The 122,205-nt window shown below is 44.6% G+C and overlaps 1 protein-coding gene across 2 annotated transcripts; it reads right to left on the bottom strand.

Annotated features, from left to right (window-relative positions):
* Window positions 1-12,876: 12,876 nt before the first annotated feature.
* LOC142768494 (uncharacterized) lies at window positions 12,877-115,032 on the bottom strand. Of its 2 annotated transcripts, XM_075870484.1 has the most exons (10): window positions 114,938-115,032; window positions 105,368-105,435; window positions 88,118-88,204; window positions 80,956-81,019; window positions 73,007-73,044; window positions 71,056-71,142; window positions 23,799-23,877; window positions 19,809-19,876; window positions 17,337-17,429; window positions 12,877-13,063 (listed from the first exon to the last, which is right to left on the bottom strand). In XM_075870484.1, the coding sequence occupies exons 1-10, from the start codon at window positions 114,981-114,983 to the stop codon at window positions 12,983-12,985; spliced, it is 711 nt and encodes a 236-aa protein (XP_075726599.1). In that variant the 5' UTR covers window positions 114,984-115,032; the 3' UTR covers window positions 12,877-12,982. The 2 variants fall into 2 exon arrangements, with proteins under 2 accessions (XP_075726599.1, XP_075726600.1); XM_075870485.1 differs by lacking the exon at window positions 71,056-71,142.
* Window positions 115,033-122,205: the final 7,173 nt, after the last annotated feature.

Raw genomic sequence — 122,205 nt, 5'->3', positions numbered from 1 at the left:
CGTGCGTAGGACCACGTCGAGAGACTAGTCGATTCCTTTGTTCATAAATTTGAATTTGAAGCTTCACTTGCTAGAAGTAAACAATATTTGAAGAGGCCACTCCGGGTGAAGAACATTTATGTGTTTAGGGTGTAGTGACATTTTATGGGTGAAGGTTTGTAGTTATCTGGTGATGACAGATCAAAAAAAAAAGATCAAGACAATTAAAAAACAACAAAAAACCCACAGACTCCCTTATTCATTTCATGTTATTTGACTGCAAGAAACCGTCAGATGTGGCTGTTGTAACGTGAGATTTAAATCACGTAAAGCACAGCTTGTATGTTTCATATTTCAAATTTTATTAGCAAATGTATTAACACATCAGCGCGTCTTCTACTTCAACGTTTCTGTATACCCATTTTAGTGACACGTTGCCGTTAACGTCAAGTTTCTTGTAACTTCCGAATGGATATCATGGCTCGGCCCACCATATATGCAGTGTGCGAAGGCTCCAGAAGGACACGGGTGAAGCATAGATGAAACACGCCCGAAGCCTCAATACAGCAAAGGCACAAAGCGCAAGCTTTGATGAAACATTTGCTGTCACACTCGGTAGCACACCTGCTATTTATGTTGAGATAAGAAGACGGCTCATATCTGTGTACATGCCGAACTCTAACCACTTACTTTACCTTGGACGAAAGAAGGCACGAAGGTCGCTTTACTCGCTGCAGTAACCCTTTTCTGTTACGCCAGCGTATTTCAGAGCTGCACAAGGTCGTACCTTGAAGATATTTGTTGCTTCACATTCAAGGGTCACACTTCAGTAAAACTGGAACGGTTTAATTTTATCCATTCGAGAAAGCGGACGCTGGAAGAGCCTGTTGACGAGTACTAAATACACCTAAATAAAAAACAACTAAATAAGAAACAAATATACATCATACAATGGGATTATTAGCTTAGCCCTAGTATTCTACCCCTAAACAACGCCCGTACTCGAAACTGCTTTGTTAACATGTGGAACCATGTTAACAAGTGTATCATGACACTTTAAAACAGTAACCATCAGGTATCACACACCACGAAATGTCTTGGGGGATGCCGTTGAATGCTTTAAGCCCATTACAAAAGGCTTAGCCATAATTATTAATCGCCGTCAAACACGCAATCAACAAAGTGCACATGGTGCCTAACTGCTGGGTTCGGTGTAGTTCTTAGTTGTGTGTAAATGGTACCACTGCGCTCAACCGAAAAAGAATGAATGACATAGTTCATAGCTATGTAGTGCAAAAAATCACGATGATTTGTGGCATAGAGGGTGCCGCGAAAGCATATTCGTATCAGTTGCTTAGCAACGAAGTTTACATACAAGTAATATGCCATAAGAGATAATAAAAAAGATTTTATATACAGGCAGTTCAAATTTAAGGGTGAATATATTCACTGCTAGCTGAGTGGTCTCCTACGATAATGGGTGCGGTGCATTATATATCTGCCTGATATTTGTTCAAAAGTATATGAAGGCAGCCCGTGGTTGCGTACAAATGCGTCTGTAAATACGTTTTGCATAGTTGCGGTATTCTTCAAATAGGTGGGTATGGACTAAGTGGTATAGTTTCAAGACATCTTGGTCACACAGTTATCACATTTCTGGAATGGCCAGATCAGTGGCGAAGGTACATTGAATGTGCTCTTTCAGTGTTGTCAACGCAAATGTTTCGCCTGAACTACCAATAATGTCAGTAAACGACGCCGAAATTTTATCCATTCTAGAAAGCGGACGCTGGAAGAGCCTGTTGACGAGTACTTTGCCATCTGAGGCACGGTGCATCAGCTGAATATGATGTAGTGCCCTCTCGCCGGCTTGGAGCCTTAGTGACATGTGGTTTGCTTCAGTAAATAGTGAGATTGATTCGGTCTCATGAGGTAAGCCAAACATTGCTCATAACGCGACATGATGGTCTCGTTCCTGCTGCGACAATAAAGATGGTACACCTAAGACTTGATAGGCTTACGTCTAGCACGAGCGTACAGATAAATAAAACACATGTGGCACTGTCTTCTGGTCAATTTCATTATTTCTAGGTGTCAAGGCGGTCACATACTTGAACACTGACAGCTATTTGCGCCTTGCAGTTCTAACAGCAGGGCGCTAAGAAAAGCGATGATCGGTAATTACACTGAGGTGGCGATGTTGGCGTACTCACACTATCGGTGTGCCTAGGAGGTATAGTCTGCTCATGCTTCGACGAGCGCGTTGCTTAGGATGATACGGGAACGCCGCTGAACTGGCAGGTAATTTATGCAAGCCAATTGCCACCAAATATTCTGAAATTGCATTTAGAGCTCGCTGCAACATACTGTCACCTCCATTTCATCCCCTACCAGAGGGAGCTCGGAGGCTGCCCTGCTCGGCTGCTCGGCCTTTTAGGGTCAATGTCTTCTTGGCCAAGGCATGTGCCGCTGCAGAAGCCATAGAAATCCAGGACTAGAGACTCCTGCTTGAGTTTGTACAGCCTTGGCTCATAAGGCTGGCCTTATCTCTCACTTCTAAGTAGCTAAAAATTTTTTTTTACCATACCACCATGAAGATAAGGACCATGGTGTGACGAATGGCTGACCAAGAGGGTGATTTCATCGGCACAAAGCGCTGCGATCCTAGAAAAGTCACATTCTTGTGACAGTACGCTTGGAAGTCCAGCGAGTATGCTGTTGGACAGATGTGGCGACCCAACACGGCCTTGCGGGACGCCATAATTAACAGCACGAGGTTCACCCTGTATTTCTACAATGCGCACTTTCAATTTTTCTGAAACATAAAACCACGCACAAAGTGAAGCATAAGACCTGGAATTTTCGCAGTCAAATGAGCACTAAGAATCGCCCTATGTGGTATACCGAGTAAAGTGCTTGCTCTATTTCAAGGAATAGAAAATACGCAGAATGCAGGGAAAACTGAAAAAGCAGCACTCGGAAGAGGTGGGGTGAGGTGGAGAAACGCTTTTTCTATTTCATCAATGCCGGCCAGATGCGCCCAATTTAGCCACTCACCACCCTTTCCTTTTTCCTCCAGCTCCCATAGTTTGGCGTCCAGAAGAAATACTACCATACGTTCCATCCGATTCATAGCATTAGAAATTAGTGATTCTGGCCGATGTGACTTCAGGTGTTGCGCAGTGCGCCCAGGCTTTAGAATTGGCTTCACTAAAAAGGATTTTCATTCAGTAAAAATAAGAATCGTTTGCCACGCTTTGTTGAATCCACCCAGGCCACACAGATGAAAGACCTAATCAATGTTTCTTAAGGCTTGGTACGTAACACCATCTTCACCTGGGGCAGTGCGACGATAACAGACTCTCCGCTGTCTCCGCAAAAAAAACCTGCCATTAAGGTCGGTGGAAAAGACGTCTCCACTTCAAATATTCATTTTCGGTGGTCCGGAGGCCGGAGAAGCAGCTCGACGTCATGTTTTGCTCAGCTGACACTCGCTGAATGTTGCCCGGTTGCAGTTGCTGGGGCACTTTTCGAGAAAAGCTTTGATATCTCACATGCTCAGATGAGTCAACCTATCAATGGAAGTAGTGGTTCCGTTTTTACGGGTACGTCCGCTCTTTTGTCGGGGATAACGTTGCCACCGTTTGGCAGGCGGCCTCTGCTCCGATGAATTTCACCTTGGACCTCGGGATACACCTCACGTATCTATCCGAGATTTCATCGCAAATACGCAACATCGCAATTAAGAAACTCTCGCTCTAGATAACTTGTATCGACTGCATCAAACATGCTCTCTTCCAACAATAATACTATAAGGTGCGCAGAGGTAAAGATGGAGACATTGAGGATTTCCTCCAGCAGGCTTTCAGATGTATGGGAGAGTTTCTGGATATCACAAGGCTGCACTATTCCGCTGTTAAATCAGGGCTTATTTTGTACACACAGCCATAGAAATTCGAATTAACTACCGTCCCAGTCCCAATGGTAGAGTTAAGGAGAGTTTTGTCATACAGCCAGGACAGGCCATGCTCTGAGTCACCAAAATCCGAATATTAGCACGTTCCCGAAAGAGCACAAAAGTAACTAGCATGCTTTGACCCATACTGTGGCGAAGGCGGACAACATGGTCGAGCTTATACTTCAGGTATCTAACAGCTGGCATGGAGGGATTTGCGAGGCACACCTCATGAGGCTTTTCCATGCTTTTCTTATGATGTCAAAGAAGGAGCGCTCAAAATGGGCGCGCCGCCAAATTCTTGCGATAGCGCACGGGAGAGACGCCGCGAGGGCAACGAAAAAAAAGAGAAAACAAGCATCCAAGGACTCCCCGGGGCGCGCGACCCTCCCCTCTTGGTAGCATAGGCTCGCCGACGAACCTCCTCACCCCACAACGGCGGCCGAGCAAGCACTCGAATGTTCTATTTGGAAAGGGGCGTGGTGAGGCCGGGTTGAGTCATCTGTCGTGGACGGCATTCGAACCGTATCGCCCTCTCCCCAGCCTTCGCTGCGTATCGCGCCGACGAAATTACGAGAACTTTCTGGAATCTCGCGCGGAAGGTATTTAATGGAGACGCCGAGGTGAGAGATCAGGAGAAGACGGAAGTTAGCGCCAGAGCGCGTAGGGATTCCGCCGTGTAGTCGGCGAAAGTTTTGTCCGTGGAGACAAAGAAGGAGAAGAAGATGATTTCCACCTGAGGGGTGACGACTCGAGCTACAGGCAAGAGTGTGTGTTTACCGCTATCGAGCGAAGACGCGTGGCAACAGCTGCGTGTATGAAGCCGACGTGTTTCCGGCGAAGAAGTTTGAAGCTTGGAGAGTGGCCTATTGAAGACGTGAGGTTTCCTGGAAGAGAAACTTCGGGGGCCGCGGAACGACAACAACGCTGGACTTTGAGTGAGTGATTCTCGGAAGAGTATCATCTAGACTTTTGTTCCAAGAACTTTGGACTGAATAGGTTTTCTATCTCTTCAGTCTTTAAGTGTCTTGGTTGTTCAATGCATGCGACTGCATTGTAGTGCGTATTGTTGTCTGTGTCCGTTGTTTTAAGTGTGGCTGATTGTACCGTGTAGTACGTTGTTTGATTGGTGACATATTTATTGTATGCAACTATTGTGGAGTGTGCATACTTGTGTATTGTTTTTGATCTGCCATTATTGAGAATATAATTCTGTTTTGTGTATCAACTCTCGGCTCTGACTTGTTCTTTGGGCCACAGCCGGCGTCCGCTGGCGCGCCAAAAAGGACCACTTCTAAATTGTCCACGCTTTCGTGGTGCGGTTCAGGGGGCCGATACTTCGACCCTTGGAATTAGCCCGGCGATCGCCTCTCGAATTGACGGGACCTGTGTGACAACGAGACTGCAGAACTGCATAAAACGGCTCAGACTGTACGAATGTGCTTTTTGAAAGCTGACCGGCACATCCTGCAATTCGTGAGATGCGACCCCACTTTAATAGTAGACAAAAAGATAGAACTCCCTATTAAATTGAGAGAGCAAACGATTGCATCACGAATTCCGAAAAACGTACGTTTACCCACTCTAAAATGTGCGCCGGCGGGTCGATAGGGCTCACTCGCTCTTCAGTTCCGCTGCTGCCAACCCTGAACTGGTGGCGTTCATTGATGCAGCACAGTACCCTTTCGTGGTTGTGGTCAGCGACCCTGATGGCAAACTCCTCATGGCAGCATCTTTTCAAGATACCACACCACGCAGGGCTGAGCAGGCTGCTATAGCACTCGCCATGGCTATCCCCGCACACAAGCGCACTTTTCCTGACTCTCGGGCTGCTGCACGAGCTTTCATGATGGCATCAGTCTGTGTGCTAGCGGCCCACATTCTTACCGAAATTTCAAACTGCACTACAATAGATAGTCCAAATCAGCTAGTTTCCTTCCACTGAGCAAGGGTGCCAACCCTCCTACCCTTAAGGCCAACGAGTTTGCCCATACCCGCGCACAGAGTCACTCTGACAGGCATTGGGCCTCAAATTTAGGGGAAGGCATCCAGCTGCTTCATTACCTCCTCACCTTTAGCGAAATAAGTAAACTCTGTCAATTGACTAGGCGCAGGTTCCCGCACCAGCAACTCTCGAGGGCCCAATGAATCACTTCAACAATGCTGAAACCTGTACCTACCCTTTTCTCTTATGCAGTAAGTTTATTGAGAGCACAAAAGCTCACAGCCCCCATTGCAATGAGAGAAGATGCACGTTATCCTCGATGCGCTGGCAATGCACGGCTCTGCGAGATGGTGCAGCTCTCAGAACAGAGGACGCCTGAATGATTGCAATTGTCAGCTCCGTCTGGGAGGTCCAAATCCGGGCTGTCAGAGGGCCCGCAGTTTGGGTGAGGGGCATGCTGTACCTGTTCCAACGTAGGTGCAGCCCGCAGCTGACCCGCCCTCTTGAGGAGCATGGGATTCTCAGGAAAGCTTATCAATAAAGCTTGTTGACCGACAGACTGACATGATGAGGTTGAGTAATAGGGATTCGCAGAGAAGAGAGAGAGTCAGGGATAAACGATCTACTGAGGCTCTTTCATGCATTCTTCCTGAGCCATATTAAGTACGTTGGTATACCTTGCACTCTCGGTGCAAATAAAAAAAAGTACAAGCTAGCATCTTTTATCAGAAAGCATAAAAAAGGGCGTTGGTATTCTCCACGCGGACAAGCACCGAAGTTCTTCTGCAGGTAAGGCTGCGTAACACCACAGTAGAGACCATTGAAGGCGAAGAGACTGCTCTTTTGGGGAGCCTGTCATTTATACCAGCTGGTCTTTGTGCTGTGCTTGTATAGAATGGCTGTCTTCAACTGCTGGATTAAGAACGTAGTGCCATCCCAGTCTCTTCTTTCATGGGGAGCGTCTGTCTACAGCAGAACGCAGGCAGTCACTTGGACAGGACAGTCATGCTTCAGAAATCAGTAATAATTATAATTCGGTGAGTTTTGTCGAGGGCGCTCAATATGGTCGCTCAGCTGTGTGTTCGATGATCTCCGTCAATCATGCACGTTATGATATTAAATGCGAATCATTTCTTAGCGAACTTCTGCGACTTTGAGCATATCTATCTATCTATCTATCTATCTATCTATCTATCTATCTATCTATCTATCTATCTATCTATCTATCTATCTATCTATCTATCTATCTATCTATCTATCTATCTATCTATCTATCTATCTATCTATCTATCTATCTATCTATCTATCTATCTATCTATCTATCTATCTATCTATATCTAGGCGTCCACGACATTTAGCTCTACTGGCTGCTCGGATAATGGTATCGCTACCGAAATTGGTATAACATTACATGACCGTATGACGAGCATAAGTGAATAGTCATATCATGAAAAACATGGCATGTATGTCATGAATGTTATGATTAATATTTTATGGTCTTGATGCGCTCGCGGTGGTTTTTGTTCCCATTACATTGCAAAACTGGTATGGTATGACATGACCACGTGGTGAATATAAGTGATAGACCCAAACGTGGAAAACATGACATGCGTGTCATGTAAGAACAAGACTACCTGCTACGCTCATGATGCGCTTGTGGTTATTTCGCTTGCTTTGCATATATACAATTTGATATTACGGGGTGTGAATGAATGACGAAGGTATATGACTGGTGCAAACATAATAATCATGAGATATGGGTAATGTAAGAACATGCCTACATTCCATACTCATGATGTGCACGCGGCCGTTTTGGTAGCTTCGCTTATACCAAGTTTGTTATTACATGATGCGAACGAATGTCGGAGGTAAATAACACGTCCAAACATGAAATCGGGACATGCGTTTCATGTAAAACATGACTGCATGCCACGCTCAAAGTGTGCTCACGATCGTTTCGCTAGCTTCACATATACCAAATTTGGCATCATCTGACGTGAATAGACGACGAAGGTAAATGACACGTCCAAACATGATGACATGATATGCATGGCAGGTAGACCTCGACTACAAGCTACGCTCATAGCGGGCTCACGGCCGTTTGGCTAGCTACACATATATCAATTTTGGTATTACGTGACATACGTGAGTGGACAACAACTGTAAATGACAAGTCCAAACATGATAAGCGTGATATGCCTGTCATGTAAAACATGACTACATGCTACGCTCATAGCACGCACGTGGCCGTTTTGATAGCTTCACATATACCAAATTTGGTATTACGGGATGTGAACGGATGACGAAGGTATATGAATGGTGCAAACATGCTTATTGAAAAAAAAACGAATGGTGGGCATAGTGTGAACCACCAGACACCATTATAATGGATTATTGTAGAGGGTGAATACCGTAAAAACGTCCATCATGGCACATGGTGTATGTTGAGATATGGTGAATGCTGCAAGGGCAGGCAACGCTTGATTGTGGAATGACGCCAGAATCACCATGATGAGCTGCCATAAAAAAGAACTGTATAAAAAACGATGTAAAAAAAAACAAAAACAAACCATCATGGCGTTTCGAACGTGCCACCTGCAGCTTGTCAACCAGAGACACTAACCACTGCACCATACCGACGTGACGATACTTGCTGGCGTACTCGACATAGACGAGATCTGTACCTGCTAATAAACTTGCACATTTATTAAACAAAAGCAACTGCGGCCTTTATAGGTTGTCACTGCGGTAATGGCACCAGTGCTATGTTTTGTTACAATTCACAACTACAAGGGAAAAAAACCAAGGAGACTAGGAGCACGTACAGTTTACCGGCGGGTATACTGTCAAGTTTAATATCCGTTTTTCACTCGTTGCAAAGGGCAAAATCTGCTCAGGCTTTATGACGCCTCTAGGTTACTTCGATAGATACGCCTACAAAATTGATTGAATATTGCGATGTTTTTCGCGCAACGCAGAGTGGAGTAGTGCTAGCGCACTGCTGTAGCTCTATCGTTAGCAACAACTACATAACGGCTTGGCCAGAATGAATGCAGTGTACTGGAAATATTATGCTATCATTTTGGTTCAGCAAGCATATGAATTGCCAAGTTTGTGATCTCACAAAAGAGCCAGATATTCATGAGATGAGTTTTATGTAAAACCATGAGTACATTCCACACTCATGATGTGCTCGTGGCCGTTTTGCAAGCTTCACATATACCAAACTTGGTAAGACGTGACGCGAGTGGACGACGAAGGTAAATGACACGTCCAAACATGATAATCATGACATGCGTTTTACGTGAAACTTGACAACTATCTACGATCAAGCGCACTCGTATTCGTTTCACTAGCTGCACATATACCAAATTTGGTATCACGGGACGTGAACACTTTAAAATATGATAACCATGACATGGAAGTCATTTACAGTATAATTTACACTCGCCTTGTAACGTTGTGTTCATTTTAAAGTCACATATCAACCTTACTGATTCGTGCTTCTCATATTATCGATTCTCACTTTACGTGGCATCTGCCAATTTTTAATGCTGCGTCACTTGGGGCTTCTACTCCCCCAAGAGTCAAACTGCTGGCTGTAGCACTTGCTGTTTTGCATGATAGTAGGGCGCGAATCTTCACAGACTCGAGGTCAATAGTTGGAAATTTCGCCTCTGGTTCCGTCTATGCCGAAGCAATAAAGTTATTTGACAATAGCGTACTTTCTCAACGTATACTATTACCTGGTTTCTTGCACATCTAGGACACCTGCTGGACTCGCTCATCAACCTCACTGACACTACTCACTCTCGGCCGCGTGCGCTAACCAACCACGCTGGGGACGACGTAAGTCCACAAGTTGGCAGTGGGGTGTTTAGGGACGCTTTACCTACATGCAGGCAAGTGAATAAACACTACCAGTTGAGTAGGTGGTCTGCAGTCAGGGTCAGAATTTTTCTAGACTTTAGGCCATCACGTTTAAAATGTTCAAGACCGGATCGTGTCCAAGTCTTTCTTTCCTTAGCATTCTCTCCTCAAAAAAAGAATATCAGTTCTTTTGCGCTGATTGTGGTGAGGTTCATTATTATCATCATCATCATCACCGTCATCGTCATCATCAGCCTAACTACGTCCACTACAAGACAAAGGCCTCTCCGATGTTCTGAACAGTTAACCCAGTCCTGTGCTTGCTGCTGCCAATTTATACCCGCAAACTTCTTAATCTCCTCTGCCCCCCTAACCTTCTGTCTCCCCCTAACCCGCTTGCCTTCTCTGGGAATCCAGTTAGTTACCTTTAATGACCAGCGGTTATCCTGTCTACGTGCTACATGCCCGGCTCATGTCCATTTCTTCTTCTTGATTTCAGCTAAGATATCCTTAACCCCCATTTGTTCCCTTATCCACTCTGCTCTCTTCTTGTCTCTTAAGTTTACACCTACCATTTTTCTTTCCATTTCTCGCTGCGTCATCCTCACTCATTGTAACCCTTTTTGTAAGTCTCCAGGTTTCTGCTCCGTAGCTAAGTACCGGCAAGATACATCTGTTATATACCTTCCTCCTGAAAGATTGTGGCAATCTACTTGTCCTAATTTGAGAGTGCTTGCCAAATGTTCTCCACCCCATTCTTATTCTTCTAGTTACTTCAATCTCGTGGTTCGACTCCACGGTTATTGCCTGCCCTAAGTAGACATAGTCTTTTACAGCTTGAAGTGCACTATTACCTATCTTGAAGCGCTGCTCTTTTCCTAAGTTGTTGTTAATTACTTTCGTTTTCTGCAGATTCATTTTGAGACCCACCTTTCTGCTCTCCTGGTCTACCTCCGTAATGATGAGTTGCAATTCGTCCCCCGTGTTACTCGGCAATGCAATGTCATCGGTGGTGAGGTTACTAAGTGTTAACATATATTCTACCGATATCCCCCATTACGCGACCCACGTCGGCTCACAGAAGAGCATTGGGACTCTTCTTTACGGAGTTCAAAGTTACTCCTCCAATTACGGGCTGTTCAAAGTGCCCCCAATGCGGTGGTCAGGCTAGGCTTCCACATTCCTACGTGGGAGTAGCCCATGGCGTTATTATAACGGTGTAACCTATCTCTGGAAACAGTGACGTTTTGTTTCTGTCTGTTTGTGTCAGTTATGACACCAGAGAGGGCAGAACTTGATAAATCCATGTGAGCGCACTCGACAATATGCAGCGTCTACTTGATATCGTGGTTGATGTATTTGTTGCAAGTATTGCCATATACCAGAGGATTCATTGGCGTCTGACTGTTTTCATATGACAGTCCCAGTTTGAACTGACAAGCTGCAAGAAACGTTCCCTAGGACTAAATTGAAGAAGTGAGGTCAACGTTGTTCTTTCTACTTCATGATTGCAACACATTTTTATGGCCGTTCCTTCGAATCAGGCCACAATTCTTTGACATACTTTATTGTTGCCTCACATAATAAACTTTGTTATGGTGGAAGTAATTTGTGCAAGAAGACATTACGGCTTTTAAATTTCTTAGAGACAATATTTTTTTAAATATCCCTAGTCTAAATCCTAAGCGCTTGACGAGATATTTGATTGGAAGTGTTGTTTATATCGTTCTTTGTGTATTGGGGAACAAGGAGAAGTTGTTTTGAAGAGAGATAAAATACATGATCATTTTATTAGGCTCTGAAACAGTCGTTTTATGTGGCACATAAATACGCTGACGCGAAGAATGTTCATACAACAAAGGGGTTACTTATTATCTCGGGGCCGAACAGCTTACTGTGTTCCTAACCGAGTGGGGGCAGCCTGCGTATATTGATTGCTGGGACGCATTTTATTTTGAGATGTTCTACGCAAAACACTAAGGGAAGATTGCTAGGATTGCTTTTTTAGGGCACATAGAACTCGGTTGTTAGAACCAGAATATGGGATATTTAAATGCGATGTTGGCATGGTTGGGGTATTCGTGGAGGCACCGTCTACATTCCTCCTCTTGCCGACCCAGATATATAATGCTAACAGCAAAAAAAAACTCAGAATGGTTCATTTCAGTTAGCTCGATTACAAAATGTAAATAAAGGAATAAACAAAGCAACTAACTAGGCTTGGCTCACCTTCCTCTGAAAGAAAATTTTTTTGTTCATTTTCTTACAATCAATATGACAGCACTCATATTAAAGCCTAATAACTGACAATTCGCTGTTATTTTGTTTGATACAGATGGTCCTTGTGACGCAGCCCAACTGAATACAGCTAGGGTCTCAGGTTCAAATTTTTTATCTTATAGCCACTGACAGGTCCACCTCCTTATTCTGTTGTCTGGGTTAATTTTTCATGATAAATTTGCAAGTAGAAACTTACATACACTAACACGAATTTGAGTTTGCATTGCGGCAATAATTTACATATCTATATACAATGCAGGGTACGCGTTTTTGTTTCTGAATCGATTTGAAACAATATAAAGATTATAGTCATACTTTTTTGAACACATTGCTTTATTTGCTCCTCTCGCAACATTGTTCTTAGATCTGGTTGGTATCTTATAATAAAAAAAATATTGAAAAAAATGTATGAACAAATCATGTTTCACAAAGAAAAAAATATTGTCAAAAATTACTAATAAAACCCTTCAGTTAAACTGACCAATTTCTAAGCGCCTGTAAAGCTCGCAATTATAGATTGTCTTGCCCTTCTGCCTGAATTGCATATTACATCACTGTCACCGCTCGCCAACGAACACAACGCTATACAAGGGCGTGAGAAACATCCTGTGTAGAACAATTAAAGAAATTGTTCTAATAGCAATGGTACAAAAGAGGGCAGCCTCATGGAAATTCAAAGTTAACAACAAAAAGAATGCTCAATATACATTCGAAAATTCAACTACCTACTTCATTTTCTACCATTAGAAATAATAAACTATAGGTAATTAACAGTGAGCCTCATATCTCTTAGTGATTACAAAATCGTTAAAATAATCTGCGGTGTTTAGTCAAGGCACCAGAAAAAGACTGGTTAGAAAATTTCTTTTTATTTCTGAAACAAAACATCCTGTTCCATCCTCCAGAGTGGTTGTTGGGAGTTAGTTATTAGAATATTTTTACTCATGACAAAATTATTGTTCACAATTGTACTTTTTGATGCAGTCCCCACGACAGCACCATCCAAGTGGCTGTTCCGGCGTTGGATTTCTCAGCTGCAATAAAGATAACTTTGTTCCTTAACGAGGCGTAAAAGCTTAGGTAGTTTTGTGTTTATCATAGACAACGTACACAAAGCACAGTAAAAAAAAAGATGACACAGGGGGTCTCTATGAAATAAATACAATTACGAAGACTTCAAACCCATAGAACGACCGGAAGGAGTTGGTCCCAAATCAAGCTACCCTGAAGATAACATAAAAAGCACAAAGGCGTATTCACATAGAGAAAAGGTTACAACTGCAGGCGTTTCAGAAAATCCACTACGTCACCATTCACAAAGATGAGAGAGCAGCTCAGTCCCGCGTATTTCATGTGAAAATTTTCAAAGACTTCTGCGTTTACAGAGTACGCTGGCTCTTCTATCTAGTCCAAATGATAGTCCCACTAAGCTGTTATGCACAACAGTGGAGTCCGAAAACGAGTGAAAGGTGCATCGCAGTTGCACTTTTTTCTCCAATGGGCTCATCACAGCTCCCAGAACAGGACCAGAAAGGAAAGTACCACTGTTAAAAGAGGGCGCTCTGTCTACAGGACGTTCTGCATGAGGACCTGCAGTGTTGTGTACTCTCACACTTCACTCATATTAGCACCTACGTCGTTCAGATGGAATGGTGCCTAAAATTCTACTTGATAACACGCTAACTGTTATAAAGGTGCGACCTTATCGCACCTTGTCCTCAAATGCGCACAGTTTACTTGGGCAATTCTGCTGAGCAAAGTCGTCGGGGTGGTTAGACACAAGATCAAGGGTGATCGGGAAGTTGAGGATGGGTATAAAATAATAAAAAAAGAAACACGTGCTTGGTCTATTCTTTCGTTTCTCTATTGATGAAGTGAATTGCCTTCAACTTGCGAAGTTGTGACTATTTATGCGGGTCAATACAGCTCTGTGTTATTTTTTTCTTTGGTGTTCAGGAAAGTCGGCTTTGTTTGATAATCTTTTTCCTGACCGTATGCGCAATTCGGGTTTTCCTAGTAAGTTGACACAAGTCCAATAGCACTTGCTCCGTCTTTCATTTTCTTGTAAAGCGTTCTGTTTGCGCTGATTATTTTGATTATGTATTTCAATTACCCTATCCATGACCTTACTACAGTTACTTCTGTGAACAAGAGTTTATAATCGGCGCCTTCAACAGGAACAGAACTCATGGTCAATGCCTTTAGGTATATCACTTGATTTTCAGACGTTGTGTAATGTATTGCGAAAGCAACTATTTAGAACATATGAGTTGCCAAACGGTGTCAATAATGCTTTGATGCAGTTCAGCAGGCAGTCAATCTTTCTGTAAGCTATAGATGGGTGATTTTCTGCTTCCTAAAAAGCAACAGCCACATAATGATGCTGTTTCACGAAGCATTCATTGAGGAGCGAAATAAGACTCCTATACAAATAATTTTGTCTGGCAGGTTAGTTGAGATGAACCGTGTGTTGTAGTGACCTAAGGGCTGACCGTGTGTTGTAAGTGACCTGTTGTAGTGACCTAAGATGTAGTGACCTGAGGGCAGGGACCGTGGAAATGTAGAGAGGTGTCAAAAAGCACAGCCGATCCGCTTGTATTTTTGTACAGTGGTAAATGAAAAGGACGCTTAGAAGGAAGTTTATTCGTGTGAGGATGTGAGGAGTGGGAAAGAGGAGGGTTTAGGCCGCACTGCATCACAAGTAAACGTTACCTTACCCCCGATGAATGCCAAACAGGCAAAAATGTCATACAGCTTTTGCAATGCGAGCAAGTGTGGCAATTTTTCCAACTATTTAGTAATTTCCCCCTTTCCAATTAGTTCATTTTGAAGATTTAGAGCACTCAGTAGCACAGATATTATCTTTTGTAAATTAGGAACTTATTTCGGTATAACCGAGGAAAGCGCTCCATTGCTAAAGAGGGACTGATGGTAGTTAAGCTTGTCAAGCGAGTTGTGTTAGTTTTTTGTTAAAACCTGCAAAAAGTCTACCAAGTGCATCATTATGGTATGCCATACCTATTCCTGGTAGGTCGGTTCAAGTAGACTGCTTTATTTGTCTTGTTCTGCGTGAGAACCGAGAGTACACCATTGATAGAGTTTCTCATATATGGACTCTGCTCGACCATCAGTGCTTGTTAGGCAGGCTTCTAGGTGCGGCTATACTAGTCAACTCGGCTGCCCAGTTGAACAACCCTGCACTGCTATTTTTGAAGGTGCATTCGACCAGTCAATGGCTATAACGTTTTAATGCATACAACTAATAAGTAGAACTCCTTTACGAGAAGCAGCATTCCTTGTTATACATAGTCATGTCTGCCCTACATATAAAATTATTGACTTGTGCATGACTGTCCATTAAGCTTTTTTTTTTCTTTCCTTGCTTTCATCTTGCAGAAGAGCGGATACAGCGACGCGCTTGTAAAGAGCCATGTACTCGCTGGTATTGTCGGGTGCGTGACGATTCCTACGCCACATATGCTGAAACATTTCCTTTACGTTAAATAGGGTGGCGTTCATGGTCCGCAGGTACACAGAGATCGGTTGTTAACGACTGCATGTTCACATTTGAGCGATGGCAATCACACAATCAACCTGTGCATTAATATAGTTGCTAACAAGTTACCGTAGCTGAACATAGAAGCATTGCAACTTGTTAATTTCCCATACATCTCGCATTCCTGCTCGAGAACCAGTCTTGCGCTGTTTTTGTCAGACAATACTGTGTACCGTGCTAACATACCGAGAGGTTGTATCGTCGGCCTCGGCATATCAGTGGCTATGGTGCTCGGGTTCTGACCCGAAGATCATGGGTTCAATCCCAACCACGGTGGTCACATTTCCATGGAGTCGAAATGGTAGAAGGCCGTGCCCTGAACGATGCTTGTGCAGGTTAAAGAACAACAAACAGTCCGAATTTCCGTAGTTCTCCGCTACAGCGTCTCTCATAATCATATCGCGGTTTCGAGCGTAAAACCCCACATATTATTATTATTACCAACAGGACATACGCTCCAGCAGGAGTTCGAGCTTCCCCATGGTATATGATGCATCCAAGAGTTCGACTTAAGTTTTTATATGAGATTACAGCCAAAAACATGGCTATTGTCTCCAGAGCTCAAGCAGCATAATCTGCGGTTATTGTGTAGGGCGTAACTGTTAACACGGCCACCTATTTACCGACGCCCCAACTGCTGTATATAGTAGACAGCCGAGTCAGTGGTTTGTTTTACCGAAACCACCCCCTTAACATTAGGCTATCCTACCAAGGTACATCGACAGCGGCTTTGCATCTTTGCGAGATGCACTCCAAATAATCGACAATGAGCCTTCCAAGAAAGAAAGCAGGTTCGCTGAATTCAAAGCGCTTACACCAGGGACCTCACAAAAAGCTTGTGCCTTAAATTAGAGAGCTGCTTTATTACCTGCTTGTCCAAAGACCTGCCATCCCGTTTCAGTGGCTCCCAAGTTACTGCCGCCTATTGGGCGACGAGAATGCCGATGCAGCTACTCTTTCAATACATAAAAATAGCATACAAGATGTCATTCTGTTCCTAAGTACAGACAGTGCGACAACATTCACGAGCTTAGTAATTAAAACTCTAAAATCTATTTAGAGTACAACGAGCATAGAGCACACACTATTGTCCCGACTGGACCCATCTTGTCTACTACAGCCGCCATCCGCACACTCTCGGCTCGAGACAATGGCATTTTATCGACTGTGGCTTAGCGCCGCTACCACCAAGCCTTTTTCTTTCAGAATCGGTCTGGAGGTCTGTGGTACTTGAAAGTGGTATTGCAGCGAAGGAACCAAAAAGCACGTTCTTTGTTAGTGTTATCCTTAACAGCTCGCAGAGTGCCACTGACTGCTCTGTTGGTCCACTTTGACAAAAGCGTCTGGTCGAAACAGCCTCTCCTAGAATACACAACCCAAGCGTCGCTGGAGGGAAATGACAGTGACCTATTGAATGGGCTCTAGTGTTACCGTGTCATAGATTCCTTTTTTGTTTCAGGCACCTGCTCTGCTTTCTGCTTTGCTGTGCATTTTTTTTTCCAGACTATGGTAGCAAACCGGATGCAAACTTTCTGGTTATTATTTTTCCATTTCTCTCATTGTATTACCTCTTCATAGCACGCCAGTTTTAAAATACTGTCACTTCCCGATTCGGCAGCCCCACCAAGATGCACGACCACAATTATGATCCATTAGTACCAAAACAGAATCTTTCAAATTACATCAGATTAAACCAACCAACTGCTCCCATGAGTATTCAGTTATACGGAGTGCTCAATATATTTACTCACGTTGCATCCACTTGAAGGCTGGCTGTCATAATAACCAGCATACCAAGTGCCGTTTTCGTTGCAGTAGTAGTAGCATGACATTAGGATATTTCTCTGCGTAAAACAAGTTAGAAAGATAGTATTATTTCTCCCGTGTTCTTGCTAGATGTTTGCATTCATGGATGTTAAGTCCAGCAAAACATATTAGCTGGCATTCGTACGCAACCATCGCTGTCTTCCTATTTCTTAATTATACGTTAGGAATGGATAAATGGATGAATGGATGGATGGATGGATGGATAAATGAATAGATGGATGGATGGATGGATGGATGGATGGATGGATGGATGGATGGATGGATGGATGGATGGATGGATGGATGGATGGATGGATAATTGTATTATGGTCCTTCGGTGCGTGCGTTTAGGGCACAGCGGGCCACTCCCACGTCGAGGAATTACAGAAAAAATCAAAGAAATAATATTTTGATAGTTTGTGCGAATGTGTTTATGTTCGCACAATTTAAAAAAAAAAGGCTTGAAAGTCACCTTTTTGCGTAGCCTTTTTAACAAATATCTCCCTACCTGAGTACCATAATCCTGAAATGGTATATTTATTTTCTAGTATTCTACAATAAAAGTGAAAGTCATTTGGAGCTCCACATCAGGTGAGGGGAAATAAATAACATGAATGTGATATCTTTGGTAGGCGTCTAATGAAAAAAAAAGGACACTTTGCTTTCTACTAGGTGATATTACTAGTGAGTTTTCTAACCACCACGTGGAAATGGAAAGATTGCGGGAGTTTAACATGTGTGAGCCTAATACTTACTAACATCTTTCTCTAAAGACTCTTGATGGATATGGCACAATGGACACTTTACATGCTAGACTGATTGTGGGCTGCATTAATGCATCAAGCTTGCAATCAGCAAAAAAATACCACTTCGTATAGCGGCCTGCTTATCACCTCTTTATTCACTAGCTGTTTTCACTTTCCTAAACTCGTATGAATCTGTACTTGCACTCATTTTATCAGCTATTCAGTAATACATACCACATGCCTATAATGTAAACCTACTTTCTATTGTTTACGACCTGGATCCTAATTAGTTTTACAGTATATACTTAGGTGCATGAACAACCAACTTGCCACAGATACCGCCCAACGACACAACATTCCGAATGTTAGACTCGTGCTCTATGTATTTAGCTATACTTATGCTACTACTTCCCCGTCCCCTTAATTTGATATGTATGCTTGTTTAACCTAACCAGATTTATCCGGCCAATCTCACAGCCGTGGGTGTGAATTTGGGACAGTAATTTTCAGTGAGTTTGCGTTGCATACCAGGTGATCTTATTGCGAGCGTGAAGCGCGCTTATATGCCCTCGCACACTACTTAGACATCAAACTGATGAGGCCCTCGCTGCAAATGAAATAAGAAGGAAACTGATCGAGGACTGATTCATTTTGGATAAAACACATGAAATAAAAGAATTATAAAGCTAACCATTGTATAGGGCATAATACTAGTAGGTTTTATTTGCAATATAGTAATTTTGTAGAGCAATCAGAATTATTCTACCTAACCTCAAGCGTACAAATAATATCTTCTATATTTTTCTTAGCATCATTATATACGGTTTTACTAGGTTGTATCCGAGAAAGAAACGAGTCATTGATCAATAATTTATGCTGTGTAAGTGCATTATTGTAGTTTTATTACAATTTTTTTCTTGCAATGACGCAATTCGAAACACCATTAACACATTTTGTGGGACTACCCTCTGTGCTGTTCTATTGAAAGACGCTCAATGCTCAGCACCTTTGTTTTCACCTGCGAAGAATAGCAGGCTACAGCGCACAAGCTGAGGTCAACCTCTACGTCTTCTAACGAATTCATTTTCCCTTTCTTGACACTTTTGACTCTGACACATTCATTTCAGAATTAAGACGCTGGGCGTTAGATTTCTTATTAGACGCTCTTACTCATAGGTTGGTATTTTGATGACCATTGCTCAAATTATTGCTGAAGAGACCATCTACTCATTATCAATACAGTGGTAACTTGTGGCATGTGCTGCCATCGCACCATGTTAATGATTCTTCAAAACATACTGAACGTCAATTCACAGTCTAATACTCTATAGCAGGTAACACACAAACCACAATAAACTGTTATCGTTACTGTAATATATGTTATATTGAAATATAGGCCCATTTTGTAGTATTTATACATACGGTACGTTAGTTTAGGGGTAGTATTTTTAAACCAGATACGTGAATGCAATACTTGTGTCACTGCTTTCTTATATTTACTCTTTTACTGCTTATTCTGCGAGTACCAAAAAGACAGTACAGTTTGAACTTGATTGAACGAATCTTTCGTACTTCTCTGAAGCACGGCAGGGGAGAGATTCTATATGACAAAAATATTTCAGTGTTTTCAATGCACAACGTAATTTGATTTTATTTTTAGAGAGAACTTACTCCTGTATGCTTCCTGTCTGGGCATTGAAGAAGCTGTGATGGATGTGTTTGTTGGTCCTCCTCAAGTGCTGAAATTCAGAGCCGATGTGCGTTTCGCATGGTTACTTATAAAATAAACGTTCAAGTAATGTACAGATCAAACTGGTAAAGGAAACTTGTGATCACATAAACATTGCATGTTTGATAAGAATGCTTATTATAAAAATAAATTACAAGTCACCTTTATACATTGCGTGACCACCATGTTATCCTTACAAACCCTGCATCAGAATACGCAGAGACTTCTCAATTCATTGGTTACCAATTAAGAAAGTGCCTGATTAGCAATTATTTGACAAAATATGTAATAGAGCCATAGGTGGAATACCGAGTTTGCAAATGATGATTGCGTTAACTATTACAACAGCCGCCGCAGTGGCTACCACAACTCCTGAATCCTTCTGTTGTGAGGGAAGACATTACTAGTGCCTAGGTCTTGGTGCATTCGCCAAGTGTGCAACCTTGTAAACTACACTATGAACATATGAATAATCCATTGCTCAAGGAAATCAACTTAGGCCATATAAGTAAACTGTAGCTGGCTCATATAAAGGCTTTCATCTTGCCATGAATGACCAGTACACAAAATACTTCTTCAAGTTCTCGAATATTCGCAGAATATTTTCGTTGTTTGCTGACAACCATGGTTGCCGTCAACCTATGTAGCATTTCATGGAGAAATTAGATGCCTATTATATAGTACTTGTCTTCATGAAATGCAGCTCTTGCGTATAAATACGAACTAGTAGTATTTATACTAGAAAACTGCACATCCTCTTCGGTCAAAAACCTGGAAATTTGTCCAGCGGAAAGTATATCGCTCAAGAATAATGTCCATATGAACAAGATACAAAAATAGCCCATTTTGCACTTTTTCGTACACTGAACTAAATCTTCTAAAAACGTCCGTCTTCGAACAGAAATATAGCCTTGAACAGAAGTATTGACAAACAATAAGTGATATTGTGACTACATTGTCTGGCATCAGCAGGAAAGTAACATTGGCTTCTCCTGTACGCAATCAGTGATGACGATTAGCAGCCGCAGAGCTTGGGTCTCATTCTCAACCAGGACGAGAAATAGAAAGGCAATGGTAGGATATCCCCAGCCGGCCCAGCGTACGGGTGTTGTCTCCTGTTTCTCTTTCAAAAATTCCTTATCTTGACGCGATCATGCTAGAACTTTTTTAGTTTTTTCGATCGTTTTTCACTCCTCCGCAACCACCTTGTTTCAGCGTATGTTAAATGGATAAATTCGTTCAGTTTTTATTTTACTTGCGCAACTGTGTTAACCAACAACCAAAGAGAAATTTAAAGGCTAGTTTTCTTTTGTTAGATACAACCTAATGAGAACCAACGGAAAATGAAGACAAGAAAAGTACAAAAAGCACTACATATAAAGATTACTACTAACGTATTTAAACACGCTAGGTGGCGCTGCATTTCTATGACGAGGAGCAGAAACATTCACAGTACGTGGAAAAGTAAGAGCAGAACGGAAGTCAGTATTTGGGTGTGCCAACCCAGACGTCTTGTTCAACCAGTCTGGGAATGGTCGGTTCCTCCAGGACCGACGAGAATACACGTGGAAGTTTTAACGTGTGAGTGTTAAAGAAAAGCTTACATTGACTGCGTTGACCCGACAAATATAAAGAAAAACTGCCAAGGTCCCTGCAGGAATCTTACTATGACATTCTGCGTGGAAACCAAGTAACCTACCACCAAGCCATGTCAGCTCTCACAACTGCTTTTCAAGTATAGCATTATGTTCATGAAGCGCAAATTCTGGCTGTAGTGATGTCTGAACAATTTTATAAGCATCACATATGTACTCCTACGATACAGCCGTCACACCAGGTTAAGATTCACTGCAGTTAAACAAAGTTATGCACTGAATGTGATTGACACTTTATGTCAACCGAAGTATGGCACAAACAGGCAATTGTAACTTTATTTCGAGAGTGTTAGGAAAATTCAGTGCACCTCTACGAAGTGAATGACGACAAGTGGGCGAAGCTATTGATCTTAAGGTCAATAATGTCTATGCTGAAGTAGCCAACAAGTAGAAAAGACGGACAGCTGAATGGCAGAACAGACGCATGGATGGACTAACGGACAGCTGAATGCAATCATGAATGTAAGCGTGGGCGATTGGAGATGCACGAACGGATGGACAGATGGATGATGCTGCTGATCATGTGTTGAGCTGTCGTATAGCTGATTACCAAAAAAATCGGTTGTTTACATATATCTTTCCAGTTTTTGTTGAGAAGGGTGTTCAGTTTCAGTTTAGGATTTGCAGGGTTTGATGTGCGCCCACAAGGTCGTCCCTAAGAAGTTTCACTTCTAAAAGCTGGCATCAGCAGTGTTGACCCAATGAAAGCATAGGGTAAATATCATAGTTCCAGCAAGAATCGAAACCCGTAATTCTGTGGGGCAGTGAAGTATTCTACCGTGAAGCCACGCCTGGTCTCAGAACTGCTTTTCAAGTTGACCGTAATGCTAGTAAAATGTTGATTGTGGTTGAACTGCTGGCTATCCAATCTTATAAACAATACATACATATTCCTATCATACAACTGTGATGTCGGGTCAACGATAATTGTTGTGAGGCGCCATCCACTGAAGCCGATTTGTCTAGCAATGCGCAGGGCGGCCATTCTCGCTGCCACGAGCACTACATACAAGCTTACTGCTTTTGGTGTTGCTAACAGCCATTTTGCTACTGTCGTCATTCTTAACAGTAAAGATGCGACTGTTTAACATATGTGTGTGCGTACAACATCAGTACACGTTTTTAGCGTCGTTTCGTAAAGTTCCGCTCAATAAGAAAAATCAACACGGTCACCTTCCTGCCACAAGCTTCGCATAACGTCGGCACCCAAGGTACGCGCGATAGGCGGATTTTTTTCTTGCTTTCGGCGTGGCGTCTTCTACGGTGTTGTCCAGTTTTCATAATTTTCATATCCAATTTCTACAACAATAATCAACAGTATGCACACTGCGACCTTCGGAAGGTCGCATGTTCACTCCCTACGAGTAGCAAGTTGTATTTTCCTCCACTCTGCCTTCTTCACGTGTACATCACAGTTATTACGAAGCCTTTAAAACGGTACAATCAATGGTCCCTACAGCTTCATTGACCTAATTCATTTTGTTTTCATTAGCATAATGTTAAGCAATAAACGAGCCCTCAGAAATGTGGTATCCTTGTTCAGCCTAATGGCATGCAATTTTTAAAATCTTTTTAAGTTTAACAAATGCTACCATTACCTCCCGCTTAGCAACTTTTTTAAAAATGCACGTGCAGCTGATAACAGAAGTGGGTTGGGTGTTGCGACGAAATTCGAGATTATTGAATTGAATTGAGTTGAATTGAAGTTTATTTGTCCTGAAATTCTTACAGGATCGGGAGCAGGCGCTAAAGGCTATATAGCCTGACATGGGGCCTCTGCTCTTAAATACAGTTTGGCATGCAGGCCACTCAATCTGTCACATAAGTTTTCAGAAATAAATATATAACACAACAAATAACACACATAACTAAATAAATAACACAATAAATAAACCATAACACAACAAAATTCATTATTGAAAGGATAAAATGAAATAAGCAAACCTGGTAAAGGGTTGGTTGATACTTTATAAAGTTCTTCGGAAGGTATTGCATATAAGACAGATGAATAATGATGATCTATTATTTAGAGTATTTCATATACAAAAACAGCTTATTGCGTTTTACACATTCGAGTCACAATTATAAATTTTAATATTCGAACGCTGCTATATTAAAGTATGACAAGCACATTCAGGCATTTCATGATCGACGTACAATATTCTGACTGTCTCGCAGTTATTTTTTATAATTGGTATGAATGTCAGGACACCCAGTTCAAGGGCATTGTGAGTTTCATTTTTAAATACAGCAAACAAAGAACGACTATTTTCTCACTTGGTTCGTAGATGGGACTGCAGACTCCATTCATGCAGAGGCCAGCGGGACCAGCTCTGCGTCCATTGCCACCTATCGGCTGCAAGGTAGAACTTCTGTTGCTTACAAGAATGACCAAATATTGGGCATTATATTGACACTATGAACAATTACTAGGAGTAAGAGCAGTCATGAAGAGCGTTTTTATGCCTTTTTCAAAGAGTTCTAGATGACACCAATTGTACTAAAATAATGTTGCAACTCAAGGGAGAATATTGAATGAAAGGTAAAATGCGTTTACAGTAAAGTTTCAGTGAAGCCATCATAAAGTATTTTTATAGCATCTAATATCACATTCATTCTATATTTACTATTTTTGGAAAGAAACAGTGAGTATAATGAGCATTATTTGTGGCATCAATGAAACGCTCAGCGAAATATGAAATAAAAAATGAAGATATCATTGTAATTCTTGGTTTTTAAGGCAAACAGATTGGATACCCTGTCAAATGCAAAAAAATGACGCCTTGTTTAAGAAGTGAACGAACATGAAGAAGCTTGCTCCGGAGGTTAAATCTGGTAAGCCGTGAGTTGCCCGTACATCCACTCGACCATCATACAAAGACGTGCCCTATAAGGGGCTGCGAAGGTTTTAGGATATGAATCCCCAACAAATATGTATTATTATTATTATTATTATTAATTATTATTATTATTATTATTATTATTATTATATTATTATTATTATTATTATTATTATTATTATTATTATTATTATTATTATTATATTATTATTATTATTATTATTATTATTATTATTATTATTATTATTATTATTATTATTATTATATTATTATTATTATTATTATTATTATTATTATTATTATTATTATTATTATTATTATTATTATTATTGTTATTATTAGGCCTTGGGTTTTAAGCCGTGGGTTCTAATCTGTTCTGTTTTAACTGTTTTGCTGTGGAGAGGTTGAGGTGCTTTTTGCTTCGGCTACTCCATATCACAAAGTTCTGCAGCGAAAAATAAAATAATGATACAGAACGGTACCCAAAAATTAACACTACGGAAAGGAAAAAAAGAAAAAAAAAACTCATAATAGCACACTGAAACCAGTTCAAATAACATGCTAATACACAGTTTTTTTCACGCAGTTCACACAGTCATATATTACTTACACGCACACCTTACTACTCTAGTGTCAGTATATACATGACCACATTTTACATAATACCCATCTCTGGCTGTCAGTCATAGGCGCTTGTCCAGTCCGGTCTCCACTAAAAAGTCTGTCAGGAAGATTATTGCCTTTTTCTGGAGATGCATCTCAGACCATGGTCCAAGTAGTTTCTTTATTGTGAGGGGCCGTCTGTCCAAACTTGCTAATTTGTTCTTTAATTTTTATCTTTCGTTCGCGTATTTACCGCATTCCAAAAGAATATGGCGAACATTTTCTTCTGCATGACCACAATGGCATTCCGGTGAGTTGGATCGATGTATCTTGTGCAGGAAGCTGTTTGTGTATGCTACTTCCAATCTAAGTCGGTGGATCAATGTCTCTAGGTGTCGTGGGAGGTCTGTCGCTATAGAAAGTTTTCTGTGTGGATCGACTTCATAAAGTATCGTTTCCTTTGATTTAGGGCTCTCAAACCACTTCTCCATCGAACAATGATTAGCTCCTTGCGATATAAAATGTTGATTATCCGCCCCAGACATGGGGATTGTGCAATGCCGTCCTTCCTTCAATGCTTTCTTCGCGAGACTATCAGCATCTTCATTTCCCTTTATTCCAATGTGGCTGGGTATCCATTGGAATACGATGTTGTGACCCTGCGATGAGGCATATTCCAGTTTCTGCGATACATTGTGCTATTTCACCATTTTTGTAAGGTGATCTCACATTTCTGATTAGCTGAAGAGCAGGTTTGCTATCAGTGCATATCACCCATTTTTTGTGGCTCGGGATTCTCGCAGATAAGCTTAACGGCTTCAAAGATAGCCACCAATTCTGCTGTCATCGATGAAGATTTGTGCAATAATTTGTACATCTTCTTTTTCTGAATTTCGGGTATAAAGACCGCACAGGCTGACGCTTCTTCTGTGCATGATCCGTCTGTATATATCTTCGTTTTTTCATTATGCATTACATGAAGCTGATGAAGTACCAACTGTGCCGCTACTAGAGGTGCTATGTCTGCTTTCTTCTCTATGCCGTCTATTTCCCGGATAACGTATAGAAGTGGCAACGTCCAAGGCGGTTTTGAAGGTTTCCATTGTTTAAATTCTGGTACTACTGCTTGAAATGATGATATAGTATCCTGTAGTCTCGTTGCCGTCCTTTGCGTTAGTGCGCCAGTTAAAAAATGACTTTCATGTTGCGTGAAAATTCTAAATAAATTTCGAGATGTTTCTTTAGTTCGGAGTACTGCCAAAGGTGGCTCTCGAGCCTCCGAATACACTAAAGCACTGGAAGTTGACCGTGGTAAACCCAGACATACCCTCAAGCTCCTTGCCAATAACAAGTGAAGTCTCCTTTCGGTGGAGGCTGGGAGTCCGTGCAGCAGAGGCAGTGAGTAAGTTACGATGGGGCGTATCCAGGCAACATGTAAGGCTAATAACGACTCTGTAGTACCACCCCAATTGGCCCCGCAGAGATGCTGGAGGATTCGAATGGCCTGATTCACTTTTTGTTCCAGGGACTGTACATGAGGCGACCATGTTAGTCTCCGGTCTAAAATTACTCTCAAGAATTTATGAGTTTTAACCATTTGAATAGGCTGATTTTGCAGAATAATCTGAAAATTTCCAGGTCTTTTTAATTTAAACAGAAGTATGGCTGTTTTAGCCAGACTCAGTGTCATACCTCTTTTTTTTAGAAAATGGTCTACATAATCCCATTCTTCTTGTAGAGTTTGTTGTACATCCAAAAACGATGGACTAGACGTCCATATACTTATATCATCAGCATATACTGAACATCTGATGTTAGATGGAAGATTATACGGGAGCTGCGCCATGACTGCATTAAAGAGAGTAGGGCTTAGCACGCTGCCCTGTGGCACTCCTTGGTTGACGACATGTTCTGACGTTGGGCCCTCCTGCGTAACTACGAAAATTTTCCGGTGCTTCAGGAAGTCAGCGATCCAATGCAGTATCTTGCCCTTGAATCCCTGTAACGCCAGGCCTTCCAGAACGTGAACGTGACTCACTGTGTCGTATGCTCGGTGGACATCAAGGAATACAGCGACAGTGATGTTTCCTTGCGTTCGTTGGTTTTCCATATCTGTGACCAAATCCAGAATGCAGTTCATTGTGCATCTACTTCTTCTGAAGCCAGCTGTGCTTTCTGGTAGTAGATTTTTTATGTCTTGCCACCATAAAATTCGTTCATTGATCATTTTTTCCATCGCTTTTGAAAAACAACTTGTCAAACTAACCGGCCTAAACAAGTCCAACTGCATAGGGCTCTTCCCTGGCTTTAGCAATGGTACTACTTTTGATATCTTCCAACTTTCCGGAACTTTTTCTTCTTGCCAACTTTTATTATAGATGTCCAACAGGTGTAATTTTCCTTTTTTGCATAAATTAGCAAGAGCAGCGTATGTAACTCCATCTGTTTCTGGTGAACTTGTTCGTTTTAGTGAAGACAGCACATATTGAAGCTCCTCTGGTGTGAAGCTGTCATCCAGATCTGATGAACTGATCGCAGAGAACTTTGTTACAACCACCGAAGCAGATTCTGCTGAGGATTTATATTCGCTAGTTTGGGCAGTCTCTCCAATTCTCAGTATAAGATCGCAAAATTCTTCGGCAATCACACGTTCGCTAACTCCTCGAGACAGCGCTAGAGCCTGTAGTGGTCTCGAGTGGACTACTGGCTGTCGGAGGGCGCGTACCATGTTCCACAGTTGAGGCGCCGAGGTAAATGGAGAAAGTGAGGCACATAAATCTTCCCACCTTTTGGTTGAAAGCTTCTGCAGTTGGTTACGCATTGCAGAATGTACTTTCTGTGCCACCTTGAAATCTTCTAAATTACCCGACCTGCGATATCTTCTTTCAGATCGGCGTCATATAACCCGAAGCCTCTCATACTCAGCGTCAACACCCGAATACCCATCTGGAACGGGTACTGCACGAGTTGTTTTTGTTAGAAAATTTTTTATCTTCGATGCATAAGTTTTTGCGTCAGAACAGGGTTCAAGAGTTTGTCTGTGTAGTTCTCGAAAGATTGCTCAATTTGTAATTCTTGTTGTGCGGTTATTTTTCGTTTTCTCAACTTTGGGTGATATATGAATACTGGCAAGTGGTCACTGCCTCTTGTTTCAGCGTCTGCAGTCCAGTCTGCTCCAGCCGCTAATTCAGAGGAGCACACAGTAATTCCTAGTACGCTGCAGTAGTTATGCCCCCGTAAAAAACGTCGGAGAACTATCATTTAGTATAGTGTAACCATAATCTTCGCATATCTTTACTATAGCAGATCCCCTTACACTAAAACGCTCACTACCCCACAATTCATGGTGTGCGTTAAAATCAACACATATAATTATGGGATCATGGTCAGATCTACACACTGCAGCCAACTCTGCGTATGAAACGTTTGCTTGAGGGTGCACGTAAACACTAACTACAGTTACAGTAACGTTACCAAACTTCACCTTGCATCTAACGGATTCCGGCGCATCTTTTTTTGATGTAGCCACAAGTGTCGACGGAATATCGCGTCTCACACACAACATCACTCTGCTCTTTGCAGCAGGACGTTCTGCTTGGTACACCACATAATTGGACAAGCGAAAGTTAGTGGATACTCTTGTTTCGGAAATACACAAAATCGGAAACCCGTGCTGAGCGACCCATTTCCGAAAATCTCCACTCTTATTCTGCAAGCCGTGGGTCTTTCCATGCATATAACGCGTTGTGATCGGCTCGTAACCACCCACTTCTTTGAATCACTCAGAAGGTGGCACTAGTGTGAGTGACAGACGGAGAAAGAGAAAGAGAGAGAGGCAGACGGACGGACAAAAGTACGGGCGGATGGAGGCTAGGACAGAAGCACGGACTGACGGACGCACGGATGGAAGCACCAACGGACACAGGACGGACGCATGGACAGACGGACCTCATTGCGGACTGCATCGTGCAGCACATACTTTCCAGATACGCACTCAGATGTATCCATATGCAAACCTCCCACGATCCAAGGACGTGCATATACTTAGTGTTTCCAAGTAACAACGAAGTTACCTCTCAATACAGTCGCCATGGCAACAAGGAAATGAAAAGGACAAAGGAACGAAACGAAATACTAACAAGAACAAAATGAAACGTGATTTGTAAAATATACGCATTGTCTTACATTTTTCTAATGATGTAGTGAACTAACTTTTGAGGAGAGAGTTGCAGTTTAGAGATGATCTCCCCCTCTCGAGCTTCGCCCACTTATCATCATTGATTCCAATAATATGGCGTGATTTTTATTAATAATAATATTAAATGCGAACAATTTCTTAGCGAACTTCGGTGACTTTGACCGTATCTATTCATCCAGCTGCCTACGACTTTTATCTCTCTTGGCAGTTTCAATAATTGTATTGATACCAAAATATGTATGGCGTAACATGACCGTATGACGAGCATAAGTGACTAGTCATCATGACATAAAACTTATGATATGTATGTCATGAAACTCATGATTTACATGATTTACTTGAAAGTCATGACATGTATGGCATGGCAGTCATGGTCTTGCTGCTCTGGCTGTGTTTCGTTCAAAGACATGTTGGAAAACGCGTATGGTATGATATGACTGCATGGCGAACACAAGCGACAAACCCTAACATGAAAATAATTACATGCGTTTCATGTAACAAGAGTACATGACTCACCCATAATGTGCTCGAGACTATTTCGCTAGCTTCGCATATATCAAATTTGTTGTTACGAGATGTGAATAGATGACGAAGGTATGTGACTGATGCAAACATGATAATCATGAGATGCGTGTCATGAAAAAAATGGCAGCATATCCACGGAGTGAATGATGGAGAGTGGGGCGAAGAATTCGTCCGTCCATTCGTTCTTGCTTCCGTCCGTCCATGCCTCCGTCAGCCTGACCATCCACGCGTCCATCAGCCCGTCCGTGCGTGCGTCTGTTCATGCGTCCGTCCCTGCGTTCGTCCATGCAGCCGCCCCTGCGTCCGTTCATGCGTCCATCCATGCATCTGTCTATGTGTCCGTTCGTACATCTATTCAACACTTTAAGTACCACCATCTTGCATCTTTTCATCATATATTCCCCATATAGAAGCACCCCCATCGAGCGGACATTCCAAGGACTAAACGAGAGGTGGCACACGCACACTTTCTTACGGCTTGCGCTTCGGGCCCACTTCCCACCTTTAACCACCTCGAGTTCATGGTATATACTAGTTCACTGTATTCGTGGCACTGCGGCCGAACGCTCGCTAAACTTTTCGAAAACCAAGGTGGTTACGCCCAGCGAGTGTAACGTAGCAACCCTTTCTTGTCAGATAGTGCTCAATGTACATGCCAATGGCTGCTAATGGTGATCGCAGCCTGCGCGTTAACTAAAAGCCGAATGCTCCTGTCTCTCATTCCTCATTAGCAGCCATTGATATGTACATTGAGCACTATTTTTGATTGTTCAACAACTCACAGAAGAAGTCTCTCACCGCCACCACCTTGGAGGTGAAAATGTTATACTTGTTACATACTATGGGGGGCGAACGGGTGCCGCTATAAGGAGCTTCGCCCCTAAAAACAAGACTGCATGCCACGCTCATGATGCGATTGCGGCCGCCTTGCTAGCTTCACATATACCAAGTCTGGTATACGGGAAGTGAATAGATACGAAGGTATGTAACTAGTGCAAACAGGATAATGATGAGACGCGTGTCATGTAACATCCTCACCACATGCCACGCTCATAATGAGCTCGCAGCCATTTCGCTAGCTTCACTTGTACCACATTTGGTATTACGAGACATGAATGGATGACTGAGGTATGGGACTGGTGTGAACATGATAATCATTAGGCGCGTATCATGTAACTACATGACTACATGCCACGCTCATGATGCGCTCGCGCCCGTTTTGCTAGCTGCACATAAATTAGGTTTGATATTATGGGACGTCGAAAATATGAACGACGGACGTCGAATGAACGACGAAAGTATGTGACTGGTTCAATTATGGTAATTATGAGATGCGCGCATGTAACAACATGAATACATGCCACGCTCTATATGCACTCGCGGCTGTTTCGCAAGCTTCACATATGCCAAAATTATTATTACGTCATGTGAATGAATGACACAGGTAGGTGACTGGTGCAAACATCATAATCATGAGATGCGTGTCATGTAAGAACATCACTACATGTCACACTCAAGGCACCAATACACTTCCACGTGACCCTGCACGCGTGCGCGCCATCGTTTATTTTGTCGCGTCACGCCAGCGTTTGAGCGCTCCCGGCGTTCCTCCGTCACGAACAGAGGCAGACGCCGTGCTGTCTGGGTAACTTCGTCGGCACGAAATGCAGCATGTCGCATTTTGCGATGGTTGCCGCCGGCCCACGCCGACAGATGCTGGTCGTGACGGTTGCGCTTGGCTTCAGACTATTGAAGCTCTGTTGCAATTATTAGACAGCCCATAGACAGTCTACGCAGACTGTTTAGAATACAGCACCGAGCCCATGCTGTCCGATAATCGGAACACATATAGACGGCTTTTACGTGAACAGGTGCCATTTCACGTCGAGAAGAGAAAACCAATATAAAGAAACGTAACAGTTGTATTTTCTGGCAAGTCTCGCGCTGAAATGTGAAAGAATTAAACGTTGCTCACATTGAGCGTCTGGAGAAGCGTATGTTTGTTTGAAGACGAACATTCAAGCGAGATTTTATTTATCTGAGCGATGCACTCAGCCGCCATCTTGTTTAGACAGCAAAGTAGCCTGCATCGTATTTGTATTCTTTGTCTATACGATGCGGTCTTCTCGGAGCAGTCTATTTTGCCGGCTGCGTGAGAATTAAAAACGAACTTAAGATCGCCGCAGTTCATTTAGCTTTATATCTAGCCGTCTGCAATGAATATTGGAACACACTCTGAGTGCTCGCGTTCTGCTAGCGTAGCGTCACCGCACCCAGCGTGCGCGCGCATCAACGTTACGATGGAGTATATATTCCCCTTGAACATGATGCGCTCGCCGCCGTTTCACTAGCTTCACTTATACCGAATTTGGTATCATTGGAAACATGATAAATATGAGATGCGTGTCTTGTAAAAGCATGCACTCGCGGCCGTTTCGCTTGCTCCACATATACTTAATTCGGTATTACGTGACGTAAATGAGTGACAAATGTAAATGACAGGTTCAAACATGATAATCATGATATACGTGACAACTAAAACAGGACTACATGCTACGCTCATAGCGCACTCGAGGCCGTTTCGCTAGCTCAACCAAATTGGGTATTACGGGACGTGAATAGACGACGAAGGTAAATGACAAGTCTAAACATGATAGTCATGGCGTGCGTGATAGTCGTGGCGTACGAAATTGCATGGATTCGACCAGAAGTTGCAAGCGCCCCATGCCTTGGATTGTGCCAACTATAGGCGCGCCAATGATCACCAATCGCGTTGGTTGCGTCACATGGAAGAAGACAGATGCGTGCATTGCGTTCGACTTTGACACTGTCATTTTCTTTAGAAGGGGCGTGTCTACTAAGGCTCGAGAATAAGAAACAAGCTCCTTAATGTGGCCGTCGGCTTTAACACGAACCCTACAGATGCCTATGATGCGACCTCGTCCCACTATTGCCATCTTTGACTTTTCGTTGTGGAACACTCCAGAGTGCTCTCCTGAGATAGAAAGGAAAAGAGCACTCTAAATAAGAGCACTAAAGAGCACTCTTTAGTGCACCAATAAGAGCGCTCTAAAGCACTCCAAAACGAGCAGTCAAAGATGGCATGTGATACCATCATTACGTTACAGATTGCCAACTTTGTGACGTTCTTTTGTCGTCACCATGGCGTAGGGCAACGTGAAGTGTAGTAAGGACGCAATCAGATGGCATCGCTTGTTCTAAGGTGAGGAGATCGTGGAGGCACGACAGAACTACGTGAGGCGGAGAAAGGTTGCTTCGCACGACGATGCACGAATAATTTATGTGAGTGAACACCGCGAAGCGAACGCTTGGTGAGGAGGGACCAATTATGATCTTTTTTGTGACATGCCGATAGATGGCTCGCCAGACAGAGGACCATGACGGGCTGCTGGCGAATTCCGCAAAGCACCTCCGGCACGTGGGCAATGGTTTCCAAATCAAAGAAAACCGGGTTATCACATGATAACAACCACCCGACGCACATAAAGGGATGCCGTGAAAAGGGGAGTTATAAGGGAGGAAGTTGACAGTGTTGCGAAAGTGTTGTGGCGACGATAAATGAGTGCCACTATTTTCTTAGTTACAGGGCTTTCCTACGCCAAGAAGCAGGGGCAAAGTGTGTAGCGCCATCTCTCGGGCTCCTTGCGAAGCAGAACATTTTCGGGCACCGGATAGTCGTGGCGTTCGCTCACTTAAAGTATTTTTGCACCGTGCTTTGCATCTAATCTCGGTCTCCGGGCTAGGCTGCTTGAGGCGCAATATCCTGCATTGCAACCAATCCCAGAGTCCATGCGAAACCTCTTGAGGCGCAGAAAGCCTGCATTGCATCCAACTTGGGAGTCGATGCAAGACCGCTTAAGAAGCAGAAAGTTTGCATTGCATGCGATGTTGGATCCCATGCAAGACCACTTGAGGAGCAGAAAGCTTCCAATCCATTCACTCATGGTGTCGATGCAAGGCTGTTTCAGGCGCTGAAAGCCTGCTTTGCATCCAATCCTGTAATCAGGGCTAGGCTCCTTGAGGCGTACGAAGCCTGGATTGAATCAAATTGCGGAGTCAATTTGAGGCCGCTTGAGGAGCCTTCATAGGGAGTTTGAGGAGCCTTCATAGGGAGTTTTCCTCCCTATGAAGACAATGTACGTACGTATGGTTCCCTGTAGCTGTGTCGGTTTCCTCGTGTCTCGAGTTGGCAGAGTCTATGATTAATGCTAAGGTCGCACTGATTGATTCAGTCAGTGGCGACGTGTGTGTTTGTGGAGATCAGCTGAGCAAAGTTATCACTTCAAAGTTTTGAAACGTGATGGTATGTGCTATCACATTGAAATTTTAGACAAATTTAATTTTCATTACCCAATAGATATCAAGCTTTCTATTTATAATGCAGTAGTTTTTTCTTATTTAATTTATTGTTCTCTCATCTGGGTCACATTGCACTTGAGAAATATGAACGAACTGCGTATATTATACAGGAAAGCATTAAGTGACATTGAGTGCGTTTAAGATACGATGCACCCTAAAACCCTTTATATAAATTATGATATCATGTCCATACAAACTTGTACTCATTGTATATAGGAAGTAATTATATGTACCATACGAACGGACAAGTTCGTGCACTTTTTGAGTTGACACCGCTCACAATATATGCAATCTTCATATCTGGGAAAATCTCTCCGGCATGACAGAAAAACAAACTGATGCTTAACCAGACGTTTTTAAAATTGTACTATGAACTCTTTCAATGTGCAAATAACCTAAATATAAATGGTAACTGCGCAATCAAACCATGAATTTATCCCAAAATTGTTTTCAACTCTCTTCAAACTTTACTCTCTTCCTTCATGTTTATGAATTGAAAAGTTTGTGAACACATGGTCATTTTGTTATGAAAAAATGAATAAATTATCAAGAAACCATGTATAAAATTATACTGTTTAGTACTTTTTGTAACTACTGTATAGTGACAATGTATTGTTATGATTGCCATATTGTGTAAATTCTGCGCAAGCACTTCTGCGCTTTCGTTTTAAGCCATGTAAAACGGGAGCTCGAGGCTTCGGAAGTCCACTGGTTCTCAAAATCTTGTGTTCCACAACACAGATATTTCTGGTCAAATTAACGTTTAATTCCCCTGATTTGATCGGGATAATGAGGGTTGGGGTTCGAAAGCCTCCTTACGACCACAACCTAGAAGAAAAAGATGGGATAAGCGCACCTACATTAATATGACACGACATGTGATTACATTTGTGACGTGTTTTCGTGAAGGAACGATCACATTAGACGTATGACGCGGTAGGACTCGGGATGTCAGCCTCAATGCGTGTGTATAAAAAGTTTATTTATGACTTGGAGTACTTTGTACTTAGCTAGGGAAGGGTAGTAAGCCGTCCCTAAACCGGGCTGGGGCAACGCGCTGTTGTGCAAACGAACCGAATACAAAAGAGACCACTTTGATGAGCAAACACAATATTAATGATATTGAATTGAACTCATTCTGGGTGACAGCTTGAATGTCTCGGAAGTACTCCGCAAATAAAATCATCGGTCAGATCCTATGTCTGTGTGAATGACTCTTGCTACCGTTTGGTGCGAGGCGCATTTTTGCTTATAAATAAATGAATGGCAGGTAGGCTGTTAACACTACTGTTATGCATATTTATCTGTATAATGGGTGGCTTGCTGTTGGTTTTACCGCTGCGAACAAAAAAAAACCAGTTTAAGCAGTACTTAAAATATTAGGAGTGTAATAAGTGATGAGGAGCTATGGTCAGTCGTGGATGGGCTAGTTGCGCCTACATAACACATTACGTGTTTTTTCTTGAGCGGTGTTGTTGTGAATAATGTTTATGATGCCTGTCGATGATGATGAGGCTAAAGATTACTCCCCCCTGTAAAAATTATCATAAATCCTAATAAATTGGAAGAAATCGCGGAAGCGCAAGAAAAAAACACAGGTAATTAGGATGTGTGACTCAAAAGCGGAGAGGATGATTCCCGCAGATATGGGTATTCCACCAGCTCAGATTGAGGCTCCGTACCAAAGACTGACGAAGGATCAGAAGGAGAACATCATTGTCTCGCCTGCCACGCGGAACATGCATCCCCAACGAAATGTTGGAAGGAGAAGAGCGCGTGCTCGGGCCCTTCTCCGCCAAGTTGCGGATCTCGACGGGGGTGCCTGCTTCGTAGACACGGCACAATATGATGACCACAGAGACTGATTCACAGTAGTGGCAATCAACCATAAAGGGGTTTCAATTAATGCGGCGTCGGTATGCGCCAAAACAGCCAATGCAGCTGAGAAGGTTGCCATTGCCTTGGCTCTTTTAGATCGGTGTCATGAACATATATATAGCGATTCTAGAGCTGCCATTCGTGCTTTCTGTGTTGGAGCTGTGAGCAAAGAGGCCAAAAACATACTCGGTGACAAGTCGCTTACAACCCAGACCTTTAAATGGTTCCCGACTGATATGGGAAACATAGGCGGAGGAATTATCAATCTCAATAAGTTGGCCCGCTCCAGGGTGCGAGGGTTAGCTGTCCACGGCCGTGGAGGACTTTTGGGCCGAACTCGAGATTTCGTAAACAGGGATCTGCCAACTACACACAACAAAATTGCCCAACATTTCGCTATGGATAGGAAAATCTTTGTGCCTCTACATAGTGTAGCGATGCTGACGCCGACAGGCTAAAAAAACAAGCGTCTTTATTAGGGCGAACTTGTGCCCACGATTCTAAAAACTATGGTCGTCAAGTTCGAGTAGCCGAGTGGCACAAATCCGACTATCTTCCTCTTCCTCGTTGTTGGAACATACGAACGCGTGGCGCATGCCAGCCGAGCCGGTTCTTGCTGGTGCTGGTGCCACGATGATTGTGGCGGGCTACTTGAATGTGGCGAACCTGTCGCAGCATTGCCCCCCTCCTCAGACGCATCGTCCCGATGCTTAAAACAGTGAAAAGATACACGCGCACTCTCACTCGTTTTTCGACGATCTGTCATGATAGGGCTTCATGCGGACTACGTGGACCACTTCCGTGGGATTTCGGCGTCTTGAACTCACGTGTCCAGCAGATCTAACTTCATAAGTGACGTTGCTGATACGGTTGAGTACTTCATAAGGGCCGAAGTATCGACAAAGAAGCTTTTCAGAGAGTCCGTGGCGGCGCACTGGTATCCATATCCACACTTTGTCACCGGGATGATAAAGTGTGTCACTGCGTCGCTTGTTGTAGCGACTACAATCGACGTGCTGTTGGTGGCGTATTCGGTATTTTGCCATTTGCCGTGCTTCTTCGGCTCTTTGCAAGAAGTCATCTAAGTCACGTGGATAGCTGCTTTCGTCCTGTAGTGGCAACATGACATCTAGCGGGGTGGTCACTCTTCAGCCGAATACTAGTTCGAAAGGGGCAACGTGGGTTGTTTCTTGAACGGCTGTATTATATGCGAATGTTACGTAGGGTAATATTTCATCCCACTGTTTATGTTCAACATCAACATACATTGATAGCATGTCGGACAGAGTTCTGTTGAGGCGTTCGGTTAAGCCATTTGACTGAGGGTGATACGCCGTTGTTCTTCTGAGATCGGTATTTGTCATGCGCATCAGGCATTGCATTAGGTCTGCAGTAAATGCGGTGCCCCGATCCGTAATAACGACGATGGGCGCACCATGTCTGAGCACTATGTTTTTCACAAAGAACTTGGCGACTTCGGCAGCTGTCGCACTGTATAGAGAGTCAGTTTCAGCATAACGGGTGAGATAGTCTGTGGCTACGACTATTCATTTCTTGCCTGCACAAGATGTCGGCAAAGGTCCTAGGAAGTCCATGCCGACTTGTTGGAATGGGGCATCTGGAGGGTCTATTGGCTGGAGAAGGCCGGCTGGTTTTACGGGTGGAGTTTTGCGCCGTTGACATTGACGACAAGTTTTCACGTAGCGCTGCACTGATGCGAGCAACTTAGGCCAATAGTATTTCAGTCGAATCCTGGCGAATGTTCGGCTCACACCCATGTGTCCAGATGTTGGCTCGTCGTGGCATGCGTGACGACTTTCCTCTCGCATGGTTGTAGGCACGACTAGTAAAAACGTTTTACCATTAGGTTCGAAGTTCCTCCTGTAAAGGACACTTCCTCGAAGGCAGAACGCGGAGAGCCCTCTGGAGAATATGCGAGGGACTTGAACGTCGAGACCCTGCAGGTGTTGTATAAGTGACAGCAAATCCGGGTTCTCTCGTTGTAGTTGAGCGATTTTGGATGTGTCGACAACGCCTAGAAACGGGAAGTCTTCCTCTTCAGGTAAACTTGGATCGACGGGAGAGCGTGACAGGCAGTCGGCATCGCTGTGTTTCCTTCCAGATTTGTACACGACCGTAATATACTCCTGCAGCCTAAGGCTCCATCTTGCTAGTCGACCTGACGGGTCCTTGAGATTTGCCAGTCAGCATAGAGCATGGTGGTCACTGACAGCTCTGAACGGTCTACCATAAAGGTAGGGTCGAAACTTGTTTATGGCCCAGATGACTGCGAGGCACTCTTTTTCAGTTGCAGAGTAGTTTGCCTCAGCTTTTGATAGTTTGCGGCTGGCATAGGCTAACACTTTCTCTTGACCATTTTGCCACTGGACAAGGATGGCGCTGAGGCCGACATTGCTGGCATCGGTATGGACTTCAGTGTCGGCTGTCTCATCAAAATGGGCAAGTATTGGTGAACCCTGTAGTCGTTTCCTTAATTCGTCAAAAGCTTTCTGTTGTTCGCTTTCCCACGTGAAGGGCACGTCGTCTTTTGTCAGTTTTGTAAGAGGTTCGGCAATCTTTGAGAAGTTTTCCACAAATCGTCTATAATAGGCACATAAACCCAAAAATCGACGCACTGACTTTTTGTCTCTGGGTGTAGGGAACCTCTGAACAGCGGCTGTCTTTTCGGGATCGGGACGAACACCATCGGAACTAATGACATGTCCAAGGAATCGCAGCTCTTCGAAGCCGAAGTGGCATTTTTCAGGTTTGATTGTCAATTTCGCTGACCGGATGGCTTCCAATACTGTGCGTAGTCGCTCTAGATGTTTGTCGAACGTTGCAGAGAATACCACTACGTCATCCAAATACACTAGGCATGACTGCCATTTCAATCCGGCGAAGACAGTGTCCATCATTCGCTGGAACGTCGCTGGTGCGGAACAGAGGCCGAATGGAAGCGCTTTGAATTCGTAGAGGCCATCTGGTGTTACGAATGCCGTTTTTTCACGGTCCCGCTCGTCGACCTCTATTTGCCAATATCCGCTTTTCAGATCTAAGGAGGAGAAAAACTTTGCGGATCGCAACCGATCTAGTGTATCGTCGATACGTGGCAATGGGTAGACATCTCGTTTAGTTACACTGTTCAGTTTTCTGTAGTCGACGCAGAATCTAATTGTGTTGTCTTTCTTCTTAACGAGCACTACGGGAGACGCCCATGGACAATTCGAAGGCTGGATGACATCATCAGAAAGCATCTCCTCCACTTGCTTCTTAATAATTTCCCGTTCTTTCTGTGACACCCGATATGGATGCTGGCATATAGGCCTCGTGTCGTCTTGCGTTATAATTCTGTGTTTCGTGATTGACGTGCGCTGGACCTTCGAGGTACTTGAAAAGCAATCAGAGAATTCTTTTACAAAGGCGTAAATCTGTTTCTTCTGACTGTCCGGAAGGCTCTGATTGACGGTCACGGATGTGTCGATGTTGCAGGCCACTGGTCGAGTGGTTGATGTCGTTAAGCTGCATGGTTCAGTCGCCATACAGAAGTCGTGTAAATAGGCGATAGCCGTGCCTTGAGCGATGTGTTGAAGCTCATTGGAGAAATTTGTGAGTAGGACATCTGCACGGCCATTCGTCAAGTGAACAAGACCCCTAGCTACGCAGACACCTTTGTTCAAAAACAGTCCTACATTTGTATCCGCTATGCCTTCGCGGTTGTACAATGCATCATTTTCTACGAGCACCATTATACTGCAGCGTGGCGGCACAGTTACGCCATCACGAACAACGCGTAGAGCAGTTAGGCGTCGTTCCTCAGATTCCTCCACAGGTATAGCTCGTTCAGTCGAAAACGACCCGCTGGACCTACGCAGGTTAATTACGGCGCCCTTAGCTCGCAAAAAATCCATTCCTATAATGAGTTCTTTTGAACATTCTGGCAGCACAATGAAATCGGCCACGTAAATAAAGCACCGTATTTCAAGTCTTGCAGTGCATTTGCCAAGGGGCGTAATAATGTGACCGCCTGCCGTGCGTATCTGCGATCCACTCCACTGTGTCACAACTTTGTTTAGCTTTTTCACCATCTTGTGACTTATCACTGAATAATCAGCACCGGTGTCGACTAAGGCATTCAGCTCCCATCCTTCCATTCTCAACCGCAAATCTGAAGTAACGTTTTCGTTGCTGCACCCATCTACCGGAAATACACCGTCATCACTCTCAAACCAAACTGGAGGATCTTCGTAACTGACGTTATCAGCGGCCTCACCTCCACAGGTCGCTTGCTTCAGTTTTCCGGGTGTGGACTTGGAGAGCGATGACCAGGCTGCCTTGAAGGTGTACGTGGGCTGGATGACCGGTAGCGCATAGGCGATGGTGACCGGTGTTGGCGTAGAGTTGGCGAGTTCTGGCGCGTCGACAAGTACTCCTCAATCTCCGCTGGTCGTTCGCCGTTTCGGGGGCACGGTGCATATGACGGGAAGCCTCTTAATCCAGCCTGTCGGTAAGGACAGAATCTGTACAGATGACCCGCTTCCCCACAATGAAAACACAGAGGCCTGCGCTCGTGATCATGCCAGACGTCACTTTTCCTGGGCCTACACTTCACATAGTGATGTGTGCTACGTGCTCCTGGGGGCAGATAGGTAGCTGTCGGTTCCCGTGGACGAGGTGCGCTGCGTGCCGCAGGTGGGAGAGGAGTCGTCGCCATCGCAACTGCTGCATTGCGGTGTACCGTGGGTTGTCTGACAACCTCAGAGTATGTTCGGATAGGTCGAACCGGCTGCAGCTCACGCTCTGGCTCTCGTATCACCTGCCTCAGTTCGTCACGAACAACGTCCGTAACAGATAGTGCAGTTGAAGTCTGGGGCATATGCAGTCTGCTCAGTTCTTCTCTGATAACTGATCTAATTAGGTCTCGCAGGGCTTCAACGTCGTTTCGCACGCCTCCGGGGAATACCTGTGCAGATGCGCAGTTAAGATTCCGGTTGTACTGCCGAGCCCGCTGTTCCAGTGTTTTTTCGAAGGCCGTCGCTTCCGAGTAAAACTCTGCAACCGTGCTCGGAGGGTTTTGGACGAGAACGGCGAACAGCTCTTGCTTCACTCCGCGCATTAGATGGCGCACCTTCTTATCCTCAGCCATGTTGTAATCCGCACGCTTGAACACGCGGACCATGTCCTCAATGTACATAGCAGCACTCTCGTTCGTTAGCTGGTTCCTCGATTGAAGAGCTGCCTCCACTTTTTCTTTCCGGTCTATGTTCGCGAACGTAGCCACTGCTTGTCGTCGAAATACCTCCCAGGTAGACAACGAGGTTTCATGGTTCTCAAACCATGTCTTCGCGAAGTCTTCCAGAGTGAAGTATACGCGACGGAGCTTCTCTCTTTCGTCCCATCCATTCAAGCTCGCTACTCTCTCGAACAGGTCCAACCAATCTTCAACATCCTCGTACGAGTCGCCGTGGAAAACTGGTGGCTGGTGCGGTTGGCTAATGAACACTTGTGCTGGTGTTACCTGGCTAGTCATAGTGGTGGCATCCATCGTTTGAATTCCCCTTGGTGTGAAGTGAAGAGGACCGAACTCAGGTGAGTCACCTCGAAGACGGCGACTTGCCCTCTGGTGTACAGGAGTCACTTCCACGGGGTTGATACGCTGGTCGTCGGGGCTACGCTGTCTTGAGCTCGCGGGGCTTTGGTTCATAACCCAGCACTTCCACCAGAAATGTAGCGATGCTGACGCCGACAGGTTAAAAAAACTAGCGTCTTTATTAGGGCGAACTTGTGCCCACGATTCTAAAAACTATGGTCGTCAAGTTCGAGTAGCCGAGTGGCACAGATCCGACTATCTTCCTCTTCCTCGTTGTTGGAACATACGGACGCGTGGCGCATGCCAGCCGAGCCGGTTCTTGCTGGTGCTGGTGCCACGATGATTGTGGCGGGCTACTTGAATGTGGCGAACCTGTCGCAGCAATAGTAAGCTAAATAGAGCGCAAGCAGTTACATTGCGATTACATCAAACAGAAACGTACCCTAACCCTGCCTTTCTCCACAAGCTTTACCATGAGGTTTATTTAACCAACTCGTGTACAAAATGTGGTGGTATAGCCACCTTACATCACATGATCTGGGGGTGCCCTTCGGTACGCGGCACCGACACAGCATCGTCCAGAAAGTGGGACTCCACTCTCCGGAGCCCGGACATAACATCACAGCTTTGGGCTCTCCAGAGCACCCACGATGTGGTGCTAGGTCTCGGCCTCACTGTCACATCGTGAGAGTGGCCAGCCGTGTGCTAGGGCGCACACCTTTGGAGTTTCACAATAAAGTTTTCCCAAACCAAACCAATATATAGAAGTGTTGATTGCGCAAGACGGCAATGTCTGCGGGCAGCCTAAGTCGGCGACGTGGGAAGGCATGGGCCTTTATGATATTTGCGGTGGATGGAACTGGAAAAACTGCAACGGTCGAAAAAGACTCCAGGGCCGCCCCGCTACGATGGTCTAGTGGCTAAGGTACTCGGCTGCTGACCTGCAATGTGCAGGATCAAATGCCGGCTACAGCGGGTGCATATTCGAAATAGGCAATAATACTGTAAGCACATGTGCTCACATTTTGGTGCACGTTAAAAAAATCCCAGGAGGTATAAATTTTTGTAGCCCTCCCCTACGGCGTCTGTCGTAATCACAAGACGGTTCCGGAACGTTAAACCTCGCATACGAATCGAATCAAGACTCCAGGGCCGTGGGTTAACAGCCTAATGGGCCCCCGTGATGACATTGTGGGATAGCTCAAGAGCGAACCCTTGTTATAAACGGTCTCGGCTAGCAAAAATGCCCACAATGAAAGCCATGAGGAAGCGCCAGTGAAATGGTGGGATGCATCAAAGCAGAGCCATAGCGGCTACATAGTGAAGTGTACCAGCTACAATGAGGTCTCCGACAAGCACATATCACAGGCATGGCTGTTGAGAAGAAACAGTTGGCTGGTCATGCTGATGTGAACGTCGGCATTGTTGGAACATCGACTTCAGCTCTTCGTTGCGACTGCCATGCTGGCATGGGTGGTGAAATTCATGGACGGGGAAACGCGGTGCTCGAAGAAGTGCACAACAGTCATGGTGGGAAGGCAGATGCGTGGCGAGCAATTGTGGGACGCACCGCGTAGAGGCAGTAGATGCCTGGACAGTGGCGAAGGGCATGTCTGAATTCAAGGCGCATTACTGCTGGGACATGTTGCCATTCATAGACTTCGGAAGATGGCTATGGTACCTAGAAGGCTCTGTAGGAGGGTCGAATGGTTTGGTTGCTCACCTAAGTGGTTAGTTTGAAAGGTGTGGGCTGTTCAGCCATTGACGAAGCTGTCACTTGTCGTTGGTCTTAACAGTCATTGTAGCAGTATCCCGAAAGTTTCACCGTAACATGCCACAGATTGTAGCTTCGGCTGCGCGCGGCGTCGAGGTAGATGATAGTAGGTGTTGGCAAGACGACAGATTATTAAGGCGGACAGAAGGTCGTGTTCACCAGACTTAGTCGACAGCGATGTCTCGACAATGAGGTGGCATGTAGCGGGAGAGACAATGACATTTTTATACACTGTTGCGTGCGCTAAGGTCGCCATCGTGGGGCCTGACGGGTCAAAGGTGTTCTGGGCCTAGTTGGAGAAGACATGCAGGTAGCCGGCACGTGTGATGGACTTTCGTATCATCAGGCATCCACGGGGAGGTCCTAGCGCAGGTCTCTCGAACTGGGACGTCTTCTACTTCAGTTGCAGGAATGGATCTCCTTGGGACCGGACCTGAGATGCAAGGACTCGTAGCCTGGGGAGTGAGGTCTCGGTCAATGAAGCGCTGCGGGCTGGTTGATATTATGCGCTGTGACGCAGAGGAGTGGAGCAGCGTCCCTACATCAGACAGTCGACGGGAGCTGCTCGAATCCTTCAAAGAGTGCTGCACTTGCTGCCGCAGTCGCTCGCCAAGAGCAGGTGAGCAACGGACTCCCGTCGGCCTCCGCCGACGCGGCGTCCCTGGCCGCAGCTGCCAACGCGGACGCTTGCGTCTGCTCCCCAACACTTGCGTTGCTTGCGACGTGCTCCGTGGGCCCACAGCAAGGGCACAGAAAGCTTTTGTGGCAGCCTCAACTTCTGCCAAAGACGAAACCAACGAACTTCGTCGTGGTGCTCAAACGCCGGACTCAGTTGTCCCTCGCCGACGCGTTCCCAGAGAACGGGTCCGGGCGCACGCTCATTGTTCACCTCGGAGTGACTGCGGCACTGCTAATCACTGTTGTCATGGTGCGGAAATTCTGATCTTAGTTTATACCTCAAACCCGCACATAGCGGACAAACTTATCGGTGAGCTTGCGGCTCCCTCACCAGCTGGACTTGAGCCCCGGCTTGGGTACTTGGGCGCGTACACCCAAGACTTCCGTTATGGAGTATTGACAGTGTGAAGCTCCGACACCGAAGACGCTCTCTGTAAAAGCTTTTGTTGGCCTGAAGGTGGCATACTACATGTGCGGCGAATGGGCAACTCGAATAAGGTGCGCTTCACCTTGTCTGGCAAGCTGAAGTCGATACGTTGCTTACGACGCCCTGCTTATCCCAGTGCAGCCATACAAAAAAAAATGTTACAGCCTTGCGGCTCCATTGGACATCGAGCCGACGCCTGTCCCGGCCCCAAAGCGGACTTTTGTGGCATCTGCGGAAAGGCGGCGCCTCTCACAGATGGCGCCCATGCTTCTCACGAGTGTACACACAGGTGCGCTCTCTGTGCGAAATCCCACATCCCTGAGGACCGGGGCTGTAAAGAACTCTACAGGGTTCCGCCATCCAAGCCGCTTCCGCCTGCATCGGTAGGTCAAGCCGGCCACAAGAAGAGAAGACGTCGTGCCGACGGATATCTGATTCTCGTTCGCCACCGCAGGTGGCTCAACCCGCTGCCATCAACCCAGTACCGCCCCTGCTCCCTGGCGCGGTGCCTCTGGGGCCTCCACGACGAAGCATACCTACGGGTAGACCTCAAGCCAGGGGGCCTACAGCGGCGCAGCCTATGCCCGCCCCACCCAAACCAATACCGTCGTTGCATGGACTAAAACCCGCAGCCCAGGGAGATTCACCCTAGGAGATTCATCCCACTGCGTCTGACAAGGATTTTAGGTGAGCGGCTCGGGCGGGTGAGCCTCTCTACCCACACCCTCAGGGAGTTCGCAACCCAAACCACCAGCTTCTGCTTGCAGTGTGAAACCAAACTGAATTCCACTGGTTGCAGCCCCAAGTTACCTCTTTAACACTGGCAGTGGAGGCACTTGCAAACCACTCATGCTCACCTGATCCGACACACATTGCGCAGGTACTAGAGGTGATGAATAGTACCCCGTCTGAGCGCACAGACACCGCGGTGCACCTCGCGTCGCTTGAGGCACACCTCAACACCTTCGAGGCTCAGATGGCGTTCATAGTGACCACGATCGAGGATCGATTGGCTACCACCCTCCAAACCGTTTTCGACTGCATTCCGGGCATGATAGTTGGTCAGATGACTCAACTTTCTGTTGGAATTCACCATCCTAAGCTTAAGCGAATGTCTCAACCTCAAGCGCACCGACCCCTTTCTCAGGTAGCCGAGGTAAACCCGCCACCTGGCAGTTCAACTGCGACCTCACAAGCGAGCACAAGATCGAACAGTGATTTTATTATGGCTAACTTGGCTCTCCCGAAGGCCGCCCAGATGTTTAGTTCTCAAGATGGCAAGCAACGGCTCTAGATCGCGCCGCGTTCGTGCAAACACGGACCCTTTTACAATTCCGCAGTTGAATTGTCGGGAATTTAGGGCACGCACTAAGCGGGCTGCTCTGCAGCTCCACTTAGAAACCTATACGCATTTGCCCGTGGTACTGGCCCCCTAAGAGTCAGGCGAGCACGCTGCCTTTACAAATTATATCGTGAACCAAAGGGATGCGCAAACCGCACTCTGCGTCCACAGAAATTACAACGCACACCTTTTGCATCTTGACCGTGGTCCGCTTTACTCCTAGGTGACTCTCCTCCCGCTTCGGAAGCAGGACCCGTGAGTACACAACCTAAACGTCTACATTTCTCCGAAATCGCCTAATGTGACCTACGCTGATGTATTTATCAAAGCTCTTACCGTGGCAGGCAGGGAATACCAATCATTGTAGGTGACTTTAACGCCCCTAGTCCTCACTGGGGTTACCATAAGGAGGATCGGCGTGGAAGAAAGTTGGTGGAACTTATTTCCACCCTGGGTCTCACTATCCCTACGGGCCCTGCACACCCGGCCCGTATTGCTAAGTCTGTAACTCGAGACACATGCCTCGATGTCACACTTACTAAGTATATCAATAGGCGGAATGTTTACACACCAAGAAAACCCTCGGCAGTGACCACTGCATTCTTGTAATTAGAATTTCGACATATCTCCTTAGACCGTCCCCACCAACAAGCGGAACTTCCCAACCGCGATAAGTTTCGTTCGGATTATAGACTCTGGCCCTCATAGTCCAACAAGGCTACGCCTCTTGGTCTCACCATCCTCACATTGGGTCTCAAAGGGGCTTTTGATAACTTCACTCACAAAATCATTCTTACCCATCTTTCCCAAACAGACGGTGGGCATAATGCTTTAAGGTACATTCATCAGTTCCTGACGAAACGGGAGACGTACCTCCACATCTAAGATAGGTAGCGTGGCCTATATTATCTGAGTACTTGAGGAACACCACAGGGAGCGCTCCTCTCTAGCGCTCCTTAAAGCCCCTAGATGTTGGAAAGTAGCGACACTCCTTTATCCACGCCGGCACTCTCTCGGCGCGCCGGCAACCTCCTCTTTTTTCACCCCCTCTTTCGCGGAGCCCGCGCATCCTAAGCGCTGAATGGCTGCGGCGGGCGATACCGCCCAGTCAGATGACCCTGACGTCACGAAAAGCGCGCGCATGCAAACTTCGCGCGCTTTTCGTCAATCACGCACGCCATGAACCCTCCAGGCGCCACGCCAGCCCTGCCGCTCTGAACGTGTGTGTGTGTTTTTTTTTTTTGCGTAGAATCGTGAGCTTCGTTTTTTGTGGCAATGGCTGGCTGTTGCGCGTATCAGTGCAGCAGCAGGTCAGAGAAAGGAGTAAGATTATTTTATATCCCCCGAGGAGATAGGAATAGGAATGCCGTGCGCAGAAAGCAGTGGATCCACAACATCGGGAGAAAGGACTTCGCCCCTTCTAAACACGTCGTTCTTTGCGAGGTTAGTGTTACCGATTTCGTTAAATCTCTAGATAAAGTCGTACGAAGATTTTAATGCTCTTTGCATCGCTGGACTCTCCGTTCAGTTTAATAGCGAGCACATATAAATATGGATATAGCTGGGTCTGAATGAGTCGCTGAGCTTTTTTTGTAATTCTCTGTGCCCTGAGATAGTTTTCTTGTGTTTTAGCGCGTGCGTTAGTTTTCTTCATGTGTGTAATTTGTAAATTAACGTGTGTAATTCCTACGCATGTGTGTGTAGGAAGTTACGTATCTGGTATATGTATGTATTATGCGTGTATGCTCATATAAAGAAAGAGCCACGTACGCGCTTTTCGTAATGGCTCTCTTCTGATGAACTTTACATCCTGAATTCTGTGAGTTAATTATAGCGTAACATAGTCTTAGAAGCTTCCATCTGAGCGGTGGGTTTTGCTTTTTTTTAACAGACTGAGGTAAGTCCCAAAGTTAACGGAATGCAATATCTCGTCGTTTCATCGTGACGGAAGCCAGGCACGCACGGTGACTTCTATGCTTGCTTTTCGCCAACACAACATGAATTTTACAAAGCGACACTGCAGCACTTATCAAGTACTCGTCTATACAATGTGCTGCCTACATTACATGCGCTTAATACACATCCGCGTTACAGACAGCCGAAGCGGCGACGGAGAGGTAAACCGCTAAGCCGCCAGCTGGTATGCTCATTTTTTCGAAGCGCTTCCGCTCGTATTTATCGAATCGTCTTAAAAAATATGTCTGCCATAATGTTCTATGGGAAGCCTACTTTCGTCACGACTCTTCCTTAAGGGACATATTCTCGTATAATGCTTCAAGGAGCCGATTAAACAAGCGCGCGCATTGAATCTAATGCGGCTGCAGCGAGCCAGTGGAGGGTTCAGCGTGCCGTGCGCACCGCGCCGGCCGGGAGAGGGGAGAAATCCGAGGAGAATTGAGGAAGAAAACGCGCGCGCGGAGGAGAGTGTCGCTACTTTCCAACATCTAGGGGCTTTAGCGCTCCTCTGTCCTCTTCTGTTAAATCTCGCCATGGCTCATCTCCCCCCCCCCCTCCCTGCTGAAGGATATTCCCGGCGTACACCATGTACGCCGATGATATTGTTACGGGTAACTTATTTAATAAATTAAATACGAGGCACTGTGCTCGGCGAACAAGATGGCGACAGTTCATAAACAACCAGCCACCAACGTCGTCTTTCTCTTTCTTCCAGACAGGCTGTGCCAGCTGTTGCGTATCATAACCCCCCGGTGGTAGAAGCACCGTCTCGGTGCTTGAGCGACTCGGATGCGGTAGAAGGAGGGTGATAGGGCTTGAGTCGAGCTATGTGCACGATGTCACTCGAAGGTGACGATGATGACGTTGAATCGGCTGGAACGATCTCGTATGTAACGTCAGTCACCTGGCGAACGACGCGGTATGGTCCAGTGTAGCGTGACAGCAGTTTTTCAGAAAGCCCTACACGCCGAGTGGGGGACCAGAGGAGGACAAGGGAACCCGGTGAAAAGTGCACGTTTTGATGATGGGAATCGTAGAGCTGTCTTTGGCGCTCCTGTGAAGCCTGCAGGCGGCTGCGGGCGAGTTGGCGTGCGTGGTTGGCTCGCGCGATGGCTTCGCCGACATACTCAGTGACCGGGGGCAGCAAGGTGTCAAATGGTAGGGCGGGTTCTCGGCCGTATAGAACATGGAATGGTGAATAGCCGGCAGTGTCGTGACGTGACGAATTATATGCGAACGTCACAAATGGCAAATGAACGTCCCAGTCCCGGTGGTCGGCCGCTACGTATTTAGAAAGCATGTCGGTTATGGTGCGGTTGAGGCGCTCCATAAGACCGTTCGTTTGTGGATGGTACGAAGTGGCAAACTTGTGCTTGGCAGGGCAAGAGCGCAGGATTTCATCAACGACAGCTGATAGGAAGGTGCGGCCCCGGTCAGTGAGAAGTTGGCGTGAAGCTCCGTGTACTAAAATAATATCATATACCAGAAAGTCCGCCACATCGGTTGCGCAACTCGTCGGAAGTGCTCGTGTGATAGCGTACCGTGTCGCATAGTCAGTGGCGACAGCGATCCATTTGTTGCCTGAGCTGGAGATCGGGAATGGGCCAAGCAGGTTGAGGCCAACTCGAAAAAAAGGTTCGATGGGAATGTCGATTGGCTGAAGGAATCCAGCTGGTAGGGAAGATGGCTTTTTGCGGCGCAGGCAGGGTTCACAAGCGGCGACGTAGCGTCGAACAGAGCGGGCATGACCAGGCCAAAAGAAACGACGACGTACACGGTCGTATGTGCGAGAGACGCCCAATTGGCCCGCCAAAGGAGCGTCATGAAGTTGATTGAGAATAGTCGCACGAAGATGTGCTGGTATGACGGGGAGCAAGTCATGGCCATATGGATCGAGGTTACGGCGATACAGGATGCCGTCTTTTACCAGGAACATTTGTAGAGATGCGTCGCGAGGCCTTGACTCAAGTTTGCCAATGATGGTTCGCAGGGAAGCATCCAGGCGTTGTTCGTGCCCAAGGTTGAGTACCTGCGTCACAGACAGAAGGTCTGGAAAGGTGTCAGTATGGGCAGCCTCTTTCACGGGGTAGCGTGATAAACAATAAGCATCTTGGTGTGACCGCCCTGTTTTGTATGTTACGGTGAACGTGTATTCTTGTAATCGTAGGGACCAACGAGCGAGGCGTCCTGTGGGATCCTTGAGTGAGGCCAGTCAGCAGAGTGCGTGATGGTCGGTGACTACCCGGAATGGACGCCCGTATAAGTATGGGCGAAACTTGGCGACTGCCCTCACGAGAGCGAGACACTCACGTTCCGTGATTGAATAGTTGCGCTCGGCTGTAGATAGTAGGCGGCTTGCATATGCTATAACACGGTCATGTCCGCGTTGATGTTGCATTAGCATTGCCCCGATGCCATGCCCACTAGTGTCAGTGCGAACCTCGGTTGGAGCTGATGGATCAAAATGGGCTAAAATCGGCGGTGTTGTAAGGAGCGTCGTGAGCTGGGAAAAAAGATGAGGCTTGATCAGCGCCCCAGAAAAACGGGGTGTCCTTTTTCAGGAGGTTTGTGAGTGGGCGTGCAATGATGGCGAAGTCCTTAACAAACCGTCTAAAGTAGGAGCACAAGCCCACAAAACTGCGAACGTCCTTTGTTGACTTCGGAACAGGAAAGTCCGTGACGGCGCGAATTTTCTCGGGATCCGGGCGGACTCCTGCGGCATCGACGATGTGGCCAAGTACGGTTATTTGACGACGAGCAAACTGGCATTTCGACGAGTTCAGTTGAAGTCCGGCTCGACGAAAAACTTCAAGAATCGCCGATAAACGCTTGAGATGGGAGTCGAATGTGGGCGAGAAAACGATAACGTCGTCTAAATAACATTAGCAGGTTGACCATTTAAACCCTTGGAGCAACCAGTCCATCATTCTTTCGAATGTGGCCGGCGCATTACAGAGACCAAAGGGCATAACTTTGAAGTGATAAAGCCCGTCAAGAGTGACGAATGCGGTCTTCTCACGGTCCATCTCATCCACAGCGATCTGCCAATAGCCAGATCGAAGGTCGATAGTGGAAAAATACTTAGCACCGTAAAGGCAGTCTAAGGCATCGTCAATTCTAGGCAACAGATAAACATCTTTCTTCTTAATTTTGTTGAGATGCCTATATTCTACACAAAAGCGCCATGTTCCATCCTTCTTTCTGATCAGGACGACAGGAGAAGCCCAGGGGCTACAAGAGGGTTCGATTATGTCCTTTGCAAGCATCTTTTCGACTTCCTGTTGTAAGACTGTGTGCTCGGACGCGGAAACACGGTATGGACGTCGGTGAATGGGACTCGCGTCACCGGTACTGATGCGATGAGTAACAACACTCGTTCGGCTTAAAGCCGTACTGGCGAAGTCGAAAATGTCACTATAGGACTCCAGGACGTGACGAAGGGCTTCGGCTTGATCAGGAGCGAGGTCTGATGGTACCATGTGGTCAACGTCGACGCCCGATGAACGTGTTAGAGTTGGTTCATTGTCTGAGGTGCAGCAATCATCCACTCTGAAGGGTTCAACCCTATGGTCTTGTAGAGCAGTAATTTCGGCCAGGGAGATACCTTGTGGAAGAATTTGGGCAGTGAGGGCAAAATTGACAATAGGAAGGCTTGTGCGGTTTCCAACGATTGTCAAAATGGTGTGCGGAACAGCGACGCCATGCGTTAGCATCACGGCATGAATTGGTGCCACCATGTAATCGCCGTCAGGTACAGGTGGTGTAGAGAAGAGGTCGATATGTGTGACACAGTTAGGCGGAAGGCGTGCGAAATCAATGCAGCAAAGGCGACTTTGGGGTGGGTTGGTCAGATCAGCAAGTAGAGGCATTTCAAGGTCAAGACAGCCGGCTGAACAATCTATACAGACCGAGTGAGCGATTAGAAATACATGCCTAGAATTACTTCGTGAGGGCAATTTTCTATAACGGTGAAAAGAACAGCAGTGCTTCTATCGGCAATAGTCACACAGGCAGAGCACATGCCAATAATCGCGGCAGTTCCCCCGTCGGCGACTCGAACGGCTCGGTTCAGGGCGGGTGTGACAACTTTCTTTAGGCGGCGACGAAGAGCAGCACTGATTATGGACACATGCGCGCCGGTATCGATCAATGCGCGCACAGGTACATTGTCTAATGTAACGTTCAACAGATTCCGGGTCTTCGGTAATGTTACACGAGGATTTCTTGCAGAGGTCGTCGTCAATGCAGCTTCACCTCCAGAAGCTGCACTGCCTAGTTTTCCGGTCGGGGGCGCTGCGAATATGTCGGAGATGCAGGACGGCGTTATGGGGGCGAACGAGATTGACGGCGAGCAGGGGATGGTGAGCGGGCGTAGCGAGGTCTCGTCAGAGGTGCGGCAGAACCAGAAGATGTGGTAGGCATAGGGGAACCAAAATCAAATGTTGAGGACGACTGGTGGTCAGAAGTGGCTTGGGTAGGAGGCCCATAGCGTGCCGGCGGAGCCCAGTGATTGCGGCAGTGGGGAGCAATATGACCGACACGTCGGCAGTTGAAGCAGATGGGCTTGTCGTCCGGTGTACGCCATTCGGACAAATTGCGCTGTCGAGAGTAGTTGGACCCAAATCGAGGAGCGGATGGACGACGATAAAAAGGCTCGGCAGAGTAGACTGGTTGAATGGGGTGTAGGCCGACGTTCGATAATTCTTGACGAACGACGGCTTGTATCAGTGAGATCGTGGTCGGTGAAGGATCAGGCGTTGGAAATGGAGTAGCTACTGGTTGGGCTGCCTCGACCTCACGACGAATGATGCGGGTGAGGTTGTCACATCGGGGAACTGGGCGGACGGAGTCATCACAAGAGGAAGTAGCAGCTGTGTTCGGCAGGCCCGTGATGCTGTGGGTGACGCGGCGGGCTTTATCCTGTTCTAGACGGCGGCACTCTGTCAGGATCGTGTCAATTCTCGTGGCATTATTAAAAACCAGCAGGTTGAAGGCATCGTCAGCAATCCCTTTGAGGACATGGTTAACTTTTTCTTCTTCTGACATGCGCTGGTCGACCTTGCTACAAAGCGCCAAGACGTCAAGAATGTATGAGACGTACGATTCAGTAGACGTCTGGGCGCGAGTGGCGAGAGTCTTTTTGGCAGCGAGCTGACGACCAGATGAATCGCCGAAAAGATCACAGATCTTCGATTTGAAAAGATCCCAGATTGTGATTTCGGCCTCGTTGGTTTCGAACCATGTCCGCGGCGTGCCGTCGAGGTAGAACACAACATTGGCGAGCATGAGCGTGGGATCCCAGCGGTGGGTAGCACTGACTCGCTCGTACCGGTGCAGCCAGGAGTCAACGTCAATGGTGCCGTCAGCGGAGAAAGTTCCAAGATCCTGCAGGGGTGGCGTAGGTTGTCGAATCGGATCGAGAGACCGGTGGGGATGAGGCACTGGCAGTTGAAGTAGCTGAAGAGTCCCCGGTGTTGCGACTGCTGCGCGTCTCCATCGAGGTACGGGAGTCGTCCACCTCCACCAATAATGTTACGGGTAACTTATTTAATAAATTAAATACGAGGCACTGTGCTCGGCGAACAAGATGGCGACAGTTCATAAACAACCAGCCACCAACGTCGTCTTTCTCTTTCTTCCAGACAGGCTGTGCCGGCTGTTCCGTATCAATATCACGCTGTGGGTAACCCAGGGTTCCGGTACTGGCGAGCAGGTGGCGGTGGCCCTCACCCTGCAGGATGAAAGCAAGCAGATCATATATCTATATGAATTACCAGGAGGAAGTCCGGGCCTTCGCTTCGAGTTTAGTCTTGGTGGAGGCGGTCTCCTTGCTTTTGCGGCAGGAGCGTCAGCCCAACACGTCATCGCTTGGTTCCCTGCTAATTAGAGGCGGTGGTATTTCCATCGTTCTCAACGCCAATGAGCTGGCCCACGCCAACGTGCGCAAACTGACGCACTGCGCCGAGCATAACAGGTGCAGACGCAGGGCTCCCCAAGGATTTCCTCCAGACGTTCTTAGGCTGAGCAAGAGAGGGTCTATTCCCTACCTCACGCAAATCCCTTTAAGTATATATATATATATATATATATATATATATATATATATATATATATATATATATAGTGGGAGTAATAATTCAATGGGCCAGTTAGTCTTCGTGAAGGTAAGAGATATGGCACAACGGGAGCGTTGTCAACAAGGATAAACATATATATTTCCCAACAGTTTCGGGAGGGGTCCTCCCTTCATCAGGGGATGAGTTATACTGACATGAACTTCCAAACTTCGTTGCTGCCGCGTCCCTCTCGCCTTGAAATGAGAGGGAACTAAAAAAAGGAAAAAAACAAAAAAAAAAACAAAAAAGAGAGAGAAAAAAGACGAAAAAGAAAAAGAAAGAAAAGAAAGAAAGTAAAAAAGAGGAAGAACCACTGTCAACACTGAGAACGAAACCAACTGTCCGGGTACGTCCACATACGGTTCCTATCACGTGCTGTTCAGTTCTCGACGTGTGTTGGGCCACCCAAGATTGTCGCCGTGGTGCCAGGAGGGTCCGTGACGGCGTGCGTAAAGAAAGGGTTTCCCCGTAATGGGTCGATCAGCGTGCGGCGTGCGTAAAGGAAGGGTTTCCCGTTATTGGGTCGGTCGGCTCTTTACCTTTAATCTTCGTCCGTTTCCCTTCAATGGTCATCAAGTGGTAGGCGAACGTAAACACTTTGTATGTGCATGTGGAAAAAAAAGGAAGAAAAAAAGAAAAACAAAAAACAAGAAAGGACAGTGTACACGTACGAGTCAGTCAGAAAAATGCACGATGTGGTGCTAGGTCTCGGCCTCACTGTCACATCGTGAGAGTGGCCAGCCGTGTGCTAGACGCACACCTTTGGAGTTTCACGATAAAGTTTTCCCAAACCAAACCAATATATAGAAGTGTTGATTGCGCAAGACGGCAATGTCTGCGGACAGCCTAAGTCGGCGACGTGGGAAGGCATGGGCCTTTATGATATTTGCGGTGGATGGAACTGGAAAAACTGCAACGGTCGAAAAAACTCCAGGGCCGCCCCGCTACGATTGTCTAGTGGCTAAGGTACTCGGCTGCTGACCTGCAATGTGCAGGATCAAATGCCGGCTACAGCGGCTGCATATTCGAAATAGGCAAAAATACTGTAAGCACATGTGCTCACATTTTGGTGCACGTTAAAAAAATCCCAGGAGGTATAAATTTTTGTAGCCCTCCCCTACGGCGTCTGTCGTAATCACAAGACGGTTTCGGGACGTTAAACCTCGCATACGAATCAAATCAAGACTCCAGGTCCTTGAGTTAACAGCCTAATGGGCCCCCATGATGACATTGTGGGATAGCTCAAGAGCGAACCCTTGTTATAAACGCTCTCGGCTAGCAAAAATGCCCACAATCGAAGCCACGAGGAAGCGCCAGTGAAATGGTGGGATGCATCAACGCAGAGCCATAGCGGCTACATAGTGAAGTGTACCAGCTACAATGAGGTCTCCGACAAGCACATATCACAGGCATGGCTGTTGAGAAGAAACAGTTGGCTGGTCATGCTGATGTGAACGTCGGCATTGATGGAACATCGACTTCAGCTCTTCGTTGCGACTGCCATGCTGGCATGGGTGGTGAAGTTGATGGACGTGGAAACGCGGTGCTCGAAGAAGTGCACAACAGTCATGGTGAAAAGGCAGATGCGTGGCGAGCAATTGTGGGACGCACCGCGTAGAGGCAGTAGATGCCTGGACAGTGGCGATGGGCATGTCTGAATTCAAGGCGCATTCCTGCTGGGACATGTTGCCATTCATAGACTTCGGAAGATGGCTATGGTACCTAGAAGGCTCTGTAGGAGGGTCGAATGGTTTGGTTGCTCACCTAAGTGGTTAGTTTGAAAGGTGTGGGCTGTTCAACCATTGACGAAGCTTTCACTTTGTCGTTGGTCCTAACAGTCATTGTAGCAGTATTCCGAAAGTTTCACCGTAACATGTCACAGATTGTAGCTTCGGCTGCGCGCGGCGTCGAGGTAGATGATAGTAGGTGTTGGCAAGACGACAGATTATTAAGGCGGACAGAAGGTCGTGTTCATCAGACTCAGTCGACAGCGATGTCTCGACAATCAGGTGGCGTGTAGCGGGAGAGACAATGGCATTTTTATACACTGTTGCGTGCGCTAAGGTCGCCATCGTGGGGCCTGACGGGTCAAAGGTGTTCTGGGCCTAGTTGGAGAAGACATGCAGGTAGCCGGCACGTGTGATGGACTTTCGTGTCGTCAGGCATCCACGGGGAGGTCCTAGCGCAGGTCTCTCGAACTGGGACGTCTTCTACTTCAGTTGCAGGAATGGATCTCCTTGGGACCGGATCTGAGATGCAAGGACTCGTAGCCTGGGGAGTGAGGTCTCGGTCAATGAAGCGCTGCGGGCTGGTTGATATTATGCGCTGTGACGCAGAGGAGTGGAGCAGCGTCCCTACATCAGACAGTCGATGGGAGCTGCCCGAATCCTTCAAAGAGTGCTGCATTCGCTGCCGCAGTCGCTCGCCAAGAGCAGGTGAGCAACGGACTCCCGTCGGCCTCCGCCGACGCGGCGTCCCTGGCCGCAGCTGCCAACGCGGACGTTTGCGTCTGCTCCCCAACACTTGCGTTGCTTGCGACGTGCTCCGTGGGCCCACAGCAAGGGCACAGAAAGCTTTTGTGGCAGCCTCAACTTCTGCCAAAGCCGAAACCAACGGACTTCGTCGTGGTGCTCAAACGCCGGACTTAGTTATCCCTCGCCGACGCGTTCCCAGAGAACGGGTCCGGGCGCACGTTCATTGTTCACCTCGGAGTGACTGCGGCACTGCTAATCACTGTTGTCATGGTGCGGGAATTCTGATCTTAGTTTATACCCCAAACCCGCACATAGCGGACAAACTTATCGGTGAGCTTGCGGCTCCCTCACCAGCTGGACTTGAGCCACGGCTTGGGTACTTGGGCGCGTACACCCAAGACTTCCGTTATGGAGTATTGACAGTGCGAAGCTCCGACACCGAAGATGCTCTTTGTAAAAGCTTTTGTTGGCCTGAAGGTGGCATACTACATGTGCGGCGAAAGGGCACCTCGATTAAGGTGCGCTTCACCTTGTCTAGCAAGCTGAAGTCGATGTACGTTGCTTACGACGCCCTGCTTATCCCAGTTCCGCCATACAAAAAAAAAAACTGTTACAGCCTTGCGGCTCCATTGGACATCGAGCCGACGCCTGTCCCGGCCCCAAAGCGGACTTTTGTGGCATCTGCGGAAAGACGGCGCCTCTCACAGATGGCGCCCAGATGGCGCCCATGCTGAAACTGTTGGGAGGACCCCTCCCAACAGTTTCGGGAGAGGTCCTCCCTTCATCAGGGGATGAGTTATACTGACATGAACTTCCAAACTTTGTTGCTGCTGCGTCCCTCTCGCCTTGAAAGATGTTTGCGAGAGTGAGAGGGGACTAAAAAAAGGAAAAAAAAACAAAAAAGAGAGAGAAAAAAGACGAAAAAGAAAAAGAAAGAAAAAAAAGAAAGTAAAAAAGAGGAAGAACCACTGTCAACTATGAGAACGAAACCAACTGTCCGTGTACGTCCACATACGGTTCCTATCACGTGCTGTTCAGTTCTCGACGTGTGTTGGGCCACCCAAGATTGTCGCCGCGGTGCCAGGAGGGTCCGTGACGGCGTGCGTAAAGAAAGGGTTTCCCCGTAATGGGTCGGTCGGCTCTTTACCTTTAATCTTCGTCCGTTTCCCTTCAATGGTCATCAAGTGGTAGGCGAACGTAAACACTTTGTATGTGCATGTGGAAAAAAGAAAAAAAAGGAAGAAAAAAAACGAAGAAATAAAAGAAAAACAAAAACAAGAAAGGACTGTGTACACGTACGGGTCAGTCAGAAAAATGCATGATCTTCAGCTATCAATCTTTGTCACCAATTTCCTCCTGGTTTACTTCTCCGAGGCAGTTGAGTTTTTCGGGGTCCTCGTTGATGCCTGCTACTAATGTTCGAGATTTGAAAATAAAATATGCCTCACGCTGTTCGCGCTCGCGTCTGTTTGAGCAACCGGACTGCAAAAGAGTTGCGCTGATATTTTCAAAACAGTGGTTTGGCAGGCGCAGATGTCTAGACATCTGCGCCTGCCAGATGTCTAGAGTTGCGCTGATATTTTCAAAACTGTCGTTTGGCAGGCGCAGATGTCTAGATATCTGCGCCTGCCAAACCACAGTTTTGAAAATATCAGCGCAACTTTTTTGCAGTCCGCTTTCTCAAACAGACGCGAGCGCGAACAGCGTGAGGCATATTTTATTTTCAAATTTCGAACGTTAGTAGCCGGCATCAACGAGGACCTCGAAAAACTCCACTTCCTCGGAGAAGTAAGCCAGGAGGAAATTGGTGACAAAGAATAATAGCTGGAGACCATGCATTTTTCTGACTGACTCGTAAGTGTACACTGTCCTTTCTTGTTTTTTGTTTTTCTTTTTTTCTTCCTTTTTTTATTTTTTCAACCTGCACATACAAAGTGTTTACGTTCGCCTACCACTTGATGAGCATTGAAGGGAAACGGACGAAGATTAAAGGTAAAGAGCCGACCGACCCATTAACGGGAAACCCTTCCTTTACGAACGCCGCACGCCGACTGACCCATTACGGGGAAACCCTTTCTTTACGCACGCCGTCACGGACCCTCCCGGCACCGCGGCGACAATCTTGGGTGGCCCGAAACACGTGGAGAACTGAACAGCACGTGATAAAAACCGTATGTGGACGTACACGGACAGTTGGTTTTGTTCTCAGGGTTGACAGTGGTTATTCCTGTTTTAAGTGTGAATACACTTTATAAGCGACCCCAAACCATCCACCGCCGTCGGCGGCGTCCGCAGTCTTCTCTCTATCTTTAAAAGAAAGAGGACTTGGCGGGCCGCAGCGCGACGCTCTACCGAATAAGCCACGGACGCGACGCTGATACCGGTGGCAGTAACGCGCCTTATACCCCCTCCCCCTTCGATCGCTCCTCCGCTCTTCTCGCTCGCTCCAGCTGCGCGCGCACCCCCCTCTCTCGCACGCCCACCTTCTCTCTCAGTCTCCCGTCAAGAGCGGGTTGTGAGGGGGAGTAAAGTTAAAATCCGTTGGCATTCGCCAGTGAGTTAACGTAAACTCCCCCGTGTGATCAAATTGCGATACCCAGAAACCATTACACCATAAAGGCACCATAGTGTGATTAATAAATATAATAGTGCGAATTATTAAATACCTCTCATAGCATCACCCTGTGTATTGGCACTTAACCATGTTCACCCTCGTGGAAATGCTTGGGAGTTTTTTTTACTTTCTTTCTTTTGTTTCTTTTTCTTTTTCGTAATTTTTCTCCCCTTTTTGTTTTTTGTTTTTTTTAGTTTCCTCTCACTCTCGCAAACATCTTTCAAGGCGAGGGGGATGCGGCAGCAATGAAGTTTGGAAGTTCATGTCAGTATAACTCATCCCCTAATGAAGGGAGGACCCCTCCCAAAACTCTTGGGAAATAAATACATTTATCCTTGTTGACAACGCTCCCGTTGTGCCATATCCCATATATATATATATATATATATATATATATATATATATATATATATATTGTGATGAAAACGAGGGGCCTCGGCGGCATTTCACGGTGCCTCAGGGGCATCACCATCAACATAAGCTCGTGCTTGCTGCGCTTGGCCGGACGCTGCTTACTGCTTCGCCTTCTGCGTTCTGCTCTGCAAATAAACCCCGTTACAAGTGGTGGAGGTGCTGTGTTTCGATCACCCTGGAGCTTTGAAATCGCATTTTACCATTCATTATGCCTACCGACGCAAGCGCCACTCCAACTCCTCCACTGGCACCGCTACTGTTCTCTGGGCCAGTTCTCTGCCTCTGCGAGATCCCCCTGTTTTCTCAGGCACAGAAGACAAGGACGTTGACGACTGTATTTCAATGTACGAGCGAGTGAGTAATCACAACAAATGAGATGACACCTCCAAGTTGGCACGTCTCCTTCTATCTGTCGGACGTGGCGAAGCTCTTGTTTATATACCACGAAGCGGAACTCCCTACATGTTTGGTCTTCAAAACCAGCCTCACACAAGTTTTCGGACGGCCTGAGGTACGCAAAAGCCGTGCCGAACAACGCTTGCATACTCGGTCCTAGCAGCTTGGTGAGAATTTCGCAAGCTGTATTGAGGACGTTCTGGACCTTTGCAAGCGAGTCAACGAGTCGATCGATGTCCGAAGAGCTTAAGATCAAGCACATCATGAAAGACATTGAGGACGACACTTTCCAAATGTTGCTTTCTAAGAGTCCTCGCACTGTCCTAGAACTGACCGATTTATGCCAGAGTTTGACGAGTTGCGCAGGCAACGTCTTTCCACCCGACGTCCCTCGGTGCTCGACGACTGTTTGTCTAGCCTGTCCACCCTTGGCATAGGGGAAGACCATACCCCACTTCTCTCCAAGATCCAAGAGTTCATCCGCGCTGAGGTCGCTCGCCAGCTCTCTTTAATGTCCTGCGTACCCGATCAACCACGCAGATTGACGTCTACACTCCGCGACTTCGCTCAAGACCAGGTCGCACAAGTTCTTCCTCCCACCCATGAACCGCCGCCAGTCGCCGCATTTCTCACGCAAGCCGAGGCCGTTGCTCGACCTCGACAACCTGCGTTCCAGCCAGCGCTTGTGTATTCGCCGCCACCTATGCCAATACCACCTCGGCCACAGTTTTCTGCCCCCCAGCCGCAAGTCGGAGTCTACTCCGACCAATGGCGGACCTACGACAACCGTCCGATATGATTTTCTTGTGGCAGTGTTCGTCACGTGGCACGTTATTGTCGTCGTCACCAGGCTGCTCAGAAGATTCGACAACTGCCCTCTTTCGACCCTCAGTTTTCTTCTACGCGTTCAAGCCCTTCTTCCTCTTCGTTTCCTTCTGATCATCCACACTGTCCCACCAGCCGCTCCCCATCTCCACGTCGACGTTCGCTTTCCCCTATGCGTCGCCGTTCTGGAGCCACCAACCAGGAAAACTAACGGCCGCAGTTCCCGAGGCACGAACTGCGCCGCCGTCACCATGCACAAGTCCTCGCCCCTGTCCCGCTAACGTCATTCAAGTGTCACTAGATGGTATCGTCGTCATGGTGCTTGTCGACACCGGAGCTGCTCTATCTGTCATTTCCATCAACCTGTGCCGCAAACTCCGCAAAGTTCTGACGCCATTATCCGGCCTCTCTGTTAGAACGCCTAACGCACAAAGTGTAACACCTCTCGCAGCCTGTACCACACGAGTCGTCATTGAAGGGATTGTGTATATCGTCAAATTCGTAGTGTTGCCCTCGTGTTCCCATGACATGATACTCGGCCGGGACTTCCTTGCGAATAATAATGGTGTTATTGACTGATGTTGCGCTGAACTTGAGCTATCTGCACTTCCTGATGTTGACGCTGTCGAAGCCTCCCTGCCGTATCATAAACTGTCTGTTTCCAATGACACCATCGTACCACCGCGCTCTTCTCTGCTGGTGACTGTGTCGTGTGACGCTATTTCCGATGGTGATGTTCTATTTACGCCTTCTGCCCTGTTCATTCAACGGAAATGTTTTCCACTGCCGGTTGCTCTCCTTACTCTCCACCATGGCGTCACGAAGACGCTAGTGTACAATACGCTAGAAGGGCTTTTACCTTTATTTTATGGTGAATGTCTCGGTCACGTGCATCTGATCGACGCCCGTTACATTTTTGACGCTCCATCTAGTTTATTTTCTACGGACCTCAGCGCACTCATTTCTGACTCTGTTGTTGACCAGTTCATCCTTGACGCTTTCCACCGCTCCATCAATGTCACAACGTCTTCTTCAGAATGAAGCCAGTTGGTGAACCTGGTGCAAAAGTTTCATACTTCTTTTGACAGCCACGCTTCTGGCCTCAATCGCACATCAATTATATCTCACAAGATCGACACAGGACGCCATACGCCTCTACGGTTGCGCCCCTGCCGAATCTAAGCGTCGGAGTGCCGTGTTATTGACGACCAGGTTGCTGACATGCTCCAGAGGGGTATTGTACAGCCTTCTAACAGTCTTTGGGGGTCACCGGTCGTTCTTGTTAAGAAGAAGGACGGCTCCATTCGGTTTGGTGTGGACTATTGACGTTTGAACAAGATCTCCCGTAAGGACGTTTACCCGTTACCGCGAATAGACGACGCCCTTGACTGTTTGCAGAGAGCAGAATACTTCTCTTCGCTGGATTTACGGTCTGGATACAGGCAAGTTCCTATGGAAGCATCTGACCGACCGAAAACAGCAATTGTCACACCTGATGGATTATACGAATTTACCGTTAGGCCTTTCGGCCTTTGTAACGCTCCAGCCACTTTTGAAAGAATGGTGGACACTATTTTACGAGGCCTCAAGTGGAACACATGTTTATGCTACCTGGATGACGTAGTTGTGTTTTCCACCGATTTCGACACCAATTTATATCGTCTCGAGCACGTCCTCACACGCCTCACCAACGCCGGCCTTCAACTCAACCCCAAAGTGTCGTTTTGGTACCCGGCAGCTCACCATTCTTGGCCATGTCGTATCGTGGGACTGCATACTTCCCGACCCCGCCAAGCTTCGAGCAGCCACCGATTTTCCGAAGCCAAGGAACACAAAGGAACAAAGTTTTGTCAGCTTGTGGTCATACTTCCGACGCTTTATTAGAAATTTTGCTTCCGTATGTGCGCCCCTTACGGACCTTCTTAGCGGCGACAAGCACCTTTACACCTGGTCACCAGCATGCGACGATGCGTTCACCAAATTACGCCGCCTGCTAACTTCACCACCCATCCTCCGCCACTACGATCCTGCCACTCCCACGGAGATTCATACTGATGCCAGCGGTGTTAGACTTGGTGCTGTGCTTGGGCAGCGAAAGGCAGGGTTTGATGAATATGTCGTCGCCTACGCAAGCCGAACTTTGACAAAAGCCGAGGCTAACTACTCCGTGACCAAAAAAGAGTGTTTAGCTGTCATTTGGGCCCTTAGAAAATTTCGCCCCCCCCCCTGTATGGTTACGCATTCGACGTCGTTACTGACCGCCACGCCCTTTGTTGGCTATCCACACTTAAAGACCCTTCCGGAAGAATTGCTCGCTGGGCGCACAAACTTCAGGAATATGACATCCGCGTTATTTACAGATCCGGTCGTAAGCACACGGACGCCGACGCCCTTTCTCGCTCACCCATATCGGATGAAGGTGTTTGCCTCTCTTCCCTCGAGCCTGCACTTGCGTCATCCGCCTTGCGCAACATGACGGTGGAACAACGAAAGGATCGCTGGATCAGTGGCCTCATAAGCATTCTTTCTGATCCTCTCACTCCTTCGCCGTCTCCCATTCTCCGCCGCCAGGGTAGCAACTTTTGCCTAACATATGATCTTCTTTATCGACGCAACTATCTATCTGATGGTCGCAAGTGTCTCCTTGTGATACCCCGCCATCTTCGAGCTGCTATCTGCGAAGCTTTTCATGCAGACCCACAGTGTGCCCACGCAGGCCTCTTCAAGACATACGCTAGGCTTCGACTCAGATTTTATTGGTGTGTCATGTGTAACTACGTGCGCAAATTCATTCGCTCGTGTGCTCAGTGCCAACGACAAAAGTTACCTCCTGGGCAAGTCTACCCGTCACAACCTCTTCTTTGTCCTAGTCGACCTTTTCATCGCGTCGACATTGACATTTACGGGCCACTATCATCAACTCAACTGGTAATCGCTGAATTATTGTTGCGATTGACCATCTCACAAGCTATTCCGAAACAGCCGCACTGCCGACTGCCACAGCCCGTGACGTTGGAATGTTTTTGTTGCAACGTTTCCTTCTGCATCATGGTGCCCCTCGCGAGCTCTTAAGTGATAGAGGCCGTGCCTTTCTTTCTGACGCCTTGAAGGCATTACTCAACAAATGCCGAGTCGTGCACCGCACTAGTACAGCGTACCACTCTCAAACAAATGGCATGACGGAGCGCTTTAACCGTACTCTTGGCAATATGCTGTCAATGTACGTCGCCTCTAATCATTCCAATTGGGACAAAGTTCTCCCGTTCGTCACCTACGCGTATAATACTGCCGTACAAGCTACTACTGGGTTTTCGCCATATTTTTTTCTGTACGGACGAGAACCTTCAAATACAGTAGACACTATTTTTCAATATAAACCTTATGAGTCCAAAAATACAACTCTGTCCGAAGCTGCTCGACATGCTGAAGAATGCCGCCAGCTTGCCCGCTGTTTTTCTACTGAGGACCAGTGGCAGCAGCAATCCCGCCAGATTGGGGACCGTTCGGCTCTAAAGTTTCCACCGGGTTCATTGGTATGGCTTCGGGCACCTGCTACCGCTGATTGATTGATTGATTGATATGTGGGGTTTAACGTCCCAAAAGCACCATTTGATTATGAGAGACGCCGTAGTGGAGGGCTCCGGAAATTTCGACCACCTGGGGTTGCGTTGCTCAGATGGCATCTCGGCGATGGTGACGGCAGTGGCATCACAGGTTAGACTTTCGCAGCAGTCCGGGTCAGGGAGTAGGGGCGAACGGGATAGGGCGTCTGCGTCCGAATGTTTCCGGCCGGAGCGATAGACCACGCGAATATTATATTCTTGGAGGCGTAATGCCCATCGGGCGAGGCGACCGCTTGGATCCTTCAGTGACGACAACCAGCAGAGGGCGTGGTGGTCAGTCACGAGGTCAAAATTGCGTCCGTACAAGTATGGTCGAAATTTCTCTATCGCCCGAATATTGGCCAGGCATTCCTTTTCAGTGTCGGAATAGTTGATTTCGGCTTTGCTAAGAGTTCGGCTTGCGTAGGCAACGACGTACTTTTGGAAGCCGTCTTTCTTCTGTGCAAGAATAGCGCCTAGCCCGACAGCACTAGCGTCGGTGTGGATCTCTGTGGGTGCCGATGGGTCGTAGTGTCGCAGAATAGGCGACGACTTGAGGAGGCGGCGCAGTTCATTGAAAGAGTCGTCACAGGTGGCAGACCAGGCTGAAAGGTCTCTAGAGCCGGCGAGGAGCTTGGTCAAAGAAGCGATGATTGTCGCAAAATAGCGAACGAAGCGCCGGAAGTAAGAGCACAGGCCTGTGAAGCTTCAGAGCTCTTTTATGGTGGTCGGTTTGGGAAACGCTGAAACGGCTGTAAGTTTGGCAGGGTCAGAATGAATGCCGTCTTTTGAAACCACGTGGGCAAGGATCGTGAGCTTTCGAGCGGCGAAATGGCACTTCTTTGGATTCAGTTGCAGCCCCGCGGCAGAAATACACGCGAGGACTTTCTCGAGGCGGGTTAAATGGGTTGCGAAATCAGTTGAAAAGACGACAATGTCATCTAAATAACAAAGGCAAACGTTCCATTTGAGGCCTCGAAGAATAGCGTCTATCATTCGCTCGAAAGTAGCCGGCGCGTTGCAGAGGCCGAAGGGCATGACTGTGAATTCGTAAAGCCCGTCGGGCGTGATGAAAGCTGTTTTCTCGCGATCGGCCTCTGCCGTAGGTACCTGCCAGTATCCAGAGCGCAGGTCTAAAGAAGAGAAAAATTCGGCTCCCTGTAGGCAGTCCAAGGCATCGTCAATGCGTGCCAGCGGATAGACATCCTTGCGCGTGATTCGGTTGAGACGTCGGTAGTCCACGCAAAACCTTTTGGATCCGTCTTTCTTCTTCACCAACACAACTGAAGAGGTCCAGGGACTGCTTGACGGTTCGATTATGCCACGTGTCAGCATGTCGTCAACCTGTTCATTAAAGGCACAGCGTTCGGTAGTTGACACACAATATGGACGCTGCCGTAATGGCGTCTCTTGACCGGTATCTATACGATGAACAACGGATGACGCTCGACCTAAGGAAGGCTGATTGTGGTCAAACGAGGCCCGAAAACGCTGTAGGAGCTTGATAAGCTGTTCCTGCTGCCCAGGCGTGAGGTTGCAATCAATGGACTTGCGGAATACATTCATAGGTTCATTAGCGTCAGCTGCGGGTGTAATGGCACAAGTCGGTAAAAATGGCTTGTCTGGATAGATCGGGTCTTCGGAAATACAATTTAAGGTCTCAAGGCTCCCCAGACACTCGCCGCGTAGCAGGATGTATGGGCAAGCAGAAACGTTGCACGCATAAAGTACCGCCGAACCATTGGAAAAGTTGATGACGGTAAACGGGAGGACGATGGTTCGGTGTTGCGCACTAGCTATAGTTGGTTGGAACAGGAGCGTCGAGTTAGTGGCAGCAGGGGAAAACACAGGCACTAGGACGGCGGATAACGGCGCGATGCGGACGTCAGCTGCGGCAAACACTTTCGAGGGACTTTGGTGGTCGATATCAAGCCACGGATTCGTTAACGTGAGTTCAGCACGAGTGCAGTCGACGAGGACCTGATGGGTAGAAAGGAAATCCCATCCTAGTATGACGTCGTAAGATGAACGTGGGAGAACAACAAAGTTGACGGCGTAACAAGCATCTTGAATAAGAACGCGTGCTGTGCACTGAGCTGTCGGCGCGATGAAATGGGAGGTGGCTGTACGCAGAGCAAGATTCGTAAGCGGCGTTGTAACTTTTCTCAAATCGCGACACAGTTTTTCACTAATTACAGAAACGACAGCAACTGTGTCGACAAGTGCACGTACAGCAACACCTTCTACTAGCACATCAATTTCGTTTGTCGGACAAAGAGGAGGTCTTAGAAAGTTCGATGACGACGCAGTTCTTGCCTCCGGAACTGCGGCTGTCAGTTTTCCTCTCGAGCGGGGCTCGTGTGCCGAAGCATCGGGAAGACAGATCGGCGACGGGGTGGTAATGACCGGCGAGAATCGACAGGGTGTCGTGGGGACAATGAGTCGGTGATAGGAGAAGATGGTCGCTGGGGATTCTGGGCAGCTTGGCAATTTGCAGAATTCCCATGGTCTGGAGGCTGGAAGTTGCGACGGCGACAGTAGCGTGCCATATGTCCCATGAAACCGCATGCGAAACAGATGGGTCAATTATTCAAGGTGCGCCATGGGTTAACGACAGAAGGTGCAGGTGGCGAAACGGGATGGGGTGCCGTGTATGTAGGCAGCGTCGCAGGGTAGGAGGACCTGGTGCCCCGGTACGCGCCAGAGACAGGTGGGGCTGGGGGTCTAGCAACGACGGCAGCGTAGGTCAACGGCGTAGGGACGAGTGGCAATGGAGGCAGTGCCTGTGTGACCTGTGCCTCAATGACCTGGCGTAAACGTGGGTCTAACGAGGTCACTGGCGCGGATGCTTCGGCCACAAGAGAAAGCTGACGCGCAACTTCTTCACGAATGAATTATTTTATGTGGGGCAGTAAGAAACCGTGCCGAAACTTCATCCCTTCCCTCGTCTACAGCAAAAAGACGTTGCGACTTTCGTACTTCACAACATCGTATTACGTCATGGAGCACTTCGGGAGTTACTGAGCGATCGTAGTCGCGTATTCTTGTCAGACGTCATCACAGCATTGCTGCGTGAGTGCCACGTCGTTCACCGCACTACAAGCGCCTATCATCCCCAGACCAATGGAATGACAGAGCGCTTCAACCGCACCCTTGGTGACATGCTGTCTATGTATATCTCGTCAGACCACTCCAATTGGGACCGAGTGCTCCCGTTTATCACGTTCGCCTATAATACCGCCATTCAAAGCACTACTGGGTTTTCTCTTTTTTTCCTCCTTTACGGACGCGAACCTTCTTGCACTATGGACACCATTCTTTCGTACAAACCTGACTCCTCAGAGTCCACGACTTTGTCTCAAGCCGCTACATACGCTGAAGAATGCCGCCAACTGGCAAGATCATTCACAACCTAAGACCAAGGACGCCAAAAGCACCACCATGACGCATAAAGTAACACTACTTCCTTCGATCCAGGTTCACTCATCTGGCTGCATGTCCCTTTTGCTACACCTGGCCTTTCTACCAAGTTGGTCCCCAAGTATCACGGCTCATATCGCGTGCTACAAAAAAAATTGCCTGCAGCTTCCCTCGGGGGAACACTGAGGAGGATGCGGAGCATATAATTGGTTAACGGGGTGTTAAAGTGCGACTTACTTGGGTCGATGGCTAAATTGGTTATTGTGGTTGTGAAATGGGGTGTTAAATTGCGACTTACTTGGGTCGCTGGCTAAATTGGTTAACGTGGTTGTAGGAGGGGTGTTAAATGAGTGAACACGTACGACACGTATGCGAAAGGGCGGTGTTTATTTATTGCGACGAACTTTGAGCACGATGGCTTTTTGGGCGGTAAAGTGAAGAGTGAGTGGCTCGGGTTGCAGCGGTCGTAGGTCGAAATTTGCAAAGACGTGGTCGATGCAGGTTCCGCGAATGGTGGTCGGCTGGTGGTGTCCAACACTTTGGCCGGCGCTGGTCGAAGGGACGTCGATCATCGCGACCTCGGACGTCGACGCGCCGTACAAACCAACCGACGAGCGGCAACTGAGCGAGCGAGCACCGACCTTGAGTATATATACAGCGCGACGGCGCATGCACTGTCAGCTGTCGAATGTTCGAGAAGGGGGAGAAGCGCAACGGCGCATGTGCGCGCGTCAGCTGCCGATGTTCTCGAAGCGTGACGGCGCATGCGCGCTACAATATACAGCTAGCGACTGTTCGTGAAGAGGAGAAGCACACGCGGTGTGTAGAGGAGGAAGGGATGCACAGATGGTGGAAGAAGGAGGAGGAAGCTTGCGGACGGCGCCGCACTACAAGCCTCGAGTATTAGATGCTCCGCATCTAAAAACGTCACCAGTTAATTACCTCATTGAGCCACTGGAACCATTTTCTGACCAACGTCGTCGTGGCCAAGAAATTGCCCACGTCTCGAGACTTAAGCCCTGCTACGACCCTCCCGTGTTTACTTGTCCATAGGTCGCCAGGATGGCTCCTTATTTCGCGGGGAGTAATTGTAATGAATTAATGAATCTGAATAACGGACGCTCTGCTGGCAATGAAGAAGACGACGATGATCGGTGGCTGCAGTAGTAGCTCGCGCACGCCGCTCGCCCTTAGCCAGACCTGCCTGATAAAGCATATTTTGCCAAGCTGCGTCTGAACCTTTTTCGACGTACACCACCTCTATTTTATTATATATATATATATATATATATATATATATATATATATATATATATATATATATATATATTTATAGGAAACAAGTGTATACTTAAGGGCTCATGTTTTGTGTTTTACACAATATTAATTAGATCTAACAGACAATAATGCCAAGAAAGGTATAGGGGAAGTTATTAGGCCAATTGTAATGTAAATGAGAAGAAAGAAAAGTGGGTGAAAAGATAACTTGCCGTGGGCAGGATCCGAACCTGCGACCTTCGAATAACGCGTCCGATGCTCTACCACTGAGCTACCACGACAGCTATCCCCCAGCCACTTTATTGGGTATCTATGTCAATTTAAACGTGGGAGTGTCAGTCAGCGCCACTAGTAGCCATGGTGGCGAGTGTGGTAAACTCTTTATGAAGGTCGCAGGCTCGGATCCTGCCCACGGTAAGTTATTTTTTCACCCACTTTTTTTTTCTTCCCATTTACATTACAATTGGGTCTGATAAATTTCCCTATGCATTCCTTGGCATTATTGTCTGTTAGATTGTATTATTTTGTGTCAAAAACTCGGAAAAACGAGCCCTTAATTATACACTTGTTTCTCTTATTGATTAACGAGGGTCTCGTACTGGCAGACTTGGTGCCTCCAGGTTGTATACGAGGGACTATTGGTCAGCTGCCAGTTAGTAATAAGTTCACGTGCTACATGACGCCAAACAGGCTCATATAAAGTATATATAAATATATTTATATATATATATATATGTATATATATATATATGTATATATATATATATATAAATATATATATATATATATATATATATATATATATATATATATATATATATATATATATATATATAGGAAAGAGAAGTATACGCCTCTAAAAAACTGTTTATTGGTGACGTTTCGATTGGAGACCGATCTTCGTCATCAGGTCTCATAAAGATCGGTCTCCGATCAAAACGTCACCAATAAACACTTTTTTAGAGGTGTATACTTATTTTTCCTTAATTCTACGGCAACCTAAGCCAGACTCTTTATAATCTACGTATACATATATATATGTATGTATGTATGTATGTATGTATGTATGTATGTATGTATGTATGTATGTATGTATGTATGTATGTATGTATGTATGTATGTATGTATGTATGTATGTATGTATGTATGTATGTATGTATGTGGTTCTACGTCATCTTAGCCAAGCCAGGGTGTCAGCCAGTACGCGAACTCCCACCGGAAAACCCTTCTGCACTTTAAAACATATCCTCTGGTGGTGTCCCTCGTTACGGCGCAACGATCGTCTCGAAACTAAAGCAGAGTGGGTAAAGGGCTCTCAAGAGCTCCGACCTCACCGCTCAGCTACTGGCTGTCCAGAGGGCCCAAGACATGGCGGTCAGGCACCACCTGCCCTTTCCGACGTGAAAGGTGCCCGCAGCAGCTTCTCCCCAATGAGGGGACTTTTCTAGTCACCTCTCAGTACCCTAATAAAGTTGATTGTCTGTCTCTTTCTCTGTCTGTCTGAAAAACTGCTTAGAATGACACCAAGCAGACATACGAAAGGAACAAGGAAGTCAATGTGAATGGTGGAAGAAGTACGTACCGATATTTTTTATAGTGTCACGCAAAAAAACTTTTATATATAAAGGAAGTAATTTGTTCTGCAATTGGTAGTTTTTACATAATGACATATCAGATTAAACAGAACCAAGCAGTGTCTTTATGTGAGTGTTGCTTAGAAAGATACCTGTTAGAGAACTGCCGCTTTCATTCTGTGCACTAACCCATTTTATTGCGGTTTTGGGCCTTGCTTTCAGTGCACGCCCTTCTTGGTGGCCAGTCAGTAAGGAAATAAATATAAGCTGGCATCATGTTTTGAACAGAGTTATTCAAATATGCGAATTGCGAATCTGTGTTCGAAAATCCAGACACGCAGGTGGCCCAATTTTTCAGGAGTTAGCTAACTTCGCGCTACCTGGGACCAGCAACACAAAACAAAAATAATTCGCCTATTAGTGGATATTGTGATCAATAGGTGGCACTGCTCACTCCCGACAAAGGAGGCCACTGACGGTTCAGGATTCGATACATGGAGCCTATGGGGAGTTTCACAACTCATATGATTGAATAACTGCGATTTTGAATTCATTGCTGTTACATGGAACACCATCTAACCCATTGATGTTTAATATGTGACGTATAGCAATGACATGTAACTCACTTACCAAACATAATGTTCCGTTTTTGTAAGTCATGTTATATCTTCGGGAGCCTTCTGTGCATATGTACGTACATGAGGTAGCATATCCTGGCTGTGAGTCGAAATGCAAAGAAAGTTTGCTACCATGGGATCAGTAAATAAAGAAAAAAAGAACATAATCAATTTGCCTAAAAAGATGCATTTGCATTTCTAGCTACTTTCGGATTGCGGAAATACTTCCTTATGTAACCTACAAAACGATGAAAAACACTATTCAAACTGCATTGGTGCCATGTTTTGCAATTCCTTCGTCACAACCACAAAAATTGTTATTATAAGAATGCTGAGCCCTCCTGCAGATAACGAGTCGGGCCAAATGACGCCCCTCAGCGCATGCTTCTCTGTAATTTTTTTTAATTACTTCCTGTTTCCTATATAGTTCTGACCAGGAAATAGCTGCTTCTACTTTTTACTCTGCTATATCGAATAGTTTCTTGGCAGCGCTGCCGGCCTGTGACCAGTAGTACTAACAACACTTTACACATTTTTCTCCCATTTTACTTCTGCTTCTGGTAATACCATTCGCCCAACACTTCTCCATAAAGTTTGTCACTCCTATTCATGTGTAGGTAACTGCAGTCGTAGTGTGAGTATAATAACATTCTAGTGTGATCACCTCGGGCTCGAATTGCAGCCAGCTTCAAGTTAGCCCATCTGGTTTTGCCAGTAAACTTCTGCTACTGCTGCTTACCACTGCACTTACAGGCAGTTTGAAGGAGCGAAATATTGTTGTTTCATTTCTTTCATGATTAGCTCATATTTCAGAATGAATTAGTAATATTACATTTGTTATGGCTCACACAATGGTTAACTCTGCACTTCAAAGCATCGTATAAAGCTACACCGTGACGATACCGCAAATCACTTTAGATATAGTTCTTTCAATATGTATGTAGGGTACACTGCTTAAAATATTACACCGCTTCCAAAATGCAGAAAGCCTGAAGAACATGCATTTCTCTTTTCTGAAGAACGTTGCTCTTTCCTAATGTTTGCAAGTATGCCCACTTCTTCTCTTCAAAGTATTATTGCTCGTCATTTTTTTGTATTGTAGCTGAGATTTCTTTTCGCAAATCCCAAAATGTTAACCTCAATATTGTGTTAGCCACCGGAAGCACTGCGCTGCAATCAGTGTAATGAGATGGAAACAATGCTCAACTACCTCACATTTCTTGGGGCAAATAAAGCGAAGTTTGCACATACATTTTTGCATTTTTTTGCTGAAATTCGCTCTTTTGTGGTGATGCAGTGTAAATCAGTTTCATAGCACATACTTTCTTTATACCTGAAACAAATCTGAGAACAAGTATAATATTCTTCCTGATGTTCAGAACAATAAACCAATTACTATTGTCATTAGTGATGTTGAAAACACACGTTCTGTGTTGTTAAACAATGTTCCAAGAACAAATGACAACGTATCAAAGCGGCGTCTTTAAACTTAGAATTATTTGTCTCTATTCTTGCGGCAAATTATGCGGTGAATTATGAATAACTCGACGTCGTTATTGGAAACATTCTAATTTTCTATTTTTTGAGTGTCGAGAGTGCTAATTGTAGTCAATTGTTGATAACATTCAGCTTACTGTGGATAAACAACACTAGAGTAACGTGATCCAGAAAGTCTGAATATAATCCTTCATTTGACTTATTTCGAAACCTAATAACTCTGAAGGAGAGCTTTCGGAAGCTTCAGTTCATGTTTTGTTTAAAAAATATTTTGTTTAGTTTTGGAAACGGTTGGGAACTTAGTTCCCAAGTTAAGTTTAATTTACGCACATATCATAATGGCTGCGTTAGCATAGTCCCTCTACATCTCTCCTTGGTTGATCTTCGCCATTGTTTGATTAAGGACCATGTAGTAGTTTCTTGTTTACTGTTTTTTTTTTGGTAGAAGAACTTGAAAACAGACTTACGCTGCGATGGACGCCATCACATGGTATTTCAACTGGAGCTGGGAAATATTCATAATAATAAATATTGGGTTTAACGTCCCAAAACCAACATATGATCATGAAAGACACCGTAGGAGAGAGCTCCGAAAATTTTGACCACCCGGTGTTTTTAAACACACAATATATAAAATATATATGTATCTCTATGTATGTAATGAAGGAAAGCACTTAAATATATTTATATGTATTAAAGCAAAGCCGTTAGCAAAAAAGAAACAGAAAGAAGTGTTTCAAAACGTTAATACAGCCAGGCATTTAGAGGCGTCATTGCTTTTTGACGAAGGATTCTCAAACGCAAGTCGCTGACACTACGTTGACGTACGCTGTAAGCGTTCTTTCTTGTAATTCCAAATGCTCACAAACTGTACACCTTTTCACAGGAAGGAAAAAACACCACCATGATGGGCTGTGCGCGGGAGTACAAAGGCTAAAGGCGCAGAGTTGTCAGGGCATTTTCGAGGGGACGCGCCCATTTGCACAGCCGAAGGAGGACTATGGTGATGCCCAGGGAGGCGTTTATGAAAATGTGAATAACCCATTCCTTGTTTGTAAGCACAGGTAGGCTCACGTAGACATTATGGGTAAAATTGTAGCGGCATTTACACGCAACTTCCGCCTTAAGCGCTGAGGGCTGTGGTGTGTGCCAACGAAACGACGTTGTGAGATGCCATAAGCTTTGTGGCAGCCATAAACACTGAGGGCTGCGACATGCGCCAACAAACAAACCTACGTTGTGAGACGCAAATCACAGCCAACCGCGACGCCACTCGTTGGCATACCGTTTTTTAGGGGTGAAGCTCCTTAAAGCGGCGCCCGTTCGTGCCTCGTCGTATTACGTAACATGTCTTACGCTTTTACCTGCAAGGTGGTGCCGGTGGGAGATTTCTCCTGTGCGTTGTCGAACTATAAAAAATTATCAGCGTGCGCGTACACTCAAAGCCGAATTCTCCTGTCTCTCATTCTTCATTAGCAGCATTGACATATACATTGAACACTATCTGACAAGAAAGGGTTGCTACGTAATGCTCGCTGGGCGTAACCTCCTCGGTTTTAGAAAGATGTAGCGAGCGTTGGGCCGCATTGCCATGAATACAACGAACTAGTATATGCCATGAACTGCTGGTGGTTGAAGATGGGAAGGAGACACGAAGTGCAAGTCGTAAGAAAGTGTGCGTGTGCCACCTCTCGTTAAGTCATTGGAATGTCCGCTGGATGGCGGTACTTCTATACGTGGAATATATTATGAAAAGATTCGAGATGGTGGTACTTGGAGTGTTGGCTAGAAGAACGAACGGACACACAGACAGATGCATGGACGGACGCACGGATGGCTGCACGGACGGATGAACGCATAGACGGACGCAGGGGTGGATGCATGGACGAACGCAGGGACAGACACAGATAGACGTGCGGATGGACGCACGGACGGTCACACAGACTGACGCATGGGCGGACAGATGCTTCACCCCACTCTCCATCATTCACCCCGTAGATATGCTGCCATTTTTTTTTTCATGTTGCTTGACTGAAAACACCACATGCGCCATTGAAAACCCAGCGGAAACTGCGGTAGGCAGAGCATATTTTGCCTACCACGACAGCGCCACCACGTTTTCGTGACGTAAGCCAGGTGGAATTTGCCTATAGGTGGCGCACTGTGCGATTTAAGAGTAATTCAAGAGGGCCCCTGGAGAAGGGTCAATCCACTTGTTGGCAAAGGAACCAATAGGGCATGCGGACGTGCTGACTGTGTCACTTTCGCCGAATAAAATAGTGAGGAGCTCTGGAATGTCTGTAGGACCAAGATACTTTCCGAAAATATAGAAGCTCGCCACTTAGATATTTGTCGTGGTGTGAAATCTTATAATTCACTTCTGTTCCTGCGTGTGAATGACGCTTTGCGAAATGTTGTGCGAGCTACATAAAACTGCACTAACAATAATTGATGCTGGAACTGAACTCCGAGGTCATATGTACTGAGCCTACCTGCAGATTTCACGTAGTAGCGGGCCACTAGCGGAAAGCGTCACCGCTACTGCACGGAACTTAATATTTAACGTGGTATTATTACGAAATTATATTACGCTGTCATCATTATTTGTACTGCCAATACTTGGAGTAGCTTCTTTATTGGAACACAAGTATAAATATCCCATGAAGGGGCACTTGTGCCACAGCCATGCTCAGACCCCAGTCGCGCAACATTTCCTGCATTCGGTTGCTGCAGGTTCGACCAGCGCAATCCAAATATGAATATCAAATGAAATACACACGTATGATTTTCTAGACTTGGAAAGAAAATTACGAAAATTCCGCGAACAACGTCATCCAGATGGTACTGGTAGTACAGAAGTTAGTAGATATGCGTGCACTGTAGCCGTAACTGCACGCTTCATCGCTCAATTTCGTTTCACTGGTCGAGCGTTAATGGCATGCGGTGCTCGATAACATCAGTAAAGTATGGTATTGGGCTAGTTGGTAATTCATCATTAACCTTCTCAGCGCAAAAACTTCCGACAACTAACACAAGAGACGAGGACGAGCGCAGACTTTAAGCTAATTTATTATTACTACGACGCACGTATATATGTTAAAAAAATACGATAAGATCACTTGCTTACGTGTATTCAGCATTCTCTTCTCGAGAACAACTGCAAAGTAGACATGGAGTTATCATAACGCACGCACATTTTTTTTTTCTTGGTACAATCATTAGCCACACGCGGCGGGCATCTTTTTGCTAGGCACCATTGGCAGATGGAGAGACCACAGTTCCCAACACATGCCTGATGTGGCATCTCTCTAATTCTAAGCTCACATTCAATTTGGTCAATAAAACTTGTAGCTGGGCGAGTTGGTTCATAATACTGGGTAAACTGGTGTGCGCACAAAAAAACAGACAAACGACAGCAGAGAAGAGACAGGGACAAGCGCAGTGTCCCTGTCTCTTCTCTGCTGTCGTTTGTCTGTTTTTTTGCGCTTGTCCCTGTCTCTTCTCTGCTGTCGTTTGTCTGTTTTTTTGTGCGCACACCAGTTTACCCAGTGTCAATTTGGTCAGGCCCTCAGAAGAGGCCAGCTGGTTTCTTGTGCTTGCTCTACATCCAGTTTGAAAGTCCGTAGAGTTTGGCCTTTGTGCACTCAAACACTGCCTCGAAATCCTCTTCTGTGAGGTAAGACTCCAGCCTCTTTGGTTCAACGCCTTCAAGAAGGCGCACTGATTTCAACTCCTTGAGCGTGTAATGAGTTTTGATGAGCTGAGGTAGAGTCTCCTGGACTGAAAGTCGGTCCCCGTGAATTATGTCTTCTCTTATATTCTCTTAATATTCTTCTCTTCCTCAGAAACCCCTTGTTGATGTCATTGAAACGGCAATTTCTGAATTTGGTGCCATCGCGTTCCAAAACAAGTGTGGTGTTTCTGTTTCTGGCTTCCTGGATGTGCTGAAGCTTTACCTAGCCTCTACCTTTGAGAAGTGGAATGACTAAGTTTTTTCTGCAAAAAAACAGGCGTGTGTATTGGCTTATGCATCGCCCTAGTGTTAAGCGATTTGTATCTAGCTTATTTGGATAGAAATAATCATGAACGATTGGCACAGATGAATGTTAGTAAGTGCTTCCGTTTTGTCAATGGTTTCTTGATTTTGTTTGATTGCAATCTTGATGTCCTTGGTGAGAGCTTTGAGCAAGTTTTGCAAGTGTTCCAGAAATTCTTTGAACCTCTTTTTCTCACGCATGAGTTGCCGGGAAATGGTTCCCTGAAGCTTTTAGATTTATTACTAACGTTTTCACCTGGACACGTTTGTTGGACGTATAAGCCACAGGGGAAGAAACCCGTTTTGCCGTACGCGTCTTCTCACAGCAAACTGGTAAAGCGTAGAATCGTAAAGAATTTATACATAATGCTTTAACAAAATATTGCTTCTACTCAGTGCAGCGAAGTTTTGACAGGCAGATTCTCCGTTTCGAGGCAGCGGGCTATCCCGGTTCGTTGCAAGTGTCTCTTTGTGAAAAGCTGCGCAGACAGCCAAGAGTAGCTAACGATGGGGACGCTTTGCAAGAAGAAACTACTAAGAGGATGGCGGTGATACCGTATTTGCATGGTATCTCGATAAACTCAAGAAAATAGGCCAAAGAGTGGGCGTCTCAGTGGTTTTTTTCACACTGAATAAATTCTCTGAGTTATCTATCCGAAAAAGTTCCGTAGGAACCACCGTGAACAACTGCAAGATTAAGCACCGTAAAAAGTTTGTTAAGTGTTCAACAGGGATTGTTCATGATGTACCTTTGTCTTGTGGACTTCAGTACGTAGGTCAGTGAGGCAGGTGCTTAATGTAAGACTTCAGGAACATTGCGAAAAAGTAAGAAGTGCAGGACGGGATGGTTTTTTGGCTGCCAGCCATTGTTCGAAAAGACAAGGGTTCTCGCGTCCCACCCGAACGAAGGCACAAGACTTGTAATCGAAGCTGCAGCAATCGCTCGAGGCATCCGCATAAGCAAACCCTCAATAGCGTTATTTGAAAAAAAATTGGCGTTTCTGAATTCGGTACTTGAGGGTTGGGTTTGAGCACGTGGTTTCTTGCAGTATCTTTTGACTTTTTGGTATTGTGTGTTTTTTGTTTTTGTGTTTTTGCTTCTGCTTAAGCAAGTGATTTTATCATCTTTTTTGTAACATATTTATGTCCGTCGTAGTAGTAATATATTAGTTGAAAGTCTGCGCTCGTCTTCGTTTCTCGTGTTAGTTGTCAGAAGTTATTGCGCTTAGACGTTTAATGATCGATAATATCTACAGTAATTGCGCTACATGCAATGCCCCAGCAAATCTGTGCTTTCGTTTTGATCTCGCTCAATGATATTATACATTAAATACGATGAAAATTACACACAAGCGTGAAAAACTATTAACACACGAAAGACATGAAGTTTAACTCGCTCCTCGTGAGTTAGTAGCTGATCGTTCATCGTCTCTATCAGTCTCGGGGCAATGGTAGCCTTCTACGTCCACCGAAAATTTTTGTCAATACTCTTTCTTTCAGCACCGTCGCTGAAAGAAGTCTGAGAAATTTCTTTCACCGAATGACTTGACCACGCCAATGACAGCGATCACCATAATGCCACTATGGTTATCTGTGCGCGGAGCACATTTCGTCATCCCGACAACAAGCATATCGCTTGCAGTGTGCGGTCATCTATAAACAAATGTACAAAAACAAGCGGCGCCGCATTGGCCAATATAAGCAAGCCGCAAGCCCAAGTGAATGCCGTGTATATTTCTGCGTACAACGTTATGGAATTTATGCAAAATAAAAGTCCTGACGTGTGCAATGTACGTGCGGAAGAAGGTGAGTTCTGACTAAATAGGTCAGATGATAGCATTTAACTGACCTACCGTGCTTTAAAAAACTTTGCGAAGCCGATATAAGTGTTCTGAGGGCTATGATCAAAATCACGAAATGTCACGTAGTTTCACAAAAACTTCGCACGTGGCAATCAGATTGATCATGTCACAGAGGATCCGGTTTGTTTGCCAATGCAGGAAACGTGCGAAACAGTAGTGCGCGTTTCTCGATAACGTGTTAACTCTGGGGCTTGCACAGCTGAACAAGAGAGCCTCGGCCAACTGACCATCTCTGAGAGGGCGCCGCCGAATTGCGCTTGACGGCGGGGCAGTGCATGAGCATTGTTAACAGAAATAGATTACCGATGCAGCTGTCACTATGCTGTTATTTGAGACATTCAAAGAAGTAATTTGCATCCTACCATTTGATTGCGGCATGTATGCGACCTGCGCCCCGGTCATGTGTTTGATTCCATATTGACGGGACCACCAGGTGCATGAAAGCAACAGTACGTGACAACAGCTACAAATCTAAGTTCTGCTGGCATTGTTGATGTTGTGTGCACTAATATAAAAATATAATGATTCCTAATCACAAAATTACTGATAATATGATTTCCATTATTATTATTATTATTATTATTATTATTATTATTATTATTATTATTATTATTATTATTATTATTATTATTATAATTATTATTATTATTATTATTATTATTATTATTATTATTATTATTATTATTATTATTATTATTATTATTATTATTATTATTATTATTATTATTATTATTATTATTATTATTATTATTATTATTATTATTATTATTATTATTGTAGGACACTATGCGAACGACGACGAAGAAGCAAGAAACGGCAAGCCACAGCGTTGGTGCACACGCGCGACCCGAGCTTGCGCTTGTTTTGTATTTTCGGCCTGTTGACGTTCCTCGCTCTTCTGGCGTTCCTTGGCCTTCCAGTAGGTCTATACGTAAATAAACTACGTGACATTATTATTATTATTATTATTATTATTATTATTATTATTATTATTATTATTATTATTATTATTATTATTATTATTATTATTATTATTATTATTATTATTATTATTATTATTATTATTATTATTAATAAATTAATAAATAATTTATTTGCCAATTTGTTTAGTTATGCATTTATTCGGTTCTGTTGTCAAACACAGAAGGAATGTTCGAAGACACAGGGTAACGACTGCCAATTGAGAGAGCAGGCATCTTCCTGCTCTTTTGGGAAGGAAAAAACATTATGCGAAAAAAGATAGGGAGAAGAAAAAAGGAAGAAAATACTGAAAAACAAAGTAAATAGCATAGACAAAAACGCTAATAAATAGTTCCTTCACAAATTTCTACAAACGTGGAGCCAAATTTTTCTTTCTTCGAGGCGGTTCGTAGAGTTCAATGGACTCGGGCTTGCCTGGTGGCGCAGCCTCGCGAAAACAAGCAATCACCAAGTGCCATGCCTTTAAAGGCCATCAAATTCATGTGCAGTGGCCACTGTATTTATAAAATCAGGTCTTCAAATATTTGTATCGCAGGTGCACAAGACGTATAGAACCAGAACGAAAAAAATCAAGCGTAGCCAGAATGTGAGTCCACTTGGTTTTGCCGTTGGTTTGCAGCGTATCAAGAAGACCTGGTTGTCGAAACATGAAACTTAGGCACACTATGTACTGCCAAAACGCTCTCAACAAAAACGCAAATATATTCGCATCTGTTTAAAAAATGATCGTTCGGACGCTAATACCGGGACAATTAAATCCTAGATATATAAGAGGGCTCTGTATAAACTACTCAATATTTATTTATTTATTTATTTACAAGATACTGCAGGCATGGAGCCCAAGCAGGAATGGTACAGGCAGTAAGACAATCAAGCCAAACATCACACAGCATACAATAATTCAATCATCACACACATACAACAACAATGCAACCAAACTTATCGTAACAGCGATGATTTAGGTGGGAATGTGTGAATCGCAAAGGGAAACAAAGGGAAACAACAAGGCACTGAAAGTAAGAGAAAGAAAAACTGCAAAACATTTTTACATCCTAAGGAAAACATGTGCGTCAATAGAATCTGTTGATAGCAGGGCGGAAAACGGTAAATTGTTCCACTCACAGATTGTGCGCGGGAAAAACGAAAATTTGAAGAGATTAGTTTTGGAGAAATATTGCACCAAACTTGCATGCGTAAACCAATAGTGCTTAAAACATGACCAACGATCAAACAACACAGAGAAAAGAAAGCAATCAGCATATGTATACGCGGCTACCAGCGCTCTAATTTACTTTTTGTACATGATAAAGTAATCCTCCATTTTAATGAGAAACAGTACTGAAAACATTGCATGCTGTACAATTATTTCTAAACTTCAAAAGATATACTGCAATGTTCAGCATTTGGAGGGTTGTTGGATATGTGTTTTCATAATTTAAGACACGAAGTGAAAAATATGTCATCTGTGGAGTTTTTAAATTGCGCTACCTCAGAAAAAAATTACCATATTACTAAGCGGTGTAGGTACGAAACTTACCAGCCATTATTGTACATTTTCCACGCAGACAATATCCAACTCTCTGTGACCACCAATACGAGTACTGAAAAAAAAACATCTGATCAATATTCAAGTTCTTATCATTAAAATTTGTAATTGAACTGACTTTGTTTTAAACGTTTTTCGATGAATTTCGATATTTTCAGATGTATATATGAACAAAACATATTATGCCATAGTTGAACTACAATTTAAAGGGCAGAAAATGGCATTTTTTTATCTGACAGCGGCGGAAACCATCATTTTGTTGATAGAAGCAACGAAAATCTCAGGACCCTCATACTCCTCATTTGAAAGAAAAAAGTTGCTTGCAGTGCTCTACGTTTAATAAGACACTTGTTAACGAGACACATTTAACTGAGTGTAGTTTACGCTCCCTCTGGACAGATAAAGCGACCAAAGATATGGCACAGAGGTGAATACATTTTACGCTTTTGTTAAGGGTGTGTTGGCAACGCATAGGCTGCCTACGTTTCGTGTTTTCCACAACCGGGTCTTTTTGATATACGCTGAAAACCAACGGCAAAACTACGTTGACTCACCGTTTTGCTACAGTCGATTATTGCGTTCTAGTTCTATTAGTGCACTATCGGCCTCAAAAAAAAAAAAACAGGAACAGAGCGGCATGTGGCCCAAGCATTAGCGACAATATAGTGCGCTCGCTCCATTCAGTCACGCATATTGACAGGTGCACATATTCGGTATAAAAGCACTGCACGATTCATCGAAATATTTCTGCTTGCGTTGTAGTTTTCATATGCTGATAATAAAGGTCAGTCTTGGCGTGCCACGGTTTTTATGAGCTTGCTCGTGAAGCTTCTTTTGTTCTTTCTTGAAGGCGTGTACACTAATTCACACTGCTCCTGCTAGAAGGGGCGCTGTGCTCTATCGCAGATGTGCTCGCTTTGGTGTACCACGCATGTGGTGCTCTGCCACCGAGGCGGCGCCCACATGCATAGCACCACATGGTGTAGTCAGAGGTGCGACCGCCAAATGGCCGCACAGAGAAAAAGCGCTCGCATTCGATGCACTTTCTTCATCTTAGCTCAGAGCTCGCTCACAAAGCCCTCTTCATTATCACTCCGAAGCATGAACACCCTAAAAACCAAGGCAGCAGCGGGTTGGGGTCGTAACCCAACAGCAGGTCGGGCTCACTGCAAGGTCTTACATCCAATATTTCTAACTGTATATAAGTCATCAAAACGTACGAGCACAATGCATTCAAACTTAAATTATAAACATGGTACATGTAATGTATATATAATAAACGCCATCACGTGTTTATATGCTGGTATATAAATGTGTCCGGATGACTTGCGGGTTACCAGATCATCTCAGAGCATGCTCGTCTATCATCATTTGTTTGGAGGAGGAGGAGGAAGAAAGTTTAAGCGGAAAGACAGGAAGGTTAGCCAGTTCTTAGACCGGCTGGCTACCCTGTGCTGGGGAAAGGGGCGAGGGAAATGAAAGATGTTAAAAATAAATGTTGCGAAGAGAGGGAGAAATTACAAAAAAAAAATTGCGACAGAGGAAAGGCAACATCAATGAGTATAAGACACTAAAGTCTGTCTCTGAGGCCAGTTGTCCGCAAAAAGCGCAGCAAAGCTTTCAAAGCCTTCTAGGCTGAGGATGGGCTCGGCCAATGACCCAGAATCTTTTGTTCCGGGAAAGGCCGATTGTCTAGTCTATTCAGAGCTGCAGTGAGTTCTTGTCTTTGCACGTTGAAATAGGTGCACTCACATAGAAGGTGCGCGATGGTTTCTTCGCAAGTGCAGTAAAGTAAGTGCATGTAGGAGAGCTGGCCATCGCGATGAGATAAGAGTATACGTTCGTGAAGGCCACTCCAAGCCACAGGCGGCATAGAAGAGTCTCCTCAGCTCGAGATATCCTTGGGGGAAGGCGAAGCTGCAGATCGGGATCCAAGTTATGCAGGCGCGCGTTTGTGAAGTCTGTTGAATCCACTTTAAGAAGACGACAATTTGTATTCTTTGCCGAGCCTGGTGTCTTTTTCAATGAGCATTGGTCCCGTTTATATAAACCCCAAGTGCTATTTGTTCAAACACTTCTAGATGCTTTAATTGTTAATATATTCGAGATCACACCATCTGTCAAACCAATCGGCCAAGTGCAAATAGAATTTGACGATATCTTTCCCATGAACGCTAAACACTTGCCCTCTAAATATTTGATTGGTTTATTAGAACAACACCTGTCTCAATTAGGTACTAATACAGTAATTGCAACGGATGCATCTATGAGTGGCGAGAAGGCAGGTGTGGGTATTTTTTGTCTCTCATTATTCTGGTCATTTTCATTACGCCTCCCAGATTATACACCAATATTTGAAGCGGAATTAACGGCCGTTATACTAGCTATTCGTAAACTTCCTGTGACTCACTCGACAGCTGTGATAGTGACTGACTCGTATTCTGTGTGTTCATTCTTATCATCGTCGTCGACATCAGCAGTACTAGAGACTTTTAAATCATTAATCCCAGCAAACATCCGTCTAGTGCGAATGATATGGGTGCCAGGCCATCTTAGTATATTTATAAACGAGATGGCTGACAAACTTGCGCGAACATCTCTTGATCTTCCGATTGTGCCAATCATGCCTCCTACAGCTTATGTAACAGCAGCGAGGTTTAGAAAACTTTCCCTTCTTGAAGACTCATCAAAAACCATGATACCGAATCCAGATTTCTCGCACCTGCACTTCACATGGAATAATAAATGGTGTCCCACGCGTAAATTGGAAGTCTTGGTAACAAAATTACGTTGCCGTGTTCCACCTCTTAATTTCTACTTAAACAGGTCTGGTCTGGTGCCATCCCCTCTGTGCTCAAGCTGTAACGAACCTGAACATATCGACCATTTTCTTATCACATGTCACCGATTCAAAAATCAAAGAAAAAACTGCTTCGAAATTTTATTCAGAAAATTAGGAATATCACTTAATACTCCCAATATTTTGTCTTTTGGGGCCATTTCATTGGGACATAGCGACAGGAACATCTGCGGGGCTCTCTGCGATTTCATATATAACACAAGAAGATTACCTTGCTGAGTCAGCCATCAGCTCTCGAATTTTACTAGTCACACTACCACTTACTATTTAGCTGATACACTGCAATGATTCAACTTTCAGGAGAATTTCATATAACGATTCCACCACAGATATTTAACAAATTCTATTATCCCCCCCCCTTTTTTTTCTTTTTTTTAACATTGTGCCAAATTAATTTCACAGTCAAAACACAGTATTGATATTCCCCTAATCTAGAAAATCTTTAGGTATTTACTTGCATTAACCACCGGCTTCTTGGCCAATCCCCCTTAGTGGGTGAGAGCCACAAAAGAAAGGAACAAGCAAGCAAGCAAGGTTAGCCAGTTCTTAGACCGGCTGGCTACCCTGTGCTGGGGAAAGGGGCGAGGGGAATGAAAGATGTTAAAAATAAATGTTGCGAAGAGAGGGAGAAATTACAAAAAAAATGGCGACAGAGGAAAGGCAACATCAATGAGTATAAGACACTAAAGTCTGTCTCTGAGGCCAGTTGTCCGCAAAAAGCGCAGCAAAGCTTTCAAAGCCTTCTGGGCTGAGGATGGGCTCGGCCAATGACCCAGAATCTTTTGTTCCGGGAAAGGCCGATTGTCTAGTCTATTCAGAGCTGCAGTGAGTTCTTGTCTTTGCACGTTGAAATAGGTGCACTCACATAGAAGGTGCGCGATGGTTTCTTCGCAAGTGCAGTAAAGTAAGTGCATGTAGGAGAGCTGGCCATCGCGATGAGATAAGAGTATACGTTCGTGAAGGCCACTCCAAGCCACAGGCGGCATAGAAGAGTCTGCTCAGCTCGAGATATCCTTGGGGGAAGGCGAAGCTGCAGATCGGGATCCAAGTTATGCAGGCGCGCGTTTGTGAAGTCTGTTGAGTTCCACTGTACCAGTGTGAGGTCACGTGTAAGCGAACGACGTCTCGTAGCTGCGTCGGTTCTTGAGAACGGGATGGCTGTGTATTGGGTACCATCGTGTGCAGATCTAGCAGCCTCATCTGCGCGGTCATTGCCATATATACCATAATGACCTAGTATCCACTGATACACTATGCTGTGCTGTTTTTCGATCGCGTGGTGATGAAGAAGCCTTATTTCAGCTACTAACTGTTCATTAGGTCCATGGCGAAAGGGTGAAATAAGACATTGAAGAGATGCCTTCGAGTCCGAGAAGATAGACCTAATTCCCGAAGGTTCTTTCACTACAAACTCCAGAGCTGCACGTATGGCTGCAAGTTCTGCAGACGTCGACGACGTCGAATGCGATGTCATGAATTTAATTGTGATGTGCCTCGCGGGAATAACCACCGCCCCTGCAGAGCTTACTGAAGACACCGAGCCATCCGTGTAAATGTGAAGGCGTCCGTTGTGCTTCTCTTGCAGGAAAAGTAATGTGGCCTGTTTCAGGGCTAGATGCGACGACTTTTTCTTATTTTGGATGCCAGGAATTGTAAGAAGGGCTTTGAGTGGGTGTAGGCACCATCCGCCATCCGTGTAAATGTGAAGGCGTCCGTTGTGCTTCTCTTGCAGGAAAAGTAATGTGGCCTGTTTCAGGGCTAGATGCGACGACTTTTTCTTATTTTGGATGCCAGGAATTGTAAGAAGGGCTTTGAGTGGGTGTAGGCACCATAACGGTGTCGGCGGCTGTGCTGCATGCGTGAAGTGCAATGGAAGCACTGCGCAATGCTGAGCTACACTTGCGCTGAACGCTGAGTGGGGCCTGGAAGTTCGAAGTGAGGCTAGGTGATGAGATGGAAGCCGAGCGAAATGTCTTATGTGCATTCTCAAAGCGTCTACGCGGATGTATGCGTTGACTGGATAATGACGCGCAATGATCACTGTCGCTGCTGTAGACGCGCATTTCGGGAGACCAAGGCATATTCTTAGGGCTTGGGCTTGGATCGACTGGAGGACGCGCAAGTTTGTTCTTCGGATCCCGCAAAGCACGGGTAAGCTGTATCGCATATTACCGAGGAACAAAACAATGTAGAGTTGGAGCATTGCTTTTACCGATGCACTCCACGTTTTTCCAGCAAGAAACCTCAGTACGTGGGTGATCATGGTGAGTTTAGTTTTCATATGGGCGATGTGAGAGCTCCAGGAGAGGTCGCGATAAACTATGACTCCGAGGAATCGAAAAATCGCCAAAATACGACACTTCGACTCGCATCGACTGGACAAAGCTCAGGTCACTGACGGAAAAAAGGTGTCAAGAAAATAAAGCACCTCCTCTTGACACCCTCGAGGATATGATTAGAGGTGCTACTCAAGAAGCGACCTATCATATTCAACATATTTCAGATTATTGTCAATATCAAGCGGAATTGGAACGACTCAGAGCAATCCGTTGTCGCACAGAAAGAAGATATAGGCGCACTAAGTCCATTCACGACTTGAGGGAAGCAAGGCGCCTACAGAAAAAAAATTCAGTGGCGAATCATTTCACTTCAATCCTTTCGCTGGAAACAACTGTGCGAATCCTTGGATCCACACAAGCCTTTGACGCAGACATGGAGGATTGTCCGTGGCCTACGAACATCGCCACATCAACATCGCCCTTTCAAGTGTCTTTCTCTCCACCAAGGACGCACCGAAATTGAAGTAGCAGAAGATTTCTGCATGAAAGTTGCCGGTCATGCGTCCGCGTGCACCACGCGCCACGTAGAAAACGCTCCAGTTTCCAGAGATTCAAGAATGAACACCTTTTTCTCTCTAAAGGAACTACAAGCGGCCTTGACGGCATGCAAACGATCTTCATCGCCTGGTCCGGATGGGATCACGTACATGGCTCTTTGCAACCTCGGAGAAGCAGCTCGACGGGCCCTTCTATCCGTGTACAACGACTCGTGGAGCAGCGGATTTATCCCTCATTCGTGGAAATCCAGCCGCCTCGTCCCTGTGCTTAAACCAGGTAAATCTCCTCTGCACTTGACCTCTTATCGCCCCATCGCGCTTACCAGCTGTTTCGGGAAAGTGATGGAGAGGATGATTTTGACTCGCCTGGAGTGGTACCTGGAGCACCATGAGGTATACCCTCATGCTATGACGGGCTTTCGGCGTGGGAGGTCCGCAATTGATAACGTTATAGACCTGGTCTCATCTGTTCAGCATCAAAAAAGACTGAAACGTTTATCTGCGGCGTTGTTCTTGGACGTGAAAGGTGCATACGATAACGTACCACATGAAGCTATTCTGGATGTCATGGAAAATGTTGGATTAGGGGGTCGGGTTTACCAATGGATCTACAGCTATCTGAAAGGCAGAACTTTTTTTGTACAGACGGAGATTGGCACAACAACGCACCATTGCAACCACCGAGGTGTGCCTCAAGGCGGCGTTCTTAGCCCCACACTTTTCAATCTAGCGCTACTCGGCCTGGTTGATGCACTTCCAGAATCTGTCCATCTATCAATATATGCAGATGACATCTGCATCTGGGCGTCAGGCGTAACACGTCTTCATTTGCGTGCCCGGCTTCAGAGAGCGGCAAAAATAGCGACAAAGTACCTGGAAGAACGGCGACTAGAGCTGTCATCAGAGAAATGCTCGCTTATAGCATTCACGCATAAGGTTATGAGCCCATATGTTATGAAAATCAACGGACACACGATCAACTACGTGAAGATCATTTGTTTGTGAGTATCATGGAGATTTGCTGTCATTTCACTTTAATTGTGATAGCAACAATATGACAGTCTCGGCTCGTTTTTGCCGTCGACACCACCGAAACAGTTTCGCCTACCGGTCATGGTGGTGCTGGTGGTGGTAACAACATCACTTTTAGTTTCCAATAAATTCAATTGGTGCACTGGTCTTCGCCATGGTTCACGAACTAGTGCGATGCTAAGCGACTACCTGCATAGCGTTGCACTTGTTCGTAAACCATGGCGACGCCTGGACCACAGGTCGAAGCCATTGCAAAATAAAAATAGGTTGTGTCTGTCCTCCTCATATATATATATATATATATATATATATATATATATATATATATATATATATATATATATATATATATATATATATATATATATATATATATATATTGTAATGGTGCTCTTAGTGCGTGCAGGCACTGTGTGATTACTTACCCAGCAAGGTGTGCCATCGCGGTAATTTCTGCGACGAAGAAGCCATCCATCTCGTTGTATGTAGTAACAAAATGCCTTCACATTTCTCTGGAACACAAGAGCACTGATATGAAAAACAGTAGAACTACAAAAGTAACCTTTTACATGTGGTCTATATTGGCAAAGTAACCTAAGCCGTTTGAAAGGCGAAGAATTTATTTGCTAAAAGGCATCGCCGAGGACGTGTACAATTTCTTGATAACAAAAGAAAACTTGAACACTCCTTCGAGATAGACGCCAGAATTACTTCTGGCGTCTATCTATCTATCTATCTATCTATCTATCTATCTATCTATCTATCTATCTATCTATCTATCTATCTATCTATCTATCTATCTATCTATCTATCTATCTATCTATCTATCTATCTATCTATCTATCTATCTATCTATCTATCACGTAGTAGTAGTTTGAAGTTAAACCCCACCTATAATAATATTTAAACTAATAATAGTGTTTAAAACATTATTCATCATCTATCTATCAATGTAGGTGGCTAGGTCTGGACGCTCTGGTGATCACCCCATTAATTTGAGGTATACGTCGAAATTTGTACGGGAGGGTAAGATGCTTTGACGAATACAACTCGCAGGTAATATGACAGGAATCATGTCCTCATCTCATCGCGTACGTCCTCGAACTTCTTGAATAAACAGTAGCACAGAACAGAGGCTGCGTATGCTTCTCTGGTATGCTGGTATGTGCCCCAAGTGTTTCAGTTTATATCTACCCAGGAATGCGGATAACGCACACCGGTAATTTTAACGCTTGAGCGTTATAAAAATGCTGAAACAAGCAGTTTTGACAGGAAGAATGCAAATAATAAATTTCAGCACCCCAGCAGGACTCCAATCCGAGCAATCTGCGGAGAAATCAAGTATTCTACCACATAGATACGTCACGTCTCAGAAATAGTTTGCAAATATACCCTCACGTTTGTGAAACGTAAATTCTAGTTGCGAAACTGGCTGTGAAATTTTACAAACATTACAAATCTACTTCTATGACACAACCGTCATTTCGGGTTATCGTTAATTATAGTTAAGCGCCTTCCACTGGTTGATTTTGTGTAGTAGTGTTGTGGGTTGCCATCCTCATGAGCCACAGTGCAAACACCAGTGCTTTATATCAGCTTAACGCTTTTGGTGTTGCTGATATACATGTTGCTGTTGTCATCGTTCGCCAACTGCAAGTAAGTGATAATACAAAACATATGCGGCTGTTTATCGTATGTGTGTGCGTGCATTTGCAGATATATATGTGACGTATGAAGCGATGGTTGGTAGAGGCCGAGAAGGAAGAAGTGGAGAACGGAATAAACATGGCGTATGAGCCAGGCCACGTCGCCAATACATAATAGCGTCACACGAGTCGACAGGATGGAGACCTGCCTGCCCCTTCATCAGTCACTCATCATCGACGCAGTTCCCCAGAAGACACCCTGGCCATACATTGGCTACCGAATCATCGCCTAGAAGGACAACGACCAGCACCATGACAGAACCATCGGCAGAGCTCGACATCCACAAGTACACCGGATCAGCGGACGACGAACCCGTACAGGACTGGTTCAACCTATTCGAGGTCCAAGCCGCCGCTGCATCCTGGTCGGAACGGGAGATGGTTACGAACTTCAGCGACTACGTCACTGGTGAGGCATTTAAATTTTATCTAATTCACATATTCGAGAACGATGAGTCATGGCAAAAAATCAGAGAGCAGATGATTACCCGTTTTAACGACTATGACCAAGACCTACCCATTGCCAACCATCTAGAGACAACCGCACACTATCGTCAATTTCCTAAGCAGTCGTCAACCATTCGAAAGCCCAGCGCGCATCGACAACTGCCTCAAGACAAAGTGGCACACGAGTTTACTTTCAGAAGACCATGCGTGTTTTGGGAAACACCTAACCATCAAGCGCGCCTCCCTTCTACACGAAAGTCACCATTTCGAAAGTCCTCGCTCCAGCATATGACGCGAGGCGTTGCTCACCGACCTGATGCTTTTAATTCTTCTCCTCGCATACGCAGTCCACCACGTGGTTTTCCATCACCCGGCTCTTCAAGCGCTACTATCGCTTACCATTTGCCTCATAAGGACGCTGCGACCGCGGTAGACGACGTGACGCTGCACGAAAATACCCTGTCAAGCCATACTTTTTCCGGACAGGTTCATTCATCACCGTGCGGTGCATACACACCAGACAGTCGAAACAAAGAAGAAGGCTCAGACAAATCGAACATCGTAGGCTGCCAGGCTCAAAAGCCCTTCATAGTGAACAGTGCAGAAGAAGCCTCCAAAGACCTTTTCGTCGATCCTAGTGCACCACTTTCATTTTCTTTTGAGAATCACGACATCCCAACGACTACCAACTATTTATTGGTCACACCAACTATCAAAGAAAAGCAGGCTCGTGTTACTAAAGGAGTACCACCTCGACAGATTCCGCAACATCAGCAGTGCCATCAAGAACTCAAAGAACTTCGCTAAGTAAGGCAGTTACGTCAAGCACTACGACAAACTAAAATAAGATCACAAACAGATTTGTGGCTTAAGGATGGTCGCCAGGAACGGCACCAACTAAAGGAAAGACCAAGTCAACATCTGAGCCATATTAGTAGAAGAAAACGTCAAGGAAGTCTTGTGTGCCAGTTATCAAGGCATCATGTACAATCATACCGACGGAATTATCACCACAGAAAACCCCGAAACAGACTGAACGCTACCATTTGAAAAATGCAGGAACGCAGACATTGTATCATCAACTTCGGTTCTCGCAAACGGCCGCTGGAAGCAATGCTTCTATCTCAGCCACGACACAAAATACAGCACCCACGACAGAAAATTCGGCGCATACGATGTCTGACTTTCAAAGGCTACAAGGGCGTTCAACCTCGTTCCTTCTTCGCAGCTGCTGAAGCCGTGTCTTGGTCAGTGCAGTTGTGCAAGACGTGGTTATCTTTTCCAGAACGCCACAGTCAAGCTCGCCCACCCGAACTCGTGAGTTAACCTGAGTGTTGCACTCTCTCCTGAAGTCTTTGAAAGTGTAGGGAATTCCTCTGAAGCATAGAACGAATTCTGAATTTTGACATTTGTGACTTTTCAACCTCTTCATCTTTACTTTTTCTTGTTCGTAATGCATGCATTCTTTCGGGGGGAGGGGGAATCGTGTGACGTATGAAGCGATGGTTGGTAGAGGCCGAGAAGGAAGAAGTGGAGAATGGAATGAACATGGCGTATGAGCCAGGCCACGTCGCCAATACATCATAGCGATATATATATATATATATATATGAGATGGATGGATGGATGAAAAACTTTTATTGGGGTCCTGAAGGATTCCACCCCCGTTTTATACGGGTAGGATCGTGGGCCGCTCCCACGTTGGGACGGGGAGACCCAGCCTCACCGCCGCATCGTGGGCCTTCTGGACAGCCTTGAGTTGTTGTATGAGAACCGGACTCGTGAGCATTAAATGAAAGAAGTTCTCAGAAAATTCTTTATTTTTTCTTTGTAAAGAGGGGCACCTCCACAGCATGTGGTTAAAATCACTGTGATTCTGGCAGTCCGAACAAAGTTCTGAAATATCGGAGTAATGGCTATAGGTTACGAGGCTAGGGAATGTTCCCGTCTGAAGCATGCGAAGAGAGATTGCCTGTGGCCTAGACAACTTTTCGTGTGGCAATTGAAAGGACCTACGACCTAATTGATAATGCTTCGTCATCTCGTTGAAGGTAGTCAAAATGTTCCTAAAGTGCAGGCTGGTGGCTGACTCCTCTGTCTGAGAAGCATAAGTCCCGGTGCGGTAAGTGAAGCCTCGCGCCTTAGAGTGGGCTAGCTCGTTGACATTGGGAAGGCCTCCGACCCTCAAGCCAAGGTGAGCAGGGAACCAAAGAAGTGAATACTTGAAGACTCGATTTTCCATGTTTTTAGCACAATAAGAATAAGGTCTAACAGACAAAAATGACAAACAATGTATAGGGGAATTTATTAGACCCGATTGTAATGTGAATGTGAAGAAAAGGTGAAAAGTTAACTTGCCGTGAGTAGGAACCAAACCTGTGACTTTCGAATAACGCGTTCAATGCTCTACCACTGAGCTACCACGCCGGCTATTCTCCCCCCCCCCCCCCCAGCCACTTGTTTGGATTTATATGTAAATTTAAACGTGGGAGTGTCAGTCAGCGCCACCTGTAGCCGTGGCGGGGAGTCTGGCACACTTTTTATGAGCCTATTTGGCGTAACGTAGCACGTGAACTTATAACGAACTGGAAGCTGACTAATAGTCCCTCGTATACAACCTAATGACACAAAGCCTGCGAGTACGAGACCTTCGTTAATGAATAAAGGAAAAAAAGTGTATACTCATGGGCTCGTTTTTCAGAGTTTTTGACACAAAATAATACAATCTAACAGAAACTAATGCCAAGAATTGTATAGGGGAATTCATTAGACCCAACTGTAATGTAAATGTGAAGAAAGAAAAAGTGGGTGAAAAGATAACTTGCCGTGAGCAGGTACCGAACCTGCGACCTTTTAATAACGGTGGGTTTTTTTAACCCCACCGGCAAACCCCCCAGCCACTTGATTGGGTTTATATGTGGATATGTGAGTCCTTAAGTGTACACTTTTTTCTCTTATTCATTAACGAAGGGTCTCGTACTGGCAGAATTGTGCCGTTAGGTTGTATAGGAGGGACTATTTTTCAGCTGCCAGCTCGTAGTAGGTTCATGTGCTACTTGACGCCAAACAGGGTTATAAAGAGTGTGCCACACCCGCCGCCATGGCTACAGGTGGCGCTGACTGACATTTTCACGTTTAAATTCACATATAAACTAAATCAAGTTTGGTAGCTCAGTGGTAGAGCATTGAACGTGTCATTCGAAAGTCGCAGGTTTGGGTTCTGCTCACGGCAAATTATCTTTTCACTCACTCACTCACTTTTATTCCTCACATTTACATTACAGTAAGGTCTAATAACTTCTTCCATCGTATATATATATATATATATATATATATATATATATATATATATATATATATATATATATATATATATATATATATATATATATATATATATATATATATATATATATATATATATATATATCGCTGTTTGATAACCTTTCGCTCAATACAAAATAAAAAAAAAACATTCACCTTCCTTCTACATGCTTCGCATAATATAGATTTGTATAGTACGCGGTATCTGCCGAATTTTTTTTATCGGAAAAGTTTTTTTTTTACTCTAGCGTCCACTTTGACTTTGTGACGGAAATACGTCACGAATATGATGCTGTAAAGTATTTACGAACATATGGCAATGAAAAAAAGTGAGTAGCAATAGCTCTGCAGCGGGGCGTCGAACCTGTGACCTTCCGCTCTACAGCGTGGGATGCTAACCTTTAGGCAAACGAGCAACTCGCTTCCAACTCAGGAACGACAAGTCATTTATATATACAATGCACTGCTGGCGGTCATCGGAGCTCTGCATTTCAGCGCGTTTTTGTCATCAGTAGCGAGATGGCACAACGAGTGTGTACAGATCACGGGAGCGAAAGGGCAGGCTGCCGGGTGATATAGGACGAGCGTGCGCAGTACGCGCTCCCGGACAGAGTCGTGCAGCCGCCAGAAGGCACAGCGACGCGCCTCGGCACGCGCTCCCGTGGGCTCTAAAATTATGCACTCGACTGTACGCGCCCTCCAAAGGTCGTTGTGCCGCGCCACCCCGCGCGTCGATGTGCTCGCGTGCCGCCACATGGCGTGGCAAAGCGCGTATAGATGTTATCTAGCGTAGCGACTCACTCGCGTACTTATCTCTGGATTTGACCACTTCGTACCCATGGTGCTTCCACCGCAGGCTTGCTTTCAACTTACAGGAGTTAAACGGCCAGTCAAGAGTCTTTGAAACGCGCAAGAAACGCTCGCACATTTTTCCTGCGCGTGACCAAGCTCCTTGCACGCACAGTGACGTCAACTAGATGATCGGCGATGTGACGCAGCTCGTCAATCGGTCTAAACCAGGTCTCAACAAAGAGTAATGAATTTAATGTCAGCGATCACCGAGTTGACGTCACTGCACGCGGAAGGAGGTTGTTCAAGTGGACGAAAGATGCGAGAGCTTGTTTGCAGGGTGTAAAAAAATGTTGGAGCCTGTTGACTGTCCCTTTAAAAACAATACGAAGGTCCCTTCGCTCGCTGACATAGCCGCGTTTACGAAAGCAGCACGATATTCATATCCGAAAAAATAAGAATTCAATGTTGTTCGCGCTCATCCAGGTGTATTATTGTGTGTTCGCTTCGCACTTCTTTTAACCTCCCTGCCTACCTTCTTTGGTTTTTTTCTCGTACGTTTTTCTTTGTGTTATAGCAGCATACTTTGAGGCTCGAGCTGTGACAGTTGTTTGTCCGCGCTCTACTTATGTACGATCTTTTCGTGCATGCTTTCTGCTAACGGTATGCGCTGCAAGTTTGAAGCTGCCTGTCGTTCTTCGCGTTCTTCGTGTGACTGCAGCATTCATTCCTTCACAATTGTGGTGAAACAATGCACAATGAATGTTCAATTACCTCTGCAAGGACAAGTTTACATTTGGTTTATTTCAATTCTTTAAAGGCGGATCCACGACGTTTTTTTATCGTAATTGCTGGTGTACATATTTCTTATTGCTTGGAAGGTGGTGGAGGGGGGGGGGCGATTTCCATTTGATATATAATCGTGCGCTTGTGTTTAATGATGTCTTCCAGAAAAACTTTCCTTTTAAATAAAAAAGTACGTTTATTTGTTAACATGTAATGTATATGTACACTCTCGTTGGTACCGTAGTTCAAGTGCAGGGAACGCTCTCGACACAAATTTATATAGGAAACTCCACTGTGGTGCGGTGCACTTCACGATTAATTTCTTTGATGCTGTAGCTGCTTTGCTTTTGTGTGGTATAAACCTCATGGTTATGCTCTGCTTTAACAACTAAACACTCGAGGACATCACGAAAACTCTAATTTATTAATGTACAAAACATTACATAGTTCCTGTTACTATACACGCTTTATCCTTGTGTTATAGCGAATGCTACAATAAAGAAATCAGTCTTCTTTTTTTTTGATCCTTTGATTTACTTTTTGGCAGAAACTGCTTTTGGTTTGCGCACGTGCAGGGACGTCCCGCAAGATGGTGCTTTCAACCCGGTTCTTTTCAACCTTGCCTTGCTTGGCCTAGCGCAAGCTCACCCGGAAACAGTTAGTGTTTCGATATAGGCTGATGACATCTGTGTAGTGGCATCAGCAGTGACATGCCTACAGGGGCTGTGTTCCAATACTCACCGTAGACGGCTAAATAGACAGGTAAATGGACGGCGGCCATTTTAAGTCCTATTCCGATTCTCACGTAGCCGGCAAATTAGACAGCTTCGAGAAGACCACATCGAAGACAAATATGATGCAGGCTACTTTGCTGTCTAAACAAAATGGCAGCTCGGCGAATCGTTCAGATATGCTCAGATAGATCAAATCTCGCCGGAATGGTCGTCTGCACACAGGCTGACACTTCTGAAGACGCTCAATGTGAGTAATATTTATTCGTATTTGATTTCAACATGAAATAGGCCAGAAAATACAACTGTTACGTTTGTTTATTTTAAATTTTTTTTCTCGACGCGAGGTGGCGCATTATCGCGTAAAAGCCGTCTAATTGTGTTTAATTTCTCGGACAGCATGGGCTTTATGCTGTCTTCTAAGCAGTTTTCATAGACTGTCTACGTGCTGTCTAAGAATTGAAACACAGCCAGGCTTGAGCAAGGGTACAGAGGGCAGAGTCGCAAGCATCTCACTATCTTCGTACGCAAGGTCTAACAATTTCGACAGACAAATGTGCGCCGGTGACCTTCACGAGCAAGGCGATAACAAGTCACGCAATGAGCAATAATGGCCAGCTCATCTCTTACAAGCGCAGTGATCGTTATCTAGGTGTCGGTGTTGACCTCAACCTCTCCTGGAACCCTAATGTAGCTCACGTTAAAGCGAAACTCGTATCTACTGCCCACGTCCTGAAATTTCTCGCTGCAAAAAAGATGGGGTCTATCATGGAGCTTCATACTACAGCTATACTAAACACTTCTTATTGGAGTACTGCGTTACAGTTCTCCTCTGCATACTAAAACTTGCAAGTCATACATTCCAGTACTCCCGAGCCTGCAAGCACTGGCACTACGTGTTTGTTTCGGTCTACCACGAACCACATCAACAGCTAAAGCAGCTACGATATCTCGGGATCATACGGTTACTACCTACGTCACAACCAACATGCTGAGAGCCATCGCCGGCACATTTCACGAATGGTATTGAGCTATGTGTCGTTCCTGCCAGAAAAACGACCACAGGCATCGTTCTATAGGTTCGTCCACATTTATGGCTAAAAAGAAAAAAGGCAGAGCAAATGACGCTCCTGGGTTTTGTATGCTTGTGGACAAGGGCAAAAGCCTAAGAGGAAAATTAACAAATGGTGCAGTGCATAGGAAATCACACTGATGAACTAGAAGAAGAGGGCGAAGTAATTATTTTAGGAGACAAGAATACACACATAGAAGATATTGATGGATATACAGATGATGCTGATATATGGGGTTCGACGTCCCAAAACCACCATATGATTATGAGAGACGCTGTAGTGAAAGGCTCCAGAAATTTCGACCACCTGGGGTTCTTTAACATGCACCCAAATATAAGCACACGGGTCTACAACATTTCCGCCTCGATCGGAAATGCAGCCGCCGCAGCCGAGATTCGAGCCCGCGACCTGCGGGTTGGCAGCCGAGTACCTTATCCACGAGACCACCGTGACGGGGCGGATTGATATACTGAACCAACAGGCAGAATGCTAATAGATATGTATTAAAGGGATGGTTTAATCATTTGCAACAGCACTGAGAAATGCGATGGGCAGATAATGTGGCAGGTGGGGAGGCTGCAGTCGATAATAGACTACCCAATAATGTCTTATAGGAAGTATAATCGGCTAAGGGTGATGAACATAGATGAATAAGGGTCCAGAAGCTTAGGTAGTGATCACAAACGTATTAAGCTGAGTTTTACAAGAGAATTAAAATTAGAAAGGCGGAATTATGAGCAAACCTACGGTAATATTTATTCAGAAAGGCAAATAGAAATAGCAACTTAGGTAATCGAAATAATAATCACCGAGAATACTAAAACAGAAAGGAACACACAAATCTAACTCGATTGTCTGAGTTGGAGCTTGCTAAAATACGATTCAAATCAACCGAGAAAAGCAGCCACAAACCAAAGAACTGGTGGAATAAAGAAGCTAAGGGAGCCATAGTAAGACGTCAGGAAGCTTCCAGAGAACACAGGTATGCTGAACAGAGGTGTGAACTGGAAGATGATGTAAAAAAAAATGGGACAACTTTTTGAGCTGAAGAAGGGAAGCGTCCGATTTGATTAGTGAAAATATTGGAAAAAACGGGGCCCAATGAATAGGGAAAGTAAACAAAATAGATAGAGAGGCAGCTGCAAAGTATTAGAATTATCTAAATTCTCTGACTGTTAAGACAAGCATGAAAAAGGAAAAGGGGTTTACACCTACAGTTTAAGTTCTCAGACTAGAAGGAGATGAGGCAATGGAACATATAAAAACTATGATGACAGAAAAATCTAAACACCAAAAAAGCGCTGCATGCACCGTACGAGATGAAGATGGACAAATTCGCTCAGTGGCTCCACTGGGACAATGAGGGTGTGAAAGGGCATAGAGAAGAGTTCTTAATAGCACATCAACCGGCCCTGACGGCATCCCAATCATGCTAATAAATAAACTAGGACCAAACTCTAAGCAAACATTAAGAGAGGCAGCGAGCAAAGCAATATTAGATGGTCAAGCTCCCAATGCGTGGAAACTAAGCAGGATCAGCATGATCTATAAAGAAAAAGGGGACAAAGTCGATATAAAAACTGCCTTCCTATAACTGTGACATCAGTAGTTTACAGGCTGGTGATGCAGATAGTAAAAGAAAGACTACAGACATGGGTGGAGAATGAGGGGGTGCTGGGAGAACTACAAAATGGGTTCTGTAAACGAAAGAGGTTGGAGGAAAATCTGTTTTCAATGATGCAGTGTATTGAAAAAGCAGGAATAGAACACAGGACCCTCTGGCTGGCATTTTTAGATATCAAGGGAGCTTACGATAGTGTGATTCAAGACGACTTGTGGGGAATACTTGACACAATATATGTGGATGACGGAATAAGTAATCTTCTAAAGGATATCTATAAAATTAACAAGGTAGTTATCAAATGGGACGAACAGGTATCTGCACCTATATAGATACAACGTGGGCTTCGACAGGAACTTTTGCCTTGTGACTTTTGTTTTTTATGCTGTATCTCCAGAGACTAGAAGCTAAATTAGAGGGGAGTCGACTCGGATTCAGCCTCTCTTTTGCCAAGAAAGGAAATACATTGAACAGTCATTACCAGCATTAATGTATGCTGATGATATAGTATTGACAGCCGACAACAAAGAAGATCTTCAGAGAATGATAGACATCTGTAGTAATGAGAGAGATAGGTTAAATTTGAAGTTCAGCAGAAAAAAAATGGCAATCAAGATTTTTAATGATAACAAAGGCAGTGAGAATAAAATACAGCAAGTCACGCTAGAAATAGTGGATAAATACATATACTTGGGCGTATGGATAAATAATGGGGCTTAGTATCTAAAGAAGCCCAAAAAAGACGTAATGTCTAAGGGCACTAGTAATGCAGCTGTAATGAAAATAGGGCACTGTGGAACTGCAATAAGTATGACATTGTGTGAGTAATTAGGAAAGGCGTCATGGTCCTGGGTTTGACGTCCGGCAATGCAATCTTGTGCATGAAATCAGAAGTTCAAGCAAGATTGGAAATTAAAAAACGTGGAATGGTAGACCAACTTTGAGAGCACGCAGGAATACCCCAAATCAGGGGATATTGGGAGACGTAGGGTGGACATTGTTTGAGTGCAGGGAAGCCAGCAGCAAAATAGAGTTTGAGGAGCGATTGAGAAAAACGGGAGATGAGCGTCGGGCTTGGAAAGTTTTCAGTTACTTGTACATGAAAAATTTTACTAAATGAAGGAAACAAACTCGAAAATTGTCGAGCAACTATTTAGACAGCTCTATTACCCGTACTAGCTTTACCGGGGCCACCGTCATCCCATCGCGACACATCATCTCTTAGAAACTTCGTCACGTCAGCACACCGACTGGTTCAGAAATTCCTGCTCTGCGAGGTGCCATCGATTATATCAAGCAACAACAAGCTATTCAATGGGCAGTATTCTGCGACTCTAAGGCGGCTCTACTATATCTTTCATCGGCACTTCATCGCGGGTCGTATGAACAAATTGTGTGGGAGATCAGAGAAATGCTGCACTATGCGACCGAAAAAGAACACAACGTTGTGTTCCAGTGGATACCAAGTCATTGCGGTATCTCCGGCAACGACATCGCCAATGAAGCAGCCAGAAATGCACACGTACAAACAGACCCTCTTTCCATACCTTTATCTAAGATTAAGGCGGCTGGATACTTAAGAAAGCTGGCTCAGAACATGACACTCCAGAACTGGCAGTCATAACAGTTCACACATCATCGACTGTATGCTCTCGGCCCATCTCTATGACTGCGGCTACCTCCTCGTATTTCCAGGAAGAAAGTACAGCGTTGTGCTGTCTGTGTCTGGGCGTAGCCTTCACCGATGCCTACACATTTAAGATTGGGATGACCATCAGAGCGAAGTTCAACGATCACATTGTTGATGAGACTCTTGGGCACCCCGCATGTAACCTCATGCCATACACGAATGAGAGGATTGACCTCCCGAGTGTTCTAAATCAACTGGGCAGAAGTGAGTTCACGTTCGAGAAGTTATTGGGACTATGCATGGCTCTCGCTGCCCATCCTAGTTTCGAAAGGTAATAAAGACGCTGTTTTGTTTCCTCAAAGCCACCGGTCTGTTCATCGCTCGTGATGTGAAACTTTGACGTGTCGGTTCACTCAGGGACATTTTTCTCCTCCTCTGTACCTCTGCTTTCTCTTCTCTCATTCTTTAGTGCAGGGTAGCTGCCAGAGCTCAGCCATTCTTAACCTCCCCACATTTCTCCTTATGCTTTCTCAGTTTTAGTTATATGGGCAGCGGGCAACCATTCTGCTGACCACGCTTAACGCGATTGCATTATAAGGCCTGAGCTGCAGAAATTTTCATGCCTATGTCGATGCCTTGTTTTGGAGGAAGTTGCGGTATTGTTATTGAACGGAAAAGAAACCCAGACCACAAAGAAGAAGTATCAATCCACCGAGCTGGAATTAAACTCAGTAACACTACTTGACAGCCGGTTTTTAGCTACCGAGACACACTGTGCATTTTTTTAAGTTACACTTAAAATAAGAAGAAAAAACGCTCTATTGTCGTTTCAAATGGGGACTCGCACTAATACCCGCGGTAGTAGCGATGCAAGCAGATTCATACCACCTTATACGGACATGTAAAGGGTGGCAGCCAGACGCTCCCGTCGCCTCCTTCAAGCCGGCCTTCGTTACAGCGACACAGATACAACCGCTGGATACATGACCACACATTCCACAATTTTACAAGACAGCACTTCATACACAACACCGGCCTAACGGTGCACATTAACAAACACACACTCAAAAATAATATGCTTTAAAGGCAAGTCTTTGTCGCAATAAAGAAAGAATGATCTCTGCAGGTGTTACATCTTGTGAGTCACCCAAAAAGTACGTAGGTCAAAAGCCTGTCCACATCAAAGATGCGATGCATAGGGCTTCGTCTTCTTCAGTAACACAACCAACGTGCATCCGCATAGCTGCGTGCATTGCCTCAGGAACGCATAGTACAGACACTTCATTATTTCACACACTGAAGGACTTGTAGTAGCTGGCACTTCGTGACTGCATGTTTAGCAGGCATACATTCTAAAGCAGCTTAAAAATGATAACGTTGCACGCACATAGGTTCTTCATTGCACCATTGAGGTGTACTAGAAAATGTGAAAAGAGAATGTGAAGGCAATGCTAATGAGGACCAAATTCGAGATCGCGTTACACACTTGCGTGGCGCTGAAGTATCGTGCAAGAGAAGTAGATATAGAGAAGAAAGACAGGAAGGACAAAAGGAAAAAAGACTTTGGTTTAACCTGTGAGCCAATATGTGCACAAAGCTAATGGCCGCTAAGGTTTTGTGCAAATACTTCCCTTTGTGAGACGCTGGGGAATGTTTGTTTTAGAGCCTCCAGCCAATGTTTGGATTATGATGATGAAAACTGTTATGAGAGATATGATAGTGTCTCACGCGGTCGATCCTACTGCGCGTGCGAAACAGTTCCAGCTAGAAATCTGATATCCTTATTCGTAAATATAACATAAGGCACGCGAGACATGATTCCGCGAGCTTTTTTTCATCACTACCGTTTAAACAACATTATTTGATAATCATTCAGGTTATCTGTACAAGACGCCAGCGTTTCCTAATTGAGGTGCTCAACCGCAGTCTATACATTGGATACCTAGATGTCCTCATTCTGTGCAAATATTGAATAAAATTTCGTTAGGACGCCTTGTTTACGTGTCTTTCTGCTCATATGGTCTGTTTTTTTCGGCGCTGTTTTACAGTGAATATAAAGCAACTATCTCAAAGTACACTATGACAGCAAGTAGCAGTGTAAAGTGTAGAACTTTGAATCTGTTGCACACAACCACGCAGAAGAATTGAGAAAGCATGACATAGTTTTTCTAATAATAAAGGCCTAATATTCTAATTATTTTCTAACAATTAATAAAGGCTTCAGATTATTCTATTTAGATGAAAGGAGAAAGATAAAGCAGGACGATTGAATGATTGAACAAGGAAATGTATTGCAGTACAAAAAATGAAGTGGTGAAATTGAATTTAAAAAACAAAATTGAGAAGTTACATAAAAAGAGCAAAGATTTATTTTTAAACTGAAATGTTCAAAGCTTTGACAAATTCCTGCAATACGTCAGCAATCTTCCGGCCACTGTGACCAAAAAACAAAGCCCCTAAAGAAAATAGGTTTGCTTATTTAAATCTATTTAGAGGTGGCGAAAATGGCTTCTAGAGCACTTTTGCGGAAGGGAGAGTATATATTACAGGAAATATGTAATGCTCGGTTGACTCATTTACTCCGCAATAAGAACAATGAGGAGATTCTTCCAGACCAGCTGTGTTTCATTATGAATTTAGCTGTCGAGTCTGACAACGCAGGCTCGTGAATGCGAATACCGTTTATAGATTCAGACATATTTTACTATTTCAATAATACATGATGCGCCTGAATTCTGGTGTGTCCAGTATTGAAGGTACAGATAATTCATCCAACAATAGTTTCTTGTATAACCTAGCACCTATTATGAATTTAGATGCTGGTAAATGTTTATTAACAGGCCCATTTAACAATGACTTTGGCAGTGAATCAGCTATTTCATTCATAAACAGGCCTTTACGTCATGGAACGCAGGCTAACTTGAAGAAATTTCAGTGCGGGGCAACTAATGTTTTCAAAGTATGCAGAGCATGTGAGTTCTCATTCGTAGTAAGAATGTCACATACTGATAGTGAATTAATAAAAATTATTGCTGAACATATTGATGCCAAAGGAGAACTATATCTAACGCTAATATTCTGCTTAGAAAATGAGCACAATATCTGGAAGGTGAAAGCAAAACTAGAAATTTAGGACAAAAAAAAAAACTCGGCAGATCCCGTGTACGTTCGATGTTATGCGAAGCATGTGGAAGGACCGTGACCATGTTCTTATATTTTATTGAGAAACACGTCACAAAATGACACTAAATATATCTATAATTGTTGCACGCATATATATATGCTCAAGTGTTGCAGATGCTTATATACATGAACAGTTGATCGCACTTGTGCCCAACGATGCGAACAGGAACAGGAGTATCAGCAACACCAGAATTGATAAGGTGATATGGACTGCTGATGGTCGCAAGGACGGCACCCCTGGACACTGCTACATAAGTTATCTCCACCGCATGACACCTAACTACAATTTAGGTTATCCCGACGTGACGGCTGTATCAAAGGAACACATATGTAATGTTTATAAATATTGAATGGCCAACACTAAAACCACATTTTCCCAACGTTAGGGACTATTTAAAAAAGTAGTTAGGAGACCTGACATGCCTCTGTCGTCAAACACTTCCCTCCAGGCAGTAGTGGCACGTACCATGGGCGGTTATGTTCCGCTGGTATGCGGGTATATGTCACAGGTGATTGACACTTAGTATTTACCCAGAAACGACGAAAACATATATGGACAATTTCGACGCCGTTAATAGCCGACATCGGTAGCATCGACCCGACGTGTGCAAATATTAAATGTAAAGGTCCCAGGTGGAATCGAACCCAAACATCCCGAGTGGCAATCAGGCACTTTACGACTGAGCTACGCCACGTCCCGAAACTACTTGTCAAGGACACGAGAGTCTTCGTGAAATGTCAATGGTGGTTGTGGTGCTGCCTAATCAATTTTATGAACATTACATATGCACTTCTTTGATACAGCCGTCTGGTCGAGTTAACGTCAATTGGGGTTAGTTGTCATACGCTGAAGTTGATTTATGTAGTAGCGTCCAGGGCCAACATCCTCGCGAGCATCAGTGCTTCATATCACCTTCTGGTTTTGCTAATAAGCATGTTCCAGTTGGCATCGTTGAGCAAGTGCGAACAGCTGGTTTTTTAAACATCGGCAACTCTTCAACACATGTCTGTGCGTGCAACATTTGTACATATATTTAGCGTCATTTCATGACTTGTCACTTAAAAAAAATTGCAAAACGGTAATCTTCCATCCGCATGCCTCGCATAACGTCGATTTCTAGGTACGTGGGATCTGCCGAATTTGTTATGTCTTGGCGAGTGCGTCATATTTGTCAAACCATCTCATCCCCCATGCTAATTTTGGTTCACGCCAAGTTAAGAGGGTTTAAATAGATAGATAGATAGATAGATAGATAGATAGATAGATAGATAGATAGATATGCTTAAAGTCGCTGAAGTTCGCTAACAATTTGCATTTAAAAGTGAAACATTGGTAAAGAATGAGAAAGAAAGATCAAGGCAGAAAGAGGCAGAAAGCGAGATCGCACAAAAAGGAGACAGAAATTGAAAAAAAAAAAGATAGAAAGGCGAGCAGAGTTAAGGAAAGAAAGAAAGAAAAAGGGACACAAATTGGCCGAAAACCCTGCCCACCTTTCAGACTTGGAACTATAAGTACGAAAATGATACTATAAGTACGAAAATGGTACTATAAGTACGAAAATGTTTGATTCACCACTTTTCATTCCTTTGTGTAGGATAAGATGTACGACAGCAAAGCCTGCTTGACCTCACGGCTTCTGCTTTTGCTGTTCTCTTTTTAGCACCGTTAAATTATGAAGTGGGCCACAGTGAAGTAATAAAAGTATTTTTTTCCATACCTTGAACTACAGTAGGTTAGTATGTATGGGAAAGGTTATACAAACGTATGCGCTTGCCATCGATGGCTACACGCACGAGAAATTGTGCACTGTGAAAATACAGAGTGATGGTTTAGAATTCGTCACTTTTAGAATAGTATTCGTCACTTTTAGAAATTAGCCTTCATGCTAACAAGCCCCAAAATAAACGAGGGTGTCACCAAGCATGAATGGTTGGGGGCATCAATGAAGAACTTGAATAAAGTGGTATTGTTCCATTCGAATAATAACTTGAAATATCATGCTATCTTGTATGTGACACTTCTGTATAGCGCCCCAACTCTTAAATTGAGTTCCAGCAATGAGACGAACCCCTCACATCAGGAAGAAACCTCTGCGATCCCTTTCATTGATTGATTGATATGTGATGTTTAATGGCCCAAAACCACCAAATGTATATGACAGATGCCGTAGTGAAAGGCTCCGGAAATTTTGACCCCTGGGGTTTTTTTAACATACACCAAAATCTGAGCACACGGTGCAATCTCTTTCATGTGGTATGTTTGTGAGTGTGTGTCCGTGTGTGTGTGAACTTAGTGGACGTACGTCTCCATTGCGCTTTATGAACGCATCGTAGTGTACGAAAACCAACTGTCTACATCGAGGAAATGTGTTTACCAGAACTCACGTTGGCAGTGGGTGTCATATGTACAGGTGAGTAATAGTCAGCTGGAGACCACACCTGTTCTGTGGTTTCTGTAAGAAAAATATTAGAAATATGTATTATCGCTTAAGGAAACTAAAGCATATTGGTTACATGACCAGTTAGCTAATGTTCATTACCAGCCAAAAAACACTCCCTGAAATTGTATATCCCACGCAAAAGCACAGTTTCATGGTGTGGACGTTGCCAAAATTTCGAAATATGGCAGCATCCTTCGTCTATGAATCAGTATAACACGAAGTTGAAAAGTGCCTCGACGAAGTAATACTTTTTGTGTAATCATTATGAGACTTCGATGGTGTCAATTGGTACTTTCTAGTTCTAGCATCGTTGGATGCTGATGTACCTACGTTCAGCCTTAGTGCCACTACTCCATCGCAGCGACTAACTCCGCTCATTATTATCAGAGCGCTGTGGCAGTTGAAGCCATACCTGGAAACATCTTATCGTGAATCGAGTACAATGGTCACTTCAAGAAGCACTTTAATAGGTACTCTTACTGTGAACTTCTTCAAAGCGTTATCAATAATAAATGGAAACAGCATGGCGTGCACTCGCCAGTAATGTGGATAGCTACGCATTTGCTACACCTACACTACCACACGACGCTTCAGCAACACGGGAGGCAGAGATTCGCAGCTTGAGGTGCTATTCGTGGGACGCGCAGGTTGAGACGCGTTTCACATTAAGCTGGCCTCCTCATAGGTCCTTCAAGGCACCACGCTCGCTTGTCGACGTCGTTCCTCTTAAGGGCGAAGATCCATAAGGTCGAGGCTTGTCTGTTGTCGTGTCGTAGCGAGCCCATAGTACTAGAGCGCCCACCAGATGGCTCTGCGGCCCACAATTGATGAGAGCGATGAAAAAAAGCCATCTATCAGTAACTACCGAAAGGGCAAAAACGAAGAAAGGCGGGAGAGGTTTTATGATAATTTAAGGGGAAGCGCTTTACCGTTTGAGTCAAGATCGGGTTGCCTTCGAACACGCAGCCGTAAAGCGAGATTTAATAAAGAAGAGGAAAAATGTACATTCTGTACGAGAGCTACGAAAACAATGGGTCATGTTCTGATTGAATGCGGAGATATCTACTCAGGTATACATGTGGTTACAAGCCTACATGTGGCTTTGGGTTTTAGAGAAAAACATGGAAAGCTGAACACCTCCGTGGTAGAAGCAAGTAAGAGACGGTTAAAGTATTGGTGGCAAAAAGTACAAATAAATAAATAAATATATAGATAAATAAATAAATAAATACAGAGAAAAACAAGTGAGCAAGTGAGGTCAATCTGCCTGGAGAGGAAGAGTAGAACAAAAATTTACATTTTTTTGTTTCAATAAGATCAATTTATTCAAAGTAGATAAGGAATCCGAAGTATATGCGAGCCTGGTGGCCCACTCGTGCCACCAGGCTTGCAAGGCTGCCCGTTTTAAAGGGGCTGCTCATATAATTCGTTCATTGATTCACTCCCCCACGTGCCATCGATCCAGACGTGGTGAGGGCTCGTGCAAGGGTGGCGAAACGCGCATGAAGACAAGCGGACCCAGTGCTGAGAGCCCGTGAAGCGGAGGTGGCACGGAAGCGCCGGCAAGTGTATCCACAGGTGGTGTAGGTGAAAACCACTGTTCCTTCACTTGACTGACCACAAAGCAGTTATAATGAAATATTAATAAAAGCGACGTCTCACTATACCATATAGGGTGATGAATAAAACATTATTTGGCGTATATATCGTACTACATCCATGTTTGCTCCGTTTTTAGATCATCACAGACTAGACAAAATGTACTGGTGATTCATGGTTCACCAGAGTTACTGCCAGAGATTCATCAACTTATCATTTCCTTCGTGATTATGGCGGTATTTATTCTGCCCCACTTACTGCAGAAGTATTATTAGTAGGTGTCATCGCACGCAGAGTAGTCGGAGGAGAAATACTGTTGGTGCATGTGGAAACTGCTACTTCAACATTGAGCCGTCATACGCCGACACAAAGCGAAAAGCAAAGAACGTAACAGGAAATTCCATGCCAGCGCATAAGCCCAGACGCCGCGCTTCAACTCTATTGTCAATGAGTCGTTCTTTATCGGTGCTAGTATGTGTACTGCCGTATTACTCCTCCCTGTCTCACAGACTGTGGCACCGTGCCACCCCGTCATTGAAGAGCACCGAGCCAGAGATAGTTGGATTGGTTGTGTTGGTACAAAATGACAGAGAGTGCTTCTCAGCGCATACAACAGGTTCTCTGTTCATCTCCTCTATCCCCTCCTGTCATGTGCGCTGCTAAGCACTCTCTACCCAACCAATGTGTGAGAGATATAAGGCGCATTGGTGAAGTGAGTGTGTCTTTCGATAACTCAGTCGGTATCTGGCGCATAGCATCATGGCCTGAAAGAGCCGTAAATTCAATTCCAGGCGAAGGAAACTTTCTCTACAAAAATTTTTCTTTCTCTTATGGTGGTGTCTCTTTTATGAACGTCTTTCTCATGATGTAAATATGTCACTCTGCTTTTGGTGGAGCCCCGCGTAACACGCTTTCATGGTAGAAATTAAGCTCCTTTCTTGAGGAAAATGATTTGATACAGAGCAAAAGACAATCACCACACAAAAGTAACGAACACATTAGCGTATGAAACGTTTCTGCACATTATGCAAAAGTCATACATTCCAGCGTCTTCGCAGACGCACACGTCCATTCTTGTTTGTGTATCATGATAAGCGTTACGATTTAAACTGTGTAGCAGCACAGAGAAGCCTGGGCAGTGTTCGGAAGTATTCATAATTTATTGGTAAGTGATAACTTCTAGAACTCGTTAGCTCGAAAAAATGAATCGATGGATGAATGAGCTTTATTATGTCAATAGAACGCGCCTACATACGTTGCGGGCTGCTTCCACGTCAGAACAGAATGAACTAGTCTCTCTGCTGATTAGCTGGGCCGTTAAACTGTCCATAACTGTTTGAATTCGTAGCTGGTAATAGCGCCGTCTTATTTGGAAGGCGTGAAGACTTCACCGCAGCGTAACGCAGGGCACCACCAGAGCATGCGATCTAAATGACCTATATACTATTGCAGAAGGAGAGCGTATTACTTGGCTGTATTTTAGAATACATCTTGTGCAATAGCGCGGGGCAAGGGTCCACCCCGAATCGAAGAAGCCTGACTTCAAGCTCTGACACTCAGGCTTCCTCTAGCAGGTGAAAAGCATCCGCGAAAATGAAAGAAAGAGTACATATTTAAGCATTTTTTCCAATATTCGAAAAGATTGAGACATACTGTTCAGGGCCCATATGACAGCTTTCATATGTATCTTTTTCCACAGTTCCTGCTTTGTTACCTCTTGAGTTGCGTAACAACCGACAGCGTAGGCATGACATTGCTCGTTTATTTTTTTTTTCTTTAGAGAAGTACGCATTTCCAGTACTTTATGGCACACAACCTCGGTAACGAACGCCGCTGTGCATTCAGTGACCACTTGGGTGAGTTTTTTTATATGTCATTCAACTTTGTTTAGAGGCACCTACAAAAACCCTTAGTTAAGGGTGGTCATTGCTGTGGTGATGTAGCGTTCACATTTCACTAGGCAATAATGCTAGGTCCTGGTCTTACAGTGATTAGGTGTTCGGTCCCTGTTGACCCTTTTGAATATCAGCTATGATCAGTGAAGTTGTGACTGTATAGGTGGATCAGGAGTTCAGCTTTTTCACCTCAGCCCACAGAGGAATTGCATAGGCAGTGTAGAAGGGTCACATGCTCAGGGAACATAGAAAAGTTTCATTTAGCTCCTGAATCTTTTGCTCTTCAAAGCGTTTGGCAAGATCTCCTCTTTGGCTGCCTTAAAACGCGTAAGCACAAGCAGGATAACGCCGTCCCAACGCACACGTTTCCGTTATGATTTGGGAACTAAGTTGTCTGTAACTTTCAAGGACGATATATGCAATGGTGAAAACATATCTAGCATTCTAATATACATAATTCTCTACATAAAAGCAGTTCACTAGCCCATCTACTGGGGCTTCATGTGCATCGCTTTCAAACCTCAGGTGAGTCAAATATTTCAAAAAAGATTAGCCATGTTGAGCATTACATTCTGTGAGATCTTCTACAAACAACATTCTTGTCTGACTGGTGAAAAAATTCTTCGGTATTGTTTGGCTGCTGGTGACTCACAACGACAGTGTTGCTTCAACGTGCGGGAAGCTTACTTGTATAGATGTGAGAGTGTTGCGAGTGGTCTACAGTATTCATCTTGTATGTGCATCGTTGCCACCAGAAGTGATGCAGAAACATCTGAACATTCAAGAACAGTTTGAATAAAATGCACTGACTGGTCAGACGTGCCTATCAAGCTTTTTTAGGCGCGAGAAAACTGAGTTCGTAACATGTCACAGACTCGATCTAGCTGCATTAGGTAGCGTTTGCATGGTAGTCGGGATAATGAAGACAGACCAGCGTCTTCTCAAAATACTTTCACATATATAAACTTTTTCTGCTTTCAACGCTCTCCTTAACAACTCTGCGTGATATTTTCACCCTTACCCGCACGATAAATACAGTGTAAGTAGCGCACCATTGTCACTAATTTGTAAGCGTTCGTCACGGACACCATGAAGGAAGAAAAAACATAGGAGGTATTAGAGTGAGGAAGCATGACGTCACGCATCCAGTCTTGGCAAGCCAACCCGTCTTAAAGCCATCAAAGTCGGCCCAACACGTGACCTTTTGCCGTGATATCCCGCCATAAACGAGGCATGCCGAGATGTTCTTGTCTGGTTCTCGGTAGTTTTTAGTGGGAGAGCGGCAGTTTGGCCGCTTCACGGAGCACCCAGCTGATCCGTACGCTGCTCGGTGTCCCCATCTGCACTTCTGGAGATGTTCTCATTACGTTTTTTCAGTGCTTGTTCCGGTTCATTCGTTCCGTGCAAGCGAGAAATTCAGGCGAACCGTGAAAGGATCCCGAACCAACGTTAAACGGGCACTTCAGTCGAATTAGCCAGAGCATTGTGAGCATTGTACGCATGTATTCCTCACATTTTTGTGACGACTATTATCACTGTGTATCCTTCCCGGGAATAGATAATCGCCCGTCAGCCGGCAGAATTCTGCGTGCTCGTGGTACTTGCCCGGCAGTGTTTCGTCATTAGCCGGCTGGAGTCACAGGGCTAATGCCGGCCTCGTCTAGCAAAACGCACTTTTCTGGCTTGGGGATCTGTTGGAGTTTCTTTTCGCGAGCCTCCGTCAAGTGAAGAGGCCCAGCAGTTCACACCGGTACAGCAATTTGCTGGCAGTTGTATTTATTTACGGCATAACGAGTACGCTGTAGCATTACCGGCACCGAAAGCGCAATGCCGTGACGACCCGAGGCGATCCTACCGGCTGTGTGCTTCCGCGAGCGGCTGGCCGCAGTTTCCGCAGGGACAGTTATTTGTCGGTATAGCTTGAGTTAATCACGCCATAGCCTGCTTTGGAAACATCATGTGTCTACAACAAACCAATAGTGATTTTACCGGCAGTTCACTTTTGTGAGCGGCCAGCTGCCATAAGAACGCAGGCATTTCGTGCGCGGATTATTATAGTAGTCACAGTATGCTTCCAGAGCAGGTTATAGCATGATAAACTGAAGCTATGCCGGGTAATGACTCTCCCTGCGCAAAAGGCCTGCGAATTCTTCGCTTTCTGACAGCCGGCTGCGCGCGATACTGAACTGCCGGTCAAATCGCTACTGACAAGCAAATAGCTATACCGGTTTGCATTTAATGGACGCCCGCATAAAGAAGTGCCGGCAAAGGGCGTTTCGACCACACGAAACCGGCATTAGCCACATGACGGCAGCCGGCCAATGAGTAAGCATTGCCAGCCAAGCTCCGCTAGCGCTATTCTGCCGGCTGCCGGGTGAGTATCCACTCTCATCTTTCCTTGTTGTGCGAGCACTATCGGTGCATGTGTACACGTTCATTCACTCAATCGTGGTGCTTCGATTATTTTCTTCAGTTGAATTGTGAAGTTGAACTCTATTTGCTTAGGACATGCTGCGTATCACTGTTAGAATTTTTTGTTACGTCTTTCAAAACGATGTCCGTGTCTTCTAGGTGACAATAAAACCGAAGCGCGTAGAATGGTTGCCTATATAGGGAAGAAGTGATTTCGGAAGGAGAAGAGAATGACCATTCTTTGCTCTAGCTCAAGTAATGCTTGTAAATGCAGGCAATTAAAACTGGCGTAGCTTTTCGCAACGAACTGCGTTTCAGACAAAAGCAGGTATTTCGCACGGTAGCTTCAGTTTTTTTTTTTACGAGCACTGGTCTTCGCTGTTCACAGCACTGGTTTCACTGACAACAGTAACGAGCGGTAGGTCATTGAAAGCAAACAATCTTCATTACAAAGCCTGCAACATGCATCGGCGAATGATGGGGAAAAGTAGACTCCGACTCACGATTTTGTTCATCACTACTAAAGGGAGGCTTAAAAACCGTGGTGTTTATACTTTATTCTTGCTTTGCAAGTTAAGAGTTTCGCTTATGGAATGGCAACATATGCCACGCACAGAAACACGAGCCACAGTGCAACGTTACTGAAGAAACAACTCTACCCACCACAGGGCACAGCCACATAATTAGGTTCTCGCTCTTCAACTTCCCGCAACACCGCATTCCTTCAGACGTGCCTACATAAGATTATTGATAGCGAAAACTTTTCTAGCTTCGAACAAACGCTGCGATTTGACGCTAAATACAGAAATGTGAGCACAGCGTTCACGATAGTGCATCTGCGCTACGAGCGATGAAGCACTTTTCAAAACGAAACAAAACCGAGAGAATTGAAACCTACCGCACGCGCTGACGTTTTAGTCAGGTGTTGGGCAGACTTGGTGGGCTTCAATAGCGTTGCGTAATGCTTCCTCCTATATTTTTCCTTCCTCCATGACGGACCCTGGCGCACTCATGAAGCTGTGGTTCTCGTCTCGCTTGTAGTTGTACTGGCACGTCAACCATGAGGTGATTTATTTGGGCCGAGGAGTAAAGTGACAACGCGAGGCCTCCCGGAAATTGTCGCAGAGCCTTCCGTGAGAGCAATGGAATCTTAATTTTGCTGCCCGAGTTGTTTACTAGCCAGCGCATGTGAGCAGTTGCGGTATTGTTTGTTGTTAATATATTCCTCTATGATTCCTTGATTTCATATTTTTGTGGAGTTTACACAAGGTTATAGGTCAAAGGTAAAAGTTTGGCAACATTGTGTGAAAGCCCTTTTTGTGTTCTCGCTCGTAAATTCGATACTTCCCACTGCATCAGTCTTGTTTTGATATGGGGCTCTCTTGCTGCGCGTAGTATACGCCACTCTGCCATGTTTCCTAAGTGATCATTACTTGAACATTGTTAAATAAAGGAGAAATAGACAGAAATCACAGAAATACTGAGAGGTTAACTACGACACAAGAAAGCATTAGTAAGAAATCGCCCAATATTGATTTTTTGCCTGACTTGCTAAGTCCCCTTCATTGGTTACCAAATCGCAATGATATTCTGTTTGACCGAGCAGATTTCTAGTGATATTATTACGGATTCATAATACGTTTCATGCAATAGAATTCCAGAAGCAAATTAAACTACTCTGTGAGCTGTCTAATGCATTTTTGGTTTATTGAATTTGTACTGCTTAATAGTCATCAGTTATCAGCTCACAATCATTTGTTGCACATTAGGTACTTTCACAAATATTTGAATATTTGTTTCGCCCAATGGATTTTGCGTTTAATGTATACTGTACTATGACTCGCAATATTTAGTAAGTCTTCTGTGAATATCGTGACCCATCCGGTAATATACCAAATGTTCAGCGCTGCTTTTTTGAATTTGAACAGCGATTATAATACATTATAAAATTGGAGTAATATAGTAATAAAAATCTGCATGCTATGATTTTTATATCACAAACTTCAGACCGCTTGCCTATGTTACAAGGCTGAGTACATCGTACTTTCTCTTGTCCAAGTACAATTTCAATTGAGGCACACAATCGCCACTCGTATGCGACAGGTATATGAGAAGCTTCAGCACCACTATGTTCTTCATTGATCAGGATTCGATTGAGGTGTTGCTGCACAGTGTATGACGATGACAACTACAAACACTTATCACGTATAATATTTTGTACGCGCTCTTTAGGTGTTTGTTCTTCAGCCTAGCTTCCTGGGTTAGTCCGACTATAAGAAGTCCTGGTGTCCCTGAGTTTCGATCACTTTATATCATACAATCTGCCTTCACAATTACCCGAAAAGTTCACAATATTTAAATAGGCGCCTTACTACGTGCCCTACGTACTCAATAATATTGAGCTTTTCTTAATGCTCCTCTAATGTATTTCGAAGCGTATATTGCTCTGATTCTCGCTTCATCTTCTTGAGCTTATGGAACATTCATTACTTTTCTTCCTTTGCTCGTTACTCATTTATTTTACAAATAGAGCAACAAATGATCGCACAATTGTTAATAACTGTCTTCAACCATTCACTCTTCTTGACTTTACGAGCATGAGAAAACACAAGACATTTCGGCAATAAAACGGAAAAGTTGGGGCCACAATCATGTTCAAGTAAAAGTACGCAAGGGGGTCAACTTCCAAAGACAGGAGGAAGGGTACACTGATCAGCCAAGGACTACTGCTTCAGCTGCACTAGAAAAGGAATAGCGCTACAATGCATGTTTAAAGGAGCAACAGGTAAAAGAGCGCAGTGCTTAGTGAAACGCCAGTTCCTTATTTATGCCCCCGCAGAAGTCGCAAAAGCTAGCAGGGAAGGCTTTCGTTGCGATACCAACTATATAAACCCTCTCGGCTAGATTTGGCCGCCGGAGTTGGCATCGCCGTCACTATCGGTGTACGTATATATATATATATATATATATATATATATATATATATATATATATATATATATATATATATATATATATATATATACATATATATATATATATATATATATATATATATATATATATATATATATATATATATATATATATATATATATATATATACATATATATATATATATAAATGCAAGGAAGAAAAAAATCACAAAAACACGCCGGCACGCGGAATCGAACGTGGGACCTCTGCGTAGTCAAAGTGAGGCGTTAACCACTGAGCCACCACGGAGCGCGTCGTTCACCCTTCAAACAGCAAGGCATTTATATCGACGACTTACCGCTGCTCACTAGCATCTCGGAGAACCTTGCGAAGAAAATTCACTATAATAGATTCTTGTCTTTGATTCACTCTTTTAGTGTTCCACAGGTATTTAAAAAAAAAAACTAAACCGCGTCATGCCAATGATATATCATGACAATTACTCAATTTTTATGTTTTTTACCGGTCATTAAACACGAACCTCTTGGAAATCTTCACCTTGAATCGCCATTATTTTTTATAATTTTATCCGCTTGCCACTTTTTAGTCCACGTACCTTACGTTGATAGTTTTACTCTACAGGCATGGAAATTGACTTTGATATGCTTAGTTATGACATAAAAGTACATACCGCTTACTATTGCTAAAATCAAGGCACTAAAATCAAGTAGCTTCATGACTGATGCGTGAACGGTTTCGTCAAAGACGCTGAATTGCCCGCCTAAACTGTTCAGATCACATACGGATTACTTATATACTGCATAGGTCAAGTACGACGCGTGTGTGTATTGCTGTACATGAAATATTTCTTCTTTCTTGTTAACTAAGGTACAAAGAGGCAACCAATGAGAAAACTAGTGGTGAATATCCCGCTATTGTTAAACCGGAGAAGCATGGAATTGCAATGCTCACTATTGCCATATGCCCCTGCCTTTGTCTATGCAGCCACATGTCTCAAAAAAGTGCTTCGTCACAGAAGACAGCACAAGACAATCTTACATTTACTTGTTCTCCAATGAACACGAATGAGTTCGTTACTTGCTAGGTTGAAATCTCCATTACCACAAGAATTGTTTTTCATCGCATCGGCCGAGTAATGGATGTGTTTCATGCTCCAACGTTGGAATTTTATTTCCAGCTGCACAGAGACTCATACAAATAAGATTAACTAATTGGTATGTTGTTGTAATGACCAGTGTTTGTTGTTGTTTAGCTTTTAGAAATTACCACATTGATACGAACGTTGCGTGTACAATCTTTTTTATTGTGTATTCTGACGTATTCACAAAATGCACACACCTAGTGCTACATGATTGAAAGTCATGCAGAAACACTACTGAAAGTTGAATGTTTATGGTTCGAATTATATCAACTGATTAAAACCAAAATTCAAGTTCGATAACGCACAGAAGCGTATGCTAAAGTAAACATACAAACACACAACATGAATTCTGCGTTAACCTCATGGTTTTATATGTACTGTAATAGCCAAAACAATGTGATGAATTTGTGAGAGAATAGTCATATCATTCAAACAAACGTTGCCACATGGTCACCCTACGATATCAATAGCGCGTGAATATTAAAAAGGGCGAGCGTGCAGTGAAGCCTCAAAATAACAGTATTTATTAGGCTTGTCTTCTTAAGTGAGATTGATTTATTACCTTCTTCAAAAATATGTTTGTAATACTCACAAAGATACTACTATATATGAATACAGAGTCTGGAGACAAAAGGTCATCCGCTACCAGTGGAAAGAAGTCTTTTTATTTTACCAACAAATAAATGTTCATGAGTAGAAGAGCATTGCATATCAAATAACTTATCAACGAGCATAATGTTGTGAGAAACATGATGAATTTTAATACACCCAAAAGTGACACGAGGCACAGGAATCCCAGGTGCTTTATGGTGGAGAACACTTACGATCCCGTGTAGTTCATCTGATGATTTTTACCTTAAAGAAATAGTAAATGCAGCTGCGTAACTAAGCAGTCTCTTATAAAACCTGAATTATTCGCCAGATTCCAAGCTTTGTGGTATTAGAATTTATGGAATTCAGTGAACAAGTAGTTTGATGCCACATTTCTTCGTATTGAGTGAATTGTACCGAGGTGGACTGACCTGTTCTTTTTGATGTAGTTGTGTCCACATTGTGGGCTTAGTAGGCAATTTGAAAACATTGACCAATAAAGGGCAACCTATGGTCTGACGTAACGTCAGCACTCACTTTAAAGCACATACGTCAGTATTACCGAAACTGAATGCCCTTTAAAGTGTAACGATCTGAATATATTGCATAACACTTTTTGCCGCATTCCTCCGCGGAGGAATAACACTTGAATATAGCTCACTGAGTCAACAGAATAAACAAATATATGGCTGATGCCTCCTTCTCCTCAGGTGTAGATCCACTATAAAAGCGAGACATGTCTTCACGTAAGTTGTAGAATGTACCTTGATTTTCAAGAAAATTGCGCAATGTCTATTAGCGTTTGACAGACATAGCTCCAATCAAACACCGATGCACCTACGTTGATGCTTAGTGTGACATATCCATCCCGACGACCAACGTCCAGAATAAATGATTAAAGCATTTAGCATCGGTTGCACTTACGATGAGAGTGTGATGAGAGAAAGTGGTGTTGTTCCCAGAATAACGTTGCTTATGGACGCAGAACTTAGCTCTGGCAGCTACTGTGTGCAATTTAAGAAGTTATTGAATATCACGGCCGGACAAAAAAAAAACGTGCCGAATGGAACGGCTGTTCTTTTCTTGTATTTAAAACAATAGTCAATCAATACACCAAATTCAGAATACCTAAACATCAGCTGCTTTACCATTCAGGGTGTATATTCTATGCAACATTTACTCTTAAAGTATTGTGTTATGTGAACACATCAAGCAAACCCTAAACTGACCATCCAAATCTGGGGCTTCCCAACTCATTGAAAAATGCTCCCTCCTCTTTTAGCCAAAGTGGTCTGAACAATGCAAAACAAAGAAAAGCTTTGGTCTGTTATAGGCGTTTCGCTGTAGGTAGTTCGGGAAGAGTTAGAAAGTGAAGAAATGGGAAAATTTTGTAGAAAGCAATAAACGTCTATTTTCACTCACTTCAATTTTTCTCGGCCTAGTAGAGATTGGAATTTGTGGAATGGGGCAGGAGTACTTCATTTTCCACCATACCCTTCATCTCTACTTGCGAGATGTTTTGCGAACAACCCCTGAATTTGCCGTAGCATGAATGATGACAAAGATAAGCGATTCGGCTGTAGCATCTCTTGAGCAGCTGTGCTGCACTTACAGAGTGCATGCTGTCATCACGTATGCCACCATTAAATTAATGAAGCCTGAAATATATATCTGATCAGCCTTATGAAATATAAACGCTTAAAGGTGCTTAGAAAAAATGATGGAGGCATTATTGTAAAAAACCTTTTACACACCTATTCAAAAAAAAAAACATAGCTGTTGTGTGAGACAGCTTGTCTGTCGAAATTGCACTTTCCCTATGTAAGTGAGATAGATATTTCACATGCACATCTCACTCTTTAAGTGATGGATTAGAGTTGTCTGCTATTCAAGCAAATATGGTCATTTGACAGCTTGTTTAGCAAAATGAATATGCATGTTAAGGCTCGAGAACAGCAGTTGGTTGAGGCGTTGAGGTATTTTGCACAATTTAGAGTGCTCTAAAAGCCCATATTTAGTGACGACTGTGTCACTAATGTTGCAATTCTTGCACTTCAAAATATTGATGGCATCTTAAGGCATGGCAACAGCACGGAGAAAATATTTAATGCACGAACTACAGGGAGAGAGAGAGAAAGAAAGAGAGAGAGAGAGACTTTTAATTAAAAACACGGAGTCTTTGTGGTGTCTATATATTCCTTGCACGCCACTCTGTATAGGAATGAGGAAGGGGACTATAAGATTCACAATAATGGTTTTGAGGTAGGCTCAAAAGTATGTGAGTTGCACAGGGAGGTGATATCCACTCATATAGCAATGAAAAGTGATGCTTGGCGGGCTGGCTTAATCGGCCTACGTGAGACAGGTCTAAATGGTGACACAGCGTCTCGTCGCAGTGATGTTGGTCAAAGCAGTAGTCAAATTCGCATTGTATGCAAAATCCAAAACTGCCAGGCTTGCCCAAAACGTGCAATGTAGTTACAGCCAAAGTTTGAACAGCGGTATTTATAGATATTTTTTTTGCACACGCTCAAGGCAACTTCTACAAACAGACTGGCATAGTGCCCCAACGCCAAGAATCACGAGTTTTCTGTTGTGAGTGAGCGCCAACTATGGCATCACGCATTATTTTTTTGGTGGTGCGTAGTACACTTTTTACGCTTGTGAGGTGATATGTACCCTCGTTTGATCCTCTGGCTCACGACAATAAAGAATTATGCTAATGCGTTTGTAATGGATTAACCCAATCTACGAACGACTCGTTACGGAATTTTCATTGCGTGACAACTGGCTGTTACTTTACTGTTTTACTACACATTATTAGACGTGCTAACACTATTAATTACACGACATCAATTATTTTGCCAGTACCCGTTTATCTACGGCCCTACTCAGTTTTATCACGCGAGGATGTCTTGTTTTGTGAGCGTAGAGTGTGAGTGTCACCTGCAGCAAACAGTTTTTCTTTAAACTACAGGCTTTTACTCTGCCAATGAAGACGTGGCTCAATGAACAATCAATACATGTGCCCTGGACCATAAATTTAGACTCTGCAGCCTACCGGAAATAATAGAGGAATGTTTTATTCATTTTCATGATGCATTTTATTTTTGTACGTTCTAAAAAACAATAAAAAAGAACTTCCTATCACAGCTTGTGGTAGGAAGTTCTGTCTTCCCAGACGAAGCTGCTTCAGTGCGCAGTGTCGTTGAAACTTTCGACTCTGTTCCCGATTGGCTTTCCTTCCTGGACGCTTGTGTGTTTGCCTGCTTTATGAAATACATCCTACTATTCGTAACAATGCAGGTTTTGTTTACGTTAAGGTAACTCGAATATGACTATGTTGTGCGTAGTTCACAGCAGTTGTTCGTGTTGATTATGCAATAAAACAAAAAAGAAGTAGCTCTGTGGTTGAATACTGGTCTGCAACACATAAGAAGCGGTTTCAAGTTTGATTCTATTCTCGGCATGTTTTTCATATTTAATGTCATGCGGCAGTGGTTAGGGACATAAGCGGTGGTGGCAGTGCAGAAAACAACGGCATGAAAATCAATCTCTGCTGTGATTCTATCGGAGCTTTCACGTTAAATCTCAGCCGGCGTCATCAATTTGGGTGGATTCTCCCAGCAAACACAAAAAATAGAGCTTTGTCTTTTTCTGCCGGGCCAATGCGTGGAGCTTTCCTAAGCTGACAAGTAAATTCCTTTAGTTCATACGCATGAACTTGACTACATGTTAGCTAATATATTCAATATTTTATTCAAAACAACCTATAAGTCATGATAAGGGAAGCATTGCTTTGTAAATTTTAAGAGAGCTCATTCTCTACACCCATATTTGTTTCCTCATCTGGCTGACCCACTGTTTGATTGAGGGAAATTTCCTTCTGCTACCACGCATGCTATTACTATTGAATAGAGCTGCACACAGGTGCTTATACGCAAGCATGGGTGTGAGTGTAGGACTCACTGCTTAGCGAAGTGGGAAAGAACATGAATGAGGTTAGAAGTTGCACTCTGTCCATGTCCTCTCTTCTGTGTGTGCTTATTTTCGCACCCTGAATTTAATTATAAACGTACGCTAACTCAACCAGCAATAAGGTCTCTTCACGTATATTTTCAGATCGATGGGTCTAGCTTTCTGTGCGCCATCTCTCGGTTTTGTTGGCGAACGAATTTAAGCATCGCTGCCTGCACGTGTTGCGCTAAAAGCATCCCATTTTGCATCAAGATTGTATTGGGTCCCATTAAAGTAAGGCGTGTGTTTCCCCTCGTAATACCGTATTGGGACATGTGAAAATGGTCAGCAGAATCTGAAAGTCGGTGCTGTGGTGCCAATTTTACTGGCCTAATGACATTAGCAAACCTATTTTAAAGCGCAATATCCTGCGTGGCTTATGAAAAAAAAATGTTTGCTCAAAGAGGCTGGCCAGCAAAAGTGTAGAACAAGCATGAGTGCACATGTTGGAAAGAACAAGACGAAAGTTAGAAGCCACAATCTTTTCCGTTTCCTTTCTTGTGTATGCGTCTATCTTGTGCCTTAAATTCAATTTGTGAATAGTTCCTAACAAATGAAATGGCCATGCACGCTTTGACTTTCTCGCCAAACTGTGACTTTGTTCGGATATATATAGTTTTAGAGCGGAACTTCAGCTAATAAAATTGACGACTCAATATCCCACTTTGTTACACCATATATATATATATATATATATATATATATATATATATGTATATATATATAAATATATATATATATATATATATATATATATATATATATATATATATATATATATATATATATATATATATATATATATATATATATATATATATATATATATATATATATATATATATATATATATATATATATATACTCGCCACACTCGCCGCCAAGGCTACTGGTGGCGCTGACTGACACTCCCATGGTAAATTCACATATAAACCCAATAAAGTGGCTGGGGGGATGGCTGTCGTGGTAGCTCAAGTGATAGAGCGTCGAACGCGTCATTCAAAGGTTGCAGGTTCGGATCCTGCCCACGGTAAGTTATTTTTTCACCCACTTTTCTTCGTCACATTACGATTCGGTCTAATATCTTCCCCTATACTTTCCTTGGCATTATTGCCTGTTAGATCTCATAATCATTGTGGCAAACAAGAAAAAACGAGCCCCTTAGCATACAATTCTTTCCATATATATATATATATATATATATATATATATATATATATATATATATATATATATATATATATATATACATATATATATACATATATATATATTGTCACGAGACATATATGCGATGTAAGTTGTAAGATAGGTTTTCGCACCACAATACTACAACTAAGCGAGTGTTGTCTTGTTGTCTGAAAGCCAACTTAGGATGCTCAGGAAAGAAAACTGCTCACACTCATCTTCAATACTGTGCTGCTGTTTATGCGTACTTAAGTTTTCCGGATCTTTCAGTTCACATAGCCAACACTGTCTCAGTTTGGCGCTATAATTATAAAACCTTTCCTGCATCGTTATACTTCGAGAAGAGTCCTCACTCTCTAATTATGTCCCCAAAATTTATCTTCTGTTATGTAGAAGTATTCCACTAGAACTAGGATATTGAGGTTCGTTGTGAGTGTCTCAGCACTTTCCTACAATTCATTTTCAGTTATGTTATGCATATACACTAGGCAGTATACTGAAAAGAATTTTGAAAAACTGAAATAAGCTGGAAGCTGCGTGCTTTAACATTGATGCATTAGTGTGTATTCAAAGATTTATTGTTTGTTGAATCGCACTGCTTTCAAATCCTATAAAAGTAGAAACGAAGGCTTCACAATAGAAGTGGCTCACTTGGCTCCTTCAAGTCATAATAAAACTGATTTTTTTAGAGCGTGTCAGAGATATGTAAAGTTGACTTCATTTTCTGATGTAGAGCACATCAGCTTTCGAGAGAACGAAAATGCTTGCTTGTGCACTGTTGATTCTAACAATGGTGCAATTATTCACGAAGTGAGACACACTGTAGACCTGTTCAAATTGTATATTCCTGTTTTGTGTCAACGAAAGGCCTATGTGTGCGTTGCTCATTCTGAACAATGGTACTTGAATTATTGATCTTCTTTCTGCTGAACTGCCTGTTTATTGGCCTTGACAACTGCGTCAGCGCTTATGCTCAAGATTGACGTCAACGCTCCCACATT

The sequence above is a fragment of the Rhipicephalus microplus genome, chromosome 8 (assembly GCF_043290135.1).
Source record: "Rhipicephalus microplus isolate Deutch F79 chromosome 8, USDA_Rmic, whole genome shotgun sequence".
Classification (NCBI taxonomy): Eukaryota; Metazoa; Arthropoda; class Arachnida; order Ixodida; family Ixodidae; genus Rhipicephalus; species Rhipicephalus microplus.
This window is presented reverse-complemented; position numbering and strand designations above follow the sequence as displayed.

Excerpts from the sequence above, each read along its gene's own strand:
- LOC142768494 (XM_075870484.1), bottom strand. The coding sequence starts at position 114,983 with ATGAAGCTACTTGATTTTAGTGCCTTGATTTTAGCAATAGTAAGCG. Across the intron at positions 81,020-88,117 it reads GCGATGGCACACCTTGCTGG|TACTCGTATTGGTGGTCACA; the intron begins GTAAGTAATCAC and ends TTTTTTTTTCAG. Across the intron at positions 13,064-17,336 it reads AGCCTTCAAGTGGATGCAAC|CTGAGAAATCCAACGCCGGA; the intron begins GTGAGTAAATAT and ends TCTTTATTGCAG.